We start from the raw sequence: 144,179 nt of genomic DNA, 5'->3' as shown, positions 1-144,179 counted from the left end.
GGAGATTGGTTAGAGTAGATCGACCAGTGACAAATCCATGTTGTTGTTTTTGAATAACATGTTCCTGGAGAAGGAATTGCTGCCAACTACTGTCAGCAAGCTAATCGATAATTATTGAAGACGAGTTTGTTGCCTTTTTAAAAAAAGGGGTGACGAATGCTAATTTCTAACCTAGGAGGTAAGCAATTCTAGATAAAAGAAGTTTTCATAATTAAATTTAATGGTATTGCAAGCGTGTCTGCGCATCTTTTTGACAGTTTTGGTGTTAAACCATCTAAACCAGGTGAAGCAGTTGTGCGAAGTTTAATTAAGTGTTGTTTGACATGATTCACTGTGAATTCAACTTACTACAATCAACAGCAAGTAGATAGTCATCATCCGAAGATTCCTTGTCAGAATAGCATAAAGTCTGGTTAGGTTTTTGAAGTAGAGGAATGGAAACTTTAAATGTCAAGGAGGATAGTATGTATTTGTATATTTTTTTAATGTTACCACTTTCAATAACACTTACTTCAAAATTTTGTCTTAGAGTTTTTAGAAATGTTTGTAAGTTATTTACAAATCTGCGGTGGTTTTGGAAATCACTGAGAAGCCCAATGTATTTTCCGCCATAGCTGTGGTTTGTGATTAATTTGTTTTATTGATGTTCGATTTATCCAGAGTTTAAGGTTGTTTTTATAAATCTTACGAAAGGTGGTATTTGTAGAAATTCTTTGTGGGTCAGATCGAAAAGGAACTAGAAGATTGCCAGCTCCTGAAAAAAAATTGGGGCAGCAAGATTCAGCTCCTTTTTAGATTTTCCGTTAATTCTCATGGGTATAATATGGGATAATTCAATGTATTATGTTAAATAAATATTAAAAATTACACTTAAAAAAATGTTATTATTCTATTTCCATCAAAACCTTTGTCAATATGTGCACTCTAGAAAATATTGTCTTGTCCACAATTACAAGACAGGGTCACATGTTGACTAATTACATCTACTTGGAATTTAATGCATGTGCCCTAAATAATTTAATTACTGTCAAATTTAAACGAACAAAAAGACTTACAAATATGTGAATCTTACATTGAAGAAATTGATACTTTACACAATCTCATTTTGCGGCATAACATTTTTTTTTTAATTTTCCACGTATGCCCCCCTCTTCCCTACTACCTTTTGTAACAAAATCTAATTTCAGTACAAAATATGAGTTTTGTAAGTTAGCGTTGCCGTTCCGGTATAACTGTAAAGGTAATGGAAGTTTACGTGATATAGGTCATAGCTCTTGTCAAAATCCATTACCTATACTAAATTCAGACTTTTTAAAAAATTCTTTGGTAAATCCCCGGAAAAAATTCAGATTTTAAGCATAAAAATCTTTTTGGTAAATCCCCAAAAAAACACACAATTCAGACATATAAATCCCGGGAAAGAATTTATCACCCCAGGTTATACAGGGTGGTCCTAAAGTAATTGTACAAACAGAAACCATAGATTCTGCACTTTAAAATATTACGATTTAAGCCAACTTGCTTTAATAAAATGTTGATATTAAGAAAGATACAGGGTGTTAAAGTGGAATTTAAAATTCTATTTGTCGCTATAACTTTTACGTTTGTAAATATTTTTGGACAAAAATTTATAATAGGACGCTTTTAAGTAGGATAAATTATAATTTTATACATAAATTAATGTTACTGATAGATGGCGCCACATATGCCACAGGTGTGGCATAGATTTGCGCTTAACTTTTTTGCTCTTAAAGTTACCTCTATTTGTGTTAAAAAATATTAAACATACATTATTTTTACAAAGAAAAGGTATACTTGTTAGTAACCTCAAAATTTAACCGTTTTCGAGATAATCGCATTTTATAAGTCAGCTGCCTCATAATTCTTAGTTGTGATATTTGTGCGGTAAAGCACTCAATACCTGTAGATAAGCATAATTCATAGTTTATTCTTATTAAAACAACTCAAAGATGATAATGTAACATTACAAAATTTTTGTTATGGCTGCTAAATGTCTTATTGGAGAAAATATTCTTCATCTTCTTCTTTAGGTGCCGTGTCCGTATTCAGACGCTGGCCGTCATCATGTATACAATTTCCCTTTTCTATCGCTTCTTAAATTTCTATACCTACTGGCGTTGTATTACTTTTTCCCTATTGTAAAATGCTGAAAAACCAAAATATATGGTTTATGTAAGATGGTACACCACCACATTCTAGAGAGAAGGCGTTGAGAACATAGTTAAATATACCTTTTCTGAACGTTGGATTGGACGTGGTAGTCATATTCCTTGGCAATGTGGTGAGATATTGATATAATTATTTAATTTATAAAAAAACCCAAAATAATACTTATTATTCATTACGTAAATTGTTGTTTACCCATTTTTATTATGACAAATGGAAACTAAAGCACAGGTATGAAATAACACACGTGTCTTGTTTCATAATACTTTTGCTACAAATCTTACCTTAAAGACTCAGCATTTTTACAAAAACATCATCGTTGGCCTAATAACCGATATTGTTATAAATATAGTAAACAAACAGGCAATTTAGTTCAGCATAATATTAGTTCGTTAGTTCATAATATTATCATCATTATCATAATAGTCCATTTGTTCAATATGTAATTATAGTTACTCGTAAGCTTATATGAGTGTATATAAGTAACCAATGAATGAGATACATCACAGTTTAATACATTATTTAACCTTTGCGACATAATATACTATAAGATTTGGATATAGATTCGTCCATTATACATTATAGCCACCACGTAGCCCAGAATTTAATCCGCTTGATTTTGGTGTATGGGGCGTATTAAAACAACGTGTCTATAAGAATGCCATAAACATTTGCAACCAAATATGGGAAGAAATAAATACTGCAAACAGTTTCTTTAGAACCAATGATGCTATTTAATATGAGATGATTTTTATGGAATATATTGACAAATGAATTAATGAAAATGGTAGACATATCGAACACTTACTTTAACAAAAAGTTTAGTAATTTAGTTTAACTATTTCTTAATTTGGTTTGTAAACAAAATGTTTTGATTACGACTTTAATTTAACATAAAATATAAAATGTTTGATGTAAAATCCTATTATTCTGTTTTTTGTCATATCCTATTATTAATTATCCTGCTGATATATTTATTTTATTTAATATTTCGTTAACTATTAACTTTAGTTATTGGTTTTTATACCAAAATTTAGATTTATTAATGTTTTTGTCCATTTTTCCTTCGTTGCCTGGGGTAATTGCCTTAACTCAGAAATATGCAGCTGATTTGTAAAATGCGATTATCTCGAAAACTATTGAGTTTAAAAGTTATTAACAGGTATACCTTTTTTTTGTTGAAATAATGTATCTTTAATATTTTGTATCACAAATACAGTTCACTCAAAAGAGCAAAAAAGTTAAGTGGAAATTTATGCCACATATGTGGCATATGTGGCGCCCTCTATCTGCTACATCAAAGTGTGCATCAAATTATAATTTCTCATATTTAAAAGTACCCAGTTGTAAATTTTTATGCATAAATGTTTACAAACATGAAAGTTATAGCCAAAAATAAAATTTTTAATTTGCACTTTAACACCCTGTATCTTTCTTAATATCAACATTTTATTAAAGCAATTTAGCTTAAATCGTAATATTTTAAAGTGTAGAATCTACTGTTTCTTTTTGTACAATTACTTAAGGACCACCCTGTATAAAAAGCCTCGAGAAATGTTTAGCGTCATTTGCGTTTCAGATTTTAAAAGTTTGCTGTACATTTTAGTGAAGAAATTTAATCAATAATTTAGTTATTATATATTTATAAAAATAAAATTACTTAGGATATTATCAGTGCAACAGTCACCGAATGAAGGTGCTCGCTATGTAGGTTTGTAATAAAAACTAAAAAAGAAAACTATTTCATCTAGAAAACACAACAAACTATTTCATCTAGCGTCGATCCCCATTTGAATTTTCTTAACCTCAGAGTGAGAGTGAATCTGGAGTCACTAAATAGTCTTCTTCCGATTCCCCCAAATTAACTAACTATACATATAAATACAGATAGTTGGTTATTAATGAAAACATCATTACAATAATAAATGTAATTCATCAATCGATAAAATTTCTTCAATATTAAAAAAGTTCCATTAAACAAATTATTTTATAACCATCAGGGCATTCATTTTTTAACCACAAAACTACCAACATGTTAAAATTAACTTATTCACGTCCAAAAAAGTATAAATTTTTATTGAATTTTTATGTCAAAATCGGTTGTTGTTTAGGAATAATACCAACGCGATGGAAAAGTTTATCTATATTATTCTTAATTGTGCATATTGTTTTTATAGTAACGATTCTGAGAATTTTAACACAACATATGAAAATCGCTAATCTCAAAACGATGACAATTCTGCCCGAATTGAATATAAGTTCTTATATACTTTACAATTTTATAACATTTTTTCAAATGCACATTAACAGAGAAAATTGGAATATATTAATAATTAATTTAGTAAATTTTCAACAGAAAGAATATAGACCAGCTTTTAAATTATTGTTTGTTAAATTGGTAACATTTATAATAAAATGTTTATTATTAACGTTGACAGTATACAACTTTACTGACAAACACCCGAATGTCATAAGCATAATTTCACAAGTTCATCTTCTGTTTAGTTTTTACCAAATTCTTACGTCATTAGACCTAACAATAGAAATTTGTTCTATTATAGTCAAAAACCTACATACAATAAATGAACAAATTAAAGAAACCTTCATGTCGCGCAATACTGATTTTAAAACAATTAAACTACGGATCGATAAACTTACATTTCAATATTTAAACATTCACAAAATTGTCTTCAAATTAACTGAAATCAAAGGACCGATAATTGTGATGTTTTTTATTGTTTTCTTTTTCGAAACACTATCATTTCTACATTGGACATTACGAGCAACACTTTTCGATTCACACAACACGAAGAAGTGGATAACAAGTTCTATTCCATATCATCTCATTGTTATGATAGTAAGTATTACAACTTTTTATGTTTTCAATATTTATATCTTCGGTAAGCTCCTTCGGGATCTGGTTTTAAATTTGAAGACATGAGAGGATAGCGGTGTCATGTCGCATTTTCAAAGTTTTGAGTAAATTAACAAAACGCGTTTTGTATTTAAACTTTTTTGCTTCGCAAAAATGGTTTCGGTATTGATGTAATAGCACCTTCTAAGAATTGCAAGGCAAAACAGACGATATAAATGTAAAAAGAGAAAAGAGAATCTAAAATTGCATTCCACAACATATCTCCTCAACTAAGCAAAAATCCTTGGCGAATTGGTTTCTCACTATGGAATCACTATACGTGAAATCAAATCTTAACTGTCTTTCCTTTTATTTCGGTATACTCTTTATGAGTATAAGAAACCATAAAGAAGGATCCGTGGAAAGACAAAGTCACAAATGAACAAGTACTACGGAGGATGAACACAATGCGGATTTGGTCAACATCGTGAAACGCCGTAAGCTGCAGTATTTGGGAGATATAATAAGAAATCAAGGCAGATATGAGCTACCCCAATGCATGTTCCAAGTAAAATTGAAGGAAAAGGGCTCTATGACGAAGAAGAACATTCTGGCTTGCTAACCTGAGAGCATGGTATAGAAAGACCTCAACTCAACTATTCCGTATAGCAACCAACAAAGTCATCATAGCCAGAATGATCGCCAACGTTCGGAACGGACAGGCACTCTAAGAATGTAACGATATATTTTGCCTGCCATAGGGTAAGATTTTAATACAAGGGGTAGAAAATTGAGGGAAGAGAAACTATGGGGGTGGAGAAGGGGTAAGCAAAATAATCGAAACATATGCGAACGGGCACTCAGGGGTTAGTTGGAGAGCTGGGGTCGTGGATAAGTAAAAGACAGGGTGTCGGATTGGGGTAACTACCAGAAAAATGAAATAAAGGGTCATAAATCTCTTGGGACAAACAGAATAAAAATAAACCGGAAACACCTCAAAAAATTTAATATAGGGCGCCACTTGAGGTGCCTAATTATACCTATTACAACCAGCTAGTTGTAACTGGAGATATAATTATTAAACATAAAAAAAACATACCTTTTCCAAATGGAAACTCAAAAAAAAGGGTTAGTTAAAAAAAATAAACAAATGTTAAGAAACAAAATTTAACATTTATTTTTGTGTCACCACAAACAGTTACAAAAGCGGAGATACTACAAAAACTTACAAAATTTAAATGTAAGCTAACCTTTCTTTTAAAGAAAACAAAACAAATCAAAAATGCTAAAACGGGCTGTCATAAATTAACATTAAATTTAAAACAAAACTGAATAAATAAATTGATAGCTAAAATCAAACCATAAAATTTACTACTTTAAATATTACAAATTCTTTTTTGTATGAAAGCAATTATTACTTTTTTTAAAAAATGTCTGCTTTACTTTAAATTTACACAAAAAAATGTTACCTGAGTTTCACAATAACACGAAAACAAGTTCCTGAGGTTGGAAACTGGAATTGAATCCTGGACACGAACACACGAACAAAAGGGACTGGGTCTCACACTGCAAATTGGATCGACCATTTGAGGCCGAAGCCGGCACTGAGCACAAAACTTATGACTCTGCCTCTTAAACAACAATAAGTAAGTGAATAATGGAGGGACTGGAAAGGGTAACTACAAAGGAAGAAATCAAAAAAATACTTACATAGATTTTCTGGGCAACAAACACAAGAAGGTTCCCAAACCATTTGATTTGGACGCCGTTTAAAAGAATCCTCTTGCTAGATAGAAAGAAAGGCATTTTTCCTAAAAAATATTAAAGGGTTAAAATCTTCTTAAAGAAAATAATTTCTACAATTCCTGGTTTAGGACATATTTATATTACTTCACATCAACAGTTATTTCAAATAATATTAACAAAATTTATCAACAAACCTTACAAGTTGGGCGGCAATTGTAACGATTTTACAACTAGTTGTAACTATTTGAATAATTATTAAAAATAAAAAATATCTAAATTTTTCAATGGAGCATACATAGGGTTTTAAACGACTGTAAATTCTATAAGAGAAACACTCGCTCATAAGTGTTTATTTAGGTGCTGGTATTATGTTTATATGAAAATAAGTTATATGTGAATTTATCAATTAATATAAATATGGTGTGTGTATGCAATCAAATTACGGTACCTGTGATGTTGATCTAACACTTCTTCTTCTTCCACAGTGCACTGGAGGGAAAGTCAGATAGGGCAGAATCTTTTTAAAAGCCGCGTCGTCAAGTTTACACATAAATACTGGAGTGTTTAGCCGCTGATTTATACAAGACTAAAAACTGAGGTGCGTGTCGTCTCGTAGCTTTGCTCCCTTAAGACTTTAGGGGGCGGACTGTACAGGTCCGTATTAATTCACGATTGACAAGACATACACACACGTTAATTAAAGAATTAAATATAAAAATTAAATAATAAAAATTATTAATAAAAACTAAGAATATGTGTGGAGAGACGTAACAGGTTTAAATGTGAACAAAACAGATATTAAAATTATGGTTATTTACCAAATGTCAGAAAAGTTAACTTTATTTAAAAGAAGACTAATATGACAATTAGCTAAATTTTTTATTTAATGACAAAATGTTTATTTTCACTTAGAAAAATTATAACAAAAAGTACCTTATATCACTCTGGCTGGTATTTCCTTTTTCTAAAGAAAGTCTTTAGGATTGGAATTGAATCAGAAAGACCCTATCCCACACAAACTGAAAATGGTCTGGGGTGACCATGGAACACAAAATGAACAATTCCTGGAAAGTAGAACACTGACTCGGACTGCACTCTTCAAAACTCGCCGCTCAATTCGTTCTTAAAACCATATAGACCTCTCAAATGGTTAGAAACGCCGTTTTATAAATCCCTTACACCGGGTACAGCACAAAAAATCGGTGATTAAACTCAACAAAAACTGCCAAATAGCATTATGAGCCCAAATTCACCTCTTAACTTAAAAAAATTGCCGGATTTGAAGAAGTACACGCCGAAAGCTATATCTTCCGAATCCAAATCTCAACGCTAACTCTCAACTGCCACTACCACTTTACACTATATTTAAATGACAAAAAACGAATAACGAATAACCATTACGAACTTAAAAAAAAAATCCGGACTAAACAATGACCTATCGTGGTCCATTGTAGAGTGACCAACATCATTCGCCCAACCCGGTATAAACAAAGCATAAACGGAAATATTCCTGTTTATTTTATTCGCAAAATCTCTAATAGGCGGAATCAATATCAAAAGAAATTCCCATCTATGTTATATAAACAAACTAAAAATGTTTATATTATCAATCTCAGCTACGCAAAAAGATTGAAAATATTTTCCGGTGTTTTAACATACACCAGGGGAAATAGAAATTCTGCAAAACCAAAAGATTGCTTGAAACAACAAAAATTAAGGTACTTCATGGCAAAGCTAGAAAGACTCTTCTAGCCTGCAAAACTAGTGAAAACATAAGGAAGATATATGAATAGACGATATTAACGGTTAAGTGCTAAACAGGAAAAAAAATGAGTGAACATATTAGCAGAATGGAAGAAAGAAGAATGGTGAGAATTCACAGGAATAATAAATAAGGAAGACGAAGTATTACTTTGAAAATTAAAAATATTAATACAGTTTATTTTAAAACATACGTCGTATTTCCAATGTTTTTCAAATTTTCGTTAACACAAATTATATGAACAGAACATAATCAGTATAATGGAAATATAATATAATTAATTAAATTTATTAATTAATTAAATTAATTCATTAAATTAATTCATTAAATTTATTAATTTATCACCCAACTTTTTAATGTATTATATTGATAACCTTACATGTCCAACATAGCAGAGTTTGCTACTTATTTAAAAAGAATGAGTCAAATAAACTATATTTCATCAAATTATGGAAGCACACATTTCGTGCTTAACTGTTATTTTTACATTGGTTCCATGTTAGGCATAACTCCGACCAGATGGAAAGCAACTAACATATTTTTTTTATTTAACACTATTTCTTATCCATTTATCGGTTATAATTTTTTTTCTAATAGTGAAACTCCTCTTAAGTCGCATATAGTAATATTTTGCACGAATTGTTTATTATATTCATTATGTAACATTATTGCTTTCTACCAAATATCGCAGAATTCAAAAATGTGGAACGACCTATACAAAAATATTTATAAAATTAAAGACAAAAATGTTGATAGTCTAAGTAAAAAGATATCGTTAACAAAACTAATAATATTTTTAGTTTTAATACTTTTTAGTGCAGCTGGAGTTATTGTAATTATTATTGATATGAAACAGGTAATGACTTCAATATTTATATGTCAAAATTTCCATTGTTTCTTACAAATTATGTTTACCGCTTTCTGGACAATAGAATTATCAACTATAATATCATTAAAAACAATTCTTTTAAATGATAAACTGCAGTCGACATTCTCTCAAAATCAAATAATGAACAATAATGTACGAATAAACCTCGAAATATTTTATACCCAGTACAAAATGTTGCAAGACGCTTTGCTTTTATGGACTGACACACTTGGATATATTATTTTGATTTTTTTCTGCGTTACTTTTACAGAAGTGCTAGTTTTGTGTAATTGGTTCATATTATTTATATTCGACACAACTGGAATATTTCCAAAAGATGTTCTTTTTAAGCAACCACCTTTCACTGCTATATTACTTGTAAGTGTACAGATTATAGTAATAGTTAAAGCTGGCATTTTTATTCATAAGAAATGTTTTAAATATAAGCAAAATGTGTTAAATTATTTGCTTAAATGTGTGGAATATATCGTCGGTGAAAGTGCAAAACCTCGTACGTGCAAATATGAAAATTTTCCAGGAGGTCAAAAAACCTTATAAAAATAAATAAGACGTTTTTATACCATAATTTTTGAACTGTATTTAGTTATAATAGTAAAACTTAAAGGAAATTGACATTTATTTCGTTTTGCGTATTCATTTGTAAAAAAAATGTTTCATACGAGGTCTTGTACAAAAAATTAGTTTTGTTTTTTTAGATACGAGGATCTGTACATAGCTTATTTATTGATTATTCAAAGTAAAATTTCACTGTGTTAACAGAAGGATTCTAATTATTGACTAAAAAGTTTTTTGGAAACTCACTCTAGGCTTATTGGGACCAAATTTTTATTTATTTGGATACTAAACATACTATAAACAGCTTTAATTCTTAAGGCGCCAGTAATCAGCACATCTTAAAATATTAAACAGAATTTTATTCAGGTATTAAAAACAACCAAATCTTATATACTAAAACGCTAAGCCCTTTTCTTGTCCACCACTTTACTTAAAAACCATATTAGATAATTAAAATATTTTTTCGGAATATTATTAGTATTACGTATGAGATTGTCAAGATATACTTTTGGTACAAAAATTCACTTCCGGTTTTGAGATGACCGGAAGTTAAAATTTACTTTAAGTTTTAGACCCCACAATGTATGTATGGATCGAAAGGTCTCGTCGAGACCAATCTAAATATGTACTTCCGGTTGCGATCCGACACCGGAAGTGACCCGAAACGCGCATAAAACGTCAAGATAGAGCAAATGTGACACCGGATTCGTGATCAGCATGCAAAATTAACTGCTCAATGATATCCATGTCGACATTTGATAAACTAAAAATTGCATTCCGGTTTTGAGGTCGATTTCCGGTTTCGTTTTTATTAGTCAACTCAATAGAGAATTCAACGTAGAGTTCAAAAATGTAAGTTCACGAAATTATCATTTACAGTTTTTGAGTTATTGATAAAAATATTTTTACTTCCGGTCATTGTATATATTGTATATTTTTCTCGCAAAATAAAAATTTCATTTAAAAAACTCGATGTCGAGTTGGTCCGCTAGTATAAACCTAAATGTGTAAGAAACATAATAATATTTTAGGAACAGTAAACTTTAAACAGGGACTTAACACAGTCATCATCATCATAAGTGGCTCGACAATCCGTTGTGGATCTTGGCCTGCTCACAAAGAAGTCGCCACTCCTGTCGATTCCTGGCAACTTCCCTCCATCTTCTAACCCCTAGAATCTGTAGGTCTTCTTCCACATCATCAATCCATCTCATTCGTGGTCGTCCTCTGCTTCTTGTGCCCTCTGGTTGTGAAAATGTTAATCTCTTCGTGTATTCGTGATCTGACATTCTAGCAATGTGTCCAGCCTATCTAAGTCTCTGCACTTTAACGAATTTCACAATATCTGGATCGGTGTATAACTGATACAGTTCAAAGTTGTATCTTCGACGCCATAGCCCATTTTCATTTACGGCCCCAAAAATCTTTCTAAGAATTTTTCTCTCAAAAATACCAAGAAGTCTTTTATCATTTTGAGATAAGATCCACGTTTCAGCCCCATATATCAAAACTGGTCTTATTAAGGTCCTGTATATATTAAGCTTTAGTGCACGTTTTATATTTTTATTTTTTAAATGTCTCTGGAGGCCGTGAACAGTTCTGTTTGCTATTGCTATGCGTCTTTTTATTTCGTCGCTTGTCGTGTTTGTTGCGTTTACTAGCGATCCAAGATATGTAAATTAGTTGACTTGCTCAAAGGTATGGTTGTTAATTTGAATTCTTTGTTGGATATTTCGAGGGTTTTTAGAAACCAACATATATTTGGTTTTTTCCTCGTTTACCACAAGTCCTAATTCACTTGCTGCGTCCGCAAGCCTTGTAAAACACTGCACCATGTCTCTCATACTTCTGCCCACTATAACTATATCGTCAGCGAATGCGAGAATTTGCGTCGATCTATTAAAAATAGTTCCATTCATTCTAATATTTAATTGTCTGATTGCCTTTTCCAAGGCAATATTAAAGAGCAGACACGCCAACGCGTCTCCCTGTCTTAGACCATTATTAATGTCAAAGAACGTAGAGTTTTCTCCTTCAATTCTAACGCATGAGCTTACGCTTTGCATTGTTAGGTGGGTCAACTTAACTAACTTAGGTGGGATCCCAAAGTCTATCATTGCATTATATAATGCAGTTCTTTTCACACTGTCATAGGCTGCTTTGAAGTCAATGAAGAGATGGTGTGTTTCTATGTTATATTTTAGGGACTTTTCTAGAATCTGCCTATGTGCTTGAATTTGATGTGTAGTTGACTTTCCAGCAGTAAATCCGCATTGATATTGACCAACAATATCCTTTGTAAAATGTTTAAATCTTTCAGATAATACATTGCCGAAGATCTTATACGCAGATGCTAACAGCGTAATGCCTCTATAGTTCTTACACTCCAGTTGATCCCCCTTTTTATGCAATGGACTTAACACAGTCGCCAACTAAAATTCTAAATAAAAATCAACCACATAATTAATGAGGTAATTTGTCATAAAAATCCTAATATTGTTTTACAAGAACAATTTTCAAGCTTTGAAGGTGGTCATATTTTTGTTTTTTTTTTATTTTTGGCTGTCACGTGTATAATGTGTTTTTTTGTTTTTGGGAGTCGATCTTTTTGGCAACGATTCATAATTATCTGTATGGTTAATTTTGTAGAATATTTGGCCAAATGAAGAGTACTTAAAAGAACAAACATCACTAACTAGAGGATCTCCAGTTCTACGACCAGGTCTTATAGATGAATAAAATTGAATTTCTTTAAAGTCAGAAAAGTTCATGTATTTAACATTGTAAGGCCGTGCTCTTCTTGCTTCTTTGCAAACAGCAATGTAATCATAAGATACATAAACATCACGATTTTTGAGCCGTCTTTCAATTGTGCTATGGACCGAGTCGACTTCCATCTGGGTATGACCCTTGTGGAGATAATTCTGAGTAATATGAACGTTGTTTCCATACAAAATTGAAGAAGAGAATTTGAAAGTATTAAATTTTTATTTTGATACCCACAACTATCACTATATATGATAAATTCTTTTGTGGATTTATTTTCTGAAAAGTAATTGGAGAGGAACTCTGTAAGGAGAATGGCGAAAATATTAGCTTCAAGGACCGCCTTGGCTTCATCCCAGAGATTAGATCTTTAGTAGCCATATTGTAGACAGTATAATTATGAACACAAAGTTTTGTCTTATAATAGATCGCACTGGCTTGCAAAACAAGAGACAACTTTACAGCTTGTACATTTACACAAAAAGCCGCGATTTCTTTGGGGAAGACTAATAGCTTTCTATGCATATTATGCAATATTTTTACTATTGTTCTGAAGCTACTTTCTTGTGGCATTTTAAAGTAATTACTATTTAAATGGGAATTAAAGGTTAAAGTGCGTTTATTGATGTTTCAATTTCCACTTCGGAAATCGTTCTCAAAATACAAACATTATATTAAATACTACTAATGTTTGTATTTTGAGAACGATTTCCGAAGTTGAAAATGAAACGTCAATAAACGTACTTTAACCTTTAATTGTGGCTTATTCCCATTTAAATAGTAATTATTATTTTTACTATTTATGTATTTTTATGCATTTTATTTTTGACGAATTTCGGCTTACTGAAATTGAAGACCCCGGCGCAAAAACCGGCTACGTGCAGTTCTTATAGTTTTGAGAAAAATGAAAAAAACGTTTAAGTCACGTAGTTTTATAAAATTTAATAATTTTATGAGGAAAACAAAAATTATAGGCTTTTATATGTAGTACTTTTTGAATTTGAATTTTTGAAAATAAAGAAAAAAAATTTTTTTTAAATTTCCACGTGGACAGTTTTTGCTCAAAAAATCTAGAAAAAGTGAAAATTTAAGAAAATACATAAGGAAAAAACTAAAATATCAAGTAAATACAAATAATAGTAGTATATTTTAAAGTAAAACATCACAAAAATTATGTGATTTTTACATAAAATACAAAATGGTGGCGAGACCTTACTGTAACGTATGGTCCTAAAGTTTTGGGAAAAATTTCACCTGGTCTGATTGAGAAGCAAAATGCATTTAACAAAGAAGGCCATGAAATTGAAATGTCATCAGTTATTGACATTTAATAAACAAAGCAGAATATGTTGGTTTGTGCTCTGCAAAATGTCCTATAAAATTGATATTCGTCGAGGTGTTTATAATATGGTTGGGCGAATGTCGAAACGAGATATTGTTAATATTTATCGAGATCAAAACATAAGCAAATCGACAATTTATCGCACAATCAGAGAATGTGAAGAAGGGATACCATCTGTTAACTTGCGTAAAAGTGGCCGACCGCAGATTTTGAACCATATAAGAGAGGCAACACTGATTGAAGCAGCTAAGAACAAAATTGGGGTCTCACAGCGAAAACTGGCCAGAAGATTTCATGTTGGAAAGACTACAGTATACAGGACCCTATCGAGTAACAATATTATCTACCGGAAAAGAAGGAAAGCTCCAAAATACACAGAGGATCAATTAGAGAGAATTCCGAGATGTTGCCGCGCGTTAAGGCGAGTGCATTTCGTCAACAAGTTGATCGTGATGGACGATGAAAAATATTTTACTTTGTCCAACTCTGAGATGAAGGGTAACGATGGGTTTTACATGAACGATTACGAAAATGTACCTGATGAAATAAAATTCAAAAGTAAGAAAAAATTTGAAGACAAAATTTTGGTATGGTGTGCAATATCTCGAATTGATTTAGGGCGCCTGTTGTTTGGAGGATATTCGCGTGGTCCACAATCATGATTTTTGTTTTCTGATTATTAATCTTGAGCCCACACTTGTTGCTTTCGGTTTCTACTCTCTACCCCGAAAGGTAGGCAATGATATATGGCAATGGAAACCAACAACCTTAAATACATATCCACTGGCGAACCCACATACTGGCACACAGACACAAACAAAATTCCAAAATTCACAGACTTGGTCGATTTCTGTGTGGTCAAAGGAGTACCACTCGAATCCTAGACATCACAATCTTGTTTTGATCTTTCATCCGACCATTCTCCTGTTTTGGTCACGATATCCACAGATGTCCTAATAAATATATCAATTGGATTAAATTCCGGGCTCTTCTTGATGGCAGACTAGATCTAAACATCCCACTAAAATCTGATGGTAATATTTACGAAGCAGTCAATTGAATAGGATAATTTAGGAAGCTGGCTGGCAGTCAACACCTATACAAACAAAAGCAATCGTACAAAAAACTTACCCAAAGAAATAAAAGAAAAAATCGGAGAAAAACGAAGACTAAGGAAAATCTAGCAAAGAACCCGAGCACCTCAGGATAAAAATAGATTAAACCAAGCTACTGCAAAATTAAAAACATTGATAAACAACAATAAACAATGAAATAAAACGATATTTACAAAATATATCTGCCACGGAAGCCTCCGAATACCCACTATGGATTGAACAGGAAAAATTAATCGACCACAACTTTCTAATCCGCCTATCCGGACCAGTAACGGACAATGGGCCAAAAGTAACAAAGAAAAAGCCATAGTCTTTGTGAAATGCTTGGAGAAAGTGTTCCAACCAGATACTCAAAACAACAACCCCGAGGCAGAAGATAATATACAATCGTATTTAGAATCTCCATACCAACTAGAAGCACCACTAGAGAAATTCATTGCCAAACAAGTTTTCAACAAAATCCAAACAGATCTGAATCCGAAGAAGTTCCCAGGGTTCGACTTAATCACTGCAAGAATTCTAAAAGAACTTCCCAAGAAAAGAGTGCAATATTTAACACAGATTTTTAACGCAATCCTAAGAACTGGTTACTATCCCCTTTTTTGGAAAGTTGCACAGATCATTTTGATACCCAAACCAGGCAAACCTGTAGAAGAAGTTAAGTCCTATAGACCTATCAGTCTACTTTCAGTGATATCAAAGGTTTTTGCAAAACAAATCCTTGTACAACAGCAGCTAATACCCAACCACCAGTTTGAATTTAGACAACAGCATGCTACCATTGAGCAAATTCACCGAATCTGCAATTCCATAAACAAAGCCTTAGAAGAGAAGAAATACTGTTCTCCAGCCTTTTTGGATATCTCGCAGGTTTTTGATAAAGTCTAGCACACTGGTCTGCTAAAAAATAAGACAAGCCATTCCTCTCAACTAATTAACTACTTTCGAATCCTTAAGTCCTATCTTTCCGACCGGCATTTCCTTGTAAAAGTAAAGGATCAGTGCACTAGCTTATATCCAATTAAAGCTGGATAGTGTCCTTGGACCTGTTCTCTACCTACTTTACACAGCAGATCTTCCTACAAGTCAAAACATCGTCACAGCCACATACGCAGACAACACAGCAATCCTTGCGAGTCACTCAAACCCGTGTATCGCCTCACAACTGCTCCAGACCAATCTCGAAAAAATAAAGATTTGGTTTAAGTCAGTACATATAATGTTCACTAATCGAAAAGGTACATGCTTAACCATCTCATTAAATAACCAAATACTACAACAAAAGGATGATATAAAATACTTAGGTATGCACCTGGAACGCAGATTAACGTGGAAGAAACACATATTCACGAAAAGAAAACAACAGTTGGGTCTGGAACTCAGTAAAATGTACTGGCTAATAGGAAAAAGATTACAACTGAATTTTTACAATAAAATCCTAGTATACAAGTCAGTGATAAAGCCAATATGGAGCTATGGGATCCAACTGTGGGGATCTGCGTCAAGATCCAATATTAACATACTGGAGAGATTCCAATCGAAGACCTTCCGCATTATCACAAATGCACCGTGATACATGCCCAATGAATCGCGATCTTCAGATGAAAACTGTCAAATAAGAAATTGCCAGTTACTCCCAAAAATATGACAGACGACTCCAAACAACTCCGACAGGGTAGCGAAGAACCTTATGAGGCCCCAGACAAACAGAAGGCTAAAGCGTCTTACTTCAAGCGATCTACCAACAAGATTTTAAACTTTTAAATTTAATTTTTTTTTATTTATTATAAACATTATATTAGAGTCACAAATAATTTTGTTACTAAAATTATGATTTAATAGGTTACACAGGTCTGCGACATAAAAATTGTTTAAAATTGAATAAGTGATTTTTATAGTATTTTCAACGCTAATTTTGAGAAAAATAGTGAAAACATTCCATCACGTACAGTTATTCCACAAACTGCTTGTCTATTTTTAGCTTTTTTTCGATATTTTTATACATAGTTCCGTACTCTAGTGAGTTTGAATTTTTGTTTTTTGGATCTTTATGAACTGTTTATTAAGCCCATAGTACTTTTAATAAGTATAAAAAATACTTTAAGGTATTTTCAGTTACTTAGCTGTTTTTTTACTATACAAGTTGTATGTAAAATAAAGAGTAGATTAGGAGAAACAAGCATTATTTTCATGTCGGTACTTCTCCATTGCCTCCCCTCCCTCGCAATCCACTTACTGACTCTCTGAGCATCTTTTATGTCAGTGCCTGTCTGCCACAGTGCCCATCCCCTTCTCCATCACCAAGCAGTGAGCTTCTGCTACCTGTTCTTCAGTTCACAGTATCTCTTCACTCTGTGCTGTTCACGTGCTGTGGTTACTAGTGATTTGTAGTAGTGATTGTGAGAGTAGTATTAAATGATATCTCGTGACACACGGATAGTTGGCAATAAAGTGTGAATCAAATAACTTTCAGTGATTTTTTATCGAATTACAAAGAACATAAATTCAAGGCATCAGCCTAAACAGATTGTTTTCTTGTGGTGTGAAGTTGTTTTATGAAAAATGGCTACCAGAGGATGTATCAACTCACCAGATTGCTTCTGCTACATTTGTGGTAACTATACAGTTAAAAAGCAACAAAGAAACATTTCCGATTTTGTTGAAAAGGTATATTTTGCCTATTTTGGTATAAAGTTGGGTGATCAAGAACAGTCTTGGGCCCCACACAAAGTTTGTTCAGTGTGTGTTGAAGAACTGAGACAATGGTTTCAAGGTAAAAAGCAGTCATTTTGTTTTGGAATACCAATGGTTTGGAGGGAGCCCAAAAACCATAGTGATGACTGTTATTTTTGTTCTTGCAATGTTCAAGGTTTCAATTTGAAAAACAAAAAGGATATTTCTTACCCTAACATCAAATCAGCCATTCGCCCTGTTCCTCATGGACCTGAAGTACCAATATCCTCTCCTCCAGTTTCTTTGGATGGTATTTTAGATGACCACGAGCCATTGGCTCAGCTAGGTGAAAGTGAAGAAGACAGTGATGGCTACGATCCTGGCACAACCGATCCCGTTCCATTGTCACAATCTGAACTGAATGATTTAGTTAGAGACCTAGGTCTTCTTAAAGACTCGGCAGAACTTTTAGGGTCTAGATTAAAAGATAAAAATATGTTGGCTCCGGGTACGTCCTTTTCTTGGTATCGTTCCAGGGAAAAGAAGTTTGTATCTTTTTTCTCTCAAGAAGGTGACTTGGTGTTTTGCAGTGATGTGCCTGGACTTATGGCACGTTTCAAAATAGAATATGCTCCTGATGAGTGGAGACTTTTTATAGTTTCTTTAAAAAGAAGTCTTAAAGCAGGGCTTCTACACAATGGCAATAAGTATGCTTCTATGCCAGTTGGACATTCTGTTCACTTGAAAGAATGTTATGAAAACCTCGAACTGGTTTTAAACAAACTATGCGTTGATTTGAAAGTGATCTCAATGCTGCTTGGTCAACAAAGTGGTTATACAAAGTTCTCTTGCTTTCTCTGTGAATGGGACAGTAGAGACAGAAAGCAACACTACATTAAAAAGTTTGGCCCTTGAGAAAAACCTTACAGGTGAAGGTTAAAAATGTTGAGAGGAAAAACCTTGTGGATCCCAAAAAGGTATTACTACCACCACTCCACAATAAGTTGGGGTTAATGAAACAATTTGTAAAGGCATTGCCAAAAGAAGGGGAGTGTTTTAAGTATCTTTGTGGACAGTTTCCTGGTTTATCCGAGGCAAAACTAAAGAAAGGAGTCTTTGTCGGACCAGACATTAGAAAACTGATGAGAGATCCCAATTTTATGGACAAAATGGAAACAAACGAAAAAGCAGCATGGATATCTTTTAAACTAGTTGTTACCGGTTTCCTAGGAAACAAAAAAGATCCTAACTACAAGACAATCGTCGCAGACATGCTCGACAACTTTAAGAAGCTGGGATGTAACATGAGCATTAAATTTCTTTTCTTCCATTCACATCTAGACTACTTCCCTGCAAACCTTGGTGATGTAAGTCAAGAGCAGGGTGAAATATTTCACCAAGATGTCAAGGAAATGGAAAGAAGGTATCAAGGAAGAGATGGAACGTCAACATGATAGCGGACTACTGCTGGATGCTAAAACGAGATGACCCTCAACGAGTACACAGCCGGAAAAGCAATAAAAGAAGCTTCGACGGAAAGCAAAAGCGTTACTATAAGGACTTATGAGCTTAAAGAGAAATGTAAGTGTACTAGATATGTAGTTTATAACATTTATTATACATGAAATAAAATCCTTTAACTTAAGAAAAAATTTGAAAAATTGCTGAAATTTTGTTATTATACCAAAAAGTAATTCTTTTTTTGTGAGAAAACCTTACGTGATAGAAAAAAATGGATTGCATTTCTGCAATCAGCGCTGAAAAATACATAAAAATCAGTTATGAAATTCCAAACAATTTTAAAAAATATTTTTTTTGTAAACCTGTGTTATTGTCACTGGACAGTCTCCTGCAAGTCTCTTGTAATCTAATTAAACAATTGACTTATTGTAATCCTTAATACAGATTGTAAATAAATGGAATGTTCAAAAAAAATATATGAACAAAATATGATTAACATAATGGAAATACAAGTAATTAGATATTCATCATATTTTTTATTCATTTATCAACCAACTTTTTATTGTATTGTACACTTTATTGTATTGTACACGTACATAATCTTACATTTACAACAAAGGAGAATTTTTTACTTTAAAAAAAAATGAATCAAATAAACTATGTTTCATCAAATTATCAAAGTAAAAATTTTGTGGTTAATTGTTATTTTTATATTGGTTCAATATTGGGCATAATTCCCACCAGATGGAAAGCAACTAAGGTGATTTTTTTATGTAACACTATTTCTTTTCCACTTATAGCTTATAATTTTTTTTCTAATATTGAAACTCCTTTTAACTCGTGTACAGTAATATTTTGGACAAATTCGTTATTATACTTATTATGCAACATTATTACTGTCTACCAAATGTCACAGAATTCAAAAATATGGAACGATCTCTACGCCAGTATTGATAAAATAAAAGACAAAAAAGTTGCCAATCTAATTAAAAAGGAATCTTTAACAAAACTAATAATATTTTTAGTTATAATGTTTGTTAGTGTAATTGGAATTGTTATATTTAGCAATAAAAAAAAAGGTATAACTTCCATACTTATATGTCAAACTTGCCATTGTTTTTTACAATTGATGTTTACCGCTTTCTGGACAATGGAATTATCAAGTATAATATCATTAAAAACAATTATTTTGAATGATAAACTATCGTCTATATTTTCTCAAAATCGAAAAATGAACAATAATGTACGAATAAATCTCGAAATATTTTATGTTGATTACAAAGTACTGCAACACGCTTTGCTTTTATGGACTGACGCACTTGGTTATATAATTTTGATTTTTTTCTGTATTACTTTCACAGAAGTGCTGGTTTTGTGTAGTTGGGTCCTATTAGTTATATGGGACACAAGTGGTATATTTCCAAGAGATGTTCCTTTTAGGCAACTACCTTACACTTCAATATTTGTTGTAAGTTTAAACAGATTATAATATAATAGTGTTATTACGTTATTAGGAATAATGTTATACATATTTAAAATCGCTTTTATTGAAAACACCAAATAATACTATAATCATCTATAATCATCTATAATACTTGATAACAACTTGAACTGAATGACAGAACTATTAAAAAACTCAATTACTGCTACTACTTGAACTGTCAACTTCCTGTTTATATACATTTTCCAAACCTAACGAGACATTTCGGGATTTTCCGGTGACAGCAAGAACATTCTAGATTTTTATTAACTTCCTCTTTGTCGTCAAGGAACTTTTTCTTTATCAAATCAATCTTTTATTTATAGTTGTAGTTATAGAGTTGATCAGTTCCTTGGTATGGCCGAGAACTGGACGCAGTAGATTAGATTGTTTATTTTTTCCAGGACGGTATACTAGCCCTCCTAGTTTCATAGAGGTTTCGAACACATAGTTTTTTCTTGCATTTGGTATTGTATAATCATTCTACATTGGTCACCTCTTTTAAGAACAAATTCGTAGACTTTTTCAGTTATTGTTTTTCAAATTTTTGAATAATACATTTTTCTCTCACATCTCACAAAGAACAATACAAATACACTTTTGAAAATTTAAGAGGTTGAAGATCTATGATAGACTATATTCTGTCGAATAGAGAGTTACACCCCTCCCAAATCTTGGATGTAAGGGCACTAATATCAGCAGAAATAGAAAGCGACCATAAATATATCATATTATACAAAATAATATACAATGAATCATATTATACAAAATCCGAATGAAAACACATACATATATAAGATAACAAAACAACAGAATACACCACCAAGATAAAAGTCGAAAACTTATAGGATGACTCCACAAGATACCTATTCCAAAAAGCAGAAACACATAATATATTACAGAAGATGATGGGAGTCGAGGAAAGCTGGGCAAAAATTAAGTCTAATATCTTAGCGTCGACCCAGACCAAGTTCTTGGTGAAAGAAATATAAATAAAAATAAATCGTTCTCAAGGCGAAGAACTCCATGGTTTTGAATAGAAGTAAAGGAAAAATGTAAAGAAAAAAAAAAGCTTTCCTGAAATACATGTCTACCAAAACACAAGAGGCATACCATAATTACAAGACAATTAGAAACGAAACACATGCACTTATAAGAAAAATAAAAAATGATCACTGGGAATGCTTTTCGAAAAAATTAAACCTGATTTTAAGGTCTGCAAAAGGAAATATAACGCTTTATAAGAGGTGAAAGAACAGAGGTAAAGAAACTAATAGAACCAAAAAACATAGAAAAGGATACGTCGACTGACTACCTAAAAAAATTCTATGCAGAGGAAGAACAAACGACGCTGGAACCGGAAATTTAATAAAGAGAAGTGAAGACATTAGAAGAAAATATAACGCACAGTGTGTAAATGAATCGACATAAAATAGAAAATAGAATGGAATAACCACATAAGCAGAATGGAGTCAAAATAGCAAGAGATAAGTACGGACGACCGCGCAAAAGATAAAGTACAACCTTCCATAAGAAGGATCTTGAGGTATTATTAACGACGAACATTGATAGACATTGGCTAACAGTTATATTATGTCTTTTGAACATTCTATCAGATTGCGGATAAAGAGGCATATTGAGAGTTTTGTTCCAAGGTATCCAAGATTTTCATTATTTCTTGCCATAATACTGATTTAAAAATTTCGTCCTTGATTAAAATATAACTCTAAAGAAATTTCAAGTCTTGATACGACATGTGATCTTCTTGATTGGAAGCGGTGCAAACCCAGGCAATTTTGAAAAATAATTCATGGCAACCATTAAGTACTTATTTTCTACTACAAGTCGTTCAGAAGGCTCTATAAATAGATATTGTGCCACTTTACTACAACTTCTTGTTCTAGGACATTTTCTACCGTTATAAAAATTGCATTTTTTTTTGGTTTTTGGTTTGGTTTGGACAAAAAAGTCATAATAAAGAGAATACCAGAGAACACATGGGTAGAGAAGAGAAAGGTTTAAACAGACAAATGAACAAGTGAAGGTAGAAGGAAGAATAGAAATATCAATAGAACAAGTGAAACAAGCAGTTAAGGGAATGAAATTAAGAAAATTTCCAGGCCCAGGCGGAATACATCCAGAGTTGATTAGGTATAGATCATCAAAACTGTTTGAAACGATCCGAAAATTATTCGAAAGATGCTTAAACGGAGAAGAAATTCCAGAAGAATGGAGACAATCGTATATCTCTCCAATACACAAGAAAGGCACAAAGACGGATCCTAAACACTATAGAGGGAGCACAGTGATTGCTACTATAGGCCGACTATACTCGAAAGTACTACGAAACCTGATAGAAAATGATATTAAAGAAAAACGACCCGAAGAACAAGCGGGATTTAGGGCCGGACGCTCCACTATGAATAATATTTTCACATTAAAAATTACAATGGTAAAACGAGTGCAGAGAAATAGAGAAATCCATATAGCTTTAATAGATTTGGAAAAAGCATATGACAGTGTACCGACCTCCCAACTATGGATAGAAATGGGTAACTTGAAAATAAACCCAATTCTTATTAACGCCATTCCAAGATACTACGAACAAAACTTTGCAAGAATTAAAATGGGACAAGAAATCACCTCTCCTTTTCAAACAACAAAGGGACTAAGACAAGGCTGCTGTCTGTCATTCACCTTATTTAAAATCTATTTAGATCCTTAGTGAAATGGGTAAAAAAATGTAGAAACATGGGAATAACAGTGGAAGAAAACACGCTATATACATTTTTCTTTGTGGATAACCAAGTAGTAACTGTCGAAGACAGCTACGATCTTAGCTATATGTTAAGAAAACTGCAAGAAGAGTATGAGGTGGCAGGTCTAAACATGAATATGATAAAACGTGAATATCCCTCACTGAGAACAGATGAAATATGTGACCTAGTCTTGAAAGTCGACAAAATCAAAGTCGTGCAATCCTGCAAATATTTGGGGGGAACGTGCAACAAGAACGGAAATAGCGCAGATGAACTCAGGGAAAGAATAAACAAGGGCAGAGCAGCGACACGTGCCTTCAACTCTCTTCTCTGGCAAAAAACAATTCGACGAGAAACCAAAAAACACATTTACGGTAGTATAGTCCAAAGTATTACACTTTACGATTCGGAAGTATGGGACGTCACCAAATCTAGTAGAAACAAACTTATGACGACAGAAATGAATTATCTGAGACGAAGCTGCGTTAGATCGAAACTGGAGAGAGTTAGAAACGAACAAATAAGAAACAAAATAAAAATGGAGCAAAAGATCAATGACCACAGAAAGAAAACAATTAATCTGGTTAGGACATGTTAAAAGAATGCCAGAGTACATATGGCCTAGAAGAGTACTGGAATGGATCCCTAATGAAAGAAGAAACAGAGGACGACCATGGAGAAGTTGACGCAACGATATTGATGAAGCAATGGCGATAAGAGACTTAGAAGAGGAAACTGCATATGACAGAAAATATGGAAATTGGGGGCGGAGAAGCGGCGACAGCCGTAATCAATCCGTTATTAAAAAGAATATATAAATTGCATTCGTTACACCAATCTTCTACATCTCAGCCACAATTAATCCAGTAAAATCTGTCTCGAACTCTGGAAAGTGTTCTTTTGATTCCAAAATGTCCTCAAGAAAGGCTGCTATGAAGTTCTTGCAATACACTTTTAATGTGTGATTTTGAACTGTTCGTACTCCATTGGGACTTCCCCACTTTCGATATAATAGACCATTGGGAAGATACAGAGAATCCCATTGAACCTAGTACGACTTTAGAATTCCACTATATTTAATTATTTCCTGCCAGGTCTTAGTCAATTTTTAAGCCATTCTCGTACGACTTTAAGTCTTAATCTTAATCTTTCTTTTCAGCCTTTAAGCCCTTCCACGGAAGTCTGATCATTATCTTCTTTCTATTTAACTATGCTCATCTGGAGACTTACTTTTTTGGTTACATTCTATTTTTCTACAAGCTGACATTGGCTTTGAACCTGTAATTAGTTCAAAGCATTTTGGAAGTGTTTTAAAATTATTCATTTCTTCTCCTTCGCCAATTTCTCGCATTTGTATTCCAGATTGTTCTATGTAGTTTTTGCATTATTTCGAGGTACCTTACACTCCTTTTGCAAAATTGCCACCTCTTTGAAAACTTTTTTATTTCATTTTTGCTAATATCTAGTTACTCCTTCAAATGAGCAATTTCCAGAGTATTTTTTTGCGTTCTGTGGTCAGTTCTGGGAAATCGATTTCTTAGAGACCTATATCTACTAGTATTTCTAGTAAAATTTTGTGACGGGCTTCTGGATGTCGATCTTGGCTACCTTCTGATTTTATTATTTGATTTTTTTTGCTTGTCTCGGACGGTCTTCTATAATTATTTTGCAAATGTATTTTTCCGCAATTAAAACATCAAATGTTTTGATTTTGAGATGTTTGTTGCATATTTTGCAGTATGCTTAACATTTGGGATACACTAGGTTGTTGATTATCTGCGGTAGAACTTCCTCATTTTCTCGAAATCTGTTTTTTTTTAATTTTAGGCGAGATCTGGAAATACTTTTCATCCCTTTATCCCCCTGGGCTGAGATTAGTGCTCAATTTAGTATTTTGTGGTGTTGTAATCGGGGTACTGGTTACATTTCAACATCCTGTAGTTTATCTATGAATGCTTTTATACCAATTTGTTCCAAAAAATCTTTAGGTGTCTGAGGCTACACCAAATGCAAGTCCTTTAATATCGGCTTTAAATTCTTGAAGGCTTTCGTTAAGTTTGTGATATCGAACTTTCAGCTGACTTTAAAAAACCTGCTTTAGATCCCGCTAATCATATCTTATCTCTAAAGCTTGATTGAGAAAGTTATAACTGGGTGTATCCTGAGGACGAAGTTGCAGCTGCTGTAATTAAATCTTGTATAAACAAATACCTACGAGTAGACCTACTCTTTCGAAATTGAAATGTTTAGGATTTAAAGAGACACTCGAAGTATAAAATTGTTTTTCCAGTTTCAATGTTTTGAAATGCAATAGGTTTTAAGTGCATATTAGAAACTGTATAGATTATTAAGATACAGACAAACAAAACTAAATATATTTGTGTAAATAATGCTATACAAACCTTCTATGATAAAATGTTTGAATGTATTGTATAAGCAGTACCTAAAAGACAAAAATCTAACAATAGTTATAGTAAATACAGTTTTCCTAAATATTTATCTCAAGATTTAATTTGTAAAATCAAGAAGAAGAACAATCTAGATAGGCAAGTACAGGGTAGACATGTTAATATCCAAATTAAGAATGAGTACAACTGTCTTAGGAAGTCCATTAAAATACAAACAAAATTTAGTGGAGTGGAGTGGAGACCAAGGCAAGAAGCAATATGGAGCAGAGGACGGCCCCCAATTAAATTAGTGAATCATGTAAAGAAGTTGCAAGGTGTTGAATTTGCTCCTACTCAACGAGAACTCAGAAAACTTGCATACTAACTAGCTGAGAAATTGGGCAAAAGACATACTTTCAATACAGATAAAAAGTTAGCTGGAAAGATTTGGTTGTCTTCCTTTATGAGGAGACATCCAGAGCTAAGTGTTCGAAAATCTCAAGGAATAATTAGAGCTAGAACCGAGGGAATGAATCGTGAGGAAGTAAAAAATTATTTTACTCTTTTGGCTGACATTTTAACCAGTAATGATCTTTTAAACAAACCAATATGTATTTGGAATTGTGATGAAATTGGAGTTCAACTTAATAATGAACCAAAAAAGCTGTTGCATCTAAAGGCAGTAAAGATGTTCATGTTGTCACCAGTGCCGATAAAGGAGAAACTATTAGTATATTAGCATGTTGCAATGCCGAGGGGCAATTTTTACCTCCTTACTGCATTTTTAAAGGAGTTTATAGCAAACCTCAATATGCAAAAGGTGCTTCATCTGATACCGTAATTAGAATGAGGAAAGAGAGTGCGTACATTAGCAACGATTTATTTTTGGATTGGCTCACAATCCATTTTATACCTCGTAAGCCCTCAGGTAAAAACCTACTCATACTTGATGGATATGCCTCACACATGAGCAACGCCGACATGCTTCAGATTGCTTCAGACAATGATATAATTCTTCTGTTTTTTCCCAGCCATACAACACATTACCTTCAGCCTTTGGACCGAGTAGTATTTAAGCCTTTCAAAACTTATTTTAAAGACACCTGTCAGCAGTTAGTAACTAGACGAAGTGGGACTGGAAGAATTACAAGAGAGGACTTTGGTGAACTTTTACAGTCAGCTTGGTCTCGTTCTGCTACTGTTAAACTTGCAACTACAGCATTCCGGGCTACAGGTATCCATCCTTTAGACTTAAATGCTATTCCAGAGCATGCTTATATATTGGCTTGTGACCAAAACACACATGAGAACGTTATTGAACCAACAGACTTATCCATTTCAGTAACTGAATTGTCTACTACGCTCGCTTCTTCAATTCCTTCGACCTCTAAAATTACTTCTGAAGTGACTCAGTCTACTCCACCCAATTCTTCAGCTGCGTCAACTTCTAAAACTACTTCTCCATTCTTCTCCGGAATCAATTTTCTATCAACCTTTAACTTCCAAGCTTACGACTCCAAAAACTGATGACATAACACCAAACAAACTTTCTACTGAAATATCACCAATTCCATGCAGTTTAACAGCATCACGAATCAAAAGAAAAATAAGTGCAATGAATATCACTGATCCAAATTATATCGAATCTAAAAGAAATAAAAAACTGGCAACCGCGCAAAAGAAAAAAGTCACTGAGAATAAAAATAAAGAGATAACTCGCAAATATAATAAACTGAAAGGAAAAAGAAAAAAGATTGAATCTTCACCAATCTCGGAAGAAGACAACGGAGTTGAAATGGAATTTCTTTCTGATAACGGGTCCGAAAGCGACAATGAATCATGACTAGAGTGTTTTGAAATTTATTCCAAAACCACATCCAAATCAGATTGGATAAAATGCATCATCTGCCAAAAATGGCTGCATGAATCATGCACACTCTATCCACAAAAATGTGTAAATTGTGGTCGTCAAGAAATGCGAACTAAAAATTCAAATGAAATGTCCATGTCATGTCAAATGAAATAAATAACTTTTTTTGAATAAGCGCAAGCTCTCCTACCCTTGCGCGTAATCTCACCTACCCGGTTAGAAGAGATTGGGCAAAAACATGTTTTTTAAATCTCATGTTTTTTTTTTAATATAAGAGTTTTACATTTGAGGTATTTTAATTAGTATAGCTAACATCCCAAATAACCCCACGTAACACATTTTCACATTAAACTTTGGAAAACTTAAATTTGTGCTATTTTTTCGAAATCTGCGCAAACTATCCTAGCTTTACTTAACATATTAAATAAAATTTAAATTAAATCAAGTTAAACGATTTTGAAATACTTCAACCAAGACTTGGATGATTTTCGAATTAACGAACCCAGTTCAGAAATTGAAATCAGGAGAGGCACGAGGCAAGAATCTATTATTATGTCCCGTTGCTATTTACTGTTATGTTATTATTATTAATCTAATTTATTGTTCTTATTTATTATCAAAGGTTCTACACTCATAACACTTACAAGTTTATTTAAAGTCTTTATTTGTACAATATAACTAATTTATGTACACTAATAATTATATAATTTATCTACATTTATTATAATACGTGCGTTACATTTTAAAAACTCGACGCGATGTTCAAAAACCAACTAACTGTCACTGTTTACAACAAAATTCCTCTTTAAATATAAAAAGCCGTTAGTTTCGGAATTGCCGCGATTCCCCATCGAAGAGCCGAGAAGGTCGCTCATACTGGTTTTTATTCGGTCTGCTTCTGGAAATCGTATGTGACTCATCAGAATTCAGGTAAACGGGTCTTTCTATATCGGAGGGGGACCCCTAGAAATTTCTGCCGGCAGGTATATTTATGATCTAGAAAAGACGACAAACCGGCATATCTATGTTTCGTGGACCTTAAAAAGGCATTTGACTGGGACAAATTAAAAGACGTTATCTACTTACTGAATGCAAGAGACATACCTCTAGGATTAATCAAAACTATCGAAAATATCTACCAAAACAACACAATAAAAGTAAAAGTAGAAGAAGAACTAACCGACCCTATTGAAGCTGGCAATGGGATAAGACAGGGAGATTCCCTGGGTCCTCCATTGTTCAACCTGATTATGGACGAAATAATAAAAAAAGTAAGAACTAAAAAAGGATACAAAATAGGAGAAAAACAACTTAAAATAATCTGCTATGCAGATGACGCAATACTACTCTCTCAAAGTGAAGATAATTTACAACGTATGCTGCACCAATTTAATATAACCGCCAGAAAATTTATCATGTTAATTTCCCCAACAAAGACAAAATGCATGGTTATAACAGCAAATTTATTAAGATGTAAATTGGAGCTGGAAGGTCAGATAATAGAACAAGTGATGGAGTTTAAATATCTAGGCATCACATTATCTAGCTACGGAAAGCTCGAAACCGAAGTGGAAGATCAAGTGAATAGAGCAAACAGAGCCGCAGGCTGCCTAAACGAAACAATATGGAAAAATAAAAATATCGGGAAAGAAACGAAAGGCAGAATTTACAAAACATTCATCAGACCAATAATGACATACGCGGCAGAAACAAGACCTGACACAGAGAGAACAAAAAGGATGTTAGAAACAGCAGAGATGAAAACACTCAGAAAAATTGATGGTAAGTCACTATGAGACAGAGCTAGAAGTACAGATATACGACATAGATGCAAGGTGGAGAACATCAAAAACTGGGTAAGAAATAGAAGAGTAGAATGGAACGATCATATAAGCCGAATGACAACAAATAGAGTAGTAAAGACGGCAAGAGACGGTTTCCCAATAGGAAGACGATCAGTAGGAAGACCACGCAAACGATGGAATGACGACTTACTGGAGGCACATTGAAAAACAGAGTCATGTCTATATAAAAAGAAGAAGAAGAAGAAGAAAAGACGAATGGGTTAATATGTTTACAGTATTATGCGTCATAATATTTATCATAACATTACATTATAGAAATGAGATTACCAATATTGAAGCATTCTTTGTTCTCAATTTTTGATTCACAAAACGAAGATATAAAAAATAAAAAGAATTTCATAAAAGAGTAACATAGAATAGTTTATATATTTTAAAACTATATTTTAACAATATTTGTTTTGAAGATACGAACATTAATAAAGACTTTTAGAATAGACGTCGTAAAGTTTTTTTCAAATTTTCATTAGCGTACATTATATGAACAGTACATAATTGACATAATGGAAATACAAGAAATTAGATATTCATCATATTTATTCATTTGTTAATCAACTTTTCATTGTATTATACACGTATGTAACCTTAAATTTACAGACTACAAGAAATGAGTCAAATAAACTACGTTTCATCAAATTATCGAAGTAACCATTCTGTGCTTAATTGTTATTTTTACATTGGTTCCTTATTAGGCATCATTCCGACAAGATGGAAAGCAACTAATGTGATCTTCTTATGTAACACTATTTCTTTTCCACTTATGTTTTATAATTTTGTTTCTAGTACTAATAGTATTTTTAACTCGTCTACAATATTATTTTGGACAAATTTTTCATTATACTTATTATGCAACATTATTACTGTCTACAAAATGTCACAAAATTCAAAAATATGGAACGACCTTTACACCAGTATTGATAAAATTAAAGACAAAAATGTTGATGATCTAGGTAAAAAGGTATCGTTAACAAAACTAATAATACTTTTAGTTATAATATTTTTTGGTACAGCTGAACTTTATTTATTTATTGATATAAAACGACTAATACTTTCAATATTCATATGTCAAAATTTCCATTGTTTCTTACAATTTGTATTTACTGCTTTCTGCACAATGGAATTATCAACTATAATATCATTAAAAACAATTCTTTTGAATGATAAACTACTGTCTATATTTTCTGGAAATCAAATAATGAACCGTAATAGAATAAACCTCGAAATATTTTATGCTGAGTATAAAGTTTTGCAACACACTGTGCTGTTATGGAGTGACGCACTTGGATATATTATTTTGATTTTTTTCTGCATTACTTTCACAGAAGTGCTGGTTTTGTGTAATTGGACCGTATTATTGATATTGGACACAAGTGGTACATTTCCAAGAATTATCCCTTTTAAGCAACTACCTTGGGCTGCAATATTACTTGTAAGTTTAGCAGACTATAGTAATAGTATTATCAAAAATATATTTATAAAGATCATTTATAGGCTAATGGGTTTTATTTTCTTTATTAATTTTTTTCCTATTGTCCGTTTTCTCTATCTAGTACAGTACAGAATTCTTTCTCTCGCTCTTTCTAATCTTAAAATAGTTTTCAATCTTAAAATACTCAGGTTTTCACTGCTTACTCCAGTCGTCAGAGACGAGAATGCCACTCAACCTCTAAAAATCATACAAACAAGCTGAATTTTGCCAAGAATATTAATTTTGGCACCCCAAAAAAGATACAAAAAATTTTACCACTTTTACCGCCGGGCTTCCTCCTATAAACCCTCTCGTAGGGGGGTAAAAAAGCAAAAAAATCGATTTACTAAGAGTCTGTACGCCGTAGAAAAAAATGTTTCAAATAAAAAATGTAGCTGAGATAATTTTAAACAAAAATTTAATTGTCACTTTTGGTGTAGAATGAACCGTTCTCTCAAAAAGAACGCTTGAAGCGACCGTCGATTTTGAATGTTAGGTACGTGCGCGAAATCAATGTTCAATAAAATTTGTATCAGCTCTACAGTAAAAATTTAATATCTTCTGATCCAGGTGTCCTAGCGACAAAAATCAAGATGCGTTTTAAAGGTAAAAAGTTCAGCTTTCCTTTGCAATTTTTGTATTATGCCGCAAGTAAAATTAAATTTTATAAAGGTGTTAAATAAATAAACATGGGGAGATTTTGCCAAAGGAATAGATTAATACAATATATCCCTTTTATTGACTGACCACTATAAAGTTTCGATTAATAGAGCCTAACCTTCAAAACTTAGAGCATGAAATGTTAGGTTTTAGTTTTGGGAACAAACGTGACGCATTTGAAATATGCTTAAAAAACGCTGGATTTAAACTTTCACGTAACAAACAATCTAAAACGTTTCAAACTTTTTTTTTCAATAAAACTAGTACGTTTTTCAAAAGACCCAAAGTTCTGTTATAAAAAACACCCAAAACCGTCTTCTTGGAGGCATGTCCCGTGCCGTGTGATCGTTTGAAATGTAAAGCATTACATTCTGGGTTTTTAATTCATATTGCAATTGCCTCATATGTTGCCGAGAGGGGGCATTTGGGCCTGTAGGACCCATCGCCGGCTCTGCGGACTTCTTCCTGTCCTCGGAATTAGACCGGGTGTTGACCATCTTTGCATGCCACTGATGAAATGGTTTAATACTGCTACTGGTATAAAATAACGGTTACCGTGACAAGTATCTGTTATAGGTAACAGTTCCAAGGAGCAGTTACAAAATAAAAGATCAAAAATAGAAAACAGAACAGGTAAAATAGTCCAAGTATTCCTTGACTTACGGAAGGAATAACTTAGTAAACAAGAAAAACAAAATGGTATAAAAGTACAATGCAAAGAAAATGTTTCTAAGTGTTTCTTGACTTACGGAAGAAACAACTTAGGACAGAAATATAGATAAATGAAATATGTAAATGTGAGAGTAAAATATGGAAATATTTCTAAGTGTTTCTTGACTTACGGAAGAAACGACTTAGAGTGGAAAAATAAAATACTCAAAATATAAAACGAGAAATAAAAAAATGAAACAGATTATAGAAATATGTCTAAGTGTTTCTTGACTTACGGAAGAAACAACTTAGAACAAAAAAATAAACAAGAGAATCAAATATAGTAAAATAAATGCACAAATATTTATAAGCGTTTCTTGACTTACGGAAGAAACAGCTTAGCAAAATATGGAAAAATGAAATAGACAAATATATAAGTATTTTCTTAACTTACGGAAGAAAATATCTTAGATAAAATATCAGAAATAATAATGCGATATGAAAATATTTCTAAGGGTTCTTTTGACTTACCGGAAAAGAACGACTTAGACACACAATAAAATAACAAGTCAGATATCAGAGAAATACTTCTAAGAGCTCTTTGACTCACCGAAAAGAACTACTTAGATACAAAGTACAAAATCAAATATATAAAATAGAAAAGGCAAGATAAATATTTCTAAGTCTTCTTAACTTACGGAAGAACAACTTAGACACAAAATACAAGAAAAATAAACAATCAAAATACTCAAATAAAATATCAAACAATCAGTATATGAACAAATATAGATTAATGTAATATTCTAACCTGAAAAGATCTGAATATACAATAATGCTAAAATAAAAAAATGGTATATAGGAAATCAGAAAATAAAACAATAACTTAGTAGGAACAATAATAGCACCGACTAGGTCTACAGTAGAAGAGGCAAGCTCGACTGACTGATGAGGGAAAATCTACCTGCTTTTATGTAAAACAAATCCTTTGTTTTACGTAGCAAAAGTGGAATTTCCCTGCATCGAGGTAATTAGAAATTTGGATTTGGCCAAACTTGGAATTCCCAAGTATTTTTACCAATATTCAAATTCCTTGATGCGTCCGGCACGGCTGTCAGCTCCCCGCTGACACGCCTCCGGAGGACACATATTTGCTGCCACAACTCGAAATTAAAATTTCATGTCATAGGATTTAAATATCAATCAATATCAAAGTATTTCGAAATATTTTTGTAACGATATTAGTGGCGCTCAAAAGCTCGTTTACTATACCACACTATTACACTGTAATGGTCACACGACGACTAACCGTCAGTCACAATGGTACATGAGAGTACAATAACCTGTTTAATCACAACATCAAAAAAAAAGTCTACCCGGTCTCTCACATAGTGACGCCACTACCCAAAGGTTAAAAAAGATACCACACATACAAACAAAATTTAACTTTGAATGACCTTGTTTATTGGTTTTGTTACATTGTTGAGAAATGCACCCCCTGTATATGTTACTTTTTTTTAATATGAGTCACTCGTGAAACAGTTTATTGTTTTTAATTAAAAGCTATAAATCAAATAAATTAATTAAAAAGTTTAATTAATCGTTTATGTCATTTTCGCTCTTAATTTTCATAACATATTCGAGAAAATTATATCATAATGAGAAAAACAAATTATCATAAATGAAAGATATTTTATTAGATGTTTACCATATCCGTTAATCGATCCAACCATTCATTTCATTGCAGTTGTATGTGTCTACAAAATAATATAGAGAATATTTTATATTTCAAACAAATGATTCAAATAAACTGTAAGTCACTAAATAACCGAATTAAAAATTGTACACTTAATTTTTATTTTTACATTGGTGCCATATTTGGTATCTTTCCGACAAGATGGAAAGCTACTCATTGGATTTTTTTATGTAACTCCATTTCATTACCATTTTTCAGTTATAATTTTATGTCTGATGTTAAAGGCCCATTTAGGATATATCTATTTATATATACGATGAAATGTTTATTATATCCATTATACAACACTTTTATTCTCTATAAAATTTCACACGATCCAAAAATATTTGACGATCTTTTCAACAGCCTTGAAAAAATCAAAGACGAAAATGTTGATAAGGTAAATAAAAAGCGCTCTCTAGCAAAACTTATAATATTTTTAGTTGTAATACTTCTTATTGCGATTGAAGCTTGCATAATTCTTGAAATAAATAATATAATGCATTCTATATTTGTATATCAACATATCTACATTTTCTTCCAAATGATGTTCACCGTTTTCTATACAATAGAAGTATCAACAATATTATCATTAAAAACAATTCTCTTAAATGATCAATTGCAGCGTATTTTTTCTAAAACTCAAGTAGGAAACAAAAATTTACAAACGGACATCAAGGTGTTTTATACTGACTACAAAGAGTTACAAGACGCTTTGCTTTTATGGACTGGTGCATTTGGATATAATATTTTGTTGTGTTTTTGCATTACTTTTACAGAAGTGTTGATGTTGTGCAACTGGTTTGTATTACTTACAGTTGATACATTAGGTAGATTTCCAAGAGATGTTCCTGTAAAACAAATGCCCTACGTTTCAACATTACTTGTAAGTTTAGACTAAAATTATTTTTTTTGGGTATTTATTCCAAATATACAGCATAGTACCAAAATTGTAGAAAGTGATTCATATTTTCAATGTAGACCTTTGCGAGTTTGAGGGGAAAGGAAATCGACGAGTCAAAGACGTGCGGTTTTTATTTAAATAATAATCAGGATTTTTTAGAACGAATTGATTGTCATAAAAAATATTTTCTTATTTTATAGATGCCTTAGATAAAGAAAACTAGTCCTTGTTAAATATATTTTTTGCGAAAAGCCCTTTATTCCTTTAAATTAATAAACTTAGGACTGATTCAATGATTAAATTTAATTCCCATTGTCAAATGAGATTTAATAACATGGGATCAGAAAAATGGCCGTCTATAGTCAGAATCCAGAAATCTAGGCAGTAAATTCTTGGAAGTAATAGTGATGGTTCATTGCTAATGTAGGTCTTCCAATGGCGTACGAAAAATATCATAAGAAGTTACGACAAAGCTACTTGTATTAAATAAATATGTACCTATTTATAATTATGTTAATTTTAATATGATTATTGTTGACATTTGGGTTATTATATATATTAATATAATATACATGGTGTTTGGTAACGAATGGCCATAACTTAATCTTAGATTCCTGAGATTAAAATAGGCCGATTTAAACTAACTTACTTTAGTACGAAAGTTGATAATAACCAAAATAAAGTGGGTCAAAGTTAAACTTTTATTTTTAAATATTTCGTGATAGGCATGGGATAACAACACGACATTTGGTAAGCTGGAGTTTTTTGGGACGAGAAATCAAAATTCGCCACTAAAAATGATAAAGGACGCCACATACATCTTTCAGTGCTCGTTTAATACGTTCAATTTTTTTTATCTCCCACTCGACATACTTTTCGAATCAAAACTTATATTCTCTTAATATTTTTACTTAGAAAAGATATAATACATCGATGTACAACCTATTTCTTTTTATTATTGTTTTATAAATTTGAATTAATTACAATAAATAATAATTTTAGTTTAGAAGGTAATAGTTACACCTCCCTAAAACCGCGATAGGCGGTGAAAGTCGGCTACTCAGGTATTCAGTTGTTTTGCTATCGAAGTAAACAGTCGTGTGATGACGATGAGTAGAATACTATTTTGCTGACGTCACGTTGCCCAGCAACCGTCGATTCTATTCGTCGTTGCTACGCAACGTGATGTCAGTAAAATAGTATTCTACTCATCGTGGCCCCACCGCAGGACATGACTCACATATCGATTAGATTATCTAAGCAGTGAACACTTATTTTACTGTTGTGGGTAATATGGAAAGTGAAAGCAGTAAAAGTAAACGACGTCCAAATTTTTCGATGGGAGAAAAAACTATTATATTCAATGTGTATTGTGGACTCCGTGAAAGGAATAAAAGTATGTCGGTCAACGATGTAGTTACCCTGTGTAGTGATTTGACTAAAGTTTCGACGAGAAGTGTATACAGAATTGTAAACAATTTTAAACAAAGTGAAGGCAAATTGAATGATGGACCTGTTGAAACCATTGAAACCAGAGGTAGAAAACGCATTCAGCTTGAAGATCATACCAAATATGCTATTCGGAGGAAATTCCATGCTTTCCTTTTTCGGAACGAAATCCCAACCTTAAAGAAAGTTGAAGTTGAAATAAATTCCGATAATTCAATACCCAAAATATCACGACGTGTTTTATTGTGAACATTAGAACAAATGAACATTAAATATATAAAAAGAAGCAGGAATAGTGTTCTTTTAGAAAAATATGAAATTGTTTTGTGGCGGTGAAATTACTTACAAAAAATCCGAGATTATCGTCGAATGACGAAAAGTATACTATTTAGATGAAACTTGGCTAAATCAAGGTCATACTGTCTCAAAGGTGTGGCAAGATTTGGAAATTAAAAGTCGTCGACAAGCCTTCATTGAAGAGCTTTCATTAGGATTAAAAACACCAGTGGGTAAAGGACGGAGGCTCATAATAACACATATAGGCAGCGATTCGGGTTTTTTGGACAACGGCTTGTTACTATTCGAATCCAAGAAAACCAACTATTACCATGAGGAAATGGACGCTCAAATATTCGAAGGTTGGTTTTCAAATATTCTACCAAGCCTTGAAGCAAATTCTGTCGTTGTTATGGACAATGCGTCATACCACAGTCGACGATTGGAGCCATCACCAACGACTGCCTGGCGAAAAGGTGAAATAATCAACTGGCTCTCTCAAAAAAATATACCATTCAATGACAACATGTTGAAAGTACAATTATTAAACCTCGCGAGGATACATATACCCGTTTTCAAGAAATATGAAGTCGATGAAATGGCTCGTGCAAACAACATAATTGTACATCGCCTCCCTCCTTATCATTGTGAGCTGAACCCTATCGAGCTTATATGGGTTCAAATAAAAAACCAAGTGGCAAGGGAAAACTTGAGTTTTAAAATGGAGGAGGTGAAGTGCTTGTTAGCTACTGCCATACAAAATGTCACACCTGAGTCTTGGAAAAATTGTATAAGACACACTATAAAAGAAGAAGATAGAATGTGGGACTTAGACACAAGAGTGGATATTTCGGTTGAACCATTAATTATCAATGTAAATAATAGTGATCGCGATAGCTCTTCATCAGCCGACGAGTCGTCTTCATACGATGATTAATATTTTAACTTCCTGTGGAGGTCGAACCATTTTATTAAGATTACTTTCTCGTATGTAAGTAAGTTTGTTTTGTTAACCTAGTTTTCAAACTAAAATACATTTTGTACCAATATACTTTGCTCTTAAAAAAAATGAATACTTCTTATATATATTAGGTATATTCGATTCGATTTATATTATTTAATTATAATATATATGTGTGAGTGTTTATATGTTCACTAAAAGTAAAAGTTCACTTCATGTAATCGGCAAGTTCAGAATTGGATTTTCATAATTATGTAAATTAGTATATTTAAAATATAAGTAATTCCAATGAAAAGAAACCACTCATTGAAATAACAGCAGGGTAAATCTCTCTACCTGCCTTTTTGTTCATTAATTTTTGTAACAAACAAAAAATGTCCTTAAAAAAAGTTATAGTTTGTCATTAAATGTCATAGAAAGTTTTGTTTGTCTCGTATGTTTTGTACAAAATTATGGAATTTGAAAGTAAGTGTTTTTTTTTGTGATAAGAAGTATACACTTCAAAGTTAAATATAAGTCTCATATCATATTATATTAAGATTAATTTTTAAAAGTCACCGCAACAGTGTGAACGATACGCTACTAAATGCTAAGCTAGGAAGTCAATGAGCAATTTATCAGTCTCTATATTATGACAACGTTGATCTACTATTCCTTTTTACCGGTCCTAGAAAGCGATGTTGTCATGTATGACTTTTACAAAGAATATTATCGTACTTTAGATGTTTTCTATGTATAAGTATTGTATATAAATATAATATTATACATAAATATTGATGTTACTAAATACATTTTATTATATACCTTAACAAATACAAAACGATCATTAATATGATAATTTTGCTGCATGCCAATGATTAAATGATAAATTGCTAGAATATCTATCATTACCAACTGGCAACGATGTTATTGGTTTATCGCATTCACAGTTCGGAGAATTTACTGCCTACAAATTTGATTCTCAAGTATAGTAACTTTTACCACAGGTAAAAGCGAAACTTAAGTACTTAAACAATTCTTGGTACGAAACAGCGCTAGTAATAAATGGGTCACCTTAACTGAATATTTATTTCCATAAAATATAAAAAATATGTTCAAATGAAAACTAACATTATACATAATCTAATCTGAGCCATCTATGTGATCTTTAGATTCATCAGTAGTATCTTCGCCTAGATCCAGAACTACTGGTTTCATGGTAATTTCCATGAAGTTATCAAGGTTCCACATATTCTGGATCTTCTTTTACTAGATGCTAGACACATTTTATTCACGACTGTAAGATGACATTGCTGAAGACACTATTAAGCAGATTTTTTACATAATTGAATTTGAAAGTAACATTGTTCCTTGTTACTTTATTATTATTTGAGCCCACATATGTTCTATCAAGTTTAACTCACAATGGTATGGCGGCAATCGAACTACAATTACGTCTCTTTCTCGCGCGTATGTAACATAATTATCTTAATGACACCGTGCTAAGTTTAGTAACTCGATTTTCAAAATTGGATCATCGAATTTAATATGTTTTTTAATAAGCCAATCCACAATCTCGGCTTTTTTTCCATTTAGTGGTTGATAACATATCTGAAACCCATTTTTCATAATGATCTGCAGTCATTTCCTCATGGTAATCTCCAGTCTTTTAGAAACAAATGCATTTAAACCTCCTTTAACAAATCCTGACTCGCTATCAATATGACTAATAATAAGACGTTTTTTTTCCGGATAGGACTTTTAAACCTGTCGACAAACCAGTTAAGAAAGCTTGTCGTTTGCTTTTCACATTTAAACCTTCATTCATTTAACCACATTTCATCTGTACATGTTTTTTTCCATCTCATCGAAATTCTGTTATTTGTTTCAGATACTTGCTGCGCCATAAAATAATTTCCTATTTTTCAATAGGGGTACTATCCCTCTTCCTCTTTCTCTTGAAATTCCTTTAAGTTTCATTTCACGTAAAGTACGTAACAAAACACGTCGTGATATTTTTGGAATATTTTCATTATATTGAAGAGAAAAAGCAATTTTTTTATAGTTGGTAATTTTTTTTTTGGAATAAAATTTATGTACTGCACGACGAATGGTGTGTTTGGCTGTATCATCCAATTTTTTTTGTTCCCTTCCTCTTGTCTCAACCTTCAAAGTATTATTATCGTTTGTTTCATCGTCTGTTACTCTGTACACACTAGCTTCGGAAACTTTTGTCAAAATACTACATAATGTAACTACATCGCTTACATTCATATTTTGTTCTCTGGCTCTAAGTCCCTCAAACACATTTCCGATCATAGTTTTTTCTTCGGTTGTTAAATTGTGACGTTTCTTTTTAATACGACTGACTTACTGACTATACTACTGTCAGTCATATTTATTATTTGTTAGTCAAATTGAATTAAACTGAATTACTCACAATTCACAAAAAGTAAACGTAAAAACTTCACTAGTAATAATACTACAAACAATTCTGTTTTTTTTTTATGCAACATGAAAGATATGCATAGAATTATTTTAACTCCAAAAGAAATAAGAAAAAACACATCATCCAAATATATATATATATATATATATATATATATATATATATATATATATATATATATATATTAATGTGATATCAAGAATTTTAATTTTAAAACTTTACAAAAATTATATATGAAACATTATTTAAATTTTTGATTTATGATTTATATCACACGTTTCAATTTTGTTATCTCAGGTTTTACTCGTGATCAATATCTATACTTTACAGCTGATGGGTTAGATCCAAAGAACAACGGAATAAAACAACATAATATGATATGAAAATAATGTAATAAAATAAACTGATTAAAATACCTCCAAAAAATTATTAGCATACAATGTTTATCAAACAAAATTCATTCTACGTACGTGAACCTTCAATAATGCATGGATAATATAATACATACTTAAATCGATATTTTTACCTCTACCAAAAAACAACAATCCCAAATCATGTAATGACTATAGATTGATAAGCCTAATGTGCCACCCTTTGAAGATTCTCTTGAAAATTGTTCAAAACCGAATTTATAAGAAATGTGAGGAGCAGATAGATGAAACTCAGTTTGGCTTCAGAGGAGGCATGGGTACAAGAGAAGCATTATTTGCGTTGACGGTACTCTTGCAGAAATGTCGGGAATATAACAAGAGTGCATATGTATGCTTCATAGACTTTAGGAAGGCCTTTGACCGAGTGCAGCATATGAAGTTAATAGATATGCTTCATAGACTTTAGGAAGGCCTTTGACCGAGTGCAGCATATGAAGTTAATAGATATGCTTCATAGACTTTAGGAAGGCCTTTGACCGAGTGCAGCATATGAAGTTAATAGATGAATTAAAAAACATCAATTTAGACAAAAAAAAAATTGAGTTTATTAAGGCTATATACTGGAACCAGAAAGCAGTAGTAAAGGTGAACGATATAGAAACAAATAACATACCGATTGCGAGAGGGGTTAGGCAAGGATGTGTCTTGTCTCCGACGCTTTTCAACGTGTACTCGCAGGTCATATTCATAAAAGCCTTATGGGAAAGAAAAGAGGGAATAAGAATTGGTGGAGAAATCATAAACACCATGAGATTTGCAGATGACACGGTATTTATGGCTGAGAGTATAGAAGAACTACAAACTTTACTAAATGCAATAAATAGTGAATGCATTCAAATGGGACTTGACATCAACACAGATAAGACCAAATTTATGATAGTATCAAGGAGTCCAATAAATAATGAACAACTAACTCTTGGCGGACAGCAAATAGAGAGAGTGATAAAATATAAATATCTGGGAGCTTACATCAATACAGAATTAGACCCAGACCAAGAGATCAGGGTACGAATAGAAATGGCAATGGCAGCGTTCTTAAAATTCAAGCAATTGTTATGTGACAAAAATCTGAATACTGCGCTGAGACTGAGATTTGTTGAATGTTACGTCTGCTCGCAACTATTGTACGGGGTAGAAACATGGACATTAAAAGCGTAAATAGTTAAGAAGCTTAAAGCCTTTGTACTTTGGATATACCGGAGAATGTTGAGAATTCCATGGACTGCCAGGGTCACCAATGAGGAAGTGCTGAGAAGGATGGATCGAGACAAAAAATTGTTGAGAACAATAAAAGTACGCAAGACTGCATACCTTGGACACATACTGAGCAATGATAATTACCGTCTTCTGCAGGTCATCATGCAGGGTAGAGTCGATGGCAAAAAGGGAATAGGTAGAAAGAGGAAGTCATTGCTGCGAAATATTCGAGACTGGACAAACATGACTGTAGACGAATTATTCCACGTTGCAAAAAACCGAGAAACTTTTAAAAATGTGGTCACCAACCTCCGTTAATGGGGACGGCATAGGAAGAAGAAGAAGTATTTCAATTCTCTTTGGTAGTCTTATCGTTACAAGTTTGTTGTTCTTGTAAAACTGAACTAGCTTCTATCCTCTCTCATTACGTGTTGCTATACCATATTGGCCTACTACTTTTCTATCTTCTTTTTTTCCTACCTTCGCAGTAAAGTTGCCTAAAATAGTATTAACCTCCTATTTTTGATTTTTTTCAGTGTTTTACCTAATTTGTTGTAAAAACTTTATATTTCTTCCTCTGTGCTATCAGATGTCAGTGCGTATGCTGATAGATGTTTATTTTGCACGGCAAGGCGTTTAATTCGATAAGTGCAATTCTGTATAAATCCTTTCACTTATCTTTCAGTTTCTTTGTTAATAACAATAGCTACTTCATTGCGATTTTGTGGGGTGTTATCTCCAGAGTTGTGAATTATTCGAGCTGTGGATGTATAAAAAAATTCTGAAAATATCATGGACAGAACACGTTACAAACAAAGAGGTTCTGAGAAGGATGAATAAAGAAATAGAAATTTTAAATACAATTAAAACAAGAAAATTGGAATATCTCGGACATATTACACGTGGAGAGAAATACACCTTGCTCCAACGATTATGCATTTTCAGAGCAGCCGTCTCAAAAGTCCGAATAGCTATGATGATTACCGACCTCCGCCGCGGAGATGGCACTTGAAGAAGAAGAATCTCCAGAGTAATAAAACATGTAGTTGTCTGTTACACTTCTGCCGCAGTTAGGCCATCGAACTTCACTACATGCAAGAATGTCTCTCTTTAAGCGACGTATTTCTTGTATCAGTTTACAAGCTTTTCCTTGTTGGTAAAGACTTCATACATTTCACGTATATATTCCTTTGGGCGTTTTGAGTTGAATTGCAGATTGTGTAGGTTTTTTTGGAACAGGCAGTTTTTTTGGACACAAGAACAGGTACCATGAAAAAACTAATAAATACAATTTAGATTAACTGATCATTAAGACTCGGGGAAGAAATCCAAGCCATTGCATGGAACACACAAAAATACTGATAAACCGAGTATTATATAAAGCCAACCAACTAGATCAGGACAGATAAGGATGGAAGGGACTTGTAAAAAAGGATAAGAATTTGATGGTCTGTCCACATTTCTATAAATGATTGCGATTTAGGTTAAAATATATTCATTACCTTAATGCTCTATTAATGAATATATGTTTATTGTATTAATAATGTTTATGTTTATATCATTTTTTATTAATCGTGAGTAGTAGGTTGCCAAGCATATACAGTACCGTGTACATTATGGTTCACAGTAATAGCAGTGTACAAACGAATAAAAACAAAAATTTCTTATTAAATTTATATTGGAATATTGGTCGAATTTTGGGTGTTATTTCAACAAAATGGAGAAAAGTTTATATACTATTTGTATTCCAATACCTTGTTACTATTTTTATAAACTATAAGTTTATGAAAAACTTTCAAATGAGTATTATTAAAATAATTGATTCTTCTGATGCCTTTTCATTACTATTTTACATTAACACTTTCATATATCCAGTGTTCAATATTGTTACGTTATATCAATCGGTTAGTAAATCAGAACAATGGGAAGATCTTCTTAAAAACCTTAACAAAATGAAAGAAAAAACTAGCAATCGATTAAATAAACTAGAATTGATTATAAAATTATTAATATTAACAGTTCTCATAGTCTATGTAACAACAAACCTTTGTAGATATTTGTTGTTGAATAATTTTATTTTAAATTTTTTTTTTAGTTCAACGTGCCTTTACCTTGTGCCAAATGATGTTTACTGTTTTGTGCACTTTAGAAGTATTAACAATTTTATCATTACAAATACTTTATTTAAACAATTTGTTACAACGAGTTGTTCTAAGACCGTACTTAATCACCTTCCAGAGGCTACAAAATATTAAAGCTATTTACCTCTACTATCAAGATATACATAACACGTCCAAAATTTTCAATACCTTATTTGGACCAACGATTTTGGTGTTTTTCTGTGTTTCCTTTTTAGAGTTGTTGTATCTATGTAACTGGCTAATAAAACTATGCGTTGATAAAGCAAGTACAACTGCTATGCAAAATAGCCCAGTTTTCTCAATACTAGTCGTAAGTGCAGATTAAAGATTAACACTTCTAATAATTTCATATTAACTGTTCACTTTAGTTAACTTATTTTTCGATGTTTTACGTTTTTTATTTTTTGGCGTCTAATTCTAATAATAAAAATAATGATAATGGGCCAGTATCATACAATCAGCTACAGCCTAATAAACCGTTCTAAGAAACTAGGAGCGGGATCCCGGCCCTGAATGTCAGGCATGAAAGTCGACTTAATTTTAAGCTCCACAACTTTTATAGTTTTTAATAGAAAAAGTATAAATTTAAATAATTAAAAGTGATATATCAAAGAAGTTTACAGTGATTTGTTAAGTGCCGTAAGTACTTCTTTCCAGTTAATCATAGTTTGATTAGAAATATCACTATTAAGCATCAATAACATATTCTCATCAATAATTGTAGTTACAAATTAACCAAAAAACTAGTTGTACTCTTATCGTTATTCAGCTAATTTGGTAATTACCAGCCGATCAACTAGTTTTAAAATAAACAGAGTCGGACTTTATTTGATTTAATCTATATATAAAATAAAGTTCTGTCAAAATTGCATATAGAGGATTCATCATGTCCGTAACATCAGATGGAAGTTCCAATGTAATTAACTCTGTACCACAACATACCAACACAGTTAAATCCTACTCAAAAGTTCTAAGCCAACATACATATCCTAGTCCTGAACAAGCGATTGTTTTCTCTTCAAAGGATGGATTACGCCTACAGGACTACCTCATACCACTAGGAGCACTTATACAGCCCAAAAACATCTTATTTTCTTCAAGGCTGTCCAATAATCGAGTGTGCATGTATCTAGCGAGCAAAGAAATTGTGGATAACTTTATGCAGGTATATGATGGTATAATACTAATAAATGATGAACCAGTTCAAGCTAGAAAATATATTACTCCAGCGGATAGGTTAGTTCTATCGAATGTATGCCCCTCAATTCCCCATGATATTCTCATTCACGAATTAGAAAACCTAGGTCTCAAGCCAATGTCATTAATGACCTTTCTTCGTATTAGCTCTACCTTACCGGAATTCAATCATATTTACAGTTTTAGAAGACAAATTTTTATCAACCCTGTTATAAATCATTTACCAGAATCTTTTTTGATTAATTACGATAACAAATCTTATCGAATTTTCTTATCGCAAGATAATCAGTTATGCTTTAACTGCAAACAGCAAAGACATAATGCTAATAATTGTAAAAATCCCACAAACTCTCAACAAACACCCACACCTCAAACTATTTCAACATCGTTAAATACTCCTTCACAAATGGACACCATACAAAAACTTCCCAATCAGCAATCTACTTCCTTAACAAATAGTACAAATCCTGAACATGTTGAACCAAAAGCATCCTCAGTTACAAATACCATTACATCTCCAGAAAATAACTGCGCTATATCACTAGATATTACTCAACAGACAAGCGGTAAGCATGACGTAGATGAAATTCTATCACCTTCACCAACATATACACCAGCTCTGTCAGAAAAAGATAAACAAACAGAAATAAATTTTAGGAAACCTACACAAAAACCCAACAAAAAACCCAAGAAAAGTTCTGATACTGACCTAAAAACAATAATAAATGAACATTCACCACCATATATCCTTAATCACGACCAATTTATAGATCTGTTAGAAAACGCACCAGGTTCTCCAAATATTATCACCACTATAACTAATTATACACATGATTTTACTGGATTACTAGGAATGATTAGTAACTTATATGCTCACATAACAGATAGATATTTTAAAATCAAATGTACCAAACTTAGAAAAAAAATCACAAAACACCTAAATGACGAACTTTCTTCTACCGACAACGAAAATGACATTTTACTTGACACAGACCCAGAGTCTTAATAAAATTAAAACTTTTTTATAACTAGAAAGTAAAAATGGCGTCGTTTAATTCAATTATTCAGTGGAATATAAACGGATACTATAATAACTTACCGATGTTAAAAATTCTACAATCAGAGTATCTACCAGATATTATTTGTCTTCAAGAAACGAATCTTAAGAGCAACCAAGAATCTTGTTTACATAATTATCAAAGTTTTTCAAAAAATAGAGTAAACCAAAGAATAGCAAGCGGTGGAGTGACAATTCTTGTAAATAACAAATTAACCGCAAGTAGGTTACCCCTACAAACACATTTAGAAGCTGTAGCTATTTCTCTAGAAGGGACCACAAAAATAAATATTTGCACGATTTACTTACCCCCAGGACAACCAATTGATAAACAGGACCTTTTTAACCTCGTGAGACAAATACCTTCTCCACGTATTTTAACAGGTGATTTTAATGCTAACAACAGTATTTGGGGCTCTACATATGACGACAAAAGAGGACTTATTATTGAAGAATTAATAGATCAGTATAACTTATCACTGTTGAATGATGGACGCCCTACAAGATTCAATATACAAACAGGCGAATCAACGCCCTTGGACTTAACGATAGCGGATAATAACTTCTCTGCATTAATGACATGGAACAGATTAGACTACACTTATAACAGTGACCATTACCCAATAATAATCACCAATAATTTGTTCAAGCCCAAAAATGGAAAGCACGCCCCTAGGTGGAAAACGAAGGAAGCAAATTGGACATTATTTGAAGATATCATAGAAAAACATGTCACAAACTGTAAAATATCCAACAGTATTGACACAGACATCAAAACCTTCTTCAGCATCATATTAAAAGCAGCCGAGGAAACCATTAAGAAAACTGCACCTATTACAAAACATAAACCAGTCCCTTGGTGGAATGAACAATGTAAGACATCGATCGAAGCTTCCAAAAAAGCCTTTAACAAATACAAAAGACATAAAACACTTAACAATAAAATAGAATTTCAAAAACTTAAAGCTAAAGCTCAGTTAGTAGTAAAAACTTCAAAAAGAAATTCGTGGGCTCAATTTGTGTCCAGTATAAACAGTAGGACCCCTATGTCTGAAATGTGGAAGAATTTCAAAAAAATATCTGGAATACCGGCTTATAACAAAATCACTCGACTAAAAAAAGATAATAAAATAATCACAGATGACCTAGAAATAGCAGAAGAATTTGCTAATACGTATAAAAATAGATCTAATACAAGCAATTATAATAATAATTTTATCAACTTTAAACAGAACGAAGAATGCAATGTAATTATACCGTTTGTAGATGACACAGATGCTTTAAACACCAAATTTAATATAAATGAATACAAAGATGCATTAAACTCATTTAAAGATACTAGTGAGGGTCCAGATAACATCCCAATGGTTTTTCTTAAGCATTTACCTGAGAATGCACACAATCATCTTCTTACCATATTTAATATTATTTGGACAAAACAGAAATTTCCAACAGCATGGAGAGATTCTATTATAATACCTATATTAAAACCAAAATGTCCCAAAACAGATCCTGAGTCTTGTAGACCAATTTCGCTAACATGTACTGCATGCAAACTGTTAGAAAAAAATGGTCAACCGTCGTCTCCTCTAGACACTTGAAGATTGAAATATTATTATTCCAGAACAAAGTGGTTTCCGACAAAATAGATCAACTCTAAACAATATTATAGATCTAGAAAGCAGTGTACATGAAGCCTTCTCCCTTAATCAAAAATGTATTGGAATATTCTTCGACATTGAAAGAGACTTGGATTCAAAACATACCATCATATAACTTAGAACTTACGTCATTTGATAAAAACTCCACTAATCCTGATCTAATTATTTCCCATTTTAGAAAAATCATTAGTCGTTATAAAAATCATACCCAGATATACACTGATGGTTCAAAATCATCCGAAGGTGTGGGAGCGTCTGTAGTAACTCCAGAGAAGGTCCTTAAATTCAAACTATCTAATGTTAGTACTATATATGCAGCTGAACTGTATGCTCTCTTTTGCGCCATAGAACTAATCAATCTGACAACAAACTCCAAATATATTATCTTAACAGACTCACTTAGTGCCATACAAAGCATCCGACAACTGTATCCAAAAACCCGCTTTTAAAAAAAATTAAAACAGACCTTCTTCAGGCTTATATCAATCATAATGAGATAAATTTCATCTGGATCCCATCCCATATAGGAATAAAAGGCAACGAAACTGCTGACCATAGTGCGAAAGATGCGATAGTGAGTGACGTTTCCGAGATCGTAAACACATCAGTATTAACGGATATAAAAGCTTATATAAAAACATCAATCTTAAGTGCGTGGAAAAATAAATGGAATGTGTCGAATTCAAAATTAAAACAAGTGAAACCCAGCATAGAGGCATGGAATGTGTTACCTAAGTCAAGAAGCCAAGAAATAATAGTAACGTGCCTCAGACTCGGACATACTAGGTTAACGCATGATTACTTAATTAAACAGTGCGAACCGCCTCGATGTAAAACGTGTAATACGACACTAACAATAATGCACCTACTATGTGAATGTCCCCTCTACAATCAACAACGAAGCAATAACAAGATACCAGGAACACTTATAGAAGCTCTAGGTGCAGACTGTTACTTTAACAATACTCTGAATTTCTTGAAAGACATTAATAAGTACCACAATATTTAATAAACCAAATTGTATTGAAGTAATTGTACCTAATGTAATCCACTAATTTTTCGCTAATGGCCATTTGGTCGATGCGATTTTCTAAATAAAAAAAAAACACTAGGATCGCTGTTACAAATTGTGAATACTGAAGTCCTACCCAATTATATCACACAAGTCCACAGACTGGAATATTTGCATATGCTGATTAACTGTGTCGCAACAGCAATTGCTACTGTTATGGTCATTAAGATCAGAACACGACGGGGTACCAACATCGGAAGGACTGGTAACAGAATAGCACCCTGGGAAAAATGACTGCTGAGTAGAGTAGAGTAGAGTATTTATTTAACTACAAAACAGATACAAATATTGTTTGTAGCAAGTCAAAAAAATATATAGTATACAAAAAATGAATATAAAACCTAACTTAAATATATACAAACAAGAACACATATTAAACAGAAAAAGATTTATGGCAAAGTTACGGTAAGCAGTTCAGTGGATGTTCTGCACTGAGTCATATATTCTTCTGATCAGTAAAAACAATGTTTTAGATAAAAGATATTTTTTATAACTTTATCGAAACTATTGCAGCTTAGCTGTTTGATACTTTTTGGTAAAATATTGTAATAGTTATAATTAAGACAATTTTTTTCTTAAAGACTTAATCTACAGCGATTTGTTCATAGGTAGTGACAGTTTCGCGTATTGTAAACGAAGACATCAACTGCTTTATTAAATGGGCACGTTTTCTGTGAATTTCAGTTAGAACTTAAAATATCAACAGAGTAGGTAGAGGCATAATTTTGAATTTGATAAAAAAAGGTCGGCAGTGTTCTAGATAACTATAATAATAATAATAGTCTCCCGTTTTATACCGCTTCGCAGCTTTGGGAGTATAGCAGGGTAGTCTGCTATATCTAGGGCCTACGGTATACAAGGAAGGTAACATGGCCAGTGCTACGCTTCAACCGCCTATTATTACCCCTGGTTTTACTCAAGGTACTCATTTTATTCAGGCTGAGTCGACCTGGGGCCTATAGACATTTTTAAAAATGTCTAGTTGTTCTTGCCGGCGGTAGGATTCGAACTCCGGACCACCGGCATGCGAGGCAAGCACCCTACCGCTTGCGCTACGCAGGCCCGTTCTAGATAACTAACCTCTGATAAAATCCTCATAGCTTTCTTTTGCATTCTAAAAATTTGAAGTGCATTTGTTCAATTGCTCCATATGATTACACCATAGTGTAGGTGAGATTGTAATAAAGAAAAATATGTCATTTTTAATGTCTCGAAATTGAAAACCCTTGCTAGTTGGCGAATAACAAATAATGAACTTGATAGCATTTTCTGAAGTTGTGAGATATGAGCCGACCAGTTCAGTCGATTTTCTATGGTTTTTCCCAATAAACTATTATTCTTTTTCTTTGTTATCTGTATCATTGTGTAAATTACTTGCAGATATAACCAAATTTTGCGTTTTATTAGAGTTAAGTTTTAGTTTGTTTGCAGCAAATCATGAGCAAGATTTAGTAGGAACTTCCTCATAAGACATTTTTAAATCATTATTTTTTCCTAATATAACGTATGTGGTATCTTCTGCGAATTGTATAGTTTTGTACGCAAATCTAAACATAAATAATAAACAAAAGAGGTCCTAAGACCGAACCTTGTGGGACTCCATATTTTACGGATAGAAAATCGCAGAGATAACCTTTAGACGCTACCGCCTGGTGTCTGCCACATAGATAAGAAGTTATAAGCTTAAGAGGGATACCTCTGATTCCATAGTAATTTAATTTGTGGAACAAATGTCGTGAGAAACGCAATCAAAAGCCTTCGACAAGTCGCAAAGAGAAATTGCTATGAGATTGCCGCGTTCAAGCTCCTCAATCAAATCACTCACAACAGTAAATACTGCGTTCGTAGTAGAACGAGCCCTTCTGAATCCATATTGTGAGTTGCTAAAGTAATTATTTGACTCAAAATAGAAATAAAATTGTTATTTGATAACCTTTTCAGTCACTTTCCCAAAAATAGAAACAATGCTTATAACAATGCAATAAATAAGAATTGAGCTCAATGGTCACAAAAACCAGATTTAAATACGCCCACTTTTTAGATATTTTTAAAAAAAATTTCATAATGTTGTAGATTCAACTACTGGACTAGGTTGTGATTCTAGTATAATCTTTTATAGTTACTTTAAAAGATATTAATAGATTTTGAAGAAGATTGAATTACTGAGTAGGGACATTGGACAAATACCGGAAGACATACGGGGAGTAAGAAGTAAAAAAATCATCAAGAGAGCAGAAGAAATATTGCTTAACACTCTAAAACACTCACGACATGGTCCAACACCTCAAAAATGCCTGAATATTAAAACAAAAACTCTCTGTTTATTCAGGCCGAATAACGAGATACAAAGTTCGCAACAACCGAAAATGCGACAATATACTTTTTGAGCATGCAGAGAAGGCGTTTTATAGGAAACTTAACTCCACTATAAAAAATGAAAATAAATCATACCCAAGACAAGAAGAAATTCACGAGTTTTGGGGAAATCAACTTTCCACGCCAGCTACTTATAACACCAATGCTGGTTGGATTGAAAACACAACGAATAACTGTCAGTATTACAATAATATTCTTTACGAACCCTTTACCGCTAAAAAAGTCTCAAATACTATCAAAATACTTCATAACTGAAAATCTCCGGGACCAGATTAAGCTCAAAACTTCTAGCTAAAGAAGTTTTAGAGTGTTCATGAGTGCTTGTCAATGTTTCTTAATCATGCTGTCTCTAATCTGCAGGAAATACCATCATTTCTTACACAGGCAACTACTTATCTAATACCAAAGGATCAAAATAACACCCAAGATCCAGTCAAGTACCGCCCAATTACCTGTCTTCCAACTCTGTAAAAATTGGTCACATCCTGTTATTTTATTTATCGTATGGCACTTGACACTTTTACATTTAAATTTACATATATTTTGTATAAAACATATGTATTTATATAGTCTATCGACTCTGTAGCCGCCATTAGGAAATCCTCAGACCTGCCATGGTTCTTAGGGATCTTGTAGGACACTGTTCTGTAATGTGACAGATGGTCACAGAGTGGGGATGGTCGTTTACCCCATTTGTGCATCATGTTACCGCATCTGCCGTGTTGGGTTCTGATTCGGTTCAGCATAGTCCATGTGTTGCGTGGTAAGTCAAAACCTGGTGGTTTTTGTGTGATGCAGGGTAAGCTGCTATTTTGTTGTTCCATCCATTCTCGAGTCCAAGTGGTCGTTAGTTGAACTCATTTTCCACAGTAATCTGTGCTGTTTTTATTGGCGGTCGTCTGGAGCGTAAACGGTTACCGTTGGCAGCATATATATATCTTGATGAATTAGCAGGATCTCGTTACTAAGTATCTTTTTGTACTCAGTAGTGAGGGAGTGTATGCGCCATAGTTTTTGTGGTGGAATGTGGCTCAGTACTGGGAGCCATTGCGTAGGGGTGGATTTGATAACACCAGCAATCATTCTCATTGTACTGTTCAATTGTACATCTACTTTGTGTATATATGGGCTGTTAAGCCAGGCTGAAGAAAACAAGGCCCAGGGCAGATGATCGCAAGGTGGAAGCCGATGTTCCCCATGTTGTGCCGCACAGCTTCTGGATGATGTTGTTTCTGGATTTCAGTTTTTCCGCTGTTTTTTACAGATGTTCCTTAAAAGATAGGGTTCTGCCAAGAGTCAACCCAAGGTACTTTGGTGTTTTATTGTAAGCGAGTGTGGTGTTTTCGAATTGGATGTTCAGTGTTCTTCCTACAAGCTTGTTATTTAGATGAAAACTGGAAACCTCTGTTTTGGTAGCGTTTGGTTGGAGCCTCCATTTACGAAAATACTTTCCCACTGTGTGTAAGTTTGCCGTAAGGATTTCTTCTGTTTGTTCAAATGACTTACACCTTGTTGCAAGTACCCAGTCGTCGGCATAACCAAACTTCCTTGATCTGGTTTCTGGTATATCAGCGATGTACAGACTAAAGAGAAGAGGAGCTAGGACAGATCCCTGAGGCAGTCCATTCTTCAGTTTTCTTAGAGTGCTGATGTCGGTTCCCAGTCACATCCTGTGTGACCAATGTATACAGAAACCAACAGAAAAGATGCGCTAAGGGTTCCAATTAGATGAGGTTGTCATCACGACGTAGAAATAATTTCCATTTAATATTTAATCAATATTTATGTAAAACTGCGAAACTACAAGAAACCCATTACAATTATTAATCTTATTTATAGTGTTAATTGGAAAACTGTCCATTAACTTATTATAACAAATTAATATACAAATTCTATCACATACATTAATCGAGTGACGTTATGTGCTATTGTTAGTTATGTTTCTTAAACACTTTCAAGAACAATATATAAAGTCTAATAAATTATTTTTCTCAAAACGATAGTTGAAAATTAGTCCTTTATCATTTTTGATATGGAAAAACCGTACAAAAAAGAAAGATTTCTTTTAAATGTATATGCAACAGTTGGTTATGTATTAGGTGTTATACCCACAAAATTTAAGACACTTAACATAATTTTTTTAGTCATATATTCAACATTATCATACTATGTGACCATAACCTTTCTGTACAATCTAGAACAAATCGGACTACATATTATATTACCTCTGATCAATGCATATAGCTATGTTTTATATAGTTTCATGTCTTTATACATTATGAACACAAACCGATATAAATGGAATGACTTTATTGTATGTCTCTCCCTTATGGATGGCAAAAATTTTAAATTTAATGGAAAAGTACTACTTGCAAAAATATTATTTTTTATTACAAGTATCGTGATACTAACCCATGGAGCTATTGTTTTCACAGACATTTCTCGTTTATTTTTAATAGCTGCAGATATTCAGTGGTTATACACTTACTACCAAATGTTGATTACGGTTGTAATTTTAATGGAAACAACTCATATATTAACACGAAAACTTGAATATATCACTAAACTGTTACCATCCACATTTCAAAGCTATTATGGTATATCGAAGAATGTTATATTCAAAAATATTAACGAAATAGAGACTACTTATTCCAACATTATCAGTTGTATTGAACGCTTTAATGAACTATTTGGATCGCTAGTATTGTTGTTTTATTTTGTATATTTTTTGGAAATGCTTGCTTGGTGTAACTGGGCAATAGGAGCAATTGTCACAGATTGGGAGGGTATTGAGACAACTATTCTATTCAATGCAATACCGTTTCTATTATGTCTGTCTGTAAGTGTAGGATAATATATATATATATATATATATATATATATATATATATATATATATATATATATATATATATATACATAACTATTTTTTATCTCGAGCTTTCAACTGTGTTTACAATTATTTTCAAGAGTTGCTAAAAAATACAAAATATCTTACAAAGTGGAACTAGAAAAAAAAATTATATTAACTCACCAAATAAAATTAGTTTTGTTAATAAATTGCTGCTAAACATATTTTAAAAAAGTATTCTAAAAACTTATTAATATATGTAACTTATTAACTTACAATTCTTATTTATAAATAAGTTAGAATAGCGACCAATTACAAATAAGATAGATGCCTGAAAAAATGTACCAAGTATATGGAAAATTAAATCAAAATGTGATATTTTACTGGTTTTATAAATAAACTATAAAGAAAAAACGGGTGTGGCAGTCCAGTGGGACTGCCGGTAGAAGTTATACTTCTATACACGCGTTCGCCGTTACAAATTTATATGGGAGTCAATCTGCACAATCATTACATTATGTAATGCAACAGTTAAGAGAGAGCAGAAAGAGAAACAGAATTAGGTATATAGGTATATGGTGCATCGTTTGCTGCATATAAACTACATGTGACCTGTAATAGGAGTATAGTAAATGAAGGATTGAATCAATATTTTGATGAAAATATTTATTTTTATTTTCATATATGTATGAAAGGAGTTGAATGACAAAAAAATTTTTTACACATACTCTGCAGTAAAATTCATTGTTTATTTTGTTATTAATATAAAAATACAGTACAATACACTGCAACATAATTCAATATAATAATGCAATACAAATTAAAATGTAATATTCATAAATATTTAAAAATGAAAATATACATAACTTACTTACGCATATTTTTAATTTACCATGATAATAATATTAATAAAAAAATAGTAATAATATTTATAAATATTAAATATATTTACAAAAGGAACATTTTTATTCTCGAAAGAGAAAGAGAAAGAAAATATATCGTCTGTCTCTCTCTTACCTATATCTTACATTTGTAATGATTTTGCCGATTCACTCCCGTACAAATAACGTCGAACGCGCGTATAGAAGTATAGCCTCAAAAAATGTTTGTGGAAGAAAAAATAAAAAACCAACAACTCGGATTATGTTGTAAATTTTCATTTTATTTTAAAATTTCGCATTTTTGCGTATATTACATATATTTAATAAGATTAATGTATTTCAAAATTGACAGTTCTCGGTCATACATTCTCGAGAGATAAAGAGAGAGAAAATATATCTTCTGTCTCTCTCTTACCTATATCCTACTTATGTAATGATTTTGCCCATTCATTCGGAAGTATAACTTCAATAATATAATTATAAATTTTGCTTAGATTTTGAATTTCTGATCTTTTGTTTAAATTATTGTCACTTCTGCTAATACAAACCATTTCTAAAAAAGTCCTTTTGAATTTATTACTTTCACTACACAAAATTTTAATGTTATCAAAATCCATAATATCGTCTTTGTCGATTACATGCTCTGCTAAAGCACAAGATGATTTTTTAATTCTACAATCACTTTTGTGGGAAATAATGCGATTTGACAGATTTCTTCCAGTCTCACCAACATACTCAGCTTCACACTGACTACAACTAATGCTGTATACTACATTTGTTTTATCTAATTTGTCTATAGGATACTTAGTTTTAGAATATAAAGATGAAATAGTTTTGATGTTCTTTGTTGCTATTTTTATATTGTCAATAACCTTTAGTGTTTGTATTAATTTAGGTGTTAATGATCGTATAAAAGGTAGTGAATGATAATAGATGTTCTGATTGTTGGATACAATGTTCTGAGCTTTAGCAAAAAATGGTGTTAAGTTATTTATATTAACAATATTAGAAAAAAGCATCCTATGTAGCATATCTGGAGGATAAGAGTTCTCAATTAAAATATTTTTTAACAATTGAAGATCTTCTTGTAGATAATCTGGATGAGAAAGCCTTAAAACACCTTTAAAAAGCCTTTTAATCCTGTTATAAGGTTCATTTTCATCTTGTTTGGATAACACGGGTTTTCTGAACCATCTGGTTTTCAACACATTGTTTGTAGTTCTTACAATTCTCATGTCAAGGAATGGTAGAGAATTATCTACCTCTTCCTCAACTGTAAACTGTATATGTTGATTATGATTGTTGAAAATGTTGACTGTTTCATGAATTTTGTGTTTAGGAAGTGCCAAAACTATAAGTAAACATTCCAACTATAAGTAAAATATTGGTTTTCGTATCACATAATATTTATGTTTCATTATATTTAAATGTATGTATGTTTATGTATATTTGTCTTTTGGTATTAATTATTTCTAAATAGAGTTTCATATAGTCCTCTTGCTCTTAATTTTGTATGGTAATATACATACCCAATGCGAATGGGAGAAACCGGCGAGTTCTAGATTGAACATATAGTCATTCTTCACCCTTTCTGATGGCTTTATACGTTGTATAAAGCCTTTTATTATAAGGTGACAAACTTCGGCCAAGAAACGTTTGGCTATCGATAACAACTGTATGCCGAATTTTGCAGAGAGTATCCAGAAATCCAAGTATCTGAACAAAGAGTAGCAGACCAATATCGGGTAATTATAAGAGCAAGTTGCAGAGCAAGTCCCTAAAGAAATCCTAATAAGCAGATTCCTGAGCTTCTCATACAAGAAACGAAATCTGACATTACACAATAGGACAATGACGAGTTGCACGATAGTCTGGTAAATGAGATGACATGTGCCGTACAAAAGTTTAGTGGAACAAACCTACTTAGCAGACCACCGCTACCAAAAATAAACCGTTCTAAGAAACTAGGAGCGCTGTTACAAATTGTGAATACTGAAGTCATACCCAATTATATCACACAAGTCCACAGACTGGAATATTTGCATATGCTGATTAACTGTGCCGCAACAGCAATTCCTACTGTTATGGTCATTAAGATCAGAACACGACGGGGTACCAACATCGGAAGAACTGGTAACAGAATAGCACCCTGGGAAAAATGACTGCTGAGTAGAGTAGAGTAGAGTATTTATTTAACTACAAATCAGATACAAATATTGTTTAGAGCAAGTCAAAAAAATACATAGTATACAAAAAATGAATCTAAAACCTAACTTAAATATATACAAACAAGAACACATATTAAACAGAAAAAGATTTATGGCAAAATTACGGTAAGCAGTTCAGTGGATGTTCTGCAATGAGTCATATATTCTTCTGATCAGTAAAAACAATGTTTTAGATAAAAGATATTTTTTATAAAGCTCGTGGTGTTCGTGTCTATTAAGGTATAAAAAATGTTTATTAAAAGCTTAAATTTTTTTTTTTATTTTAAAGAAGATCTTTTCGGAATTAAATCATTCCATCATCAGTTTACTAAAAGAGAGAGTAAAAATACCAATATTAAAAAACAAGTAAGTTAAAATTTAAATGTATAGAAATGACACGTTGGTTTTTTACTACTTACATAAAAGGTTGTTAAAAAACATTGTAGGGCCACATAAAAACATTGGAAGGACATCCGTATTAAAATATAATCCTCATATTTATCTGTACTAGGTAACCTGTAATGTACCAGGTAATGTAAGTCGATAAAACCTCACCAGCTACAGGGGGTCATGTAAGATGCCCCTATTTTCAGTTTTTAATAATCAACAAGTTAACAGTCTATTGCATTTACCTTGATAAATACCATGAGGATTATATTTTAATACGGATGTCCTTCCAATGTTTTTATGTGGCCATACAATGTTTTTTAACAACTTTTTATGTAAGTAGTAAAAAACCAACGTGTCATTTCTATACATTTAAATTTTAACTTACTTGTTTTTTAATATTGGTATTTTTACTCTCTCTTTTGGTAAACTGATAATGGAATGATTTAATTCCGAAAAGATCTTCTTTAAAATAAAAAATTTTAAGCTTTTAATAAGCATTTTTTATACCTTAATACACACGAACACCACGTGCTTTGTATTCAACAGGTATACTAGCCACTCCTGGATATCTCCACTTCATGGTTTGTTCCAGTTTCACTTTTAATTTTTTTATAACTTTATCGAAACTATTGCAGCTTAGCTGTTTGATACTTTTTGGTAAAATATTGTAATAGTTATAATTAAGACAATTTTTTTCTTAAATACTTAATGTACAGCGATTTGTTCATAGGTAGTGACAGTTTCGCGTATTGTAAACGTAGACATCCAACTGCTTTATTAAATGGGCACGTTTTCTGTGAATTTCAGTTAGAACTTAAAATATCAACAGAGTAGGTAGCGGCATAATTTTGAATTTGATAAAAAAAGGTCGGCAGTGTTGTAGATAACTAACCTCTGATAAAATCCTCATAGCTTTCTTTTGCATTCTAAAAATTTGAAGTGCATTTGTTCAATTGCTCCATATGATTACACCATAGTTTAGGTGAGATTGTAATAAAGAAAAATATGTCATTTTTAATGTCTCGAAATTGAAAACCCTTGCTAGTTGGCGAATAACAAATAATGAACTTGATAGCATTTTCTGAAGTTGTGAGATATGAGCCGACCAGTTCAGTCGATTTTCTATGGTTTTTCCCAATAAACTATTATTCTTTTTCTTTGTTATCTGTATCATTGTGTAAATTACTTGCAGATATAACCAAATTTTGCGTTTTATTAGAGTTAAGTTTTAGTTTGTTTGCAGCAAATCATGAGCAAGATTTAGTAGGAACTTCCTCATAAGACATTTTTAAATCATTATTTTTTCCTAATATAACGTATGTGGTATCTTCTGCGAATTGTATAGTTTTGTACACAAATCTAAACATAAATAATAAACAAAAGAGGTCCTAAGACCGAACCTTGTGGGACTCCATATTTTACGGACAGAAAATCGCAGAGATAACCTTTAGACGCTACCGCCTGGTGTCTGCCACATAGATAAGAAGTTATAAGCTTAAGAGGGATACCTCTGATTCCATAGTAATTTAATTTGTGGAACAAATGTCGTGAGAAACGCAATCAAAAGCCTTCGACAAGTCGCAAAGAGAAATTGCTATGAGATTGCCGCGTTCAAGCTCCTTAATAAAATCGCTCACAACAGTAAATACTGCGTTCGTAGTAGAACGAGCACTTCTGAATCCATATTGTGAGTTGCTAAAGTAATTATTTGACTCAAAATAGGAATAAAATTGTTGTTTGATAACCTTTTCAGTCACTTTCCCAAAAATAGAAACAATGCTTATAACAATGCAATAAATAAGAATTGAGCTCGATGGTCAGAAAAACCAGATTTAAATACGCCCACTTTATAGATATTTTTTAAAAAATTTTCATAATGTTGTAAATTCAACTACTGGACTAGGTTGTGATTCTAGTATAATCTTTTATAGTTACTTTAAAAGATGTTAATAGATTTTGAAGAAGATTGAATTACTGCGTAGGGACATTGGACAAATACCGGAAGACATACGGGGAGTAAGAAGTAAAAAAATCATCAAGAGAGCAGACGAAATATTGCTTAACACTCTAAGACACTCACGACATGATCCAACACCTCAAAAATGCCTGAATATTAAAACACAAACTCTCTGTTTATTCATGCCGAATAACGAGATACAAAGTTCGCAACAACCGAAAATGCGACAATATACTTTTTGAGCATGCAGAGAAGGCGTTTTATAGGAAACTTAACTCCACTATAAAAAATGAAAATAAATCATACCCAAGACAAGAAGAAATTCACGAGTTTTACAGCATCCAACAGCATTCACACCAATGCTGGTTGGATTGAAAACACAACAAATAACTGTCAGTATTACAATACTGACGAACCATTCTTTACGAACCCTTTACCGCTAAAAAAGTCTCAAATACTATCAAAATACTTCATAACTGAAAATCTCCAGGACCAGAGGAAGCTCAAAACTTCTAGCTAAAGAAGTTTTGGAATGTTCATGAGTGCTTGTCAATGTTTCTTAATCATGCTGTCTCTAATCTGCAGGAAATACCATCATTTCTTACACAGGTAACTACTTGTCTAATACCAAAGGATCAAAATAACACCCAAGATCCAGTCAAGTACCGCCCAATTACTTGTCTTCCAACTCTGTAAAAATTGGTCACATCCTGTTATTTTATTTATCGTATGGCACTTGACACTTTTACATTTAAATTTACATGTATTTTGTATAAAACATTACATACATGTTTACAAACGAACATCTAACTTATTTATATATTATATCGACTCTGGAGTTGCCATTAGTAAATCCTCTGAATTGCCTTGATAGGATCTTGTGGGACACTGTTCTGTAATGTGACAGATGGTCACAGAGTGGGGATGGTCGTTTATCCCATTTGTGCATCATGTAACCGCATCTGCCGTGTTGGGTTCTGATTCGTTTCAACATAGTCCATGTGTTGCGTGGTAAGTCAAAACCTGGTGGTTTTTGTGTGATGCAGGGTAAGCTGCTATTTTGTTGTTCCATCCATTTTCGAGTCTAAGTGGTCGTTAAGTTGAACTCATTTTCCACAGCAATCTGTGCTGTGGAGGAATATCTAGGAAGCATCATATCAGCAGATGGCAGAGTTAAGATAGATGTACAAAACAGAATAACCCAAGGGAAAAAATGCATCCGAATACTGAATTCATTACTGTGGTCTAATAAAATAAAGATGCATACCAAACTTCGCGTATACAGAGCAATTGTAGAACCAATTACCACATATGGTGCCGAATGTTGGGCGATGACAAAGAATGAACGAGATAAAGTAGACGTTGTGGAAATGGATTATCTTAGAAGGTCATGTCGAGTATCGAGAATGGAAAGAATCAGGAATGAGGAAATACGAAACCGTACAGGAATTAGAGATACTCTTTCAGATAGAATACAAGGAAGGCAATTACAATGGTATGGTCACGTGATGAGAATGGGGGAGGAGCGGTGGCCAAAGAAAGCCTTAATGTATGTTTCGCCAGAAAGAAGGAAAAGGGAAAGACCACCAAATTCCTGGAGAAGAGAAATTACAAAAACAATGCAATCTAGAGGCTTAGAAGAGGGAGATTGGAGAGATAGGAAAAGATGGAGGCTGAAATGCGGGAAGCGGCAATCGCCGTAGGACCCCCGTTATATGATGATGATGATGAATCTGTGCTGTTTTTATTAATGGTCGTCTGGAGCGTAAACGGTTACCGTTGGCAGCATATATATCTTGATGAATTAGCAGGATCTCGTCACTAAGTATCTTTTTGTACTCAGTAGTGAGGGAGTGTATGCGCCGTAGTTTGGGTGGTGGAATGTGGCTCAGTACTGGGAGCCATTGTGTAGGGGTGGATTTGATAACACCAGCAATCATTCTTATTGTACTGTTCAATTGGGCATCTACTTTGTGTATATGTGGGCTGTTAAGCCAGGCTGAAGAGCAGTATTCTGCGATTGAGAAAACAATGCCCAGGGCAGATGATCGCAAGGTGGAAGCCGATGCTCCCCATATTGTGCCGCACAGCTTCTGGATGATGTTGGTTCTGGATTTCAGTTTTTCCGCTGTTTTTTACAGATGTTCCTTAAAAGATAGGGTTCTGCCAAGAGTCAACTCAAGGTACTTTGGTGTTTTATTGTAAGCTAGTGTGGTGTTTTCGAATTGGATGTTCAGTGTTCTTCCTACAAGCTTGTTATTTAGATAAAAACTGGAAACCTCTGTTTTGGTAGCGTTTGGTTGGAGCCTCCATTTACGGAAATACTTTCCTACTGTGTATAATTCTGCCGTCAGGATTTCTTCTGTTTGTTCAAATGACTTACACCTTGTTGCAAGTACCCAGTCGTCGGCATAACCAAACTTCCTTGATCTGGTTTCTGGTATATCAGCGATGTACAGACTAAAGAGAAGAGGAGCTAGGACAGATCCCTGAGGCAGTCCATTCTTCAGTTTTCTTAGAGTGCTGATGTCGGTTCCCAGTCACATCCTGTGTGACCAATGTATACAGAAACCAACAGAAAAGATGCACTAAGGGTTCCAATTAGATGAGGTTGTCGGCACGACGTAGAAATAATTTCCATTTAATATTTAATCAATATTTATGTAAAACTGCGAAACAACAAGAAACCCATTACAATTATTAATCTTATTTATAGTGTAAATTGGAAAACTGTCCATTAACTTATTATAACAAATTAATATACAAATTGTATCACATGCATTAATCGAGTGACGTTATGTGCTATTGTTAGTTATGTTTCTTAAACACTTTCAAGAACAATATATAAAGTCTAATAAATTATTTTTCTCAAAACCATAGTTGAAAATTAGTCCTTTATCATTTTTAATATGGAAAAACCGTACAAAAAAGAAAGATTTCTTTTAAATTTATATGCAACAGTTGGTTATGTATTGGGTGTTATACCCACAAAATTTAAGACACTTAACATAATTTTTTTAGTCATATATTCAACTTTATCATACTATGCGACCATAACCTTTCTGTACAGACATCCAGAACAAATCGGACCACAGATTATATTACCTCTGATGAATACATATAGCTATGTTTTATATAGTTTCATATCTTTATACATTATGAACACAAACCGATATAAATGGAATGACTTTATTGTATGTCTCTCCCTTATGGATGGCAAAAATTTTAAATTTAATGGAAAAGTACTACTTGCAAAAATATTATTTTTTATTACAAGTACCGTGATACTAACCCATGGAGCTATTGTTTTCACAGACATTTCTCGTTTATTTTTAATAGCTGCAGATATTCAGTGGCTATACACTTACTACCAAATGTTGATTACGGTTGTAATTTTAATGGAAACAACTCATATATTAACACGAAAACTTAAATATATCACTAAACTGTTACCATCCACATTTCAAAGCTATTATGGTATATCGAAGAATGTTAGATTCAAAAATATTAACGAAATAGAGACTACTTATTCCAACATTATCAGTTGTATTGAACGCTTTAATGAACTATTTGGATCGCTAGTATTGTTGTTTTATTTTGTATATTTTTTGGAAATGCTTGCTTGGTGTAACTGGGCAATAGGAGCAATTGTCACAGATTGGGAGGGTATTGAGACAACTATTCTATTCAATGCAATACCGTTTCTATTATGTCTGTCTGTAAGTGTAGGATAATATATATATATATATATATATATATATATATATATATATATATATATATATATATATATATATATATATATATATATATATATATATTATATACATAACTATTTTTTATCTCGAGCTTTCAACTGTGTTTACAATTATTTTCAAGAGTTGCTAAAAAATACAAAATATCTTACAAAGTGGAACTAGAAAAAAAAATTATATTAACTCACCAAATAAAATTAGTTTTGTTAATAAATTGCTGCTAAACATATTTCAAAAAAGTATTCTAAAAACTTATTAATATATGTAACTTATTAACTTACAATTCTTATTTATAAATAAGTTAGAATAGCGACCAATTACAAATAAGATAGATGCCTGAAAAAATGTAACAAGTATATGGAAAATTAAATCAAAATGTGATATTTTACTGGTTTTATAAATAAACTATAAAGAAAAAACGGGTGTGGCAGTCCAGTGGGACTGCCGGTAGAAGTTATACTTTATACTTCTATACACGCGTTCGCCGTTACAAATTTATATGGGAGTCAATCTGCACAATCATTACATTATGTAATGCAACAGTTAAGAGAGAGCAGAAAGAGAAACAGAATTAAGTATATAGGTATATGGTGCATCGTTTGCTGCATATAAACTACATGTGACCTGTAATAGGAGTATAGTAAATGAAGGATTGAATCAATATTTTGATGAAAATATTTATTTTTATTTTCATATATGTATGAAAGGAGTTGAATGACAAAAAAATTTTTTACACATACTCTGCAGTAAAATTCATTGTTTATTTTGTTATTAATATAAAAATACAGTACAATACACTGCAACATAATTCAATATAATAATGCAATACAAATTAAAATGTAATATTCATAAATATTTAAAAATGAAAATATACATAACTTACTTACGCATATTTTTAATTTACCATGATAATAATATTAATAAAAAAATAGTAATAATATTTATAAATATTAAATATATTTACAAAAGGAACATTTTTATTCTCGAGAGAGAAAGATAAAGAAAATATATCGTCTGTCTCTCTCTTACCTATATGTTACATTTGTAATGATTTTGCTGATTCTCTCCCGTACAAATAACGTCGAACGCGCGTATAGAAGTATAGCCTCAAAAATGTTTGTGGAAGAAAAAATAAAAAACCAACAACTCGGATTATGTTGTAAATTTTCATTTTATTTTAAAATTTCGCTTTTTTGCGTATATTACATATATTTAATAAGATTAATGTATTTCAAAATTGACAGTTCTCGGTCATACATTCTCGAGAGAGAAAGAGAGAGAAAATATATCTTCTGTCTCTCTCTTACCTATATCCTACTTATGTAATGATTTTGCCGATTCATTCGGAAGTATAACTTCAATAATATAATTATAAATTTTTCTTAGATTTTGAATTTCTGATCTTTTGTTTAAATTATTGTCACTTCTGCTAATACAAACCATTTCTAAAAAAGTCCCTTTGAATTTATTACTTTCACTACACAAAATTTTAATGTTATCAAAATCCATAATATGGTCTTTGTCGATTACATGCTCTGCTAAAGCACAAGATGATTTTTTAATTCTACAATCACTTTTGTGGGAAATAATGCGATTTGACAGATTTCTTCCAGTCTCACCAACATACTCAGCTTCACACTGACTACAACTAATGCTGTATACTACATTTGTTTTATCTAATTTGTCTATAGGATACTTAGTTTTAGAATATAAAGATGAAATAGTTTTGATGTTCTTTGTTGCTATTTTTATATTGTCAATAACCTTTAGTGTTTGTATTAATTTAGGTGTTAATGATCGTATAATATAAGAGGTAGTGAATGATAGTAGATGTTCTAATTGTTGGATACAATGTTCTGAGCTTTAGCAAAAAATGGTGTTAAGTTATTTATATTAACATTATTAGAAAAAAGCATCCTATGTAGCATATCTGGAGGATAACAGTTCTCAATTAAAATATTTTTTAACAATTGAAGATCTTCTTGTAGATAATCAGAATGAGAAAGCCTTAAAACACCTTTAAAAAGCCTTTTAATCCTGTTATAAGGTTCATTTTTATCTTGTTTGGATGACTTGAGTAATAGATTATAAATCTATTACTACACACAGGTTTTCTGAACCATCTGGTTTTCAACACAAAGTTTGTAGTTCTTACAATTCTCATGTCAAGGAATGGTAGAGAATTATCTACCTCTTCCTTAACTGTAAACTGTATATGTTGATTATGATTGTTGAAAATGTTGACTGTTTCATGAATTTTGTGTTTAGGAAGTGCCAAAACTACAAGTAAACATTCCAACTATAAGTAAAATATTGGTTTTCGTATCACATAATATTTAAATTTGTAGATATTTAGGTTTCATTATATTTAAATGTATGTATGTTTATGTATATTTGTCTTTTGGTATTACTTATTTCTAAATAGAGTTTCATATAGTCCTCTTGCTTTTAATTTTCTATGGTAATATACATATCCAATGCGAAAGGGAGAAACCAGCGAGTTCTAGATTGAACATAGTCATTCTTCACCCTTTCTGATGGATTTATACGTTGTATAAAGGTCATCGTATGTGCAGAGAGCAACACCAATTCGGCGAACACACCTACAGACAACGACATCGACGAAAATAAATTCGCATGTCGGACCTTTTCACTGTGTCGGAAGTCAAATAATAAATAAAAGTGATTAAAGTAAAATATAGATAATAAGTGTTTATAAAAAAGAATTTTCGATTCGTCTACATTGAAAAAAAGAACGTAATTTTATTAAAATATTGAAAGTAGCATTGATAAATAAATTAGATTTCGGCAAAGTGACAAAAAGATAAGAAATATTTATCGGTTGGTTTTTAAGAACATTAGCCAGATAATTAAGTAAACAATACAACAGGAAATCGTAAGTAAGCAGAATTTTAGTTCTAATAGTAATAATATTAGCTTTGATACAAACAATATAAACATATAGTCAGGGCCGGCTTCTGAGTTTTAGGAATAAAAGTGTTGGAGTATTGGACGCAGCCAGCGCGGGTGTGGGCGGAAATTTGAATTGAGTAGCGTTTTCGCACAACTGCACCCGTGACGCAGTGACTAATAACCCTAACACAGAAAATTACTATAAATAAAGAACAATGAATTCAGATGAGGAGTTAACTGATGAAGGAAAAAGGAGGAGAGAAGATGATGAATATTACTCCAGGAGATAAAAAAAAACACCGAGAACCCCACAAAAAAGAGAAGAAGAAAACACAAGTGGAATCGACGAAATGATGAAAATGATGAAAGAATTAGCAATGGATGTAAAAGACATAAAAAAAGAACAATATAGATCACGAAATTACAGAACGAAAAGATCAACAAAGCGACTACAAAGATGAAATAAGAAAGATGCGAGAAACAAACGAAAAAGCTATTAAACAAATAGGCCAATTAGAGAAGGAAATTACCGCAGCAAACTAAAAAATAGAGAAACTGGAGAAAGAAAAAAAGAGGAAAAATGTAGTAATACAAGGACTAAACATTGACACAAATGATCAAAAACTATTGCGAGAGGCCGTAGAGAACTTTCTAGAAAAAGAACTACAAGTGTCAGTAGATGTAAATGGAGCGAGAAAAATAGGAGAAAATACTACCTTAGTAGAACTTAACAGCGTGAAGAACAAAATTGAAGTAATGAAAAATAAAAATAAACTAAAAAACAAAATAGACGAGCGAATCTACATAAATGATGATATGTCAAAGGAGGAAAGAATTATCCAGAAAGAAATTAGAAGTAAGGCTATGGCAGAGAGATATAATGGAAAAAATGTAAAAATAGGATTCCAGAAGCTAATCATAGATGGAGAAATATGGACATGGAATAACAGCCAACGACAATTAGTAAAAGATAAAAATGTAAAACCAAAAAACTAACAGCAAAATTTAAACAGGCTAAAATAACAAAGATGACTTGGCAAGATAAAGGTACAAGAGATGAACAAAATGTAAAGATCATTACTGGAAACAAAGTAATAAACGAATGCATATTAGTAGGGACATGGAATGTAAGAGGAACGTACGAGGAAGGAAAACTAAAACACATAATCGACGAATGCAAAAAATACAAGTTTGAAATAGTAGCACTACAAGAAACAAAACAATTAGGGCAAAACTCAATGGAAATAAACGACTATTTATTTTTCAACAGCGGGGGAGAAAATAGAATGTTAGGCACAGGCTTTGTGGTAAATAAAAAGCTGAAAGATCTAATCGTTGACTTCAAACCAATTTCAGAGAGAATATGTCTATTAAGAATAAGAGGAAAATACCAAAAAATAACGTTTATAAATATACATGCACCGACTGAAGACAAAAGTATAGAAATAAAGGAAGACTTTTATAACCAAATAGATACAGTATTCGAAAATATCCCCAAATACGATGTAAAAATAGTGCTAGGTGATAGTAATGCAAAAATAGGAAAAGAAGAAATATATGTACCCACCATAGGAAAATACAGCTTGCATGAAACAATGAACGAAAATGGTCACTTCCTAATTAATTTCGCGAAAGAAAGAAATATGATCATTATGAGCACGTACTTCCAACACAAAAGAATACACCAAGGAACGTGGAGATCACCGGATGGGAAAACCATAAACTAAATTGATCATGTGCTTGTCGAAAAAGATATGCAAAAATGTATAAAGAACATAAGAACATACAGAGGTCTAGATGCAGATTCAGATCACTTTATAGTTGGAATACAAATGAAACAACTTATTCCAGTGCTTAGAAACCAGCGGAAGAAAAAGTATAAAGCAACTAAACCTGTGAGACTACTGACAGAAGAGGAACAAAATAAATATGAAAGAATAGTCAGTAGAGGATTAGATAATATTGCAGAAAGTGGGGATATTGAACAAACATGGATGCAAATAAAAGTATGTATGACCAAAGCAGCTCAGGCCAGTAATAGAAATATAAAACACGAATACAAAGAATGGTTCGACGATGAATGTAAAATGGAACTAGATGAACGAAATAAATTAAGAATGAAAATGATGCAAGAAAAAACAACAGAGATAGAGAGAAAATACAATGAACAAAGGAAAAGAGCCAAAAGAATAATAAGATCTAAGAAAAGAAAATACAATGAAGATAAATTAAAATGTATAGAACAGAGCTATAAAAATAGAGAAATAAGAAACTTATATCAAGGGGTGAAAAATGAGAAAAAGGGGTACCAAGGAAAACCTGTACACTACAAAAACAAAAGTTGAAGAAATTTAGTAAGTGACGAAGAAATATTGAGCAGATGGAAAGAATACTTTGGCGGAGCAGATGGAGAACTTTTAAATGAAATCCCCACAACAGAATATGAAGAGAAAGAAGAAGCGAAGGTAAATGTCGATTAAGAACGAATAGAGGAAAGACCGCCTAACGAAAAAGAAATGAAAGAAATAATAGAGAAACTAAATAATAATAAGAGCCCAGGAAGAGATGAAGTAACAGCTGAAATGTTTAAAGATGGAGGACCAGTACTAATTAAGCATTTGGAAAAGTTGCTAAAAGACATGGGAACAAGAAAAATTACCGAAGGAATGGACCGAAGCGATACTGTGCCCTTTTCACAAAAAAGGCGACAAAAGTTTATGCCACAATTACAGGGGAATACCCCTACTAAATGTTGCATATAAAATACTTGCAGTATATATAAAAGATAAGCTATCTCAAAATATAGATAATGGCATAGGGGAATATCAATGTGGATACAGAAGAGGGCGCAGCACAGTGGATCAAATTTTTCTACTGCGCGAAATACAAGCAGAAAGCTACGAATATGGGAAACCTACAATGGCCCTATTCATCGACTTTAAACAAGCGTTCGATAGGATAAAACGCAAAGCAATATACAAAGCACTACGTGAAATGCGAATTAGTGAAAAACTGATAAGAATGGTAAAAGTGACACTCCGAAAAACAGAGAATAGGGTTAAAATAAATGGCGAAGAAACAGATAAGTTTGAGGTCAGTGAGGGGGTGCGACAAGGAGACCCACTGTCATCGCTGTTGTTCAGTATCGTCCTCGAAGTTACCATCAGAGAAGCTGGAATCAACAGGTCAGGACTTATATATCAAAGAAAACACCAATGCTTAGCATTCGCTGACGACATTGTACTGATAGCCAGAAGTAAGCAAGAATTAAAAGAAATAATAAAAAGTTTAGAAATGAAAGCGAGAAAGAAAGGGATGTACATAAATGAAGAAAAGACCAAATATATGGAATGGACAGAAAGAGATTACCTACAAGAACAATATCTGACAGTAATAACAGATGAAAAAACATATAAATTCGAAGAAGTAGAAATATTCCAGTATTTAGGAGCGACATTCACGAGAAGACCAAATATGAAAGAAGAAATCCAAGCGAGAATTATGGCCGGTAACCGTTGTATTTTTGCACTAAACAATTTATTAAGAAGCAAAAACATATCTAGAAGGGCTAAGATAAGAATATATAAGACAGTAATAAGACCTATTGTATTATATGCCAGTGAAACATGGACAATGAACAAATCCGAGCAAGTCTTGCTGCAAGTCTGGGAAAGAAAAGTGCTCAGGAAAATATTTGGAGGTAAATTATGGAATGGTATATGGATAAAAAGACCAAATATGGAATTAGAGGAGATGTATGGAGAATCGAATATCGTAGGGATCATAAAGTCACAAAGACTGAGATGGTTGGGACACATCCAAAGGATGGAAAACACGAGACTGCCAAAAAGAATGCTAATGGGAGGAATAGGAGGGAAAAGGAAGAAAGGCAGACCGAAAACCAGGTGGAAGAAGGATGTTGAAAAAGACATAGAAAAACTTAAAATACCAAACTGGAAAAATAAAGCAACAAACAGAAAAGAATGAAAAAGAATAGTAACCCAAGCCATGGGTCTTCTAGGCCTGGAGAGCTAAATTATATATATAGTCAATATGTGAAAGAAAACCAAGAAGGGAAACAATTTTTATTACACAGTCATTGCTACCAACGGTCGTTTTTAATGGCAAATTTTCCATTAATTTCTAATTAAATTACAATAAATATTAATCGATTGACGTTGTGTTTATTTACGGCTATTCAAGAACAATTTGTTAAACACTTTCTGAAGGCTGATAAATAAATTTTGTCAGGGCTACAGTTTAGTCCATAATCGCCTGTAATATGGAAAAACGATACAAAAAAGAACAGTTTCTTCTGAATGTATATGCAATAATTGGTTGTATATTTGGTGTTATACCCACAAAGTGGAAGATACTTAACATAGTTTTTTTAATCATATATTCAACATTATCATATTGTTTGTTTCTAGCTCAGCCTTATCTATTGTATAATGCCGACAAAATCGGATTCCATGTTGTATTATCTCTGATCAATACATATAGCTATATTTTATATAGTTTTATGTCGCTATATATTATGAACTCAAACCGATATAAATGGGATGACTTCATTGCATGCCTCTCTGTAATAAATGATAAAGATTTTAAATTTAGTGCAAAAGTTTTAGTTGCAAAGCTAATATTTTTAATGACAAGTATCGCGACATTGACACATGGAGCTATTACGTTCACAGACACTTCTCCCATATTTTTAATAGCAGCAGATATATATTGGATGTACACTTTGTATCAAATGTTGATAACTGTTGTTATTGTAATTGAAGTAACCCAGATATTAACAAGAAAACTTGAATATGTCACTAAAATGTTACTATTGATATTTCAAAGCCCATACAATGGATCAAATGTTGGTACGTTCGAGAATATTAACGATATAGAAAATGTTTACTCCAATATTAAAAATTGTACCGAACAGTTTAGTGAACTATTTGGATCGCTAATTCTAATGTTCTATATGATTTATTTTGTAGAAGCTCTTACTGTGTGTAACTGGATGGTACAAGCTATTCTAGCGAACTCTGCTGGAAATACTCTTTTGTTCGATTCAATGCCATTTGTATTAGGTTTGTCTGTAAGTATTGAAAAATAATTAATTGAGGCTTTTGAAGTGTGTTTTTATATATTCTGAGATTTTTGCATTAAAAGTTAAATGTAAGTCCAAAATTTCCGAAAAGAATTAAGACGCTTATTTAACATCTATTATTTTCTTAATCGGTTATACATTTTACGTGTATAAGTAATACTATCTATCAAACGGAAATGTACCAAAACTTAAAAGAGTACTTCATCATCCAGCCTTCTGCTTCCAAAGTTGAACATAGACCTACCCTAATATCTTCGTCTAATAAATTCGTCTCATTTTGATATAATATAAAAGTAGGAATCGAGGTCAGTAATAATATAGATAGATTGGTAGTCAATTTTAGTTGTAATTTAAGATGTAAACACAAGTAATTGGAATCGTTAAATAAGTAATGTCATCCAGTTAAGTTATCCAGTGTAAATACAAGTGAATAAATATGTAGAAACAATTTAATATATATTTACTATAACTAAATTCATTAACAGAAAAGTAGCCATCATGAAATGCATGTACAGAACACGCGAAATCTGATATTTATATAATTGTACAGGGTTGTATTAAGATTCTAGCAGTCTATAACATCTAAATTTGAAATGAATTAATTTATAATTTTTAGGATTACTGTTAAAATAATAGTAATCAATGATTAATCTTCCAAAGAAGTATACTTTAATATTAGTTTTTGTAAACTGTCATTCACACATCATTAGATAATTGTGGTATTAATCAAAAGGCAAAAAATAGAAAGTTGTTTTTATACATTTTACGCTTTAAGACCAATATTTGGAAATAAGTAATAATATTATCATTAATGATATAAAAAGGAGACCTCTTCTTGTGTAAAAGTTAGGGAAAATACTTATACATATATTATTGGGTAGATAGACTTATACATTTAACATTACATTAACATTAAAAAATAAAATTTATTAAGTCGACGTTTCGATTTCGATTTAACATTTATTTGTGTCAGCAGAAACGAATGTATATTTAGAAGAATTGTGACGTCACTATTTTTGACTTTGATGCCGGTTATGTCGAAGATGGTTCGACATATCAAAATGCCGTTTTCAGATTTTGATTCAGGAGATAAAACTATATATGAATCCATTGATAGATCGTCCCCAATATTGCATAGCCGACAACGCACAAAGGAACATACTTTGCGGATGTAAAACGAAAGGTTTTCTTTGAAAATGATGAAAAAAACTTTTTAGTATTACATATAAGTAATATCCAATTACGAAAAATAAGTACTGGAAAACTACATAGGTACAATGAGTAAAATGGGTTACAGTTTTTCATTTTTAAAATATTCCATTTTGTTTATGTAATTTCGAATAATTTCGTATCTTTTATTTATCATTGCTACTCATTTCCACATCAAAAGCTAGATCCATCTTCAACCGAATGGGGGCCTTCTTCCAGAGCCACAACCTCTCTCTTGCTATAAAAGTAAGAATGCTGCGATGCTACGTCTAATCTATTCTTTTTTATGGCGTTGAATCGTGGACCTTGAACGAAGATATGTGCAGAAAATTGGAAGCATTTGAGATGTGGCTGTATCGGAGAATACTTAAAATCCCGTGGACTGACCGAGTCACCAATGAGGAGGTCCTCAGAAGAATGAAGAAGAACCGAGAGGTACTGACCACCATAAAATCTCGAAAGTTACAGTACTTTGGATACATTATGCGAAATGAATCCAGATATGCCCTTCTATAAGCCATCCTGCTAGGAAAAATATTTGGACAACGGGGTCCAGGAATTACATGATGGATTTTTCAGACCTGTCGAGAGTCCATCCAAAAATGCTTGTCTTTATGAGGTGACTGATTTATCAATCCATGTTTTTCATTTAGTATGACCGGCGTTAATCCAAGTCTCATCTAAATAATATATTTTACGATTGCCATTCCTATAATCTTTTATCTGCCTTAAAAATTCTCTTCTCCAGATTACAAGGTCATCTCTGTCTGTAAGCATACTGTTCCTGTCACGTTTTTCAAATTTGAATTGAAGTTTTTTCAAAAGCTTGTAAAAAGTAGTACGTTTGAAATCAGGTAGATTGGGTCGTCGTTGACCTGTTGTAAAACTCTATCTATCGTGGGAATTTCATTTCTAAAAAAGAATTGATGCACACCTTTTTAATATATCTTTTCAATTATGGACTGACACTTGCAACCCTTTTATCATCATAACAATTATTATAATAGAGTCAAAATAATATTAAATTTACTTACTTCAGTTGAGAGAAAACAGCAAACACCTTAAAAATGTGCGCAGTTCTAAGTTTATTTAAATAACACTATAATTATAAACCGACACTATAATTATACCAACACACACACACACACATATAAGTAAAAATTATATTTATATACCTAATTAAATTCAACAGACATAAATGTGATTCGTAAGGATTACTGAATCCATATCTGTTAAAACTGCAAATTATGCGTCTTTGTTTAGAGGTGTAGATTGTCGTTACTTGTGAGTTTCTACTTGTTACTTTTGATACGCTTTTGTATATAATCAGTTACAGTATAAGTGATTTTGTAACAAGGAGATACCTCTTCAGCATCTCTAGATTTTGGGAATGAATATATCACGCGTCCGTAGTGTTGATATTCTACTTTTCTGTTAGGCGAATATAATATAATCCTCTCCCAAGGTCAAGATGTAGTCGCGAAAGAAATATCGCCAATTCGTTTACACATTATTATGGTGGCGATAAATCCATTCATAGTTTAGAGGTAATGGATTTTGACAAGAGCTATGAGTCATGCCGATGCAATACACAAGTTTACCTGTTATTTACAAGGTCGTAGCTCTTGTCAAAATCCATTACCTATACTTATCGATACGAGACAATTGTTATATTTTTTATTATTAATCTAATTTATTGTTTTTATTTATTATCAAAGGTTCTACACTTATAACACTTACAAGTTTATTTAAAGTCTTTATTTGTACAATATAACTAATTTATTTCACACTAATAATTATATAATTTATCTACATTTATTATAATACGTGCGTTACATTTTAAAAACTCGACGCGATGTTCAAAAACTAACTGTTCCTCAAAAACTAAAATGTCTATATATATATATATATATATATATATATATATATATATATATATATATATATATATATATAACCGTTAATCAGGAAGGAATTCCATCAATGTAAACAGGTTTTTTTAGCGCAGGGTACCCATCGGCTATTACCTGTGGTTTCTGCCGGCTGGTGTATGATCTAGAAAAAAATTGTATGAGAAGGATATTAGTAATAAATATGTTTACAGTTTTGAGTCATATGATGCGTCATTATCTATCGTAACACAATACATGCATATTACACACGAGTATCTGAGTACATTCATCCAATTGTTTGAAGTAGCAATTATTGACAGTGGCGGCCGGTCAGGGTCGGCAGGGTCGGCAGCTGCCGACCCACACCGTTATAGATATTATAGATTTTTTTAATATCTAATTTAATCAGTATTTCAATAATTAATTGTGGCAGGTAATCAGTTGATGTCATTTGTTTTTGTGAAATAAAAAAATATCTGTGAGATAATAAAGACAATTTTATTCATGGTTTTAAAAAGAATTCGACCAATTTGACCAGACTAAATTTTATTCATGGTTTTTAAAAAAAAATTCCTCCAATCTGAGCGTTAAGTGATCCCTGCGTAGACACTTTTCAAATTGATGATCCGATATCGGAGACATCCATCCGCCTGTGGGAATATTAGTTGATTAGCAACCAAACATACATTTCTTTCCATATGAACTTATTTACCAAGTACGGCAAATTTAAATTTGCCGATGCTTCATTTGGATTGGTGATTGGTCGCGAACTGTACATTGCGAGCGCGGGATGAAATGTTATTTAAGTAAGTAGTAAAGTGAACTGATATTCAGTGCACGAACTAGCCTTTCTTTCTGTGATTTATTTTTATTTTCTAAAGTAATACTGTGATACGTTACGTCTGCCGTAAATAGCTAAAGGTTAAAGGGTTTTTTAATATATTAGAAGTTTTTTTTTAATTAAAGTGTAAACAAATTCAGGTAAATTAACTCAAAAAATGCAAACCATGGGAGAAACTGTAAGTATTGATAAGTCTGATATTGTAAATTATATTTTGCATAATGGATTTTCATCTATTCCATACGAAGAACAAATTGTTATTAAAAATAAGGGGCGTCCTTTGCCTAAAATGTCCCGGTTTATAAATATTAGTGCGGGTAAGAAAAGTAATAGATCACTTTCAGATAATTTGTACAGCAAGTACTCATGGCTTACCGGGAGTGAAATAAAAAACAAACTTTTCTGTTGGCCATGCATTTTATTTTCGACAAATAGGGGCAAACATCGAAATCCGTGGTGTGAATCTGGTTACGATAATTTAAAGGAATTATTTAGGGCTTTACATAAAAATGATATTTTGAAAGATCATACTTACAGCCAGATTAAATTGGATTTATTTGGAAAGCAAAATATCTATGTTTCATTAGATAATGCCCAACGTGAAAATGCTATTAAACATAACGAAATTGTAAAAAATAATCACGCTGTTTTACGTCGTTTAATTGATATTGTAATTTTTTAAAGTTGTCAGGAATTATCTTTTAGGGGACACGATGAATCGGAGCATTCGTTAAATCAAGGATCAAGGTAATTATAGAGAACTAATAAAAATGTTTAAGAAATACGATTTGGAATTTTCTAATTTACTTTCTGATTCGAAGACATTTAGCGGTGTATCTAAAACAGTCCAGAATGAATTAATAGAATCAATTAGTTACATTTTGCATAACGTTATTGAATCTGAGATTAAGGAAACCATTTGCTTTTCACTATAGGTAGATGAAACTACCGACATATCATGTCATTCACAATTATCAATTGTTGTTCGATGCGCGTTACGTGGTAATATCTATGAGAGGTTTTTAGGTTTTACAGACGTGAGTAAAAGCCATAAGGCAGAATATATTTTTGGTGTTTTAAAGGACAGATTAAAATTTTTTGATATCAAAAATAAATTGGTAGGGCAAACTTATGACGGCGCTGCCGTGATGTCTGGTGAATTAAATGGTCTCCAGGCAAAAGTTAAAACTATTGCACCGCAAGCTTTATTTACTCACTGTCATGCGCATAGAATGAATTTAGTTTTGCAGGATACATGTAAAAAAATTAAAGAATGTCGTCTTTTTTTGCCAGTTTAAACGGATTCGATTAATTTTTCTCAAGCTCGCCTAAACGGACTAATGTTTTAGAACGGTTTGTTTCGAAAAAAATGCCAACAGTTTGTCAGACGCGATGGAAATTTAAATCTCGGTTTGTTTTCACTGTAGAAGATTTTCGTAAACAGCTTTTGGAAGTTTTTGATTTTATTATTGAATGCGACGATTTTGAAAGTGATGATATCTCGATCCGTGAAGCAATCGGTTTGAAAACTTTTTTAAATGATTACTCTTTTAACATACTTTTAAATATTTTTAAGAAAGTGTTTACACCCAAACCGATTTGATATTCAATGTTGTTCAAAATCAGTTGACGTTTTGGACTTGCTTGATATTTCCGAACCCCCAAAAAAAAGACAAAGGCATGACACAGAAACAGATCTCGAAAAACGAGTATATTTTGAAATTTTGGATTACGCCAAAGAATTTCCAAGATATTTATTAGACAGGTTAATTAAAAATTATCCATCATTCTTTAATAAAATAAAATTAGAAAATGAATTAAAAGTTTTATATGCTGATCCAAATAATTTCGGAAGATTGGATAAGTTACAAGATATGTATAATTTTATACACTGAAATTCATTACAACAAACTGTTACCGAAATTAATAAATTATTGTCATGATTAACGTCTGCCTCAAATGAACGAGATTTCTCTTGCCTCAAAAGAATCAAAACGTATTCGTTTTGATTCGTCGAATCAATGAAAGTCAAAATACCATGAAACAAGAGAGAATGTCAAGCTTGTCTCAAATGCCAATAGAAAAAAACCTTTTAAAATCTCTCTAAAACTCTAATATATTTTACGATGACGTTATAACCCATTTTGTTACTTCCAAACAACGTAGACTAGAGTTACCTTATAAACATGTTTAGGTTCTAAATTTATAGGAAACAACAAAAAAAAACAAAAAACAAAAATCTCCTATGATGATTGAAGTCTTTATTAGACGGTATACCTATCTGAGGAGACAAAAAATACCTTGCCGACTTTGTCTCTCAAACCACGAGCCGCCACTGATTATTGATAAGGAAAAAATATTTATATGTGAAAGAAAACCAGAAGAAAGAGACATAATGTTAATTCCATAATTTATTATTCAATTTTCCATTCATTACTAATTAATTTACTAACCCTACCTCTCGCATTAAATATTAATCGATTGACGTTATGTTTTATTATTTAAGTTTATTTACGACTATTCAATAACGATGTTTTAAGTTTATTAACTAATTTTTGTCAGAGCTACAATTTATTCCATTATCATTTATAAATATGGAGAAACAATATAAAAAGGAAAGGTTTCTTCTGAATATATATGCGGCAATTGGTTGTATATTTGGTGTTATACCCACAAAGTTGAAGTTTATGAACATACTTTTTTTTATCATATATTCAACATTATCATATTTTTCGTTTCGAAAAATGTCCTACATGTATGGATTTAAAGAAAAATTCGGACTTCAAATTTTACTAACTCTGATGAATATATCTAGCTATGTTATATATATTTTCATGTCGCTATATATTATGAACAAAAACCGATATAAATGGGATGACTTCATTGAATGTCTCATTGTAACAAATGACAAAGATTTTAAATTTAGTGCAAAAGTTCTTCTTGCAAAGCTAATATTTTTAATAACAAATATCGCGACATTGACACATGGATTTATTGTTTTCACAGATACTGCTCACATATTTTTAATAGTTGCAAATATACATTGGCTGTATACTGCGTTTCAAATGTTGATAATGGTTGTTACTTTAATTGAAGTAACCCAGATAATGACAAGAAACCTTGAATATGTCACTAAAATGTTACTATTTATATTTAAAAGCTCATACAATGTATCAAAAGATGATATGTTAGAAAATATTAATAATATAGTGAATGTTTATTCCAATATTAACAATTGTAGCAAAGAGTTTAATGAACTATTTGGACCTCTAATTTTAATGTTCTATTTGGTTTATTTTATAGAAGCGCTTTATGTGTGTAATTATGCAGTGCAAGCAATTCTCTCGAACTCCACAAGTGCTCTTCTATTCGCAGCAATGCCATTTATATTAGATTTGTCTGTAAGTACAGAAAAATAATTAAGTAAGTACCATTGAATAAAAACAGTACAATTGGGTTTATTCATATTATGACGTTTTGCATTAAAAGTTAAACATAAATAAAAAATTTACAAAAAGAACTAGTATTGATAAATTGCGTTAGGCTTTCACGGCCATCGTCTAACTTATTAAACTGTTTATTCGGGCTGTTGGGCCGTTGTCTTCTGTTGAGATTTGTTCTCGACGTTTCGCCAACACTAGGGGTTGGCATCTTCTGGAGATGTTGATGCTTCGCTTGTAAGCAGAAACTGACGACGCGTTGTACTACGGAGGCAATATTTATAATTCCCACCCGCCTCCCCTCCACTGGTTTCGGCTTGAGGGGGCGTGTCGTTGTTTATAGTAGCTTTTCTATCTCCGTGTTTGGCGGGAAGGGCGTTTGTGGATTTTAATACTGGTATCCATGTTTTGTTGATTTTTAGTCCTTCTTCTATCCTATTGAAATTGTTTGGGTGCTTGTATATTTCCACCGCTTCCCGATATAACCGTGGGTAGTACTGTGAAGTTTTGTCCAGCATCTGTGTTTCTTCAAATAGTATTCGATGTTCTCCGCTTCCCAAAGCGTGTTCGGCAACGGCAGATTTGTCGATATGTCCTAAACGACAATGGCTTTTATGTTCATTTATCCTGGTGTTGGTGTGTCTTTTTGTGGTTCCCACATATACCATTCCACATGTGCATGGTATTCGGTATACTCCGGCCGTTGCTAATGGGTCGCGTTTGTCTTTTACCGATCTTAAACAATCCTTGATCTTCTTTGTAGGTCTGAAGATGGTCTTTATGTTGGCTTTCTTGAGTATTCGCCCAATTCTGTCCGTTACCCCCGATATATAGGGCAAGAACGCTTTCCCTTTACATTCTGTTTCTTCGTCCCTTCTTCTAGATACGTTGTTCATCGCCTTGTGTATTTCTCTTCTGGTGTACCCATTAGAGGTGAGCGCTTTTTCAATATAAAGAAGTTCACTTTGGAGATGTTGTGGTTCACAAATTCTCTTCGCCCTCTCTGCCAAAGTTTTGATGATACCTTGTTTTTGGCTAGGATGATGATTTGAGTTCCTGTTTAAGTATCTGTCTGTGTGTGTAGGTTTTCGATACACTTTATGTCCTAAGTGACCTTCCTTTCGATTTACTAATACATCCAGGAACGCTAGTTGTTGAGCTTTTTCTGTTTCCATCGTAAATTGAATATTTGGATGTAGTGTATTTATATAAGCCAGGAAATCGTTTAGTTTTTCTGCTCCGTGACCCCAAATCACAAAGGTGTCATCAACGTATCTGAACCATACCCTAGGCTTGTATGCTGAGTCCATTATCTTCTTCTCTAAATGCTCCATGAAAAGGTTGGCTACGACCGGGCTTAGTGGGCTTCCCATTGCTACTCCATCCATCTGTTCATAAATTTGGTCTTCCCATGAAAAGTATGTGGTAGTTAGGCAAATACGGTATAATTCCACCATATCCTTGGAAACTAGTCCCTCAATTAAATTCAGAACGTCTTCTAGGGGGACTCTTGTAAATAGGGAAACCACATCAAAACTAACAAGAATGTCAGATTCCTGCAAAGTTATTCCTTTGATCTTCTCAATAAAATGGGCGGAGTCTTTTACAAAGGCATCGTTTTTTCCTATATGTGGTTGTAAAATATCGGCCAGATGTTTTGCAAGGCTGTAAGACGGAGATCCTATGGAGCTCACAATAGGGCGGAGAGGTACATCGTCTTTGTGTATTTTCGGCAAGCCATACAAGCGTGGTGGGACTGCTTCGCTGTTGCATATTCTTGGCTTTATCTCCTCTGGTATGGACGAAGATTTAATAAGTCTGTTGATTTTCCGTAGGGTGACTGCTGTGGGATCTTTTTTAAGTTTCTTATAAACCGCAGGATCTAGAAGATTTTGTATTTTCGTTTTGTAGTCGGCTGTCTTCATTACGATCGTGGCGTTTCCCTTGTCTGCTGGTAAAATTACAACATCTTTGTCTGCGTTTAACGATTTTATGGCACGTATTTCTTGGTGGCTCAAATTATTTTTCGGTGTCTTAGCTTTATGCAAAATTCTTGCTGATTCTGTCCTTATTTCTTCAGCTGCTTCGATTGGTAAGTTGCGGATCGCAGACTCTATATTAGCGATGATGTCTTCTTTGGGTATAACTTTAGGCACAATCGCAAAATTTCCCCCTTTGGCTAACAATGATGTTTCAGCTGAAGTTAAAACTTTATCTGAAAGATTGACCACTGTTCTTTCTGTGTTTTGTTTTGATTCTACCTCCTTATGTTTGGTTAAGCGTTCGTATTTGTTTTTCTGGCGTTCAGTGTTCCTTTCTAGTTCATTTTCCATTTTTCTGTAACAAATGGATTCAATTTTATTCCAATCTTCATATTTCAACCTGCTGCTCAAAACGTAAAACAAATCTAGAAGCTCTTTGTCAACCTTCGCCAAATTTCGTCTGGTGTCATGTATTCGTTCTCGTAATAGTGCTTTTTCCATGCGTGTATATACTCTATTGGCTTGACTTGTTCTGATGGATCGATTCGTTCGTAAGAAGTTCGGTAGTACCCCGTTGTCTCGACATCGTGATAGAAAAGCTAACGACGCAAGAAGTTGAGCTTTCTTCTTCCGTAGACAATCTAGTCTTCTGTAGTATGTAGTTACCTCCTCCCCGTAGAGGCGACTGATAAATTGCGTTAGGCTTTCACGGCCATCGTCTAACTTATTAAACTGTTTATTCGGGCTGTTGGGCCGTTGTCTTCTGTTGAGATTTGTTCTCGACGTTTCGCCAACACTAGGGGTTGGCATCTTCTGGAGATGTTGATGCTTCGCTTGTAAGCAGAAACTGACGACGCGTTGTACTACGGAGGCAATATTTATAATTCCCACTCGCCTCCCCTCCACTGGTTTCGGCTTGAGGGGGCGTGTCGTTGTTTATAGTAGCTTTTCTATCTCCGTGTTTGGCGGGAAGGGCGTTTGTGGATTTTAATACTGGTATCCATGTTTTGTTGATTTTTAGTCCTTCTTCTATCCTATTGAAATTGTTTGGGTGCTTGTATATTTCCACCGCTTCCCGATATAACCGTGGGTAGTACTGTGAAGTTTTGTCCAGCATCTGTGTTTCTTCAAATAGTATTCGATGTTCTCCGCTTCCCAAAGCGTGTTCGGCAACGGCAGATTTGTCGATATGTCCTAAACGACAATGGCTTTTATGTTCATTTATCCTGGTGTTGGTGTGTCTTTTTGTGGTTCCCACATATACCATTCCACATGTGCATGGTATTCGGTATACTCCGGCCGTTGCTAATGGGTCGCGTTTGTCTTTTACCGATCTTAAACAATCCTTGATCTTCTTTGTAGGTCTGAAGATGGTCTTTATGTTGGCTTTCTTGAGTATTCGCCCAATTCTGTCCGTTACCCCCGATATATAGGGCAAGAACGCTTTCCCTTTACATTCTGTTTCTTCGTCCCTTCTTCTAGATACGTTGTTCATCGCCTTGTGTATTTCTCTTCTGGTGTACCCATTAGAGGTGAGCGCTTTTTCAATATAAAGAAGTTCACTTTGGAGATGTTGTGGTTCACAAATTCTCTTCGCCCTCTCTGCCAAAGTTTTGATGATACCTTGTTTTTGGCTAGGATGATGATTTGAGTTCCTGTTTAAGTATCTGTCTGTGTGTGTAGGTTTTCGATACACTTTATGTCCTAAGTGACCTTCCTTTCGATTTACTAATACATCCAGGAACGCTAGTTGTTGAGCTTTTTCTGTTTCCATCGTAAATTGAATATTTGGATGTAGTGTATTTATATAAGCCAGGAAATCGTTTAGTTTTTCTGCTCCGTGACCCCAAATCACAAAGGTGTCATCAACGTATCTGAACCATACCCTAGGCTTGTATGCTGAGTCCATTATCTTCTTCTCTAAATGCTCCATGAAAAGGTTGGCTACGACCGGGCTTAGTGGGCTTCCCATTGCTACTCCATCCATCTGTTCATAAATTTGGTCTTCCCATGAAAAGTATGTGGTAGTTAGGCAAATACGGTATAATTCCACCATATCCTTGGAAACTAGTCCCTCAATTAAATTCAGAACGTCTTCTAGGGGGACTCTTGTAAATAGGGAAACCACATCAAAACTAACAAGAATGTCAGATTCCTGCAAAGTTATTCCTTTGATCTTCTCAATAAAATGGGCGGAGTCTTTTACAAAGGCATCGTTTTTTCCTATATGTGGTTGTAAAATATCGGCCAGATGTTTTGCAAGGCTGTAAGACGGAGATCCTATGGAGCTCACAATAGGGCGGAGAGGTACATCGTCTTTGTGTATTTTCGGCAAGCCATACAAGCGTGGTGGGACTGCTTCGCTGTTGCATATTCTTGGCTTTATCTCCTCTGGTATGGACGAAGATTTAATAAGTCTGTTGATTTTCCGTAGGGTGACTGCTGTGGGATCTTTTTTAAGTTTCTTATAAACCGCAGGATCTAGAAGATTTTGTATTTTCGTTTTGTAGTCGGCTGTCTTCATTACGATCGTGGCGTTTCCCTTGTCTGCTGGTAAAATTACAACATCTTTGTCTGCGTTTAACGATTTTATGGCACGTATTTCTTGGTGGCTCAAATTATTTTTCGGTGTCTTAGCTTTATGCAAAATTCTTGCTGATTCTGTCCTTATTTCTTCAGCTGCTTCGATTGGTAAGTTGCGGATCGCAGACTCTATATCAGCGATGATGTCTTCTTTGGGTATAACTTTAGGCACAATCGCAAAATTTCCCCCTTTGGCTAACAATGATGTTTCAGCTGAAGTTAAAACTTTATCTGAAAGATTGACCACTGTTCTTTCTGTGTTTTGTTTTGATTCTACCTCCTTATGTTTGGTTAAGCGTTCGTATTTGTTTTTCTGGCGTTCAGTGTTCCTTTCTAGTTCATTTTCCATTTTTCTGTAACAAATGGATTCAATTTTATTCCAATCTTCATATTTCAACCTGCTGCTCAAAACGTAAAACAAATCTAGAAGCTCTTTGTCAACCTTCGCCAAATTTCGTCTGGTGTCATGTATTCGTTCTCGTAATAGTGCTTTTTCCATGCGTGTATATACTCTATTGGCTTGACTTGTTCTGATGGATCGATTCGTTCGTAAGAAGTTCGGTAGTACCCCGTTGTCTCGACATCGTGATAGAAAAGCTAACGACGCAAGAAGTTGAGCTTTCTTCTTCCGTAGACAATCTAGTCTTCTGTAGTATGTAGTTACCTCCTCCCCGTAGAGGCGACTGATAAATTGCGTTAGGCTTTCACGGCCATCGTCTAACTTATTAAACTGTTTATTCGGGCTGTTGGGCCGTTGTCTTCTGTTGAGATTTGTTCTCGACGTTTCGCCAACACTAGGGGTTGGCATCTTCTGGAGATGTTGATGCTTCGCTTGTAAGCAGAAACTGACGACGCGTTGTACTACGGAGGCAATATTTATAATTCCCACTCGCCTCCCCTCCACTGGTTTCGGCTTGAGGGGGCGTGTCGTTGTTTATAGTAGCTTTTCTATCTCCGTGTTTGGCGGGAAGGGCGTTTGTGGATTTTAATACTGGTATCCATGTTTTGTTGATTTTTAGTCCTTCTTCTATCCTATTGAAATTGTTTGGGTGCTTGTATATTTCCACCGCTTCCCGATATAACCGTGGGTAGTACTGTGAAGTTTTGTCCAGCATCTGTGTTTCTTCAAATAGTATTCGATGTTCTCCGCTTCCCAAAGCGTGTTCGGCAACGGCAGATTTGTCGATATGTCCTAAACGACAATGGCTTTTATGTTCATTTATCCTGGTGTTGGTGTGTCTTTTTGTGGTTCCCACATATACCATTCCACATGTGCATGGTATTCGGTATACTCCGGCCGTTGCTAATGGGTCGCGTTTGTCTTTTACCGATCTTAAACAATCCTTGATCTTCTTTGTAGGTCTGAAGATGGTCTTTATGTTGGCTTTCTTGAGTATTCGCCCAATTCTGTCCGTTACCCCCGATATATAGGGCAAGAACGCTTTCCCTTTACATTCTGTTTCTTCGTCCCTTCTTCTAGATACGTTGTTCATCGCCTTGTGTATTTCTCTTCTGGTGTACCCATTAGAGGTGAGCGCTTTTTCAATATAAAGAAGTTCACTTTGGAGATGTTGTGGTTCACAAATTCTCTTCGCCCTCTCTGCCAAAGTTTTGATGATACCTTGTTTTTGGCTAGGATGATGATTTGAGTTCCTGTTTAAGTATCTGTCTGTGTGTGTAGGTTTTCGATACACTTTATGTCCTAAGTGACCTTCCTTTCGATTTACTAATACATCCAGGAACGCTAGTTGTTGAGCTTTTTCTGTTTCCATCGTAAATTGAATATTTGGATGTAGTGTATTTATATAAGCCAGGAAATCGTTTAGTTTTTCTGCTCCGTGACCCCAAATCACAAAGGTGTCATCAACGTATCTGAACCATACCCTAGGCTTGTATGCTGAGTCCATTATCTTCTTCTCTAAATGCTCCATGAAAAGGTTGGCTACGACCGGGCTTAGTGGGCTTCCCATTGCTACTCCATCCATCTGTTCATAAATTTGGTCTTCCCATGAAAAGTATGTGGTAGTTAGGCAAATACGGTATAATTCCACCATATCCTTGGAAACTAGTCCCTCAATTAAATTCAGAACGTCTTCTAGGGGGACTCTTGTAAATAGGGAAACCACATCAAAACATATACATACATACATATGCTTGTATATTTCCACCGCTTCCCGATATAACCGTGGGTAGTACTGTGAAGTTTTGTCCAGCATCTGTGTTTCTTCAAATAGTATTCGATGTTCTCCGCTTCCCAAAGCGTGTTCGGCAACGGCAGATTTGTCGATATGTCCTAAACGACAATGGCTTTTATGTTCATTTATCCTGGTGTTGGTGTGTCTTTTTGTGGTTCCCACATATACCATTCCACATGTGCATGGTATTCGGTATACTCCGGCCGTTGCTAATGGGTCGCGTTTGTCTTTTACCGATCTTAAACAATCCTTGATCTTCTTTGTAGGTCTGAAGATGGTCTTTATGTTGGCTTTCTTGAGTATTCGCCCAATTCTGTCCGTTACCCCCGATATATAGGGCAAGAACGCTTTCCCTTTACATTCTGTTTCTTCGTCCCTTCTTCTAGATACGTTGTTCATCGCCTTGTGTATTTCTCTTCTGGTGTACCCATTAGAGGTGAGCGCTTTTTCAATATAAAGAAGTTCACTTTGGAGATGTTGTGGTTCACAAATTCTCTTCGCCCTCTCTGCCAAAGTTTTGATGATACCTTGTTTTTGGCTAGGATGATGATTTGAGTTCCTGTTTAAGTATCTGTCTGTGTGTGTAGGTTTTCGATACACTTTATGTCCTAAGTGACCTTCCTTTCGATTTACTAATACATCCAGGAACGCTAGTTGTTGAACCTTTTCATGGAGCATTTAGAGAAGAAGATAATGGACTCAGCATACAAGCCTAGGGTATGGTTCAGATACGTTGATGACACCTTTGTGATTTGGGGTCACGGAGCAGAAAAACTAAACGATTTCCTGGCTTATATAAATACACTACATCCAAATATTCAATTTACGATGGAAACAGAAAAAGCTCAACAACTAGCGTTCCATTAGCAACGGCCGGAGTATACCGAATACCATGCACATGTGGAATGGTATATGTGGGAACCACAAAAAGACACACCAACACCAGGATAAATGAACATAAAAGCCATTGTCGTTTAGGACATATCGACAAATCTGCCGTTGCCGAACACGCTTTGGGAAGCGGAGAACATCGAATACTATTTGAAGAAACACAGATGCTGGACAAAACTTCACAGTACTACCCACGGTTATATCGGGAAGCGGTGGAAATATACAAGCACCCAAACAATTTCAATAGGATAGAAGAAGGACTAAAAATCAACAAAACATGGATACCAGTATTAAAATCCACAAACGCCCTTCCCGCCAAACACGGAGATAGAAAAGCTACTATAAACAACGACACGCCCCCTCAAGCCGAAACCAGTGGAGGGGAGGCGAGTGGGAATTATAAATATTGCCTCCGTAGTACAACGCGTCGTCAGTTTCTGCTTACAAGCGAAGCATCAACATCTCCAGAAGATGCCAACCCCTAGTGTTGGCGAAACGTCGAGAACAAATCTCAACAGAAGACAACGGCCCAACAGCCCGAATAAACAGTTTAATAAGTTAGACGATGGCCGTGAAAGCCTAACGCAATTTATCAGTCGCCTCTACGGGGAGGAGGTAACTACATACTACAGAAGACTAGATTGTCTACGGAAGAAGAAAGCTCAACTTCTTGCGTCGTTAGCTTTTCTATCACGATGTCGAGACAACGGGGTACTACCGAACTTCTTACGAACGAATCGATCCATCAGAACAAGTCAAGCCAATAGAGTATATACACGCATGGAAAAAGCACTATTACGAGAACGAATACATGACACCAGACGAAATTTGGCGAAGGTTGACAAAGAGCTTCTAGATTTGTTTTACGTTTTGAGCAGCAGGTTGAAATATGAAGATTGGAATAAAATTGAATCCATTTGTTACAGAAAAATGGAAAATGAACTAGAAAGGAACACTGAACGCCAGAAAAACAAATACGAACGCTTAACCAAACATAAGGAGGTAGAATCAAAACAAAACACAGAAAGAACAGTGGTCAATCTTTCAGATAAAGTTTTAACTTCAGCTGAAACATCATTGTTAGCCAAAGGGGGAAATTTTGCGATTGTGCCTAAAGTTATACCCAAAGAAGACATCATCGCTAATATAGAGTCTGCGATCCGCAACTTACCAATCGAAGCAGCTGAAGAAATAAGGACAGAATCAGCAAGAATTTTGCATAAAGCTAAGACACCGAAAAATAATTTGAGCCACCAAGAAATACGTGCCATAAAATCGTTAAACGCAGACAAAGATGTTGTAATTTTACCAGCAGACAAGGGAAACGCCACGATCGTAATGAAGACAGCCGACTACAAAACGAAAATACAAAATCTTCTAGATCCTGCGGTTTATAAGAAACTTAAAAAAGATCCCACAGCAGTCACCCTACGGAAAATCAACAGACTTATTAAATCTCCGTCCATACCAGAGGAGATAAAGCCAAGAATATGCAACAGCGAAGCAGTCCCACCACGCTTGTATGGCTTGCCGAAAATACACAAAGACGATGTACCTCTCCGCCCTATTGTGAGCTCCATAGGATCTCCGTCTTACAGCCTTGCAAAACATCTGGCCGATATTTTACAACCACATATAGGAAAAAACGATGCCTTTGTAAAAGACTCCGCCCATTTTATTGAGAAGATCAAAGGAATAACTTTGCAGGAATCTGACATTCTTGTTAGTTTTGATGTGGTTTCCCTATTTACAAGAGTCCCCCTAGAAGACGTTCTGAATTTAATTGAGGGACTAGTTTCCAAGGATATGGTGGAATTATACCGTATTTGCCTAACTACCACATACTTTTCATGGGAAGACCAAATTTATGAACAGATGGATGGAGTAGCAATGGGAAGCCAACTAAGCCCGGTCGTAGCCAACCTTTTCATGGAGCATTTAGAGAAGAAGATAATGGACTCAGCATACAAGCCTAGGGTATGGTTCAGATACGTTGATGACACCTTTGTGATTTGGGGTCACGGAGCAGAAAAACTAAACGATTTCCTGGCTTATATAAATACACTACATCCAAATATTCAATTTACGATGGAAACAGAAAAAGCTCAACAACTAGCGTTCCTGGATGTATTAGTAAATCGAAAGGAAGGTCACTTAGGACATAAAGTGTATCGAAAACCTACACACACAGACAGATACTTAAACAGGAACTCAAATCATCATCCTAGCCAAAAACAAGGTATCATCAAAACTTTGGCAGAGAGGGCGAAGAGAATTTGTGAACCACAACATCTCCAAAGTGAACTTATTTATATTGAAAAAGCGCTCACCTCTAATGGGTACACCAGAAGAGAAATACACAAGGCGATGAACAACGTATCTAGAAGAAGGGACGAAGAAACAGAATGTAAAGGGAAAGCGTTCTTGCCCTATATATCGGGGGTAACGGACAGAATTGGGCGAATACTCAAGAAAGCCAACATAAAGACCATCTTCAGACCTACAAAGAAGATCAAGGATTGTTTAAGATCGGTAAAAGACAAACGCGACCCATTAGCAACGGCCGGAGTATACCGAATACCATGCACATGTGGAATGGTATATGTGGGAACCACAAAAAGACACACCAACACCAGGATAAATGAACATAAAAGCCATTGTCGTTTAGGACATATCGACAAATCTGCCGTTGCCGAACACGCTTTGGGAAGCGGAGAACATCGAATACTATTTGAAGAAACACAGATGCTGGACAAAACTTCACAGTACTACCCACGGTTATATCGGGAAGCGGTGGAAATATACAAGCACCCAAACAATTTCAATAGGATAGAAGAAGGACTAAAAATCAACAAAACATGGATACCAGTATTAAAATCCACAAACGCCCTTCCCGCCAAACACGGAGATAGAAAAGCTACTATAAACAACGACACGCCCCCTCAAGCCGAAACCAGTGGAGGGGAGGCGAGTAGGAATTATAAATATTGCCTCCGTAGTACAACGCGTCGTCAGTTTCTGCTTACAAGCGAAGCATCAACATCTCCAGAAGATGCCAACCCCTAGTGTTGGCGAAACGTCGAGAACAAATCTCAACAGAAGACAACGGCCCAACAGCCCGAATAAACAGTTTAATAAGTTAGACGATGGCCGTGAAAGCCTAACGCAATTTATCAGTCGCCTCTACGGGGAGGAGGTAACTACATACTACAGAAGACTAGATTGTCTACGGAAGAAGAAAGCTCAACTTCTTGCGTCGTTAGCTTTTCTATCACGATGTCGAGACAACGGGGTACTACCGAACTTCTTACGAACGAATCGATCCATCAGAACAAGTCAAGCCAATAGAGTATATACACGCATGGAAAAAGCACTATTACGAGAACGAATACATGACACCAGACGAAATTTGGCGAAGGTTGACAAAGAGCTTCTAGATTTGTTTTACGTTTTGAGCAGCAGGTTGAAATATGAAGATTGGAATAAAATTGAATCCATTTGTTACAGAAAAATGGAAAATGAACTAGAAAGGAACACTGAACGCCAGAAAAACAAATACGAACGCTTAACCAAACATAAGGAGGTAGAATCAAAACAAAACACAGAAAGAACAGTGGTCAATCTTTCAGATAAAGTTTTAACTTCAGCTGAAACATCATTGTTAGCCAAAGGGGGAAATTTTGCGATTGTGCCTAAAGTTATACCCAAAGAAGACATCATCGCTAATATAGAGTCTGCGATCCGCAACTTACCAATCGAAGCAGCTGAAGAAATAAGGACAGAATCAGCAAGAATTTTGCATAAAGCTAAGACACCGAAAAATAATTTGAGCCACCAAGAAATACGTGCCATAAAATCGTTAAACGCAGACAAAGATGTTGTAATTTTACCAGCAGACAAGGGAAACGCCACGATCGTAATGAAGACAGCCGACTACAAAACGAAAATACAAAATCTTCTAGATCCTGCGGTTTATAAGAAACTTAAAAAAGATCCCACAGCAGTCACCCTACGGAAAATCAACAGACTTATTAAATCTTCGTCCATACCAGAGGAGATAAAGCCAAGAATATGCAACAGCGAAGCAGTCCCACCACGCTTGTATGGCTTGCCGAAAATACACAAAGACGATGTACCTCTCCGCCCTATTGTGAGCTCCATAGGATCTCCGTCTTACAGCCTTGCAAAACATCTGGCCGATATTTTACAACCACATATAGGAAAAAACGATGCCTTTGTAAAAGACTCCGCCCATTTTATTGAGAAGATCAAAGGAATAACTTTGCAGGAATCTGACATTCTTGTTAGTTTTGATGTGGTTTCCCTATTTACAAGAGTCCCCCTAGAAGACGTTCTGAATTTAATTGAGGGACTAGTTTCCAAGGATATGGTGGAATTATACCGTATTTGCCTAACTACCACATACTTTTCATGGGAAGACCAAATTTATGAACAGATGGATGGAGTAGCAATGGGAAGCCCACTAAGCCCGGTCGTAGCCAACCTTTTCATGGAGCATTTAGAGAAGAAGATAATGGACTCAGCATACAAGCCTAGGGTATGGTTCAGATACGTTGATGACACCTTTGTGATTTGGGGTCACGGAGCAGAAAAACTAAACGATTTCCTGGCTTATATAAATACACTACATCCAAATATTCAATTTACGATGGAAACAGAAAAAGCTCAACAACTAGCGTTCCTGGATGTATTAGTAAATCGAAAGGAAGGTCACTTAGGACATAAAGTGTATCGAAAACCTACACACACAGACAGATACTTAAACAGGAACTCAAATCATCATCCTAGCCAAAAACAAGGTATCATCAAAACTTTGGCAGAGAGGGCGAAGAGAATTTGTGAACCACAACATCTCCAAAGTGAACTTCTTTATATTGAAAAAGCGCTCACCTCTAATGGGTACACCAGAAGAGAAATACACAAGGCGATGAACAACGTATCTAGAAGAAGGGACGAAGAAACAGAATGTAAAGGGAAAGCGTTCTTGCCCTATATATCGGGGGTAACGGACAGAATTGGGCGAATACTCAAGAAAGCCAACATAAAGACCATCTTCAGACCTACAAAGAAGATCAAGGATTGTTTAAGATCGGTAAAAGACAAACGCGACCCATTAGCAACGGCCGGAGTATACCGAATACCATGCACATGTGGAATGGTATATGTGGGAACCACAAAAAGACACACCAACACCAGGATAAATGAACATAAAAGCCATTGTCGTTTAGGACATATCGACAAATCTGCCGTTGCCGAACACGCTTTGGGAAGCGGAGAACATCGAATACTATTTGAAGAAACACAGATGCTGGACAAAACTTCACAGTACTACCCACGGTTATATCGGGAAGCGGTGGAAATATACAAGCACCCAAACAATTTCAATAGGATAGAAGAAGGACTAAAAATCAACAAAACATGGATACCAGTATTAAAATCCACAAACGCCCTTCCCGCCAAACACGGAGATAGAAAAGCTACTATAAACAACGACACGCCCCCTCAAGCCGAAACCAGTGGAGGGGAGGCGAGTGGGAATTATAAATATTGCCTCCGTAGTACAACGCGTCGTCAGTTTCTGCTTACAAGCGAAGCATCAACATCTCCAGAAGATGCCAACCCCTAGTGTTGGCGAAACGTCGAGAACAAATCTCAACAGAAGACAACGGCCCAACAGCCCGAATAAACAGTTTAATAAGTTAGACGATGGCCGTGAAAGCCTAACGCAATTTATCAGTCGCCTCTACGGGGAGGAGGTAACTACATACTACAGAAGACTAGATTGTCTACGGAAGAAGAAAGCTCAACTTCTTGCGTCGTTAGCTTTTCTATCACGATGTCGAGACAACGGGGTACTACCGAACTTCTTACGAACGAATCGATCCATCAGAACAAGTCAAGCCAATAGAGTATATACACGCATGGAAAAAGCACTATTACGAGAACGAATACATGACACCAGACGAAATTTGGCGAAGGTTGACAAAGAGCTTCTAGATTTGTTTTACGTTTTGAGCAGCAGGTTGAAATATGAAGATTGGAATAAAATTGAATCCATTTGTTACAGAAAAATGGAAAATGAACTAGAAAGGAACACTGAACGCCAGAAAAACAAATACGAACGCTTAACCAAACATAAGGAGGTAGAATCAAAACAAAACACAGAAAGAACAGTGGTCAATCTTTCAGATAAAGTTTTAACTTCAGCTGAAACATCATTGTTAGCCAAAGGGGGAAATTTTGCGATTGTGCCTAAAGTTATACCCAAAGAAGACATCATCGCTAATATAGAGTCTGCGATCCGCAACTTACCAATCGAAGCAGCTGAAGAAATAAGGACAGAATCAGCAAGAATTTTGCATAAAGCTAAGACACCGAAAAATAATTTGAGCCACCAAGAAATACGTGCCATAAAATCGTTAAACGCAGACAAAGATGTTGTAATTTTACCAGCAGACAAGGGAAACGCCACGATCGTAATGAAGACAGCCGACTACAAAACGAAAATACAAAATCTTCTAGATCCTGCGGTTTATAAGAAACTTAAAAAAGATCCCACAGCAGTCACCCTACGGAAAATCAACAGACTTATTAAATCTTCGTCCATACCAGAGGAGATAAAGCCAAGAATATGCAACAGCGAAGCAGTCCCACCACGCTTGTATGGCTTGCCGAAAATACACAAAGACGATGTACCTCTCCGCCCTATTGTGAGCTCCATAGGATCTCCGTCTTACAGCCTTGCAAAACATCTGGCCGATATTTTACAACCACATATAGGAAAAAACGATGCCTTTGTAAAAGACTCCGCCCATTTTATTGAGAAGATCAAAGGAATAACTTTGCAGGAATCTGACATTCTTGTTAGTTTTGATGTGGTTTCCCTATTTACAAGAGTCCCCCTAGAAGACGTTCTGAATTTAATTGAGGGACTAGTTTCCAAGGATATGGTGGAATTATACCGTATTTGCCTAACTACCACATACTTTTCATGGGAAGACCAAATTTATGAACAGATGGATGGAGTAGCAATGGGAAGCCCACTAAGCCCGGTCGTAGCCAACCTTTTCATGGAGCATTTAGAGAAGAAGATAATGGACTCAGCATACAAGCCTAGGGTATGGTTCAGATACGTTGATGACACCTTTGTGATTTGGGGTCACGGAGCAGAAAAACTAAACGATTTCCTGGCTTATATAAATACACTACATCCAAATATTCAATTTACGATGGAAACAGAAAAAGCTCAACAACTAGCGTTCCTGGATGTATTAGTAAATCGAAAGGAAGGTCACTTAGGACATAAAGTGTATCGAAAACCTACACACACAGACAGATACTTAAACAGGAACTCAAATCATCATCCTAGCCAAAAACAAGGTATCATCAAAACTTTGGCAGAGAGGGCGAAGAGAATTTGTGAACCACAACATCTCCAAAGTGAACTTCTTTATATTGAAAAAGCGCTCACCTCTAATGGGTACACCAGAAGAGAAATACACAAGGCGATGAACAACGTATCTAGAAGAAGGGACGAAGAAACAGAATGTAAAGGGAAAGCGTTCTTGCCCTATATATCGGGGGTAACGGACAGAATTGGGCGAATACTCAAGAAAGCCAACATAAAGACCATCTTCAGACCTACAAAGAAGATCAAGGATTGTTTAAGATCGGTAAAAGACAAACGCGACCCATTAGCAACGGCCGGAGTATACCGAATACCATGCACATGTGGAATGGTATATGTGGGAACCACAAAAAGACACACCAACACCAGGATAAATGAACATAAAAGCCATTGTCGTTTAGGACATATCGACAAATCTGCCGTTGCCGAACACGCTTTGGGAAGCGGAGAACATCGAATACTATTTGAAGAAACACAGATGCTGGACAAAACTTCACAGTACTACCCACGGTTATATCGGGAAGCGGTGGAAATATACAAGCACCCAAACAATTTCAATAGGATAGAAGAAGGACTAAAAATCAACAAAACATGGATACCAGTATTAAAATCCACAAACGCCCTTCCCGCCAAACACGGAGATAGAAAAGCTACTATAAACAACGACACGCCCCCTCAAGCCGAAACCAGTGGAGGGGAGGCGAGTGGGAATTATAAATATTGCCTCCGTAGTACAACGCGTCGTCAGTTTCTGCTTACAAGCGAAGCATCAACATCTCCAGAAGATGCCAACCCCTAGTGTTGGCGAAACGTCGAGAACAAATCTCAACAGAAGACAACGGCCCAACAGCCCGAATAAACAGTTTAATAAGTTAGAACTAGTATTGTTATTTAACATTTATTATTATATTAATAAATTTTACAGTTTAATTCTATAACAATATTAATAAAAAAAAATGTGTAGCAAAACTTAAAATAATAATTATACCGTAAACATAGCCTACTTTGTCAAGTGAGTTCAACTTTTAACCTGCGCGAATGAGCCGAATGACGTCGCGTTGATGACGCGTTAAACAACAACTACGTATAACTTGATGCGCGGTACTAACGCGACCGGCCGCGCTAGCAACTCTTGCCGTCGGGATAACGCGGACTCGCCGACTGCAATGTCGATTCGTTAGTATAATTTACTCTATGAGAGAGCCATTGTCCGATTAGGCCGACGCTAACGTGACGTCATTAGCGCTCGTATAACAGGGTCCTATGGAAAGAAATTTGTAAACGTTTTTCCTAGTTTTTTAGGGTAAAAGCTAAGCACTGCTGGGTGTACACTAGTAGGAATATTGACTAAATTTTAGTTTATATGTCTGTTGTATCTTTATTAATCTAACTTATTGTCTTTATTTATTATCAAAGGTTCTACACTTATAACACTTACAAGTTTATTTAAAGTCTTTATTTGTATAATATAACTAATTTATTTCAATCCACAAGGAAACTAAGTTCCTGTAGCTGGCTGTATACCATGTATCACAAAAAATTTTAAGTAAAAATCCTTTATAAAAGGTATATAAATTAAAAACCCAAACCGGCTATGTCATGAAGACAAAACGTTTTCGGAAACCATGTTCCATCATCAGTGTCCTAAAAAGTATATAACCACTTAAATTAAAAACAACATGAAGTTAAAATTTTGACCAAGGTTAATACAAAATGTGGTTAATACTTACTAGGTGTACATGTTTTGAGCCACTAAATATTTGGGTAAAAACCCGTTAAAAGTTATATTTTACAATTTAGATTACAATATTTGATATTATATTTTAAGATATTAAAGTTATCAGTGGATATGATAACATGGCGACGTATGACTCCACATGAAGTTGCTAGTCCTGAGACGAAGTGTCTACGAGGACTTGATAATAGTAACTGATTTGAATGACAAAATTAACATGTTAGGACGGAAGTCCGAACAAAGCAGTCATTGTAACTTAATGTCTGTGTCTAAATATGACAGAAGCCCTCAATATTTAAAAATTGAATAAGTTAAAGTTAAAATAATTTAACAGTAGCAACTATCAATGTTGTAGTATTAAATTGGGAATTTGTCCTGAGTTTATGTTAAGAACCTGGAGAAAAGTGTTTTATTAATTGATGTATGTGGAATGAATTGTGGTGAAGAATTGTGTGGTTACTGATAGGCAACCAACTATACATAGATCTAATGAATTGGTGTGAAATCAGAATTCTAATAAAAGGCCCTTTATGTTTTCCAACATTTTGTACCTGGAACATGCATAATAGACATATGTGGGAAGTTGGATGCTTGAGACTTTATTGTTATGGTGGAGATGAGATTTCGAATATCTCCAGAAAGACTCTCGTGATAGTACGGAAGTGAAACATAATTGGGTTTGGTGGTAAGGTCTCTGGGGAACGCAGTCTCCTGCAGGGTTTTAAGGCGTCTTCTATGGATGAGTACAGTTTTGAGTCATATTATGCGTTATTATTTATCGTAACATGTCTTATTTAGAATTGCCTTAACTGAATTTTCAATGGATTTATCAGGGATTACATGTTTTTTCTTTATATAAAATAAATTCCAAGTGGGCAATGTCCTGCCATTTGTCTCTAATTTTGTTTGTTTTTTTTTATATAAGAGTATATTGTTTTATTAGGAGTAAAAATGATACTTTTATGGCGAGGATGTACGTTTGACGGACGAGCATTGCACATCCAACATTAAGCTAAGGCACAAAAAGTCATTTTTACTCCGAATAGAACATAGTTTTTTTTTTCAAAGGTCGCAAATAATTTTTATTTTACTATGGTTCCTTCTATTGATTTGTCACTTTGACAAATAAGAAAAATCACCGATTTTGCGCTACTCGTTAAGTTTTGAGAACGTTTGTGCTTATTGTCGCTCAAAAGTACGAGTATTATGTCTGATTCCGAAGATCCCACGGTATCGCCATTTCTCCAGATATTTTGTGTACTGCAAAGGCTGTAACCAAAGAATTGTTGCCTGCCAGGTCCACTGCGAAGCTTTTGAGCCTTTGACTTTCAAACTTTTGTGCCTAGTCATAAAAGTTCTTCTCTTTTATGTCTAGGCGTAAAAGTAACATTTTAACAAAACCATAAAGTATTAATTTTTACGTAAAACAGCCTGTCAGTATTTATTTATTTTTTCTTATAAGATTCAATCAAAAAATGATAAGTATATTCTCTGGTAATATCTCTCTTGGTACAAAACATTATTTTTTCTGATGAGGCCACTTTCATGTTAAATGGCGAGGTTAACCGTCAGAATTGTAGATATTGGGCAAAAGAAAATCCCCACTGGATGCGTGAGCATCATACACAATACTCGCAAAAGGTAAATGTATGTGCTGCAATTGTAAGAAATCGAATCATCGGACCCTACTTTTTCGAAGGTAATTTAAACGGGGCAACGTACCTTGAGTTTTTAAGGGGGTATCTCGTACCTACTTTACGTAATTTGTTTTCCAGCAGACGTAATCCTGGAGGTTTTAATGAAAGTTTATGGTTTCAACAGGATGGTGCACCTACACATTATGCTGTAGATGTTAGAAGGTACCTAGATGAAATTTTTCCGAACAGGTGGATTGGTAGACGTGGACCTATTGAATGGCCAGCGAGGTCACTAGATTTCAATCCTTTGAATTATTTTATGTGGGGCTTTCTGAAGAATGTTGTGTATCAAACAAAACCAGCAAATATTCAAGAATTACAACAGAGAATTCGGACAGCAATAAACAATATTTCTCAAGACACAATAAACAAGGTTCAACAAGAATTTGTACAACGTTTGGATTACTATTAAATAAAGCAAGGGCTGCAGTTCGAACATTTATAAAGTCATGTATTTTATCATATTCTGTCCGCTAGACAATAAGTATTTTTGATAATATTGTTAATTTAACTAACGCGTTACTTTATGAACACACACCCAACTATTGTATTTTTGTCCACCCTCTACCAATTTCAATCAACATGTGATATATTTTTGGAATCAGCTCAGCTAGAGTATTCCGAAAATTGAGACAAAATGGGGGTGTTATTTTAAAAAAAATGACGATGACGTCATTACTCGAAAGTAATTCACCCTGTATATTAGAATATTATTTTAAAATACGGTAAATTAAAATCAAAAATCGACGTGTTTCAAAATTATTTCTTAAAATGCTCTGTTTAGCTAAAAAAGAATTTGTTCCATACTTTACGGACACAGTATATATATATATATATATATATATATATATATATATATATATATATATATATATATAAATGAAAATTACTTAGTTCTCGGAAGCCATTATCAAGAGTGATACGATTCGGTTCGAGTTCGGGGTCTCAATCTGCCTATTTCCCTCACTCGAGACGTACCAGTATCGTGTTCTGTATTGCAAGAACTGTCTCTCAGCACTGAGGTCTCAATCTGCCTACTCCTCAGTGTCTAGTGACAACCGGTCTTACCCTGTGTGTCTGCTTTTATACTCGCTGTATGCGCGGGAACGGTATGCGCTGACGTGGTCTGAAGTGACGTGGCCTGAGCGGTGTGGGCGAGAGGTCGCTGAAGCAGGGGTCGCCATGTTGCCGGCAATCGTTTCGCGTCATCGCGCGTGTTCAAGCTGTTAGGCCGATTTTCGATTTCGATAGCTTCACGAATGATTCTCGATTTTAAGGAGCGGATGGGGGAGATGGTTTTTGCTTTTTCGAAATCTATTTTGTGGCCTGTTTGAATATGATGTTGGGCTAGGGCTGAAGTAGTATCGGAATGTTTGACAGATATAGAATGTTCGTAAATACGGTTATGGATTCGTCGGTTTGTCTGTCCGATGTATGTACGTGGGCAACTGGAACAGGGTATCTCGTAGACACCATGGTCTTCATTAGGGATTTGGTCTTTTACGGATCTGACGAGATTGAACAACTTGGAGTGAGTAGTGAAGATGGTTTTGATATTTAGAGGAAGAAGAGTTCTACTGATCTTGTCAGTGACACCTTTAATAAAAGGTAGAAAGATTTTGGGTTGATCCGGCGGCAAGGTTTCTTTTTTGGATGGAATGGGGTTTAGATGTTTTTGAATGCTCTTATTGATTTGGGTTTTGTGGTAGCCGTTTTGTAAGAGTGTTTGTCTTATTGAATTAATTTCGGATGACCTATAAGTGTTATCGGTAAGTCTTATGGAACGAGAAATGAGAGTGTTGACAACTGAATTGAGTTGGGCGGGGTGATGATGTGACTGGGCATTAAGATATCGGTTTGTATGAGTGGGTTTCCGGTACACGGAATAGGAAAAACTGTGAGGTCAGTTTTTCTGAATAAGAACATCAAGGAATGGCAAAGACGCTTCAGACTCAACTTCCATCGTGAATTGAATTCTAGGATGTATTCCATTCAGGTGGGAGAGGAAGAGATCTAACGTGTCTTTACCATGAGGCCAAATGACAAAAGTGTCATCAACATACCGTAACCAACAGGTGGGTATGAGATTTGATGAGGACAGGTCTGCTGTTTCGAAATGTTCCATGAAAATATCAGCTATTATGGGAGAGAGGGGAGATCCCATTGGGGCACCTTTGATTTGACGATAGAAATGATTTTGGAATGAAAAGTATGTATTGGACATGCAGTGTTTTATAAGAGATAGTGTGTCTTGGGGGATTTGATGTTTAGAGTCCAAGATGAAAATGGTTTCAGCGATGGGAATGTTGGTGAACAAAGAAACAATGTCAAAACTAACTAGTATATCTGAGGGTGAAACAGAAACATTTTTCAGAAGATCGATAAAATGAAAAGAGTTTTTGACAAAAGACGAAGCTTTTTCGGCTAATGGTTGTAAGGATAAAGCGAGATGTTTTGCCAATTTCTGAGTGGGGCAGTTGTATGCACTGACTATGAGTCTTAGGGGAACATTGGGCTTATGGATTTTTGGAAGGCCGTATATCTTTGGAATTCGGGATGATTTTTCTCTGGGTATAAGAGATTTTTTGATGTCTGAAGGTAGAGTAGAATTATTTATGATGGATTTGGTCGTTTTTTCCAGATAGGTGGTTGGATCGTTTGGGACGAGTTTGTATTCTGTGGAATTGAGAAGTTCGAACATTTTGTCAAAATAATTAGAAGAGTTAAGAATGACAATGTCAGGGTTGTTATAAAATTCTTTGAGGGCGCGTCTTTCTGAAAGACTGATATTTGACGGTGGGGGTTTGGAAGTACGGAGAATTCTGGCGACATCTTGTCTGGCGACTTCGGCTTGGTCGGAAGGAAGATGAGAAATAGCTTCTTCAGTTTGACAAATGATTTTCTCAGTTGGGATTAAAAGAGGTGTGACAGAAAATTGAAGCCTTTTGATAGAGCTTTGGTAGCTGAATCGGATATGTGGATATCTGAGAGATTGCGGACAATAGTAGAAGGTTGTTGATTCTAAATGGGCTTTTGATTTTGTTGAGAGATAAGTTGGTCCAGTTTACGTTTCTGGGTTTGGGTTTTGTTGTCAGAAATGTGTTGGGCTTTTTGGTGAGAAAGACGATCGAAACTCCCATAATAATGGATGGATATTAAAAGAGTGGATGTCATTGTAAATTTTAAGAAGTTGGGAATTTGTTGTATCTAAGTTGCGTCGGGTGGAATGAATTGAATTTCGAAGAAGCGAAGAACCAGTTGCTCTAAGAATTTTGGAAATTGATGAAGATTTAGTATGATGTTTAAATTGAAGAGATTTTGGAATTACTTGATGGTCACGACACGATTTAAGAAAAGCAAGGTCACAGAGAAGACGGTATTTGCGTGTTAGAAGATTAGAAAAAGATTTAGTAAGAATAAAAAATTCCTCCCCGTAGAGGCGAATAAAATGTTCGGATAAATTTCCGCGGTCAGATGAATGAAAATTACTTAGAACCGCGTTGAGAATTTATTACTCGACGTTCTCGACTCGACGAACGCGGTTCTTCCCGAGAACTAAGTAATTTTCATTCATCTGACCGCGGAAATTTATCCGAACATATATATATATATATATATATATATATATATATATATATTGAATAGAATAGGGGAGAAGTTTTTCAAAACCACATTATTAACGCTTACATTAGCAGTAAAAATATATATCCTAGATTAATAAAACGATTTTGATTTCACCTATAGTGCATCTGTATATCTGCTTATACGTATTTCACCCTAAAAGGAATCTACAGAACGGCTATTCACAGACGCTCTGAACGTGAAAATAAGTCTTTCCTGTCTTGAGAAGCAACTCTAACATGGCTTCATATGGACGCAAATAGCGACATCTGATAATATAATCTGATAATTTTGAAAAATTAGTTTAAGGATTTAAGAATACTTTAATAAATTAAATAGTAGAAATCTAGAACACACTGTATAACATGCGTGTCTGTTATAAAAACACCTTAGTTGCAGCAAGCAGAACCTTGCAAGCTAAGCATAATAATTTTAACAGCAATTGCTCCAGTAACGAGGTGATTCGTCTCAGTTTGATATGATATAAAAGTAGGAATTAAGGTCAAAAATATTATAGATAGATTAGTAGTCAATTTTTAATTGTAATTTAATATGTAAGCCCAAGTAATTAGAATCGTTAAATAAGTAATTTCATCCAGTGTAAATAACAGTGAATAAATATATAGAAACAATTAAATATATATTTACCAATCCTCTCCTGAGGCGGATATTTCCATTCATATTTTACTTATCAATACGATGCAATCCATGCATATTATACACGAGTATCTGGGTACATTCGCCCAATTGTTCGGAGTAGCAATTATTGATAAGGAAAAATATTTATGATGGTAGCCAATACGTAAAAGAAAACCAAAAGAAAGAGACATAATGTTAATTCCATAATGTATTATTAAATTTTCCACTCATTACTAGTTAATTTACTAACCCTACCTCTCGCATTAAATATTAATCGATTGACGTTATGTTTTATTATTTAAGTTTATTTACGACTATTCAATAACGATGTTTTAAGTTTATTAACTAATTTTTGTCAGAGCTACAATTTATTCCATTATCATTTATAAATATGGAGAAACAATATAAAAAGGAAAGGTTTCTTCTGAATGTATATGCGGCAATTGGTTGTATATTTGGTGTTATACCCACAAAGTTGAAGTTTCTGAACATAGTTTTTTTTATCATATATTCAACATTATCATATTGTTTGTTTCGAAGTCTGTCCTTCATGTATGGATTTAAAGAAAAATTCGGACTTCAAATTGTACTAACTCTAATCAATATATCTAGCTATGTTATACATATTTTCATGTCGCTATATATTATGAACAAAAATCGATATAAATGGGACGACTTCATTGAATGTCTCTTTGTAACAAATGACAAAGATTTTAAATTTAGTGCAAAAGTTCTTCTTGCAAAGCTAATATTTTTAATAACAAATATCGCGACATCAATACATGGATCTATTGTTTTCACAGACACTTCTCACATATTTTTAATAGCTGCAAATATACATTGGCTGTATACTTCGTTTCAACTGTTGATTACGGTTGTTATTCTAATTGAAGTAACCCAGATAATGACAAGAAAACTTGAATATATCACTAAAATGTTACTATTTATATTTAAAATCCCATACAATGTATCAAAGGATGATATGTTAGACAATATTAATCATATAATGAATGTTTATTCCAGTATTAACAATTGTAGCAAAGAGTTTAATGAACTATTTGGACCTCTAATTTTAATGTTCCATTTGATTTATTTTGTAGAAGCTCTTTATGTATGTAACTACGCAGTACTAGCCATTCTTTCCAACTCTTCAGGTTTTCTTCTATTTACAGCAATGCCATTTATATTAGGTTTGTCTGTAAGTATTGAAAAATAAATTGAAGACCTTTGAATAAAATGGGTAAAATTGCGTTTATTTATATTATGACGTTTTTGCATTAAAAGTGAAACAAAATTCTAAAATTTCCAAAAAGAACTTGGATGGTTGTTTAACATTTATTATTATAGATTTTACATTTTAATTCTATAACAATATTAATCAATCAAAGTGTAACAAAACTTTAAAAAAATACCGTAAACATGGCCTGCTTTGTCAAGTGGATTAAACTTTTCCCACTGTAAAGGTTATAACACAGAATACTCCATCCCAACAAGAAGCGAAACGGAAGGCTTTTTCGCAATCCAAATTTCTTTGCGTATGTGCGAAATCCGCCATGTTTTAAGTAGTTTTGATGTCTTGTTTGTTTATGTATTGAGAAGTGTTTGGTGTTTGTTTTTTAATAGTATAATCACAGTATAATTAATTTAGTTAGTTATTTAGTTAGTATTTTAGTTTTAGTTAGTTAGCTAATTTAATATATTTGTGTAATAAACTTATTGTGATAGCTGCACGAAAGGGAGGATTTTATTGTGTTGTTCGTGGGTGCACATCGAAAACTGGTGAAGGAATTAGTCTCTTTTCAATACCGACTGATCGTAGCAGGTAAACAAATTAAATTTTAAATTCAAACGTGTTACAAATGTTGTCTGAATGTTTATATTTTAGTTAAAAACACTTTTTTTTAGAGCTGAATTATGGCTGAAAGCAGCCAATAGGTATGATCTGCTTTCCAAGCATGCTGAATTGCATACTAATTATAAAATGTGCGAGAAACATTTTGAACCGGTGCACATGTCCAAAGGAAACACAAGGAAGACGTTATTTGAACAAGCACATCCAACGATTTTCTCACAGAGCCAATATTCAGAACACACAGACGAACCATTAAAGAAAGCCATAAGACTGGAAGGTAGATACTTTTTATTTATTCACAAGTATAGTGCTTTATTATAAGTCATATAAAAATCAGTATCTACTTACAACTATATACAAAGTTGTTTGTTGTTTTTCATAATATAAACAAGATCTGGAATTGTGAAATTGAATGATTTTTTATCAGCCTTATTAAGAACATATATCTTATAGTTACATACTGAGTAATATTTATGTCGTGGTTTTAGGTACAACTGAAATATATAATGTACAGCAAGTTGCTATTAATATAGATGCACAGAAAGAAATCGAAGGTCAGGACAGTCATTCTAGCCGCAGCTACAGAGTTTTTACGCGCAGCGAAAATATCATGGTGTTGGAGGTTAATAGATATCCACATTCAAAGAAATTCCTTAACAGGAAACAAAAAAAGTCAGCAACTTAAGAGAAAGTTAATGGAAATTTCAAAAGTATAATTCTGTATTGATAAGTAAAAAAGTCTTGAGTCAAAATATAGATTTTGAGTGATGAAGTTTTTTATTAACCTTAAAAAAACGATGAAAAATAATAGAAATCGACTGCTTTTCATGTCTATTTTTAAATTAACTCTCAAATTCAATCGCTTTTTATCGGTTTTTTAACGTGCTAAAATACTTTTAGTACGTTAATTTGTTAGTTAAAAAAAACAAATCGATATTTTTGACTTTTTTATTTATCTTTATATTATATTTAACTTTTTAATTATCAGTACAGAATTGATATATAAGTTATATTAAATTTTACAGAAAAAATAAAATTCATACAAAACAGATTACTTAAAAATGATTACTTCGTTTCTCAGTGTAACCATAATTTGACTACAGTTTTGAACGACTTCCTCACTACTTTTCTTCGTGTAGTTGTAAGTAGTTTCATTGCCACTGTCACTCCGAAATTTCTGTCCTCCCAACATCAAAGGTTCCGACAAAGCTTTCGCTTCTTGTTGGGATGGAGTATTCTGTGTTGTTATTTATTCTGTGCTGTGGCAGTGTGAACTAACCTGCGTGAATGAGATGTAACCCTGGTAGTAAGGGAGCTGTTATACGAGCAGTGGTGCCGTCGCGTGGATGACGCGGAAAAACAGGGCGCATAATTTCCAAGTTATACACAGTGGCGGATCCAAGGAGGGTCCCGGGGGTCATAACCTCCCCTAAACAATATTAAATATCAATGAAATAATCCTAAAAAAAAATAATTTCAAACCCATCAACCCTATAAGCAGAAAGTCAAGAGTTGAAATAATGTAAACTCATTTATTCTAGGGGTAGGTGTAGAATTATGCGGAAGTCCTTTTACATTGCTCTTTAAAAAATCAACAATTCGGAATACAGTATCTGATTTCCGCGAATTCAGAGTTACGCGATTTTCAAATTTTGTCAATTCGTCATTTGAGTGCCAGAGAATCGTTCGATTATCGATGAGATAGAATTACCACCCACAGATTATTGCTCATTCATGACATGAGTTTTCGCACGAAATCACCACATTTTTATTTTTTATTAGGTATTTCTTATCTTCAGTTTTGTCTACGAATTTTTTGTTTGTAATTTGAATATGTATTATAATTGTTGAGACTGTGTGCTACATATATAATTTATCTATAATAAATATCAAAGGGAATATTGTTGATGCATTAGCTCTGTCTGATACGTTAGTGAATACAAATAAAGGAACTGGGAGCTGCTGTCCAAGGTATTTCTGAAACTAGTTGGGTTGAAAGGTATGAAGGTCATCTTCAGTTCCAGGGCGAATCAATCATCAAAATATGCAACGCTCTTGAAACAATTTCTACATGGAAGGACCGTAAAATATCAGCTGATGCATTTTCATTAATGAAAACTATTAAGAGCCTACTGTCTTAGTAATGTTTTAGGTACAACTGTATCACTTAGTCGTCTTCTTTAGTCACCAAAATCAGGTTTGATGAAGGCTATTGAGGCCATGGAGGATACTAAATGCATTCTTTAAAATAAAAGATCAAATGCTGAATCTGTTTTTAGCAAACTTTACTATGAAGTAAAGGAAATAGCTAATCAACTAGACATTGGACTGAAGATGCCTCGTATAGTTTCTCGTCAAACCTGTCATCAAAACCAACCTGCTAACTTTTGCGAACAATATTTCTAAAGATCGATTTATTTACCCCTTTTAGACAATATCTTAACTGATTTAGAAGAACAACTTTTATCGAAAGTTATGAATCTATTTAAACTTCGTGCTGTTTTACCTAAAACTGATAACACACCAAAAGATAAAGTTGCAATAAAAAAATTGTTGACACCTTCCAGGATATTATCGGACCATCTACTGCATATTCCACAGTAGAACAAGAGTTTTCACTGTGGATTCAAAAGTGGAAAATTGTCGTGCAAAATAATGGAAAACTACCTGATTCTAATTAAGAAGTATTAGAAAACTGCGATATTCATATGTATCCAAATATCAGAATATTTCCTCAAGTATTAATTACACTGCCAGTCAGTGCAGCAACAGCAGTAGTTTTTTTACGCTTAAGCGTCTAAAGACGACTTAGACATAGAACTTCGGAGGAAAGTTTAACTGGTTTAGCACTCATCAATGTGCATCCTGAAATTTCTCTAGATATTGATGCAATCCTAGAGCGATTTGCTAAATCGGATAGGCGAAAAGAATACATTTTATAAAATTATATAATATTTACTTATCTTATTCTTATAGTATTGTTAATCACTGAACTTTTATTTACCACTCCTTGCCGGCTGTTGCTGACAATTCGTGAGAAAAATTTCAATACCGAGTAAAAAAATATTTCACTCACTTGTAGCCTAATATGCCTAATGATAGAAATAACTCTTCTTAAATTATATTATGTTTTTTGTTGAATAAATTAATTTAAATAAAATGCTGTTTACACTTCTTCTTAAGGTTCTTTCTTTATTACGGAAGGGTGGCTATTAGAACAGCAAATTGCTCTCTATCTTGAGCTGTTCTTAGTATCGAATGTGTGTCCATGCCTGTCCAGTCTCTTACATTCTTTAGGAGCACTTTCTTTTTCCTGGACCTCTTTTTTCTTCTACTTTCAATTCCATTATGAGTCATAGAAAGTTATATTTTCTCCTCTGTAAATATGTCCTCTCGTTTTTCTGTTGTTTACAATATTTAGGAGTTCTCTCTCAGTCTTCATTCTTCTCAGCACCTCGTTTTTGGCCACGTGCTTTGTCTATAAAATCTTAAGCATCCTTCGAAAAACACACATTTCGTGTAGCGTTAATATAGTTTATACTCATATTTGGTTTGATTTTTAATATCAGTTCTTAAAAGCTGAAAATCAATACGCTTTTGTCTCCCTGGGCCTCTTTTCAAACACAAACGTCTAAGACTATTTTATTTTTAATTTTATGGACAAAATCTTGAGAGAACCAGTTCGGAAACCTGGATGTAGAGTTGCTGCGCCAATGTCAAAATTCATCCGATTTTCGTGCAAAAGTTAAAATATTTTTAACTTCTTCCGATTTTTAATTTCGTTCGAAAATCCTACCTGTCATTTTTTAACCAATGAAATTCGCTGAAATTTATATCATATTATCGTATTATCGTACCCCTTTTTAAAATAAACGTCTCTTTTGACTTTTGAATGTATTCTGTTTGTGTTTTAAATGTTTTTTTAATTTTTAATTTCTTGTAATTTATTTCTGTTACTATTTGACATCATATTCTTGTTACCAAAAAAATAGACCAAGATTAAATCTTTATTTAATTGATAAACATGCCTTGGATTATTTTCACCCCCAAACTAACATCAAAAAGAAAGCATCTATCTTATTCTACCTTGTTACAGTGCTGTCTGTTCAAGATTATTAATTTCAATAAATAACACAGATTTCAAAATATATCTCTACAATAAATATAAATAACTTTTAAATAATATAACATCACACTTAATTTTCAACAAACAATATACATTAATAACTACATTCATATCCTAGTTGTTAATATCACTCTTCCATTCAAGAACTTTCCCATTACTTTTTAAATAGATGCAGTAAATCCGATGATCCGATGATCTGACGTGTAACTATGCCAATGAAGAGCTGCAGTTATTTTGACCTCAACATATATAGAATTGATCGCTCCATTGAAACAAGTTCATTCTCAAGAGATGATTGAATCCTTTTTGCAGTTCATAAGAGCTTTAGCAGTAGATCTTTAACAGTTAACCGGACAATCGAACAACTTTTTGTCTTGGTGACTGAATGTGCAAATCGGAACAGCATATTTTCCACCAAAGTCTACATATGAAAAATATTTCATATTTTGTGAAACCTTAGAACAAATAGCTGAAGTTTATCCATCTAACTGCACACTATTATCTGGCTGCTGACTTCAATTTACCAAACTGTGAATTGTTTTCAAATGATATGTGCTCTACAACAATTCCTCTGCCATCTGCCACAGCATCTGAGTCGAAGTCCTGCAGGTTGTGTCTGGTATTTGTGCATACCACAATTTGTTTCAGTCCAACACTATTGTGAATTCCACTAATAATTTTTTCGATTTGGTGCTGGTTGATGATGCTAATGTAATTGCGTCCAGGGCAAATGAAACTCATTTGAGGGAGGGTATGCAGTACCCACCCCTGGAATTTGAGATAAAGATGACCAAAAGGTACCCCAATAATAGTGGTTTGGTCAGTGATGGTTTCTATAGCAACTTTAAGTCGGTTGACTATGTGAAAATAACTGATTTTTTATCACAGTTCTGTTGGGATAATTTATTGTTAGGAAAACCACTGAATCAAATTGTGAATATATTTTATGATAAAGTTTACTTAGCTATAGAATTATTTATTATCCTAAAAAGGTATTCAAAACGTAGATTCCCTTCTTGGTTCTCTCCAGAGTTAAAGGACCTGATAGTTGAGAAAAAGAAAGCTCACACAAAAATCACTTTTAGATTATCGCACTTTTTCTCAGCTGAGGGTCAACTGTAAATTGCTACAGAAATCATATTTATTTAACAGAATTATTCTTCTTCTTCTTAACATGCCATAAACCAAAGTGCGTAGGCGACTATCTCATTACTAGAATTCTGTTCTTGGCGGCGTGACACAGCTCGCCTGTATTGTGTATTCCTGTCCATTCTTTAATATTTCTTAACCAGGATAATTGTTTGCGGCCGGCTCCTCTCCTACCTTCGATCTTCCCTTGTAGGATTAACTGAGGTATTTCATATTTTGCTCCTCTCAATATGTGCCCAAGGTAACCAATCTTGCGTTTTTTAATTAATTTAAAGAGTTCTCTTTCCACGCCGGCTCTCTTAAGGACGTCCTCGTTTCGAACTCTATCCACCCAAGGTATGCGCATCATTCTTCTTAATGACCACATTTCAAATGCTTCAAGTTTGTTGATAGATGTTTTTTTCAAAGTCCACGTTTCCATGCCATAAAGCAAGATGGACCATATGTAGCACTTGACCATTCTGTAGCGTATTTCGAAATGTAGGTTTTGATTACATAGAAGCGGTCTGAATTTCACAAAAGCTTGTCTTGCCATTTGTATTCGGGTTTTTATCTCTTGTTGTGGATCCGATTGGTCATTGATTGTGGTGCCAAGGTATTTAAAAGTTTTCACGCGTTTTATGCGATCGTCACCTATGCATATTATCGGGTTTTCTGGAGGGTTTCTGCTAATGACCATATATTTCGTTTTCAAAATGTTGATTTTGAGGCCATATTTTTTACCTATGCTTATTATTACAGAATTATTACTAGGAAATATTTGAAGGGATTTGGTCGTTTGTGAATTCACAGAGGAGAAAGCCTTCCTTGACCGCTGTGTTGAGTTATGGTGGTGTTGAATCCAGTCACTGACCAGATATTGTAAATCTGTTTGCAAACATAACTATATCTGATTTTTATTTAAAATTATCAGAATTGGATGTGAATAAAGGTCCTGGTCCTGATAGATTACCTCCCAGCTTTCGCAAAAATTGTTGTTTTATATTATCCAGAGCTCTTTTTTACATTTTTAATTTATCCTTAAGTGAGGGTGAATTTCCAGAATGCTGGAAAAATTGTTTTTTTAACACCCATTTTTAAAGCGGGAGATATTCATTGTGAATAATTACAGGCTCATTAGTATAATTACTGTAATACCAAAGATATTTGAGTGTTTTGTATGTAACTATCTTTCACTTCACTTAAAAAACACCTAGTAGACCAACAATTTGGATTTCGAAATAGCAGATCAACTGAATATAATATACTAGTGTTTGTTAACTTTTTGAGGAAGACCGTGGAGAAAGGCTGTAGGGTACATGCACTATACACTGATTTCTCCAAAGCCTTTGATCGGGTCAACCATAATATTTTAATAGTTAAACTTAAAAAAATGGGTGTTGATGGGCCACTTGTTAGATGGCTGAGAACATACTTGATTTACCTGATTCAAATGGTGCGTATCAGGGATTTTGTTTCCAGTGAGATTAAGGTTCATTCACTAGTACCACAGGGTTCTCATTTGGGACCCCTGTTATTTAACGTATTCATCAATGATATACACCACTGCTTCCAGCACAGTTCACCTCTTCTTTTTGCTGACGATATAAAGTTCTACACAATTATCAATAATACTCAAGATTGTGTTAATCTTCAACACGATCTCAATCGGTTGAGTGAGTGATGTGTGTTGAATGCCATGGCCAAGTGTGTTCCAAGTCTTTACGAATAAATATTGCTTTATAAAAATATTGAAGCGATTACATTACTATATTGTTCTTTAGTCAGACCCCATCTAGAGTATTGTTCTGTGTATGGTCTCCATCTTATAATATTTACATATCAAAAATTGAGACAGTTCAACCTAAGTTCTTGAAATATGTAGCATATAAACAGGGTATACATTTTGAAATAAAACAAGTGAATTATGATCAAATTGAAACCCAACTTGTATTCTCTCATTGTATGACCGACGATTAATTAAAGATGCAAAAATACTTTATGGCATAATTAATTCTACAGTCTTGTGTCCTCAGCTACTTGAGCAGGTTAATCGGCATGTACCTCTCCGTAGAACATGATTAAACCAAACTTTTTATGTTCCTCTTCACAGAACCAACTACGCATAATTATTTTTTATCTCGAGTACTAAGATAAGCAAATATTCATACAGATCTAGATGTTTTGCACCGAAGGCCGAATTCATTTCTGGTTCCAGGCATGTGTTTATTTGAGTGGCTGTGGAATAGGTTATCATCATTTTGATGTGTAAAACCAAATTACGTGATTAAGTTTGTAATATTTATACTTTTATTATTGTGATATTTTTTTGTTTTATTGTATACATTGCTAATCTTATTGGGCAGTAGCCCGTTGAAAATAAATAAATAAATATTTTGTTTATTAAATACGCGTTATTATATTTTAAGCATTTAGTTTACCATGTACCGTTGACCTGAGGATGCATAGCAACTTATAGTATGGGAAATCGGTCGTAGGTGGTAGAATAAATTAATTGTGAGTAAGTCTTATTCGTATTATTAACATTTGTTTTCATAGTTTTTCTAAGCACCAGGAAGCGATGAAGTAGCACCAGAAATGATGAAATATATAGGAGTAAAAGCAAAAGAAAAATTGTTATACATATATAACCTAATATGGAAGAGAAAAGTAATACCCAGAGAATGGACAAATGCAGGAATTATACCTATATACAAGAAAGGAAACACAAGAGACTGTAGGAACTATAGAGGTATATCACTACTATGTGTAGCAGCAAAAGTATACGAAGCCATAATAGAAAGGAAAATTAGAAAAGAAATAGAACATAAATTAGAGGATGTACAAAGTGGATTCAGGAAAGGACACAACACACAAGACCATATATTCACCAAGCAACAAGTAATAGAAAAAGCCTTAAAGAAAAATAAAGAAATACATCTGAGCTTTATAGACATGGAAAAAGCATTCGACTCAGTCAAAATAAAAAATATATGGGAAAGCCTAAAGAAGAAACAAGTAAGTGAAGAACTGATAGAAGCAACAAAGAGTATATACATGAAAACAACAAATACAGTAAGAATGTTAAATATACAGTCAGAACCATTTGAAACAACCCAAGGAGTTAGACAAGGGGGAAGTCTCAGCCCAGTACTATTCATAAATGTAATAGATGAGATAGTGAAAGAATGTAAGAAAACATTCAAGAAATACTGCATCGGTTGGAACAAAATGCAAATGATAAATGCTGAGATGTGTATATTTGCAGACGACATAGTATTAATTGCAGAAACTATAGAAAAACTGAAATACAACTTAGAGAAATGGAACCTAGAAGCAAGCAAATACAACTTAAACGTAAACAAAGAGAAGACTCAAATAGTGAAAATATCAAGGAAACAAGGGACGGAAGATCAAATAGAAGTAATGATAGACCAACAAAAAATAATACAGACAAATTCATACAAATACTTAGGAACAGTAATCAACAACAAAGGAGACATCGAGGATAATCTTAACAACAGAATGGAAAACACAGGAAAACTATTCCAAACACTAAATAGAGGATTCCTTAATAACAAAGAAATATCAACAAAGACCAAGATGACAATATACAAAACAATATATAGACCTACAGTGACATATGGAGCAGAAAATTGGATATTAAACAAAAGACATCAGAGCAGAATTCAGGCAGCAGAGATGAAATACCTCAGAAGAACGATAGGAGTAAAAAGAACTGATAGAATCAGAAATGAAGAAATAAGAGAAAGACTCAAAATCAAACCGATACTCGAGTCAATCAAAGAGAAAAAATTGGCATGGTTCGGACATCTAACACGGATGGACAATAATAGACAAGTAAAAAGAGTGTGGGACGCCAAACCAATAGGGAAGAACAGAAGAGGAAGACCCATTAAAGAATGGAACAGTGACATCTCGCAGATACTGCAGAGTAAGGGTAAGACTTGGCAGGAAGCAACACAGATGGCATCCAATAGGAAGGAATGGAGAAAGTTCGTTAAGAGCTAGGACCTCAGAAGACTGTCAAATATTGTAATTTAATGAATTGTATTGTAAACGGCCCAACACCGAAAGGTACAAATGGGTTCTACTGATTAAGTAAGTAAGTTCTTAGTTTTTCTTCAAATATATCTACCAATCTCATACTATTACCTGTTTTTAGGTTTTCAAAATTTCAAGGCACTATACTGATTTTTTTTATTTAATGATCTTTCTCCTGGGATACTCCTTATCCAGAAATCCAAAAGGTTACTTATTTGTTCATTAGTTTGCCGTAACAAATGAAATTAAACGGCTGGATTTCTACCTCTACCATGAGACATTAATCGATTGATGTTTTAATTCATTATTTAAGTGTATTTACCAGTTGTCTTTACGAACAATTGATTAAGTGAAATAATGTAGTGTTCTAAAACCAACACATAAAACTTAGTTCATTATTGCTTATCGATATGGAAAAACGGTACAAAAACGAAAGATTTCTTTTAAATGTATACACAAGAATTGGTTGCCTATTGGGTGTTATACCCACAAAGTGGAAGATACTGAATTTAGTTTTTTTAGTTATTTATTCAACCTTTTCATATTTAGTTACTTTGTTCTTTCTTTATAGATCTCATGGAGAATTCAAACCAAAAACTGTCTTACCTCTGATCAATTCATATAGCTACGTTATATATAGTTTCATGTCGCTACATATCATGAACAAAAATCGATATAAATGGGATGCTTTTATTGTATCTCTCTCGTTAATGGACGACAACAATTTTAAATATAATGCACAAATACTAGTTTTAAAACTAATATTCCTTGTAGTAGGTATCATGGCGTTAACCTACGGAGCTGCTATTATTACAGATATTCATAATGTATTACTGATAGCTGCAGACATTCAGTGGCTCTACACTTACTACCAAATGTTGATTACAGTTGTTATTTTAATAGAAGTAACGCATATATTAACAAGAAAACTTCAAGGGGTTACTAAAATGTTAGCATCTGTATTTCAAAGCCGTTATAGTGTATCAAAAAATTCTAGATTCAAAAATATTAAAGATATAATGGATATTTATTTCAAAATCAACACTTGTACCGAGCAATTTAATGAACTATTTGGATCGTTAATTTTGATGTTCTTTTTTGTCTATTTTTGGGAAATGCTTTGTGTATGTCACTGGTCAGTAGAAGTACTTGTCTGGAATTGGGACAGTGCGGACATCAGTATTATAACTAATTCATTACCAGTCATTATATATTTCTCGGTGAGTACACAAAAATAGTTAACTAAAAAAAAGTTATTACGATACAATACGTTATTAAGAGGATTGTTACAGCCCTGTAACATATATCTTAATAGTTAATTAATTAAAAAATTAGAATCATGGATGTGTTGCTTGTGTGAGTCCATTTCAAAAGGTAAAAGAAATAATAAATTAGACTTACTCACAATCTATTTAGTTTAACTATCCAGACGACCGGTTTCGCTTTCTACAATATGCAAAGCATCTTCAGGTCACGATACAAAGTTAAATAAATGCTGAAAATAATAAACCCATATTAGGGTGTTGTCTAATAAAGATAAAACAAAGATAGGTGATATAAATTATATAAATTACAGTAATTATGCCAATATTACATGAGGAATACCTCAACTTATTTAACCCAAAATTATTATTACATCCCATCTGGTTTCGAAATACACTCATTTTACAAAATATTTGATTTCAAATTCAACACGTGGTTTGATTGTTCCCAACACAACATTGTAAAGTCGTTCAGACTAGCAGTATTAATTAAATGAATTTTGTTATTCCTAATAATATGCAAATCAACATTTTCAAATAGAAATATTATATTTTAACTATAAACTGCTATAAATTTGAAATTGTTAAAGTGTTACAGAAATTATTATACAAACTCACCATTATTCATGTCGGTGTGATGATATTTCTGCTCATGGTACAGAAAAATTGAAATAAGAATAATTTTGCTTTACACCGGTTTAAATAGAGAACTTTTTACCTGTTGGTATAACCAATTTCCGGTCCCAACTGTCAGATTTTAAAATTACCAACTAACTATTGAAGGCTTAATAATTGAGTCAATTTTCTTTAATTTATCAATAATTTTATCATCAATAGTTTATTTGCTTATTATTTAAGTTCCATATTAACATATCAGAACTGGAATAAATATTTGAAATATTTATACACACCATGACAGATAACTCACACCAACAATTATTTCAAAGAAAGTTTGTAATCATTTTGATTACAAATGTACATATTTAATTTAATTACCAAATAATCACATAAGTTTGTTCTGTAACTTTGACTAAGCTGAGTTAGTTATCATAGAAGATGTATTACAATTATTTATATTGTTACATTGAAATCTAATTATTTAAAGTTTGTTAAAGTATACCAATATTAACACATCAAATAACTTTGATATCTAAAATTAAAAATTTTTAGACATTTATTAATATCAGCTTATTTCATAAAACATATTACATTTGTCAAGTTTACCTCTAAAATCTGATATATAACATATATATATATACAAGGATTTCCACAGTTTTCACTGTATTCCTTCACTCAACCGTTTTCTCCAATTTTTCCTGTTTAGCCAGTCCCCTTCCTGTAGGTTTCTTCTACTCATTGCTTCGTCCACCTCATCTCTGAAAGATCTTCGGGGTCTGCCTCTCTTTCTTCTTCCTATCGGGCTCCACTCTGTTATTCTATTTATCCACCGATTTTGGTCTGCTCTTCTGACATGTCCGTACCAGGTTAACCTCTTCTGTTCGATGTAGTCTATTATGTCGGAGTTCATGCCCATTCTCCTCTTAATCTCCATGTTATTTATCCTATCTCTTCTTGTTACTCTGCAGCTTCTCCTTAGAAATTCCATCTCTATTGCTCTTATTTTGTTTTTGGTTTTCTTATTTATTGTCCAATTTTCACACCCATAAGTGACGATACTTCTTGTCATGGTATTATATATTTTTTTCTTTGTTTTCATGCTGATGTTCTTATCCCATAGTACCGGGTTCAATTTTCGTATGCAGTCTCTTGTTTGTCCTAGTCTATTTTTTATATCTTCCTCCGTTGTTCCTTTGTTTGATATTATGAAACCTAAATACTTATACTTGTCTGTTCCTTTGATTTGTTTACCTTCGTCTATTTCCAGCTGTTTTATTTCTGTATTCTCCGTTGTTAGGTATTCAACATTAGCATATATAACATAAAAAACTCATTGTCTCCAAGTAAGAGATGTAGTTTCTTTAAAATCCTCCCCTTTTAAAATTTAATGTCTGTTTCGTCCCCCCGTTTTTTAAGTGTTTTCTGTGTGTTTTCTGTGTGTCTTAAAGTGTCTCAATTTTAATTTTAACTTTATATATTGGACTTTACAACCATTTGCCATATATTGCAACATAACTTTATCAAAGAAATTTGATAATTACAAGCTGATATAATTGCACACCCACATAATTTGTACATCTATTCTTATTCATTGTCTCACAACTGTCACCTTCCAAAACAAAAATAAAAATTTCAATAAATAACACACATTTCATAAATATATCTCCAGAATAAATATAAATAACTTTAAAGAACTTAATGGTATAGAACATTACTTTCATCAAACAAACAATTACATTTACCTATCTCTACTTCATTGGATAAAATCTGTCTCCTCAAAAACTTCCCCGTTTACTGTTAAACAATTACAATAGTTGACTTGAGTTCTCCAATCAACAATACAAGATAGTTTGAACCATGTTCTTTCAACCATCAATTCATAGAGTACCGGCATGTAAGTAATGTTTTATTTATTTGTTTATTAATTCATTACAGTTTAATAGACTAATTTACCAATTTGTGGGTCTTAACTTGTCTGCTTAAACATTTTATTCATTTTGAAAAACCACAGACATGTAATATTGGCATAATTACTGTAATTTATATAATTTATATCACCTATCTTTGTTTTATCTTTATTAGACAACACCCTAATATGGGTTTATTATTTTCAGCATTTATTTAACTTTGTATCGTGACCTGAAGATGCTTTGCATATTGTAGAAAGCGAAACCGGTCGTCTGGATAGTTAAACTAAATAGATTGTGAGTAAGTCTAATTTATTATTTCTTTTACCTTTTTAAAAAATTAGAAATTAATAGTGCAAATTACGCCACTGTATTATAATTCTTTGTATACTTCTTAAATAAAAAAATCAGACCCTTTTATATATTTTAAGAAATATTATTTACATAATATTTGAGGAGCGAACCGATGGCGTCAGTAAATCTAAGTAAAACTTTATTTTATCAGTATAAAAAACAATTTGAAACAAACCTTTATGTATACGCCCGCATTTTTTATTTTTCTAGTCTCACTATAACTCAAATACTTAACCTACAGTATTACTTCAACTTCGAAATATACCTTGCTTCGACGAATATTATTTAGTCGGCGTCGTTTATAATCAATCAGTATAGAAGTTTTTTTTCTCGTCTTATGTTGGAGGAAAGGACCATACACAACAAGGATCATAAAATACTTTTTCAGTAATATGAAAAGATCTTTAATATAAATGATTCTCGGTTAGCTTACTCTTCTGTATACTTCTTACGTACAAGTCTTAACAGATAGTCTAGGAGAAGGCAAAAATTGATGCCAAAATGAGAGAGCGTAAGTTAAGAACACTTTAAGATACATACCCATAAACACCAAAAGTTTTTATTTATTTGTTGGACAATATTTTTTATTTTAATTTTTTATAGCATATTTGTAGCATTAAAAAATACATACAATCCTTAATTTTCACCCTTATATCACCAACCTCTATTTTTTTAATAGTCATATTAGTGTCACAGAGTTAGTTGCCATACTCCTCCGAAACGGCTTTACCGTTTTTTATGAAATTTTCCAAGTGTATTTGGCAGGTCTGAAAATCGATCGCAATATATGTTTTATACCCCTAAGTGATAAGGGTGATCCACCCCAAACATTTTTTTTAACAAAATTTCTTCTTATTTTTATTTTTTATGATGTGGCATTAAACAATTAATGCCTATCCGTTACGGATGTTGGACACTAACATGGCTATTCTGACTTTGTTGACTGCTGCCCTGAAAAGTCCGGTAGTGGTTAAGTTAAACCATTTTCGCAGGTTATGCAGCCAGGATATTCTTCTTCGTCCTGGACCTCTTTTCCCATGCACTTTACCTTGAAGTATGGTCCGAAGTAGGTTGTATCGTTGTTCATTGCGCATTATATGGCCCACGTATTCTAGTTTGCGACTTTTTATGGTTACGATATTATTTCCAATTTTATTCGTGGCTGTTAAAGATTTTTTTCATTTTGACGAAAGCTGATCTTGCCTTCTCGATCCTTAAACAATACAACTACTAATTTTCACTCTTCTATCACTAACGTCTATGTTTTAATAACCATATTAGTAATATGTATAATAATTTTAACCATGCTCGATAACTAGTCAATTATCACTAGATGTGTTATCCCCGCCAAGCGTCCACCAGTATCACTTCTCACACAATAAACAGCACGGAGTAGGGATGAGAAAAAAGCTGATCTCCTGTCTTTCTAACACAATAAGCCTTCTCCTACAGAGTTTTTGAATTCATTGGAATTGCTTGCTCTCCTATCTAACAATTTACAATTAAAATCAATCAATTTCGATTATGCTGCGTAATATTAATCAACCTCAACTGTGCAATAGACTGTGAAAAGACTAATGAATAATATCATGTAGGCAACGATCATTAATGAAAAAGCATAAAGAAGAGGATCTTTTGATCCTGCGCATACCGATGATTCCAACGAACGTACCATTTGATTTTTAACGTTTACAACTTCCCATGCGTTTGGTTTTTGCAATGACAATAAACAAATCATAAAGCTAACCAGAGATTCTATGTTTCATGCATGGACAATAATTATTGACGCATCGGAAAACTGTCATCGTTGTATATTTGTTCAACGCGAAAAAAAAAATTATTCTCTATAGTTTATTCATAAATATCACATTTTAATTTAATTTTCCATACACTTGTTACATTTTTTAAGGCATCTATCAATGATGAATAAATCTTCTTTTTTATTACTAAATAAAAGAGAATTTTTAAACAAAATTTTAGTTTTTGGCAATATAATTGTCAAAAATGAAAATTTTAAGTTGGCATTCATGACATTGAGGCTTATTTGTAATTGGCCGCTATTCTAACTTATTTATAAATTCAATTGTTTTTGTGTTAAAAAAGTTTTTCAATATTATATTACAAACTTTTTAGAGAAACATTTATTAGATAGGAAAATTTTTTAATTAATAGTTTTTTAAAATATGTTTAGCAACATAAATTTATTAACAAAAGTAATTTTATTTGGTGAAATAATTTTTTTTTCTAGTTCCACTTTGTAAGATATTTTGTATTTTTTAGCAGCTCTTGAAAATGATTGTAAACACAATTGAAAGCTCGAGATAAAAAATAGCTACCTAACAGCCCCTTTTATTGATGATCTTTGATCTGCTTTCTCTTCATAATTCATGTTAGGCTACCAATCAAAGCCTTCTCCGTTCTAAGTATCAAACTATCAGCATATCAGCAACTCTTTCTCCAAAACACAAGCAGGTGTCTTTTACCAGTACTTGTTCAACAAACTCCAAAATTCTCTCCTGGCTCTTATATACTAACAATCTCCTGAGACTTAAGTATGTTTTTTACTTGGTGTCGCAAATATTTTTAATACTTATAGTCCTTGTGACTTACTCACTTAGACTTTATAGAATCAAAGAAGTATTCGACTTCTCAACTTTAACCTATCTCTAGTTCCACCTTTCAGCAACCCACTTCTAACTATTGACACCACTGGTACTTACTTCTTAACTGAATACACAAAACTTCACTTGCTTCTTTCGGATGACCATCACATAATAATCTTTTCTACTCCAAACTTTCAAAACATCCACTCTCTTTCATCCCCATTCCAAACTCGCTAACCAATCAGAAAATACCTATATATCTCCTCTTATTTTACATCAGAAAAACCCAAGCATCGCTTCGAAACAACTTTCTTTAAAAATGATAACGGTTTTATCTTATACTTTCTAAATACAATAACTACCTGGTGGCTTTGGCATTTCCAGCAAAACAAAACCAAAGACTTTTAAAATATAATATCTGCAAATACCGGGAAACAATTTCACATTTAAGTATTTACTAATGTTTTTCAGTCCTTCAGGGTAAAACTCATTATGGATAAACCCACTGCTTAAAACTAACTTATAACAAATATTTACAAATCGATGTACAGTACGTTGCAATTTTATGTGCCCGCGTTCTATAACAAAATAAAATTTTTATTCTATCTTTGATTGATAAAATGTAACGCAACAATATTACTTAGTTACTGCTACTCTTTTGTTGGTAATCAGATTAAAATTTTGTTAGTCATGATCCCTAGAAAGTATAAATATTTGACGATTGCTGAAAAAAAGAAGTTATTCCAAAAAGTAGAGGAAGGTGAGAAGAAAAGTGATGTTGCAGAAGAATTTAAGATTTTTCTGAGTACACTCTCAACCATAATAAAGTACAAGGGGAAAATTAATGCTGCTCAAACTGCTGCAGTACGGAAAAGAACTACTAAAGGTGAAATTTCTCGTCTGAAAGAAAGTCTTGTCATTTCGCTAAGACGGTGTAGAGGACAAAAAGTGTCTATTAGCGGAAACTTGTTGAAGGAAAAAAGCAAAAGAGTTCACGTCTACTCTAAGCATCAAAAACTTTGCGGCAAGTTAGGGGTGGCTTACAAATTTCAAAAAGAGAAATGGAGTAGTGTTTAAAAATGTTTGTGGGCAAAAGTGGAAATGCCGATGATCCAGTTTGCTTAGATTGGTACAGTAATTTGAAGACCTTGATTGAAAACTATGATATCCGAGACATTTTTAATACTGATGAAAAGCCTGTTTTTCAAATGTTTACGGGACAAGACGCTTATTTTTAAAAATGAAAAATGTCATGGGGGAAAATATAGTAAAGAGAGGTTGACAGTTTTACTTACAGTAAATATGGACGGATCGGAAAAACTTAAATCCTTAGTCATAGGAAAAGCAATGAAACCGCGATGTTTCAAAGGTATGAAATCGTTTCCTACGGATCAACGCGCTAACAAAAAAGCTTGGATGACGACAGAACTTTTTAACAACTGGCTTTTAACAGTTAATGGGGACATGAAACGGCAAATGCGGAAAATTTTACTATTTTTAGACAATTGCACTGTCCAAAACATTCCTCCTACATTGTCCAACGTAGAAATCTACTTCTTTTTGCCAAATACAACTTCCAAATTGCATCCATTGGACCAAAGTATCATCCATAATTTTAAGACGTTCTATCGCAAATAAATTGTTAAGCTCGTTTTAGAATCTCTCGACAAGCAGCTAACTGCAAATATCACGGTTCTGACAGCTATTTTACTTAGAGTTTTCTGACTTTGTTCAAGTGGATAAAGATGTTGCTGTCTCAGGTTCACTAACTGATGGCGAATTTTTATCTGCGACAGATACAAATGAAAAAAGCAACGATGAAGATGAGAAAGATACATCAGAACCTTTGGCAGAGGTGTCAGTTAAGGAAGCAAGATCCTCATTCGATACCTTACAAACCTTCTGTCGAAAAGGTGCCTTTCAGTGTCTGAAATGCTGTTTCATCACCGAAAGTGATGAAAAAGCATTTCAGGCACTTTTTCTCTTAAAAAAATTATTGAACAGTCTGAGCAGCAGCAATGTGCTTTGAGGCAAACCGTTATAATATAGTTCTTTCGAAAAATTTATTAATTCACATTATGAATACATACATGTATGTACACGAATGTACCTCTAAACTTTTGTCATCGTTATAGAATAGCAGTTAATAAATAATAATTGATCAACACTTAATAATTCAAAGTTTTATTTATTTTCTCTCACAAATTTCGAACCATTTGATATTTCAAATGCAAACACTTAATAATTCGTAATATTTTAAGAGTCCCTCGAGTTTCTAATTAACGAGAGTCGACTGTATATAAATATATATATATATATATATATATATATATATATATATATATATATATATATATGATATTATATATATATATATATATATATATATATATTAAATAGCTCCAACTTGAGCTTCTAATCAAATACAGGTATAGACATCCAATGAAGGCAAGAGCCACTAAAATCTCCACTCTACTTAGACCATCAAAAAGAGAAGAAGATTTTAGAGGTTAGTGTTTTCAAACCTGCAAATTCTTCTTCTTCTTCTTCCTAACCTAACCTAACTTAACCTAACCTAACCTGCAAATTAACCACATTGTCCACATTACATGACATTTCAATATAAAGGCAAGTGGTATAACAACATACAAAATTTTTTTCCTAATAAACCATGGTTTGACAGAATCCCATACATAGATAGGCGGCATATTACTACCATTATTAGAATGAGGACTGGTCATTACCTGACAGGAGTACATTTATACAAAATCAACATTCGCGAAAACCCATACTGTGAATGTGGGCAAATGGATACACTAGAACACATATTTTGGGAATGTCCAATAAACAAAATAAAAGATTATGATGTCTATCAGCTGATCAAAATTAATATTAAACAATTAACATACCAATGCTTCTATGCGAGATTAACCCTAAAATTATCAAAATTCTTCTCAAATTCCTACAGATCAACCATATAATTATAACCTTAATAATAACCTATCGAATATTAACATTTAAACCAACTGAGAAAATAGAAAACATAAATAAAATGTAGACATGTAGATAAAATGTCTATATACACTGATAATTGATAATAGGGCATGAGATATATTCTCAGACTCACGACAGTGGCCCAAAAATTAACAAAACAAATGTACTGGCTGATTATTCAGTAGAATAAAAGCTAAAAAGAAGAAGAAGAAGAAGAATTACATGACATAAAGTTCAGGTTATGAATTAAATAAAAAAGATGTAAAACTCTCTAGAGGGGACTTTCTGTCCGATACATAAAAGAAACACTTGTGCGTTGTCTTTGTACCAGTTTTTTGTAAATTTACAATACATGTTTTTTGTACGAAAACTTATACAATTTTTTACAAAAATTTTTATAACTTTGCCCAGCTTTCTTTACGGCGCTAATCTCAAATCGTAATCTCATCAACTTAGTTCAAATAGACTGTCAATTTTACATGTAAAACTATTTGTAGCTTATCCCGGATGATGTCATGATTATCGACGAAATATTGGAATAATAAAGGAATAAAGCCTATCCTTTCAGCTGTTTTCTCAAAGAGTCTCAAAGTTTATATATATATATATATATATATATATATATATATATATATATATATATATATATATATATATAGGTATATATACATATACTCATGCTTTTTAATTTATTGTTAGCAATTCCACCTCCTCCATTTGACATTGATCGATTGATGTTGTGATTTATTGAATTATATTAATTATTAATATTTGTTTACTATTACTCAACAATAATGTATTAAGTCTTGTAAATTAATTTTGTCAAAACGACAACTAAAATTTAGTTCTGTATCACTTTTTAAGATGGGAAAACGGTACAAAAAAGAAAGATTTCTTTTACATATATATACAACCATTGGTTGTACATTGGGTGTTATACCCACAAAGCGGAAGATACTGGACATAGTTTTTTTAATAATAAACTTAGTATTATCGTATTTAGTAACATGGTTCTTTCTGCATAGATTTCATAATAAATTCGGCCCAGACATTGTGTTACCTCTGATCAATACATATAGCTACATTATATATAGTTTCATGTCACTATATGTAATGAATAAAAACAGATATAAATGGGATGATTTTATTTTGTGTCTGTCTTTACTGGATGGCAAAAATTTTAAATTTAGTGCCGGAATATTATTTAGAAAACTAATATTTGTTGTGGTAGGTATCGTGGTATTAACTCACGGAGCTATGGGCTTCACACAGACTTCACCTGCTCTTTTAAAATGTGCAGATATTCAGTGGCTATACACTTACTACCGAATGTTGATTGTGATTGTTATTTTAATAGAAGTAACTCAAATATTAGCAAGAAAACTTGAGTATATTACTAAAATGTTGCCATTTATATTTCAGAGCAATTACGGTATATCGAAAAATGCCAGACTCAAAAATATTAACGATTTGGTGACTACTTATTCCAACATTATTACTTGTGCCGAAAGTTTTAATGAACTATTTGGATCGTTAATATTGATATACTTTTTTGTTTATTTCTTGGAAATGCTTTCTATGTGTAGGTGGACAGTACAAGCCATTGTTAGGAATGGAGAGACTAGTGCGATTAATTTTATATTCAAGTCAATTCCCTTCCTATCATATTTATCAGTAAGTACACAAAAATAGTTAAATATTCAAAATTAATGCATGATTCTAAGTGCAAAAACGAAAACCACAGCGATGAAATAGCTTTTAAAATAAACATTATAATGATCCTGGTTAGCTTTAGCTCTTCTCAGACTAGCTACTACTTAAAATCCTCATCGAATTATCCGAATTATTAGAGATAATCATGTGAATTATACCCGTAGGGTATAATTTACTTGTATCCGTGGCCGTAGCGAGAAATGAAGAGGAATTGAAAGCTCTAACAGGTAGCTCTATTAAACACTAGACTCAGTAAAACACAAGTTTAATTAAAATATATAAAAAATACATTCAAATAAAATAATAAACGAAATAAAATTGACTTCTATACATTACGTAAAATAAAAAAGACGAATCCTCTTAAGTAAAGCAAGCGAACTTTGGTCCTCATCTGTTGCCAATAAACAGAAATAAATTTTAGTCGTTTTCGGATGGGTAAGGTGAAGGAAGATCTCTAGTCAATACCCAAAGAGCGGGCAGCGGCTGATCAATACTCGACCAAGATGAGGTACGATACGGAAGGATGACGGAAAAGATCGACGCAAGAACGAGAAGGATCTATGAGCTTTGATCACTTCTCAGAGGCCGGAGTATAAGTTTATACTCCGGCTTTTATTATAATAGAAACATAAAACAAATTACAGAACTATAATAACAGAAGAGAAACTTGTAAATTTTACAAGAAAACCAAGCGATACAGTCAAGGACACATGACAAGAACAACAGTGTGCTTGAACAAATACGCAGCAATTATCAGCGAGAAAGAGGAACTAATGAAAAGATGAAGAGAGCATTGTCAGGATCTCTTAAACCCAGAAAAAGAAGAAAACCAAGAGGAAGAAATAATTCATCGCATTGCAAAACAACTTGTTAAGGAATCAACATTGTTTGAAACTATATACGTCATACAACTGGAAAATTCCAAAAAAAAACATGAAGTAACATTCAATTCTACACAAAAAAGGTATTCATGTTTCAAATCAAAAAAGTACACCGTTTTCGAAATTAACGTATTTTTTAGAGACGTGGATAAAATTTTACAAAAACTTATGTAAATTCAAAAATTATTCAAAAGGTCTTAAATACCAGTGAATATTAAATGTGTTAGTAGTAGATAATTTTGGCAAACAAAATGCATATGATTGAAATAATAATTTTTATTAAACCTTTTACACAGTAACAAAATTTTAAAAAATCAGAAATTAAACTAAATTAAATAATGAAGTGAATATAAAACAATTGACAAAGTGAATAATTTAAAACGAAACGAAAAAAAATTACAATAAGTGTTCAAAATGTTCATCATTAGATATGGTGAACACATAATCTAAATTTTTTGTGTAAGTTTTGTCTTATTTTAAATATTCAGTTTCTTTGGGTCCTAATTACGTTAACTCCCTCTTCAATATTTTGCCATAATTCTTAACGGTTATTTATTTTTTTTATAAACAAGGGACTTTAGGTAGCACCACAAGTGAAACTCTAGAGGATTTAGTTCGGGACTGCGTGCTGGCCATGGGTATACACTACCTCTACCAATCCACCTTTGAGGATAAATTTCATCTAGATAATTTCTAACTTTTGGGCTATAATGTGGTGATGCACCATCATGCATGTACCAAGACTTACGTCTCAAATTTAGAGGTATGTCTTCTATAAGAGTTGGTTAATCTTCTCTCGAAAAATTTAGATACGTTACTCCGACAAGCCTAGTTGGTAATTCGAATGGTCTTACAATACAATCCCCAAATATGCCACACCAGATATTTATGGAAAACTCATGTTGAAAATGATGTTCTTGAAATGCATGAGGATTTTTTGTCGCATATGTATGGTTATTGCGCCAGCTAAACACACATCTTCTAGTAAATTTGGCTTCATCAGTAAATAAAATTTTATTATAAAACATTGGATCGTCTAAATGCCGCCCTATCATAAACTGAGTAAATCGGAGCCTTGCTGGAAAATCTTGTCGTAAAAGATTCTGTACTGGAGTAAAACGATACGGATACAGATTTTTTGTCCGTATTATTCTTGACACCGTATATTTACTTATACTAGTGGCCGCAGAAACAAGCCTTGTACTGGTTTCTGGATCTTCTGCAACACGCACAACAATTTCATCCTCCATATGCGCATCTTTATGATCTTATGGGTTTTATGATTGCCTTCTATTGGATAAAGCAGCTGTGATTTTTTAAACAAATGAACTCAACTATTTTTTCATAAAATCAGTTCTGGTCCTGCCAAATTTATAATACATACTTTTAAGAATTTTTATAAACAATTAAACGTAACTCGAAAATGAATTCACCGATCGGATTCATTCGATCTATCAATTCATGTCATTCGATTAAGAGCTTAAGTTTAATTAATTTTGCATAAAAAAATTTACAAAAGTTATTTCAAAAACTACCACTGAACTACCACTATCACTGAACTGTTCCGCGCTGCAATAAACAAAGTAAAGATAGCGGTGATGATCGCCAATATCCGGAACGGATAGGCACTTTAAGAAGAAGAAGATTTCAAAAACTAAAAGTGGAGAAAAAATGACATTGGACCTTCAATCACTAATTTTGCACAAATTATTAGGTCAAAGTTCATGTGGGATAGCTCAAATTATAGCTTTTTATGTACCTACTTATATTATTTTACGCTAAAATGTTGATTTGATATATTAAAAATAAAAATAATCAAAAAACACCGTTTTTGTACCTTAAAAGTGCCATAATAAATTAATACCAACAGTTTGAAGTTGCAAACACTTGGAGGTTACTCCAGGCATTGTCCTTCATAATGCTGTGCTGCTGTACTGGTTTCAAAAATTCAATAATTAATGATCAAAGTCATTCATTTTTGTCTCTACAGCAGAGACATATTTATGCATATTTAACAAAATGCATAAGAAAACTGTACCAGGCCGAAAAAGAGATAAAGCCAAGACAAACTTTAAACCTGTTAAAATGTTAAAGATTTTTCTACATATTCATAACTGCTTATTCATACAGAACTTTGTTTCAGATTTCGTCCATAGCCATGGTCCTATATTGTGATCGAGTAGAAGCAAGCAGCAAAGATCTAATAAAGCAATGTTACCTTCTACAACCAGACGTTAACGACCCATTATTAATGAAAGAACTACTAAATTTGACAGAATTTATTAAAGATTTGAGACCCAAAATGCAAGTATCAGGCTATTTTCGTATAAATAAACGAATCGTGCCGGTAATGATATCAACTTTAACTACGTATTTGATTATTGTGATACAATTTAATAAAAGTTAAACAATATAATTTGAATTGTTTTTAAACAATATAGTCACAACTGCACTTTCAGTGTTTTGGAGTGATTGGTTAAATCTGGTCAATATCCTAATCAATTAACCACATAATTAACAAAAAAATTGCATTATATTTATTAAAGTGGTTGTGTTTTCTTTTATTTATTGTAATCAAAAATGTATTTGTATTTTCAAATAAAAGTGTCAAAACTAAATATAGTGTTAAGTTTATTCCTCTAAAACATAATGACGCTATTAGATTTTTGTTTTGGTACAGAGTAGCGACAGCCGCTTATACGTATTTCGACCTCTTTTGCTCTGTGACCTAAAGAGGTCGAAATACGTATAAGCGGCTGTCGCTGCTCTGTGTCAAAACAAAAATCTAATACCGTCATTATGTTTTATTACTTTACTTCGGTTGGAGTACCAGAAACTGAATTCACTACGAATTTTGACCATGATGAACGGCATGTGGAATGCAATTTTAGATTCCCTTGCCGAGTGATTTATCAAGCTGTTTGCTTCGCAAGTTTTAGGAAGAACAGTTGGTAAAAATTTGAATTCGGTTTCGCCAAGTAGAAATCTTTTGATTTCTCTTTTTGTTTTTATTCCTTTAGTATACAAGATTTAGACAAGGTGAAACCCCTAGCTTCGTTGGAAAAATACAGTAACATTTTATTTACTGACTCTGTGGTTATACCTATTCGCGCTCTCGAACGCTTTCGCTGCCAGAGGTGGCAGCACTTGTTTTGAAATATGGTGGAAGAAATAGTGATATCGTTTGTGGACATTGTAAATTTAATAGGGAATTTTAAAAGATTCCTTGTTGAAGGGCAAGCAAGGAAGTGAAGTAACAAAAAAGGATAGATTCAAAAATTAATATATTAGGGGAAGTTTAGTCGTGACAGCTATCAGTGGAAAAATGAAAGAGTTAGAATCAGTTAATTCAAAAAGTAGCTGAATATCAGGTTCCAGGAAGAAGGAAGAAAGGAACATCCAAAAAGACGTTGTGGAAGATAGTCAGACAGGATATGTCATAGTAGGAGATCAATATTACTATGGCTCAGAATAAAAACCTCTGAAAAGTGCAATTGTTGAAGCCGATCTCGTATAGGGTTAATAGCAAAGATGATGACGATGATTTGGAGTTCTTATTTGAAACAGTTTTAGTGAAAAAATAAAATATGTAGAAAAATCGTTTATTTTATCAACAATAAAATATTTTACATTTTTATTGGTCATTATAAGCTAAATTCATATTCATTAATTCCTTTCATCCCTACCAATATACTTCTTTTAGTATGATTTACAATTAGCCCAAATTAACTCATATCATTAAAGTCACAATGATAGGATGGTAGCCGTAATACTTCATGACCATACTCTCGTAAAAGTTCATAAATAACATAAACATTTTCTTTTCTATTCATTTTGGCAAGTTGCAACAATTCAGGTATTGTAAGTGTTTCACTGAAATCAATATTATTTGCTTTTAGCCAAATGGTATGAATGAATGAAATGAATTTAACACTACTATAATTCTGTACTATTAAAAAAAAGTAAATAAATTTCAACATAAATAATAATCTCAAAACGTTCTTACCATCCTCGTTAATTGTTTCTCCAATAGGTTGTGTGTACATAATAACTTCGCAGCAATGTTATTAGAATTGCCTATGGTACATTCGTTCAGCAAATTCCCAACTATAAACAAATGCACGTGTTGATATTCGCCCTCTCATTCGCCAAGAGGCTATTAAATATAATTGATTGCCTTAAGCCAGACAGATTCTCATTTTATAAGTCCAAACTTGCCTGTCTGTAGAAATTCAAATTGTATTTTTAGCGTGTTGGTTTTTAAGTTAAAATATTGTGTGTTATATGTTATAGTTATTGTTAAGTTATTTACTGGTCATGTTTTTTTAAAGTTTAATTAAAGTGTTTAGTATTAAGTTTTATAGTGTGTAGTGAACGTTTAGTATCCAAAAACAAAGTATTTATTAATCAATAGTAAAAATATCTTGCGGTAATCATTTTAATAAAGGTAAGAGAAACCAATATTTTAATTTATCGATTTTTCGAAAAGTTTTATTTCCTTTTTAGTCTATTTATTCAAGGTTTTTATCCAAGCAAATCAACTTTAACTTGAGAATATCCCTCAGAAAAGATCATAATATGTAATTCGTTTTTAAAAAGACAAATACATGCCATGATTACAGTAAAATTCTCCTGTTAGTGATTCCATAGTAAATTATGAGGGAAAAACCAGGAAAATTATAAGTAAGGTTGTCCCAGGAACGCTACTCAACAATATTGGCAATATCATTTTAAAGTCGTCTACTTTAAAATGTATAATGTATGTCTGAATTGTCAATATAGATGAGTCAGATAAAACTAAATTATTACAAGAATTTTTCACTAAGTAACAAAAAAACAAAGTTTGTTTAATTTACTATTGTTTGTATTATTGTTTGTATTGTTTGTATTTTGAGTAAAAAACTAATCAGTATACATAATATGACGTGCCCGTTGCGGCATTCTTAACAAATAGTTTTAAAAAATGTTTATTTATAACAACAACCCCGTACAATATGGCTACAAATTTTCTGTTACTCATAATTTCTTCCACCCTACAAATTATTCATACTCGGAAGGTTGAAAAACTCAAATAACAAAAAGCTTAATGTTCCGTTTTTATACGCAAAGATCAAATTCGTTGATGTCCCAGAAATAATATATTCTGAATCCGAAAACATATGGTTGCACTAAAATAAAGATTGTGGCAATGAAGGTGATGACACGCGGCTAATATTTCACAAGAACGCTTCCTTCCACTTCGAATTTATCTTTCAATAACTTTTATGGACCCTCCGATTTTAAATTTAACACTACAATCACAGCTTTGTATACCAGGTCTTATTATTTTACAGATTCTCCTAGAATCTGAAATTGTACGAATTTAAATATAAAAATTTTGCCAAATAAACGGAAATATTTTGTAGGTATATAATTTAAGAAATGCCTTCATTTATTTATTTCCATAAGGCTGAAAATTTAAAGCAATAAACTTGTAAACATAAATCTTTAGAGTATTATAATCAATAGTATAGTATAATAATATGTAATAATAATATATAATAATAATAATAATAATATAATAGAGGATGCGCCTAGTTAATAAAATTACTAGGCAAACAACACTTATTGATGTGGCGATACCCAACACCAATAATTTACGTGTTAAATACAACGAAAAGATCGCCAAGTACAGAGATCTAGAAATACAAATCAGGAGACAATGGAGAATGGAAAGTACCCAGACGATACCTATTATTCTTTCTACCACTGGAGTCATCCCGAAGAGCCTACTAGAAAACATAAAAAAGCTGGGTCTAAATGAACATCTATATAAGATTATGCAGAAAGCTGTGTTACTTACGACGGCCAGATGCGTACGAAAATTTTTGGGAGATACACCGACATACCAAGTCACCTAGGACTCGATAACATGGAAAGAGTCCCACCAAAGCTCAATCCTTTTTATACCGTAGGTATCTGGGATGAGTGAATTTTCTCCTAAAGGAAGTGTGAGCAGCATGGCTAAATCTGGAATATAATGGAATGAAAAAATACGCGGGTTGGAACATAGACATATCATGTGGGGTCGCAACCCTTGACCTCCAGCCGCCATCTTGAAAAAAGGGGAGAAAATATTTCCTCGCTATATCTCGTAAACTATCAATAAACGATCAATTAGACGTTATAAAAAATTAAAAGAAGTTAATTATAACAGAGTAAATGAGGAAAGTGAATACGTATTAATAAGAGAGAGAGAGAGATTGAAAAGCACAAATGGTTAAAGATAAGGATAAAGGAATGGGCATGAACTAAGAATCCTGAGCAAGAAAATTAAAAATGGGATTAGAAAGGATTTAAGACGGTATAACACGATGGAAATATCTAGATTAATAGAAGAAAACAAAAGTTTGGAAATACTCAGACAGAACATGTTAAATTTTCTACAACTTTATTCTACTTTACTTTTTATCGTAAAATTGAAAATATATAATGTAATATAATATAATATAATATAACATAATATATAGATATAATAAAAAAGTTACAATAAAATAACATCAGAGCAATATTATAGAGGGTTTTTGATAGAGTAATTTTCACTAAGAATTTGTTTAATTTCATTAATTTATAAAGTTGGCCCGGTTCTTGAATACTGGTCATCTTGAAATAAGGAGAGCAAATGGTTTTCACGTTGTATCTCGTAAACTAGCAATCCTAGTTTTATCGTAAAATGGAAAATAAAAAAATTATTAACAAAAATAACTAAAAATGTTTGAACAAATTTTCTTTTAGACCTTATAACTTTTTTCTGGTCATTTTACAATAAAAAGACATCAGAGCAATATTATAAAGGGTTTTCAACGAATAAGTTTCACTACAAATGTGTTTAATTTCGCTGAATAAAAACGAACCATTAGGATTAGTTTTTTATTATATATAATTTATTATTTAAAATAAAATAGGTACGCAACCACAAATACTACGGCCACTTGTTATAGAAAACAACGTCATCGAAGCAGTTAACGAATTTGTATACCTGGGAACGCTCGTCAATACTGAAAATGACACTACCGCAGAGATAAACCGCAGAATTTGCACGGGTAATAGATGCTATTTTGGGCTTAATCTCCTTTTTAAATCTACAGTTATATCAAGAAATACAAAAGTAAAACTCTACAAAACAATAATACGCCCAGTCCTAAAATATGGTTCAGAAATCTGGACTTTAACAAAAAGCAATGAAAACATGTTGGGATGTTTCGAAAGAAAAATACTAAGGCGAATCTATGGAGCGGTAAATGAAAATGGTGTCTAGAGAAAACGATACAACTTCGAACTCTATAGAATATACCATGAACCAGATATCGTAAAACACATTAAGATAGGACGTCTGAGATGAGTAGGCCATGTAATGCGGATGGATCATATAGGATCATCCATGATACTATGAATAACAAGATAGGATCTTCCCGTAGCACAAAATCGGTCGTGTTCGCGCATGCCGTCATTGGAGACCAGAATTTGAATTCTTGTTAAAGTTAAATGGGATTTTTATACATTCTGTGATGAAATTATTCGATTAGCAAAATAATAATATTAAAAAAAGGTTTAATAATTACAATAATCGTACACAAAAGGATATCTCCAAACTATTTATTAAAGATTATTTATTGACACATACAAAAAACTGACATTACGAACGTGCAGGTCTCCAATTACGTCACGACTTATGCGCAATATCTTATCTTCTTAATCATAGTATCATGGGATCATCTTTATGTCCACCATATAAAGATACGAGAAAACGTTCGCCAGCGACAGTGGGCAAAGATGGCTCGGCTTTCTCACTTAGAAATCTCAGCTTTAGAAATAATGATGTTCCGCTAGCTAATTCAGGATGTTTCTGTAAAATTTTGATGAATTCAGTGTCGCTTCTATATTCAGCATATAACATACATGTATTTTCCACCGTTCTATGCACACCTATGCCTCTTTATGACCAAGGAATATAGACGCATATGACATCACGTGTGGAAGAATTGGGAAATACCAAGTTGATTTCATAGATGCTGTTGTGGAACACGACAATTCGACCCTACTCCGTAGGCAACCATAGTAACTAACTTTTATCAAATTAAATACAACTACATAGTCAACTCACAGTACACCTCGGAAAATCATTGCGTCTGTCATAATTGTCAAAAAATTATTCGCAGTTTTTCTGTTAAAAAAAAACTCACTTGTTTGTTAACTGTGAACAAGTAGTCAACTGCGTGAACCATCCAATAAATAAGCCGCGCAATAAATCCGATAAAATCTGTTTTTGCGTCTAGGGATTTTCTGCCAAAGTATTGGTATGGTTTTTATTCTGTGATTAAATGGGCGCGTTCAGCAGGCGGAGCTGCTCCACAACTGTTGAGTAAATGTCTGCACAAAATGAAACCGCTACCGCTCCGCTACTTCCGGAGCGGCCTGTCAAATTTGGTAGCGTAAAAATGTATCGCTACCTCCATCCAACATGTTGAGAGAAATGTCATTCATGACATTTCTGTACTAAAATTGAGGGTTAGGTGTTTGTTTGTTTTGTTTTTACGTTTTTACTTCCAGCCATATATTACTTTATTATATGGACATATCCATTGAATTTATTTAACTTGTTTAGAGGTATTTCTTGATTGGATTTCTAATTCCTTTCCAGCTGTTTCCTAATAACAAAAAGGTGATCCATTATTTATCTTTACAATTTAATTACTGTTTGGTTCCATTCCTTCATGTTTTGTTCATACTTTCTTTTCACTTCATATATTAGCTATTAAAAATGTTTACGTCGAAATTGATCATTACTTATAGTTAATGTTATCTAAAAAGAAAACTCTGAAAACTTTTGTTTTCTACATCTATATAACTTTTATTATAATTTCGTCCCACTACAGCTATTTCAGCATTTTGTCTTTCTCAATTGACAAACAAATGTCTGCTTTACACTTTATAGTCTCTGAACAAATAAAGGAGGGGAAAGCTGTATGTCTCAAATTGGTCATTCAGAATTATATCTGTATATTTTAATACATCTCACTGCCATGAGAAGCATAATGTGATGATACACGGGTAATACGATTTTACAGCCGCGAGAATCAAATATCGAATACACACGCATTTGTAATGCTCACACATCACAAATTATGAAAGCTCTGAGAAGCAATTGTGGTCTCTCATATCAAAGTATCATTAATGCAGTTTAAACGTAGACGGCTGTAAGCAACAGAAACTATATTTGGCCTCTGAAATATGTGAACCAATGTTTGATTCTCACAGCCTGAAAAGTGGGTTACTGATAAAAACTACTTAAGTCAACTATTATATATTTATTTTTTAACGAAAACTATTATTTAAATACATTGTTATTTTAATAAGAAATTAACAAAAACTTTATATATTAAACAAATATTGTTTTCATTACACTATTTAGTTTCTCTTGTTTTTTTTTAACTCATTTTCACAGTATAAAGAATTGCACAGAGTACACAGTGAAATCAACAAACACCTACGGGCTAACAGTTGGAAATAAATAATATTCATTTAGAGCAAAATTGTATTTTTCTGTAAAATGGCCTATATTGTGGAAATGGACATATAATTGTAATAAACAATATTACATTGATAAACACGGTCACATGAATCATATGGACTTGTTTTTGTGTGAATCGGCATGTGATGCATACTGCTGTAATATACGATATCAGTCAACAAGGCTGCGTGAATCATATAGTGATTCTCACCTCTAACTAACACAAATTAAGGTTTTTTTTTAAAGAAATGTGTAGATATATACTTAGATTTTAATTTTGTGTGTATATAGAGTTAAAAAGATATACAGCCAGAAGGGTCCTTTTTTTTCACTATGGTGCAGTGTGAGGGTTCATAAATTTCTTAATATAAGGATTTGAAATTGTTCACTAAATGAATTATTATGATATAAAAGGTGAAGTGTGCATGTAGACTCTGTTTTTTGTTGTTGAAAGCTCTTTTGTGTTCTGGTATACATTTGTTTAAGGTTCTACCAGTTTAAGAGATGTAATATTGTATGTTGGGTTTTTGATTAAGTTTGTTATACCCCACTGTATAAATGTTTTTTTATGTTGGCTCTGGTGCTTATTATATTTGCTTAAGTAATTGTTTGTTCTGAAAGCTGGTGTTATTCCTCTCTGTTTCTGGTTTTTTAGTTCTGTTGTTATCATGCCTATAGATGTAATTATTGTTTCAATTAGTTGATGGTTTTATTACTTACATATCAAAGTCTTTCTTTCAGGCACTATATAGCTTTCCTTATTTAGATGATAATTGTGTGTAATGTTTAATCTAATTGTCAACTATCTAATATGTTGTTTCCAAGTAAGTGAAAATTTACTATATATTTACTGACGATTTAAAATAAACAAATGCCAGGCCGAAGTCTGCAAAAGGATATTGATCGCCTCTAAGTGGAGCACACAAAATGGTATTTGGATGCGTCAAAATGTCATAGTTTTCATTTGCACCTTCCTCATCCCCCAATAATATTCGAATATAGTAAACACAATTTAACCATATATTCTACTTTTGAAACCAAGGATCTAGGTGTGAACCTTGACTCTAACTATAAATCACACATTTCCACAACAATACAGAAATCTATGAAACTACTTGGATTTGTGAAGAGAACCATCAAAGATTTTTCTTACATCTCTGCTATTTGATCTCCTTCTCCATGGTTAGATCCCTTTTCATTTACTGGTCTACAGTTTTGTCCCCATATTACATTGCATCTAAACTGAAACTTAAGACTGTCCAATTTTCTGTCATGCCATTGTATGGATGCATGTATACTGTGAATATGTTGCATTAGAATGTATACTGAACTTCTCTTGAGGTATATAGAAATCAAAGAGACTTAATAGTTCTATTTAAAATTATCAACAGCCTGTGCACCTGCTTCAAACTTCTCTCCAAAATATTTGTTTATTATTCTCCAATATTGCAACCAGGTATGTGCAGACTTTTTATGTTCTTTTCATAGATTCAATTACTCTTATAACAGCTTTACTCCCAGAACTCTTCTATTAGCTAACTCTTCAAAGAAGCTCCAAATTTTTAATCTATCAGTTTTCCCCTTCAAAAGTGATAATTCTGATCCAACTTTGTAATACTTTCGACTTCAGCTTTTGTATTGTGTTTAGTGTTACATTATCTGCATGCATTAGATAACTTAATACCATTATACCTTGTGACTTTTTCTGAATTGATTTGTTATCTTATTTTGTGACTGTATATGTTATTTTTTTTGTAATCATACTATTCATATATTCTTCTTCCAAATCAGTTTATTGTATTAACTACATTTATAGCACTGTAAATAAAACTTGTAAAATGTTGTAAATAAAATGATATATTTTTAGTAGCTTTTGTTTTATTAAAATTAATTATTTTACAGAGGAAAGTGTGTTTATAAGCCAAATAAGAAAAGTTTGTAAATATAACATAAATATTAATGAACCAAAATATATACAAGTATCATCATTCTATTTGCCTTTTCGCCACATTAATAGATGTTCCACTTTTTATCTAAAGGAATTGTAGGGTATTGAATTGAAATGGGTATAACTCCTAAATTTCCTAGTTGCTGAGTAATTACCTAAAATATTTATATGTAGTTTTCAAAGAACTAATAATCTTTACTAAAACCTACTTCATCACATTCCCTACTCATGCGAAAATGCTTTACAAAAAGATCTCCCATATATTATTGGTGAATGGTTTCCTCATAAAAATTTTGATTAGGAGGCACTTGAGCTCTCTCAACATTATTTAGCTCTAATTCTTCATTTTGTGTCAACTGATCCACATTTCCAATTAGCTGGATATTATTTTCCTCGTCCGCAAGTTCTTCCACTAATACTCTAATTATGTCATTCCTTTCTATATTCCTATTATATGAATGTGACGTAAAGTTAAATAATATTTAAAAGTCAAGCTAAATTGGTAATCTACTGACAAACGTAAACAAAGAACAAAAATATTTAATTTTTAAAATGACAAATTATTTGACATTGACAGATAAGGTAGCGGAATCCAGCAGGTTTTGACTTATGACATTTGGTCCAGCGCTAACCGATGGATTCGGAAGTAGCGGAGCGGTAGCTGCTCCGTCTGCTGAACGCGCCCAATGTTATCTATCATCGTCAGTCAACGTCAAAGTCAAATGTCAAAATAATGTTAAAAAACGTATTTATTACATTATAGAAAGTTAATTATTATTATTTTCATTCGTTTAAGTTTAATCTTGTTTGTATATACTTTTGGTTTAGGTTTAACGAACATATTCTGCTATATACTACTGTATATTCCAAAATGTCCAGAAAAAGAGATATATCTGTAAGTAAACACCCCAAGTCACATAAATGCAAGACTAGAATTGTGCAGGAAATACAGTTCAAAGTTATAAATTAATTAAAATAAATAAAGATGTTAATCTTTGTTGCTTAATATGTTAATATTATATTACAACTGTAATATTTTTTTATCAAAATTCAAACTATAATAACCCTATGTTTAGTGCTTGTAACTTGAAACTGTATTTATGTTATCCTTGTAGAAATACATTCTAGTAGATGTAGATGTGTGAAATTTTAAACACTTTTTAGAGGGAAGAAATAGCCAAGCAATTTCTTTTGCCAGAAAGGCAGTCCAAAATTGATACCCTGTTAAAACAAGATGGTCAAGCCTATTGTATTTGTAGATCATCTGATTCATCTCGATTTATGATAGGTTGTGATGCTTGTGAAGAATGGTATGGTGATTTTTTTTAAACTTTAGAAATGTGCTATTGTTTTTTATTGTAGGTATCATGGAGATTGTGTTAAAATATCAGAGAAGGATGCAAAACTTATAAAACAATATATTTGTGTTCGCTGCAAGGAGGAAGATCCATCTTTAACAACTAGATGGAAGACCAAAAAAGAACATGATGAAACTTTCTCTTTAATTGGACAAGAAGAACGAAAATCGAGAAAAAGAAAAGAAAGGGGTGAGAATAAGAATGATAAAAAAATTAAAAAATGTGGAGAGTGCATGGGCTGCTACAGAACAGAAGATTGTGGTAGATGTGATGTATGCACCAGAAAGAATAGACATGGATCATCTAAAAATAGAGAAAGGTGTAAGCAAAGGATTTGTGTAAATGCTTTGGGAGGGTAAGATGTATTTATTATTTGTTCAGTATTAAATTGATTCTAAAGAAACATAATTATAGTAATCAAATCAGATGTCTCATAACTGAGGCAGATACAAACTTCATTTATTTTGTAGGTAGCAGTAGAGTATAAGAATACAGCCTTTACTAATTATTAGAGATGAAAATCCCACTGAACCTATAAAAATTATATGAACAAGCGGAATTTTGCTTGGAATCTCAATTTTTACTATAAACTTGGATTCTAAATTAACTTTCAAATATCATATTATTGAAACTTCAACTAAAGCCTTAAAGATGTTGGGATTTATTCTTAGAAATTGTAATCAGTTTTTTAATCACTAATTTAAAAATGTTATACTTTAGTTTAGTTCGATCAGTTTTGTAGTATGGTTCTCCCATTTGGTCTCCATCATATAATAGTGGCATCTACATTATCAAGAGGGTTCAAAATAAATTTTTGAGGGTATGTGCTTACAAGATTGGTTTTATCAGACAACAATATACATAATGATGATATATGTTCAATTCTTAATATCTCATCACTACATCATAGAAGGTTTGAAGCAGATTTATGTTTAGGTCTTAATCGCCAAGAATCATGAGTAGAAAATTGTTGCTTGTTATTGTCTTGCATTCTTCATCTCTGTTCAGACACCTTTTTTTGGATATCACTGCTATCTAAACATAACCATTGAAGTTTAACCTGCAAGATGACACATTAACCAGGGTATGGTACATTGAGCCAGAATTGAGAGTTGCACAAAGAGCTAAAATTCTATCATTGTTCATACTACATGTTTTAGTGTAGCTAAACCCCAGTGGAAAGTGGTAGAGCCTAAGACAGTCTCAGCAAAACAAAAGTGGGATTCTTGATGAAGCTTTGTATTTAACGAAGTAACCATATAAAGAGCTGTCTACTTTGAATGATAGAAATATTTGCATTTTTGATTTTCTATTCCATGGTCCAATTTGAATATAATAAAAAGAATAACAAACACATAACCAGGTGGATACTAGAAAAAAAGTAGACCAGAAGAAAGATGCTGAGGTGCACCCAACTGGAAAATCCAAGTAGAGAATAGAATACTATGACAGTGAAGCAGTACCATTAATGATGGTGATGAGTCCTTGGTCTAATCTGTTTTGTACTTCCATTTTTTTTTCTTAACTAACTACAATTTCTAATTATTTCAAACTGTATTAATCTATTTTTATTACTGCTAATTCTGTTTTGTTTATTCGCTACTAACATGGGTGTATTTTATTTTACTAAATATTTTAAATCTAAACTTCTATACTGACATTGTATTACTTTTTTTCTCTACAGAGTCACTGGTAGTGTCAAAGAATATTGACATCAATTCACTACTTATAATATGATTTGTTTAAAATATGCATAATAAATAAATAATAAAATGACTGTATTCAATTTTAAAAATACAAAAAACATAGTATGAAGTTTCGTACCATCTTTTATTTTATTTTTAGTGCTAGGAGAAAAAGGAGAGACTCTAGTTCAGATAGGGAGCAATCTCACAATGACCATCTAAAGACAGACTATCCTAGGCACTGTTATGGGCCTAAGTGTACAAACAGTGCAAGATATGGCTCTAAATATTGTTCTGATCAGTGTGGCATGAACCTAGCAAGAACTAGAATTCTTCAAATTCTTCCACAAAGGTTACATGAATGGAGTTTAACTCCCCCAGCTGCAGAGGAAACTAATAAAAAAGGTACAGTTATTTTTAAACTGACTAAGCAGGTACTTAGTTTTTAATACTTTGATTTCAGCTCTTGATCAAATTAGGAAGCAGCAAGTTGAAGTCCAACAAATTCTGCAAGAATTAGATAAACGCCATAGAGAACTTGATGTTGTCATAGAAAGAGCCAAGAATGCAACTATTGATCCCAGACTAGAACATAATGAAGATGAAGATACTGAGACCTCAATGTATTGTGTAACTTGTGGTCTGGAGATCCACTCAAAAACAGCTTCAAAGCATATGGAGAAATGCTTTAACAAATATGAATCACAATCTTCATTTGGGTCTGTGGTTAAAACAAAAATTGAAGGTAAATTAAGGCATATTTGATTTTATTTTACTAAAGTATACTAAATTGAAATTAATCTAATATGACATGATATATTCTAATAATTTTCTTTAATAGTTTGTCATTCTGATATTCCACAACAAGTATTTCTTGTTTATTTTATGCTGTGATTTCATGACTTGATATTTTGGGACTATATCTTAACACATAACTTTAGGTGTTCCATCCCTTGTACATTATGTTTAGTTACGATCTAGTTTCTAGTTCCACATCTCATATGATTCTGTTTGTTCACTAATTTCCTTGTTTAAGGTCCAGGCCTCCATTTCAACAGTGTGGGAAGCACATAGGAGTGTAATATTCTTACTTTAAGTTGTTAATCAAGATCACTACTTGAAATCATTTTTCCTATTCTTTCTTCTCTTTATTCGTTTTAATAGGTAATGAAAATTAATTTTTCTTAATAGATAATTATCATATCTACCATTCTTGCACATTCTGACAACAAAACCTATGGAACCAGGTGTATCTTGTGGATGATCTGCCTCTGCCTTTTTTACCTTCAACTTTCTCTGTATGGAAAACTTGGGAATTTCGTATAGTTGCAATCTGGGAGGAACCATAAACAATAACTGACTTTGTTTTTCCAATGTATTTGTCAGTTATATGAAATTTTATTTCAGTATTAATAAAATTAGGATATTTTTTTAAGGAAGTAGCATATTCTGCGATTTTTACAATGTAGAACATAGAACATATTGTAAGAGATTGAAAGTATTGTGTCCAGAACATTGTAAGGATCCGAAAATAGGAGATCATGAAGTTTGTGGATGTCCATTGGTCAAAAATGTGTTTTCTTCTACTGGAGAATTTTGTAGAGCACCAAAAAAATCATGCAGTAAACATCAGTTTTGGGAAAAGATTCGTAGAGCTGAGGTATGTATTGATTTTTATATAATTCTAATGTAAGTTATGTTAATAATAGAAACTCATTTAAATTTGTCAGGGTATTTTGTTTATTTTTATAGCTGGTTATGTTAATTTACTAAGTGGAAAATAGTACTAAAAGAGAAACTTACTAATACATGAATATTTGGCTATTTAATCTACACGACAGCTATTGTCGAAAGTCAATAGAAGATGTTCATATGTTGTCAATCACAAGTTTTGAAGAGATCTTGTCGAGTCCAACAAATTTTCGCAGGAAAATTCTTAACGCAGCTGTTTTCTAATGTGCAACTCCTGAAACTGTCATTCTAACGCTGTATTACAACTCGATCAATTCAGTTTGTTTCTTGTTTGAATGGCGTGTTTTTATGATAAAATCGACGAAACATTATTTGCCAACAATAATAACGCCATCTAAGTGAAGTTTGACACCCCAAAAATATTTTTGTCGAATTTTTTACTATACAACCAGAGATTGAAGAGGACTTGTATTTTCTTAAAAAGAAAAGTTCCCCGAAGTTTTATAGCTTCTGTAACTACGTCATCTCCCGGAGCCCTGTTGTTTATTTGTTTTTTTGAGTGCATATTGTATATCATCTTGACTAATTAATGAAAAATCCTCAGATTTCTGGTTTTGTACCTTTTGTCTATGGTTTTGATTTATGTTAATTGTTTATTTGTTTTGTATTTAATCTAGTGTAGAACTCTTCTACTATTCCTAGTATTTTCTGTCTGTCTGCTGTTACATCACCATTTTTATCCTTAAGCTGGAAAATTTCTTTTCTACTTTTCACCATTTTTTTGTCTCATTACCTCCATGCTCCTGTTTTGCTCTATAGTTTGTACAATTTTTTCTTATTTAAATTTCCTAATATATGTTCTCACTGCTTTCGATACGTCTTTATTGAGTTCCCTTATACATTGTGAGTTAATGTGCATATCACTTTGTAACTGCCTTCTTTCTATTAATTTGAGTATTGTTTCTAAAGTAATGTTTTCATCTCGTTTAGTCTTTGAACAAAATCATGCTTGTGCTACTTTAAGTGTGTCAACTATCTGTTTGTTCAACTCATCTACACTGTTTGATATTTTTTTTAATGCCTCTGTATTTCCCAATAATGATTTTGTAATTATCCTTTTTCATTATATTTTAGATCGACCTTGAAAAGGTTCGCCAGTGGTTAAAACTAGACGAATTGCTAGAGAAAGAACGACAGATAAGAACTAGTATGGCCAATAGAGCTGGTGTCCTGGCGTTGATGTTGCACAGTACATACAATCACGAATTAATGGAAAGAATTTCTGCTGCACAAGACCAACAGAACAAACTTAATCAGAGAGACGAACGTGTTAGTTCTAGATATAATTAACCTTTAGGATTTTTGGCTTGTTCTTTTTTTTTCCTAAAAATAGTTTATCAAATAAAAGAGTAGAAATTATTATTTGTATTTTTATTATCTAATAGATTGAGGGTAGCGAGTGCAATGAAGAAACATTTGAGTTAAATGACAAAGTAGTATCTCCTATTCTAAACCAAGTTTAGAAGCCAACTAAAGTTCATTCGTTTAGCAAATTCCCATCTGTCAACAAACGCACGTGTTGATATTCGCCGTCTCATTCGTCAAGAGGCTATTAAATATAATTTATTACCTTAAGCCAGATATATTCTCATGTTACAGATCCAAACTTGCCAGCATATTTAAATTGTATCGTGTTGATTTTTAAGTTAATATATTGTGTTATATTTATGTTATAGTTATTGTTCAGTTATTTACTGGTCGTGTTATTTTTTAGAGTTTAGTTTAATTGTGATTTAATGATTAAATTTCAAGAAATTCTTACACTAATAGTTTCAAAAGTAAATATTTTTAAAAATCATATGATACACATCAGTACGACCCTGTTTGGCTTTCACGTGCTTCTGTTGACAATTGGAAATATGTAAAGTGAATGAAGTTTAAGCGAGGATCAAGTGCTGGCCATAACTGTATACAATGAAAGAGCATGTGAGAGACAAGACTACATTTATAAAACTAACCACAACCTACAACAAAGTGTGGAGAGAGAGACTAATGTACATCCAAAAACATCTACATCTCTGCCCTTGAATCTACCCTTTCAAAAGATCTGAGCTTATTGAACAAATATTTTGATAACACAGGTTTGAAAAAACTAATTCATATCAAAAAATGTTTAGGACGTTAGGAGAGAGAGAAAATATACTTTATTGATACTAATTACCAAAAGGCCATCGACTGAAGGCAGTTGTTTTTTGACAATTGGTTCACGAGGATACCGCTTATGATATATCTGACCAAAGAGGGCATTTTACCTTTGGGAACAACAGTAAGACTTAACCGTGTTCCTGGAGTTGTGATGCCAGCAGAGGTCATATGGTAGAGAAAATAGCCAGTATAGACAATGTCAGTGTAGTGTCCTGGTTTGATAATAAAATCGTTACTACAATGCCAAGTGAACCATAGGAAGATAAAAGAAGATTTTTCAAACAAGAAAGTATACATAAAATGATACCTTGTCCTAATCTACAACTACATGGGAGGTGTAGATCTCCTTGATTCCATATTAGGATTTTATTGTATAAAAATCAGGTCGAAGAAATATTATTTACGAATATTTTTTTCATTTCATTGACATGACTGCCGTGAAGTGTTGGTTATTAGCCAAAAGAGCGAAGAAATTTGATGTACCCCTTTTGAATACCAAACTAGCAATAACCGATGCTCTATCCAAAGCCGGAAAACTAATTAAACAGAACAGAGTAGGAAGACCGTTAAGTAGTAGCATTCAGCAGATGTACGAGAACAAACGAAAAAAGGGACCCACTAAAGAAATACCCCAAGAAGACATCTGTAAAGGTGGGC

At 33.1% G+C, this 144,179-nt stretch overlaps 2 protein-coding genes and 1 long non-coding RNA gene across 3 annotated transcripts; 2 read left to right on the top strand and 1 right to left on the bottom strand.

The window, feature by feature from the left end:
* Window positions 1–70,971: 70,971 nt before the first annotated feature.
* On the top strand, window positions 70,972–127,682 carry LOC140436091 (uncharacterized). Its single transcript, XM_072524799.1, has 3 exons — window positions 70,972–71,194; window positions 71,315–71,415; window positions 127,228–127,682. Exons 1-3 carry the CDS (start codon window positions 70,972–70,974, stop codon window positions 127,489–127,491), a joined length of 588 nt encoding a protein of 195 aa, XP_072380900.1. The 3' UTR covers window positions 127,492–127,682.
* Window positions 127,683–134,416: 6,734 nt separating this feature from the next.
* Window positions 134,417–137,216, bottom strand: LOC140437581 (uncharacterized). The gene is made up of 2 exons (XR_011950390.1): window positions 136,792–137,216; window positions 134,417–136,737 (listed from the first exon to the last, which is right to left on the bottom strand). It is a non-coding gene; the product is annotated as an uncharacterized lncRNA (long non-coding RNA).
* Window positions 137,217–137,303: 87 nt separating this feature from the next.
* Window positions 137,304–142,737, top strand: LOC140437580 (CXXC-type zinc finger protein 1-like). The gene is made up of 7 exons (XM_072527183.1): window positions 137,304–137,477; window positions 137,747–137,892; window positions 137,945–138,295; window positions 139,786–140,030; window positions 140,089–140,370; window positions 141,062–141,285; window positions 142,452–142,737. The coding sequence occupies exons 1-7, from the start codon at window positions 137,454–137,456 to the stop codon at window positions 142,665–142,667; spliced, it is 1,488 nt and encodes a 495-aa protein (XP_072383284.1). The 5' UTR covers window positions 137,304–137,453; the 3' UTR covers window positions 142,668–142,737.
* The last annotated feature ends 1,442 nt before the right edge of the window (window positions 142,738–144,179 follow it).

This window comes from Diabrotica undecimpunctata, chromosome 3 (assembly GCF_040954645.1).
Source record: "Diabrotica undecimpunctata isolate CICGRU chromosome 3, icDiaUnde3, whole genome shotgun sequence".
NCBI lineage: Eukaryota > Metazoa > Arthropoda > Insecta > Coleoptera > Chrysomelidae > Diabrotica > Diabrotica undecimpunctata.
This window is presented reverse-complemented; position numbering and strand designations above follow the sequence as displayed.

Excerpts from the sequence above, each read along its gene's own strand:
- LOC140436091 (XM_072524799.1), top strand. The coding sequence starts at position 70,972 with ATGACAAGTATCGCGACATTGACACATGGAGCTATTACGTTCACAGAC. Across the intron at positions 71,195-71,314 it reads ATACAATGGATCAAATGTTG|AAGCTCTTACTGTGTGTAAC; the intron begins GTACGTTCGAGA and ends TTTATTTTGTAG. Across the intron at positions 71,416-127,227 it reads CATTTGTATTAGGTTTGTCT|ATTTCGTCCATAGCCATGGT; the intron begins GTAAGTATTGAA and ends ACTTTGTTTCAG.
- LOC140437580 (XM_072527183.1), top strand. The coding sequence starts at position 137,454 with ATGTCCAGAAAAAGAGATATATCT. Across the intron at positions 137,478-137,746 it reads CCAGAAAAAGAGATATATCT|AGGGAAGAAATAGCCAAGCA; the intron begins GTAAGTAAACAC and ends AACACTTTTTAG. Across the intron at positions 140,371-141,061 it reads GGTTAAAACAAAAATTGAAG|GAAGTAGCATATTCTGCGAT; the intron begins GTAAATTAAGGC and ends TATTTTTTTAAG.